The sequence below is a fragment of the Dendrobates tinctorius genome, unplaced genomic scaffold (genome assembly GCF_039654945.1).
Source record: "Dendrobates tinctorius isolate UK_male_01 unplaced genomic scaffold, ASM3965494v1 ptg000205l, whole genome shotgun sequence".
Taxonomy (NCBI): Eukaryota; Metazoa; Chordata; class Amphibia; order Anura; family Dendrobatidae; genus Dendrobates; species Dendrobates tinctorius.
In genome coordinates this window covers 11477745-11621923 of record NW_027361872.1, presented here as the reverse complement: position 1 = coordinate 11621923, position 144179 = coordinate 11477745, and positions in this window count along the sequence as shown.

Below are 144179 nucleotides of genomic sequence, written 5' to 3'. Positions count from 1 at the left end.
CAAACATTGATACAGAAAGAAGTCTGCATCTTTCATGAAAACTATGATTTTTCTGCAGGACAATGCTCCATCGCAGCATCGAAGCCTCCACTGCTTGGATGCCAGGAGAGGCCTTAAAGATGAAAGAATAATGACACGGCCCTTTCCTCACCTGACCTAAACCCTATTGAGAACTTGTGGGTCCTTCTTAAACAGGAGATTTATGGTGAAGGAAAACAGTACACCTCTCTGAGCATTGGGGGTTGTGGTTGGTGCTACCCAAAAAGTTGATTGTCAAGAGTTTAAGAAGTTGACAGACTTCATAGATGTAAGGTTTATGACTTATTGAAAAGAATAGTGGCTATATTGGTTATTGATATATATTTTTTTTAAATGTAATTTTGTATATTTTGAGTTGTTTGGTTATCATTTTCTCTTGAACAGATGAAAATAAACAATAAAAATTGGAACATTTCTGTCTTTCCTTTAGTTGCATAATAATTCTGTGCACTAATAGTTGCCTAATCATTTTGCACATAGAGAAACTCTCCTAAGAAAGACAAACTCTCATTTTAACTTTCTTAAATATTAAGGTCTAAGGTTTATTAACCTTTTAAAATGAATCATCAAAAACACAAATTGCCTAAGAATTGAGTAGACAGTTTATAAGAACGGTTATAACTTTTCTGCTACTTCAGGAAAAGCCCCTTTAGTAGCTTTTTATTGTGGACAATGCATTTTCGTGTTATAGTTCTTGTATAAAGCTACGGTAGATAACTGAAAATGTCCACACAGCAAATTTTACTTTTCATAATCTTTTTTTTCTAAGTAAATGACAGCGGTTTTGTAGAACATTCGATTTAAATGACAGCTTCAATAATGAAAATAATTTACAAAAAATATTTACTAAACGTGCTCGTGTTCGCTGCAGTATTTTACAGTCAAGTCTATATGAAGATGCTGCTAGGAGTAAGTTCAGTGAGCACACTAAAGCATGATCGCATCTATAATGAGCATTAAATTATTTTATTTAGTCATATACATTAATTCTGACAAAAAAAAAAATCTTTCTCAAAACGACGCCGGTCGTGCCAGCGCAGTAGCACCTATTAGCGATCCAATAGATGCTACTGCACAGGCGCTGCTGGCGCCATTTTGCTAGAGGAAAAAAATGTCTCCACCAAGATGGTGCCGCAGTATCAAACGGATCGCTGATAGATGCTGCTGCACAGGCGCCGCTGTATATATATATATATATATATATATATATATAATGTAATTTAAAATAATCAATGTAGTTAATGTTTGTGTATTTTTTAGTGGTCGCATAGTGTTGCTATATTTTTTTAAAAATAGGCTAGTTATAAAAAAACAAACAAACGTAATATTATTTATCCTTCCTGGGTCCTAGTGCTGCAAGTGCGCATTTGCACCAATCTGTTTGTTTTCAGTTCTGATGTGATATTGACAGCGCTGCAGCCAATCACTGAGCTTAGCAACTTCAACCTTGTTGATGGCACAAGTTTCTTAGCTCAATGGTTGGTTGCAGCACTGAACCGGAGTATTGACAGAGAGGCAGGGCTGGATGCGGGAAACATAAGAAAATCTTTGTGTTTCTTATAACTACTGCAGCTTATAGTAGAACATTATCTAAAAGTGGATACACCCTTTAATGTCATTACAGAATTTTTGCAAAAATTTTTCTTTTTTGGTTTGTTAAATGAACAGTTTAGAAAGAAGTTATTTTAAACAATTTACTGATTTGTCGTTAAGGTCAAAGAGGACAAATTACCTCTATTTATGATTACAGATACTAGAACAATATGGTACAGGAAAGATGTATATCTTTGTACCATTTGTATCTTTAGAACAATATGGAATACTTAAGTACTTATTATTAATTTAAATGCACAGCTATATTTTATTTATTATTACCGTATTTTTCGGACTATAAGGCGTACCGGACCATAAGACGCACCCCAATTTTCAGTAGGAAAATAGGGGAAAAAAAAATAATGTGTCAAATGGGGGTCCGTCTTACAGTCCGAATTCAGCTTACCTGGGAAGGGATCCGGCACAGGTGGAGAAGTAGTCACAGGGGTCATTCAGTGGTCCAGGCTCGTGCGGTGGCGGCTCTGTGCTGGGGCAGGTTGGTTGTGCTGGGGCAGCTGCGCTGGGGTAGGGGCAGCTGTGCTGGGGCTGGGGCAGCTGTGCTGAGGCAGGGGCAGCTGTGCTGGGGCAGGGGCAGCTGTGCTGGGGCAGGGGCAGCAGTACTGGGGCAGCTGTGCTGAGGCAGGGGCAGCTGTGCTGGGGCAGGGGCAGCTGTGCTGGGGCAGGGGCAGCAGTGCTGGGGCAGGGGCAGCAGTGCTGGGGCAGGGGCAGCTGTGCTGGGACAGGGGCAGCAGTGCTGGGGCTGGGGCAGCTGTGCTGAGGCAGGGGCAGCTGTGCTGGGGCAGGGGCAGCTGTGCTAGGGCAGGGGCAGCTGTGCTGGGGCAGGGTCAGCAGTGCTGGGGCAGCTGTGCTGAGGCAGGGGTAGCTGTGCTGGGGCTGTGGCAGGTGGGCTCTGCGGTGGTGGCAGAGGGTGGCGCTCTGCGGTGCGGTGGTGGCAGCGGGCTGTGCTCCGGTGCAGGGGCGGCGGCTTCGCCGGCATTTCTTCACAGCCCGGAGGCCCCCGCACTTCCCTTGCTGGCCGCCGCCATGTTGCGGTGGCCTCCGGGAGCATGGACGCCGGAAAGATGGCCGCCGGTTCGGGGACGGCGCATGCGCAGGATCAGATCTCGTCCCGAGATCTCGGGGGACGAGATTCAAATCTCGGCAACAAGATCTCGTCCCCCGAGATCTCGGGACGAGATCTGAAGCTGCGCATGTGCCGTCCCCGGCGTCCATGCTCCCGGAGGCCACCGCAACATGGCGGCGGCCAGCAAGGGAAATGCGAGGGCCTCCGGGCTACGAAGAAATGATGGCGGAGCACAGCCCGCTGCCACCGCCGCACTGCAGAGCGCCGCCCGCTGCCACCACTGCACCGCAGAGCCCTGCCCGCTGCCACCAGCCACCAGGTTAGTACCGTGTATTGCGACCATAAGACGCACCCCCCACTTTCCCCCAAAATTTTGGGGGAAAAAAGTGCGTCTTATGGTCGGAAAAATACGGTATATTGTTATAGTGTAATACTGTAACATAGTTTCAGAATCTTTCTACATAGGGAGCATTTAAGCACCACTCTAGCGTTATTTTTTTTATTTCAGTGCTGCAGTGGTGGCTCTCATAGACTTACATTGAGAGGTGACTTCTGGCTTGCCCATCAAACACTGGAGTGATTCGCAGGATACAAAGAGTAGAAGACAACTGGAGCGGCACCGACAACAGAAGAAGACGGCAGCTGGTAAGTATAATTCTAAGGGGAGTAAACTTACAATAGTGACATCACTCAAGTGGTGACAAAGAAAAATGGCTGGAGTGGTGCTTTAAAGCGCCACTAATTTTAACATAACAACTAGTTGATACATGTATGGGAATCTCAGGTATGGACTGGGGCTGATATTCAGTCCTGGCATTTGAAATCACTCAGGCCCATGCTGTCCCCGTTCCCAAGCACCAGATGTAATATATTCCAACTAATATTACTCTGGATGGAGGAAAGCAAGATTTACTACCAGACCAGCAGTGGCGGATTATAATAAGGTCAATCTGGGTGGTTGCCCAGGGCCCAGTGGTGTGGGGGGGCCCACCAGCCCAGAGTAAATTGCCCCACTATAAAGTGTGACAGACAAGGCAAGTTTTTGTATTTTTTTTGTTATAGTCGGGGCCCGCTTGCCCTCCTGCCAACCTCCCCACCCAGCTCCTCACCCACCTCAGTATTCTGGCTACTGCGGGGGTCTCGTATCCAGTGCTGTCACGTGAACTACACAGGGAGCCGGATGTAGAAACACGTCACACTGCAGGCCCCGCCACCTCCTTGCTGAGGCGCCAAGTTCAGTTCCTGCCTTAGTGTTCTGGCAGTGGCTGCTGGGGATCACAGCCTGGATCACGTCCCTCGGCTGTACCTCGACCGGGCTGCTGGTGCCTTGGCCCAGAGATCAGAAAGGCTGAAGCTTTCTGAACATCGGGACCTGCGAAGGGCCGGGTGGCACTGGCGAGCGCCATCCTGGGTTATGGGAGAAGAATGGCTTGGGAGAAGCCTCCACCTGGATCCAGCAATGATGCTCCTCTTTGTCCCCATTCAGTAGTAATTATGTCCCCTGTTTGCCCAAATGCAGTAGAATTGCCCCAACACGGCACCCATACGGTAGTAATGTCCAACTATTATGCCTTCATACAGATGTGGAATTCCTTTTTATGACCCCAATGTAGTAGTAACATTCCAAATTGTGGCCCTCATACATTAAAAATATCATCATATGTGGACCCCACTTAATAACAATGTCCTCCCATGTGGCCCCCATACATTAATATTGTCCTTTATGTGGCACTCATCTGGTAAAACTGTCCACCTATGTGTTCATCATGAGTTAATATTGCCACCCTATGTGGCCCAGTAATAGTAATGTCTCCCTGTGGCCAACACATGAATAATGTCTCCCTGTGTGGCCCCCATACATTCATAATATCCTCTAATGCGGCTTGGTCCTTAGACAATATTATATTAAACATTTATAGATGGATGGAGCTGCTCCATGTTGAGTAGTTGCAGTTATCTGACTCACTGTAATAGAGGTTTCGGCCTCACTGGCCTTCATCAGTAACAGACTGCAGGATAGTAGTTAATCGCATTCAGTGCGATGCAGACATCAGCGACCCAGAATCCACTGTTGGTCAGCTGTGTCACAGTGGATTCTGGGTCGCTGATGTCTGCATGGCACCCCCACCCACCCAGGTACTATTTGATTCAGGCTCCATGCCCAGCGCCTAGTGCATGACCAGGCACATTTAAAGTGACTATGGTGTCACTTCTATTATCGCACTGAATGCAATTAACTACTATACTGCAGTCTGTTACTGATGAAGGCCAGTGAGGCCGAAACGTCTATTATTTTCTGGCTGCATTAAAAAATCCAAAAAATTATTCTAGAAGTTGAGTGCCAAGTTTTCTTTATTATTCATGTATGGTGTGGGGCCCTACTTGAGCACCTTCTGAAGTTGTGCATACGCTGTTTATCCTTTATCTGATCCATTGTGACATCACTGGTGTTCCGCTCCTCGTGATGTCACACTGAGATCTCCATTGTGACATCACGGAATGTGTGGTGTGGTTATAAGGCGTGACGCTGCAGGAAGAGGCTTTGTCTGACAAGACTCCCTGTGTGTTACACATTCAGCGATAACTCCCTGTGTGTTACACATTCAGCGATAACTCCCTGTGTGTTACACATTCAGCGATAACTCCCTGTGTGTTACACATTCAGCGATAACTCCCTGTGTGTTACACATTCAGCGATAACTCCCTGTGTGTTACACATTCAGCGATATTTCTCCAAGCTAAAATGCTCTTTCGATTTCTTCTAATCGTGAGTTTGCTATTAGCATCTGTGGAAGGCGTGCCTCTCATCACCCAGCGCCATGATTCCTTGCCCACGCATACAACCCCAGCAGGTAAGTACTTTTCCAAATATTCACATATTATGGGGTAAACCTCATTAGGCTGGGTGAAGGCTTACTTTTTGCGCCCTGAGTTGATATTTTTACTGATACCATTTTGGGGTAGATACTATGGGTTTTTTTATCGCCTTTTATTGCAATGTTGCAGCTGCCAAAAAATTTAATTCTGGCGATTTCGATTTTTTTTTCTCCTTATGCTGTTTACTGATCACACAAATTTAGTTTACATTTTGATAGATCTTACTGTATTTTTACTGTACTCAATAGTCCTCTTTAGGGACTTGACGCTGCCACTGTCCGGTTGAATGTGCTATACATAGCAGTGGATAAACACTGCTATCTGTAGCTAAACCAATGTTCTCCTATGAACGCCAGCTACAGACTGACTTTCACAAGAGGATCCTCACAACAAGCATGGGGTCTTCGGCAGACCCTCGGCTGTCATGGCGACCCATCGTTACCCCACAATCATGTCACGGACACGCCGATCAGCTTGTGATATGACACCCCCCTACTGGCACGTGTTATATGCCACTGTCAGAGATTCATAGGATCTGGAATGCCACAAAGGACCATACATCTGACAAATATGCAGGTGGGCGGCCCAGATTACTTATTTTCACCAGGACACATCAGCCTCTACCTAAGCCACTGGATAGATCTCTATATTGTCCATTACATCTATTATATATTAATATGACATCATCCCTGAGACATAATTTAGCAAAACTACGGTCCCATATTTTTAATCGTCTTGCTGGGTCCTACCGTCCAATAGACTATATAATAGAGTCACAGTTTTCTCTGCTGCAGATTGAGCAGAGCTCCGTTTTTCAGCTGTGTATAACCCCGCCACAGCTTGTGCTTACATTGTATATTGCTGGGGGTCTGGCTGGACTAGGAGGCACAAGACCAGTTGTCCTGTAGTGATAATCGATTGCTGGTAAAACAGTGATTCTATTGAAACAGTCCAGTAATTGACACATCGCTATAGTAAAGGTCTATGCTTCTACATTATGGTTCTCTCCGATAAGATGGCAAAAGCCTGGTGACAGATTCCCTTTATAGGACTGCTTCGATAATAATGGCATAGTGAATTACAGACAAGTTATTGGATATATAGATAATATATGTATTCTCTCTTCTTTTTCAGTGGATGGTATTGTTCCTCCAAAGATCCCTTGGAATAAAGTCATTTATTTTGTAGTTATCATATTCCTCCTTGGAACATTCCTTGGTGTCATCTGTAATGCCATATGTAGGTAAGTATTGTAAAGGATGATTTATATTGTACATGGGAGTCTGCAAAAAATTCCATCTTTATTACAGATGAGAGGCTCTGACAAAATTCTGCCAAATCAGCAGATTTTATTTAGAGATTCAGTTCACAGCAAAATTATTCTTCACATATTGATTGTTCCCTATTATGCTCTGGGGTCTCCCCAGTCCCAGATGGTAATAAATGGAAGATGTAAGAAGAAAATAAAGTATATATACAACCAAGCCCCTCTCCGGAAGCCCCCACTGCTCTCTGCCCGAAACTCCGGCCCAGTGCTGACTCTTGGTTGGGACATGCATGGGCAGAGACCTTTCGGGGCCGCTTGTAGCCAAAGTTTCAGCCCAAAGGGAACACTTGGCCAGAGGTGCGGCATGATGGTAGTGTGGAAAACTGGCCATCGGGCATAAAGCAGGGGAAGTAGGTCAGAGAAGTGAGCTCATCTTTCTGCCAGCCCTCTACTCTTCCGCAATCTGGCGGCTGCCGCTAGCTTCCACTTTGCTTTATTCGCGTGGAGTGAATTACAAAAAATCTTTGTTCTCCAACATTCTGAGTTTTGTATGAGCAGAATTCAATTCCAATCAAATAAATCCACTCCTGTCTAATCTTCATATTACCTTGCAACCCAGTACGATCCACACATATTGAACTTTCATGTACATGAAAAATTGTTGATAATTACCAAAATTTTACTGATTGCCAATGTTTCTACAGAATGTAAAAGACAAAATGAATGAAGAAACATATGAGTCTATATTTCATTCCACAGAATAAAGATCTGTTACTTTGTAATTCATAAAATACCTTCTATTTTACTATTTTAAAGACATCTGAAAAAGGAAAAATCCAGGAGAAATGTTGAATCTCAACGTTCTACTGATGGAGACAGAGAGACTCCTGCTAAACCTATTGGTGGTAAGTACAGCCTAACCAATCTAACACTAAAGCAGTTCTCCAGGATAAGAAAAACAGGGCTGCCATCTTCTTTTTTTTTTTTTTTTTTTTTTCAGATGTTTTCAAACCAATTTTATTGAGAGTTTTACAATAGTGAGGAAGGTCTCAGGGGGAGGGTGGGAGGAATGGGGAGGGAAGGGAAGAAAGGGGGGAAGGACCAGTTGGTCCGAACAGGTTTTTATTAATATAACAATATTTGTGAGATATAATTGACTAGGTTATTTTATAACCATAACCATGCTATAATAATATGTTTAATACAAGCCAGATTGTCTCTGGAGCAAAGAACAAACAACAAAATATCAGTGCAGCAATTGCTATAAAATTAGCTTGTAGGAAATAATGTAATCCATCTGTGCCATTTATGAGTGAAGAGGCTAATATTATCACTAATAGTGGCTAGTTTTAGTTCGAAAGATTTGTGTAAGGAGATTTTTTCCTTTATATCTTCAATTGTTGGAATATCCTGTCTTTTCCAATTAAAAGCTATGGAGCTTTTGTAATAAGGAGGATGAGAATTATTAGAGGTGAAAGTGTTTGGAGTGATTCTTGTGAGGTAATAGAAAACAAGGCCAATTGGGGAGAGAGGGTGATGGGTTTTTGAAGAAGGGAGTTTATTAGGAGAGAAATATTTCTCCAGAGAGGTTTGATCACTGGGCAGTGCCAAAATATGTGAAAAAGATTCCCGTGATGTCCACATCCTCTCCAGCACAATGGGGAGATCTCAGGGTATATCTTGGCTAGTCTGGCTGGTGTGTAGTACCAACGTGAAATAATTTTCTGGTGGGTTTCCAAGAGAGACATGGATAACGTGGCGGACATGGAGGAGGAGCATGCCTGTTCCCAGTCCTCTATTCCTGGATTTATCCCAAGTTCCGTCTCCCACTTGATTATATTATTTGTTTTGGTAAATTCGTGGCACTTATTGAGCCACATATAAATATATGAAATCTTCCAGAAAAGGCAGTGGTTTATGTTATTAATGAGATTGGAGAAAGGCTCAGAGGGTTTTGCGTCTTTCTTTTTAAGTTTGGTTGCTATTTCTTTTAGTTGAATATAGTCAAGAAATGATGATGATGGGATATTGAACTTATTTTTCAAATCGCTAAAGGGATAGATGTGGTTGTGTCCGTAAATGTCTCTGAATTTTTTGATACCGTGGTCAGACCAGATTGAGGGTAGATCTGACTCAAAAAGAGACGCTATAACAACGAGAGATAGAGACCCTAATGGGGCAGTATTCTTGACGCTACTTTTTTGTTTAGCTAGGAGTCTCCAAGCTTCCAGGGTAGCTTGAAAGATTGGATGAGTAGTGGAGAGAACCTTTTTAAGAAGGATGGATTCCAGAACGAGAAAAGAAGGAGATCTGTTGTTGTTTAGAGCCTTTTCAATGTCGGCCCATGCCGGAGGATCCACGGTTGACCACCAGTGGAGACTGTTTTTGACAAGGAATGCGGAGTAGTAGGCCGAAATATTTGGAAGGCCAGCTCCTCCAAATCTCCTGTTGCCATATAAAACATTTTTCGCAATTCTGGCTTTTTTTCCGTTCCAAACGAAATTGTTGGTCGTGAGTTGAAGATTGGTAAGGGCAGAGGTGGAAATGGGTAGAGGGAGAGATCTAAAGAAATAGATTATTTTGGGGAGGATATAGGCTTTAAAAATTATAATTTTACCCCACCAGGAGAGGTTTTTCTCCCCGTATGTGTTTAGGTCTTTAGAGATGGACTCTGTGAGGGATTTTAAATTTAGAGGTATGAGGGAAGGGACTTTATTTGTGAATTTGATTCCCAAATATGTGATGTAATCTGTAGTCCAGCTCCATGGGCATGAGCAACTAATAGAGTTGGTTAGAGTGTTGTCCAGATTAAATGCTAGCATTTTGGATTTTGTTATGTTGATTTTGAAATGGGAGATGTCCGAAAACTTCTGCAGAAGTTCTTGGACTCTAACAATTGATTTAATTGGGTTTGATAAAGTGAGAATAATGTCGTCAGCGAAAAGGCAAATTTTATATTCTTTATCCCCTACTTTGATGCCCTGGATATCTGGGTTGTCTCTAATAGATTGAGCTAGGGGTTCAATTGCTAGGGCAAAGAGAAGAGGGGAAAGTGGGCATCCTTGTCTGGTGCCGTTGGATATTTGGAAAACTTTTGAAAGGTGGTTATTAACATATATTTTGGCCGTTGGGTCGGTGTATAATGCTCTAATGCTCGTAATTAGTTCATGGTGAAAGCCGAATTTATGTAGGGTGGCGAAGAGGTAATCCCAATTTAATCTGTTGAAAGCCTTTTCGGCGTCAAGAGAAGCTATGACGGATTTGGTTTTGTGTGTATTGATGAGTTTTATAAGATTGATCAATCTTCTGGTGCCGTCTGTAGATTGTCTATTGATTATGAACCCGATTTGATCTTTATTGATCAGTTTGGGGAGTATGGAATTCAGTCTGTTTGATAGTAGTTTTGCATAAAGTTTGATATCTATGTTTATTAGCGAAATTGGCCTAAAATTTTTCATAAGAGTGGTATCTGAATTGGGTTTGGGAATAAGGATTAGGGTGGCCTCAAGCATTTCCTTAGGGAAGTAACCCACAGTAGAGGCTGTGTTAAAGATTTTCGTCAAGTGAGGAGTGAGGATTTTGGCAAAAGTTTTATAGTAATTATTCGTAAATCCGTCGGGGCCAGGGGCCTTGAAGGATTTGAGGTGTTTTATGGCTTCTAGAGTTTCTTTTTCGGAAAAGGGGGATGACAGAAAAGATCTGTCATCCTCATCTAGTTTCGGGAGGTTAATTTTGGCCAGAAAAGAAGTGATATCTAGAGGATTAGGATGGGGGAGGGGTGAGTTTTGATTGATATTGTAGAGATTTTCGTAAAATGTGGCAAAGGAGTTAGCAATATCTTGTGGGTGGGACAGAGGGATAGCTTTAGGGGAAAGAATGGTGTCGATTCTGTTTTTCCGTCTATGGTTTTTCAAGATGTTAGTCATGTAACGCGATGGACGATTTAGATTTTGATATAGTCTAAAGCGGTTGTTTTTAACTGCTGAGTCATGGAACGAGAATATCAGGGCTTTAAGCTCTTGTCGTAATTTGAGGAGTTCCGAACGTACAACTGAACCCGAATTTGTGTTGTCAGTTATCATTGATTCTTTAGTTTTGATTTGATTCTGGAGATCTGTTATTTTCTCTCTATTTGCCCTTTTGTGTCTCGAGGATATTCTAATTAGGATGCCTCTTAGAACAGCTTTGTGGGCATTCCACAGGGTAAAAGAGTTAGAAAGTTCAGTATTGTTCTCTTTGAAGTAATTTAGGAGGGCTGTAGTAATCTCTGCATTATAATGTGGGATATTAATTAAAGAAGAGTTACACTTCCATAAAAATTGTTGGTTGGTAGCAGGGCCGAGGGTGAATGTAGCTACTACTGGAGCGTGATCAGAGATCGTTTTAGGGCGGATAGAAATGGAAGTAAATTTGGGGAGTGAAAAGACTTCGGTTAAAATTAGGTCAATACGAGAAGCAGTGTGATGGACATCTGAAAAGTGAGTGTACTCAATTGAAGTCGTGTTTATGGAACGAAATGTGTCGAAGAATTCATTGTGATATATCCAGTTGTTTAGTGTTTCTGCCTTGTGTCTATTGGGGGCTGAGGAATCCAGTTTTCCGTTTGGGACCATGTTAAAATCTCCCGCGAATATTAAAGAACCCTTTTTTATTAGGTTGATTTTCTTTAGAAGTTTGTTTGAGAATCTGATTTGACCTGTGGTGGGGACATAGACGTTCACAATAGTGACAGTTGAGTTATTGATATTGCAAACTAGAATGTGGTAATGGCCTTTCTCATCTCTTAGTTCTTCTATGAATTTAAAGTTGATGGAATTTTTTATCATAGTAAGAACTCCTGCCTTTTTTTTAACTCCCGAAGATTCATATATGTGGGGAAAGTTTTTGTGGGAAAAGTTGGGGTGGGCCTCTCTTTTAAATTTCGTTTCCTGAAGACATACAACATCGGAGCCCAGCCTGTTGGCCTCGTAATGTATTACATGGCGCTTCCTAGGGCTGTTCAAACCCCTGACGTTGTACGTGGCCAGGTTTATTTTCATTGTCAGAGTGGTGTTTTGTGGTTGTGAAGGTACCTGTGATGCTGTTAAACTCGGTTGGGTTGTGGCTGACGAAGAAGTTTAGGCATGGATGGATAAAGTTGAGGTTGAATTGGCTGCAACTGAAACACAATATAATGGAAAAAACAAGACAAATTAGACAAATTTGTAGCAAATTTGGTCAGAATTATCTTATATGGACCAACAGGAGCAGATTTCTGCGACGAACTCTGCTCAACTCAGGGGGGGACCACCAGGAGAAGGTTGCCTAGGCAAACTCTTCTCTAACTCGGTGGAAAGTCCGTGGGAGAAAATCCCGAAAACAACCTTTAAAAGGAATAAACCAACATCCCAGCCAAGTAGGGCACTTGACAGGAAAAAAGAATCTGCAGTCCATCTTTGCAATTTAAATGATGATGACAAAATTAGTGGCTCAAAAGGTAAATACTGTGTGGCCTACTAAATAAGAGGAAGAAAGAAAAAAGTCTTGTGGTGGTTAAGACCGCTCGGGTGATCAGGTCGGAGTCTTGAAGTCTTGGGATGAAGCTGGTCTGTTCCTGGGCTTGATGTTCATTGATTTCAAAAATCTGTGGCCTTCTTCTATGGAGGAAAGGACTGTGGTTTTGCCATTGTGGAGGACCAGGAGTTTAAGGGGGAAGCCCCATTTGTATTGAATATTATTGTCTCTCAAGGGGATGGTGATATCTTGAAAAGCTTTTCTTCCTTCTATGGTGTGCTTTGAGAGGTCTGTGAAGATCTTGAGATGGGAATATGGGTCTGGGAAGCCTCCATTATCTCTGATGTTATTTTGGATTCGTTCTTTGGTGTGGAAAAAATGGATTCGAAGGATTGTGTCTCTTGGGGTGTCTTTAGGTAGGTGAGCCGGTTTTGGTAGTCTGTGTATTCTGTCAATGATAGTATCATGGGTTGAGAGAGTCAGTTCGATTTTTTTGAAGACTTTTTGGACATAGTCTTCTAGTTTGGAAGAGGTAACGGATTCTGGAATCCCTCTTATTTTTATATTGTTTCTTCTGCTGCGATCTTCTAGGTCTGCCAGCTTGTGTTTCAATTGGGTGATCTCTGTTCTGATTTGGTGACTCTCGTTAGTTGACTCCTTGGATTTCTTTTCTACTGTGACAATCCTGGATTCGAGGGTTTCTAATTTTTTGTTAAAAGATTCAAATGTAGATTGGAAGATTTTCATTTGAGATTCGAGGGTGGCTTCCAGGGTAATTTTGAGATTATTATTTATTTTTTCAGCCAAGGAGGTCATATATAGCTCAATAGAGTCAAGGTTTGCTTTGTCAAGGGAGTCCAGTTTTGGTTTGGATTTTGCTGGGCTGGAATTCGGAGATGAGGCCCATGAATCATTATCGGAGTCTTCTTTATGGTCGATTAGAGGTGCGAATCTCTCGTTTCGGGCTCCTGGGTTCCTTCTTTTTGTGGAGACAGAAGTGTCCATATTGGGAGCGATTTTATGTGGGGTCCTGGATCTAGTGGGGCTGATCGTGTTGACTTTGTCCGAGGCCGGATGAGATTTGCCCCCCTTGTCTCCACCCTCTTTAGGGGATAAGGAGGCCGAGGGGGCCGGAATTTTGGTTTGTTTAACATTATTTGATTTAAAGCTACGTTTTTTGCGCAGCCGGGAAACGTAAGCTACGCAATTGGCGTAAGGAGTGTGCGCGCCTGCGCACTGAGGTATCTCTTAGTCAGCGGTGAACTCCGCTCTGATGTCGGGACACTGGAGGCTGCAGACAACCCGGGTGGCTCTCCACTGATGTCCAGCGAGGAGGGAAGGATCCCCCGGGATCTGAAGGAGTTGGGAGCGGTAATGTTTTAGCCTCCTTTTTATTACAATTACCCGCGGCAGACGGGGATGACAGGCGGGGTTGTGGCTAATGCGCCTGTGCGCCGGCTTGTATAATTAGCCTCCTAGCCGCGGCAGCAGATTCTCCTTATTTCCTCCTCACTCCCGATGGTCAGTGGGGGGTCCCGGTTAGTAGGAGGAAATGTTTTTGAGTGCGGGTAGGGGCCACGGGGTTTTTCGAAGTCAGCGGAGGTTGTGGAGGAATTAATAACAGTACTCCGGTTGCCGCTATTGTCCCTGTCGCCTCGGAGTTATCAGCCCGGGTGTGGGGCTGTTGCACATGCGCAGTAGGAAGGAAACTCGTTTGGCTGAGGCGGCAATGTAATAAAAGAAACGGCCACGGCGGTTCTTACCGGGGATAGTAGTAGGAGTAAATTTGAGTACCGGCACCTTCTCGGGGAGCACCGGGGGCCCCTCTTTCGCTGTTCTTTGCTGCTATGTAACTTGAAGGAGCCGCGGTGCGGGCCGGAGAGGTGGGCCGACAGGAACAGGGAGACAGGGGCTATAATAGTTTTTTCCTGGGCCAGATGAGCCCTTCTGTGAAAGGCACCCGTCAGGGAATTCTGTGGGGATAGATTAGTCCACGGATAATCTTGGAGGGGACAGTCTTGGTAGAGATAGGACTGGTAGGCCTAGTAGGCCTCAGTAGGCCTCAGAAATGAGGTCAGGCCTTGCAGTTCTAATTTCTCCTGAATTACAATCAATGGGGGTTTCAAAGTAGGTCTGTGATAGCCGTTGAGTATTCTTTCAATGTAGAATTGGTCAGGATGGGTCTTTCCTGGTTGATGGATGTTGATTTAGAAAGGCTGTATCAGGAGCTCTCGGGCTGCACCTCTTACTCCATTGCAGTCCAGGCCACGCCCCCGGCTGCCATCTTCTTAAAAAAAAAATCTTTGCAATCAAAATGGTATTGCAGCTCTATACCATTCTCTTCACTGGAGCTGATCTGCAATAACAGACACAACCTGTAGACAGGGGTGGTCTTGTGTTTCAAACAAACCAATTACATTTTTATAACCCTGGACAAGCCTATAAAATCTATGTGCAAATACTGTATTTTTTGGATTATGCAATACTACGGATTATACGACGCACCCCAAATATTGAGGAGAAAAATAGGAAATAGACTTTTCTTTACTAAAATGGTGGTGCTTCTTATAATCCATGCGTCTTATTGCTTACTGGGGGTGGTGGCTGCTGTGAAGCGGGGTCCCAAGGTCGCTGCTGGAGGATACAGGAGTGGGGTGATGCTGCAGGCTGGGATGAGGCGGAGATTTCGTGCTGCACGTCCTGGTATGCGGGGCTACCCCCCTCCCATCCTTGTCAGCATGCTTCCTATTATTTGCCAAAACAATTTTTTAGGGACCACATCACATTTGAAGTTACTTTGAGGAGCATTTAATACAGAAAATACCCAAAAGTGGCACCATTCTAAAAACTGCACCCCTCAAAGTGCTCAAAAACAATTTCAAAAAGTTTATCAACCCTTCAGGTGCTTCACGGCAATGATAACACCTGTCAGAGCTATCGCTCTGCACTGGAATCGCAGTGCTTGCAGGACCCTGGGGGTCGTGAGCGCTGCTAGACCACTGACCATGTCATGACAAACGTCGGCGCTGCATAGAGCTCAGCAAGCGCCAACGTTTATCTACAGTGGGCGGTTGCGAAGTAAAGGAGCAGTAGACGTAATAATCCATAACAAATATGGAGAATATTTTATTTTAAAAAATTATGATTTCTTTGATCTCTTTATAGGATAAAATGAGTATGAACCAATGGTCAAAAAGACAGATGACCTTGAGAACACCAACATTTCTTCTCCCGGTCCAGATTATGTTGTCATCGATATTGAAACAGATAAGGATGTGGCCATCTCCTCTAACAGTAAGCCTGAGATGCTGCCACCAGCCAAGAGAGCGGCTACAGAAAACGTTACTGATCTACTTAGAGAAGTAACCCCGGAGATAGTGACCCCACAAGTGGAGATGCCCGATATTGGGAACCTGCCTCCAGAAATCTTAACCAACCTGCTGAGCAAAGGAAAGGAAGGCTTCCTGGATCACGAGATCATCATCATGGCTCAGGACCTGCTGCACAGACAGTTTAAGGGTTTTGCTGGCTTGCAGCCCCCCTACGCTCTTATGGTACCAGGGCACAGCGTACTGAAGAATGCTGTACAAATCCACTATGATGAGGACAGGGTGCACTGGCTGACAACCTGCTATAAAAATGGCCAAATCTTTGTGGCCGACAGCATCAGGACTAAGAATCTGAGTCCATCCATCCGTCAGCAGATTATCAATATGTACAGTGAAGTGGTCGACAAGCCCCTGAAATATTTGAGGTTTATCAATGTGGATCAGCAGAAGAAAGGATACGACTGTGGCTTATATGCTATAGCGTTTGCCTACGAGCTTATGGCAGATGACGGTGAACCCACAGCTAAGTTCCAGCATGAGAAGATGAGGACTCATCTAATATCCTGCCTGCAGAACAACAGAATCAGCGGATTTCCCAAAAAGGTCAGGAAGTGACTCCATGTCTATAAGCGGGACTAACTCCTAGCCGCGGTCTACGGACCAAACATTGGGCATGGGCAGGGCCTTGGGGGCAGATCCCAAGTGCGCTCAACCATGTGAAATAGCTTACACTCAGGAACATTGAGGGATAGCGCTATCGGATAGCTCTACTTGTTCATTTCCTTTGGGAATAGAGCTATGGGATAGCTCTACCCGTGCACTTTCTTCATGGATAGCGTGTTAGGGCTGGCGGAATTCACCAAATTATAAAGTAGTAGTAGGTGCGTTCACAGCCAGGGGTCCACTGTGCAGAGGTGGTATACTGCTGCTAGACAATGGCGGAAGAATAGGGCGGCGTGAAAACAGTCACACGTGGGTTACATCACACAGTGTGAACAGGAGCGGACTCTGTTAATTCACAGAGCCGCACAACCGCTGAACGTGGATGCCGGAGCCTGTTTAGCTCACAGAGCCCGGCCAAAGAGCGCACAGCAAACGGCCACAGAACTCTACCCCAAGGACACGGGGTTAGAGTCCCTCTTTGCCCACTGAGCGCGCGGCATCGCTGCCACGAACGCCGCTGTAGACGCTGGCTATGGAGTGTGGAGCACTTGCACTGAGGCGTGCCTAGTCACTGATGAAGACTAATGCCTGACTCAGACTCTGACCTACCTACGCCTAAGCCTGGGCGCTAGCAGGCTAGGCTGCACAACACATGCGTGCCAAGGGTAGGGGTTTCATAATGAGTCAGTCACCAGAGACATTCATATGTGCATTCATCACTCACTCCTTATAGTCTGAAAATACAGTCTATCCTAGCGCATGGCCGAGCGGCCATGCGACCCTTTTATAGCTGCGAGCGTCCGGGACCTTCCTGGCTTCTCGGTTGGGCCAATCCATACAGGAGCAGGACCTGAGCATGTGACCTTCGATCTCCAATGGGAGATCACTCCACGGGCATGCTCAGTGGCCCGACATGAGGACTTAGTCCCTGGAGAATCTCGCTGCTGAGCAGCATGTATTGCCATAGCTGAGCCACAGGTGGCAGCAGCAAGCAAACCCATGGAGCTGGTCTGGGCAGAACGACGGGAGCAATGAGTTTGCTGCGCAACCTCCTCTGCGGCTGGAGAAGAATGAGAGACTGCCGGAAGTAAGACTCAGGATTCCTGCTGTGCAGCGACAGGAACCCGATACCTAACATAGCGCTATCGCATAACTCTACTCAAACAATATTAATGACAGAGCTTTTTCATACACAAGGAAGGAGTGGCAGGAGATGTACACCAGGTATTTATGTTTGTTAGTCTGCACATACACCAGTCTGGTGCATGGTTACACCCCATTGCGAGAGGAGTCTGTTGCGTGGTTACACCCCATTGCGAGATTCGTAATCCCAAGGGCTCACAATCACTCGTGTTCACTACATGCTAAAACTGACTTGCCGTTATGACTCTACAGCTCATTACAAGTTCTCATACACCAAACATGTCTAGGTTTTTTTTTTTTATGGTAAGTGGTGAAAAAAAATCTAAAGTTTTTAAAAAATAAGAAAAAAAAACAAAACAATGGCCCCATTTTCCGATCTGACGTTTTTATTGATACCATGTTGGTGCAGATACGATCTTTTGATCGCCTGTTATTGTAATGTTGTGGCGACCAAAGAAACTTACCGTATGTACCCGAGTATAAGCCGACCCGAGTATAAGCCGACCCCCCTAATTTTGCCACAAAAAACTGGGAAAACGTATTATTATTATGCATTTATATAGTGCCATTTATTCCATGGCGCTTTACATGTGAAAAGGGAAAATATAGACAAGTATAATAAACATGTGTAAGACAAGGGACACACAAGTACATAAGGAGAGGGGACCCTGCCCGCGAGGGCTCACAGTCTACAGGGATGGGTGAGGATACAGTAGGAGAGGGTAGAGCAGGTCGTGTGGTGGTTCAGCAGACCGAGGATCATTGCAGGCTGTAGGCTTGTCAGAACAGGTGGGTCTTCAGGTTCTTCTTGAAGGTTTCCGTTGATGGTGAGAGTCTGATGTGTTGCGGCAGAGAGTTCCAGAGTATGGGGGAAGCACGGGAGAAGTCTTGTATGCAGCTGTGGGAAGAAGAGATAAGGGGGGAGTGGAGGAGATCTTCATCTTGAGATGATCGAAGGTTGAGTGTGGGTGGGCACCTAGAGACCATGTCACAGATATATGGAGGAGACAGGTTGTGGATGGCTTTGTATGTCATGGTTAGGGTTTTGAATTGGAGCCTCTAGGCAATAGTAAGCCAGTGAACGGCCTGGCATAGGGGGGAGGCTGGGGAGTAGCGGTGAGACAGGTGGATTAGTCGGGCAGCAGAGTGTAGGATGGACTGGAGCGGAGCCAAAGTGCTAGAGGGGAGGCCAGAGAGTAGGAGGTTGCAGTAGTCGAGGCGGGAGATGATAAGAGCGTGCACTAGTGTTTTTGTGGTTTTGTGGTTGAGGAATGAGTGGATCCGGGATATATTTTTGAGTTTGAGGCGGCAGGAGGAGGCGAGGGCTTGGGTATGTGGTTTGAAAGAGAGCGCAGAGTCGAGGATCACCCTAGACACCGAGCTTGTGGGACTGGGGAAAGAAAGCAGCCATTAACATTGATGGATAGGTCTGGTGGAGGGGTAGAGTGAGATGGGGGAAAGATGATGAATTCTGTTTTGTCCATGTTCAGTTTGAGAAAGCGAGTAGAGAAGAAGGCTGAGATAGCAGACAGACATTGTGTGATTTCAGTCAGTAAGGAGGCGAGGTTGGGTCCAGATAGGTAGATCTGCGTGTCATCGGCATAGAGGTGATACTGCATAGAGGTGATATTGACTTGAGTATAAGCCTGGGGTGGAAAATGCAGCAGCTACTAGTAAATTTCACAAATAAAAATAGATACCAATAAAAGTAAACTTAATTGAGACATCAGTAGGTTAAATGTTTTTGAATATCCATATTGAATCAGGAGCCCCATATAATGCTCCATACAGTTCATAATGGCCCCATAAGATGCTCCATACAAAATACACCCCATATAATGCTGCACAAAGGTTAATAATGGCCCCATAAGATGCTCCCTAGAATAATATGCCCCATATGCTGCTCCATAAATCTTATGGCCCCATAAGATGCTCCATAGAATATTCACCATATGCTGCCCCATAAGATGCTCCAAAGATTATGCCCCCCATATGCTACCCCCATAAGATGCTCCATAGATTATTCCCCCATATACTGCCCCATAAGATGCTCCTTAGATTAATCCCCCATATGCTGCCCCTATAAGATGCTCCATAGATTATACCCCTATATGCTGCCCCATAAGATGCTCCATACATTATGCCCCCATATGCTGCCCCCATAAGATGCTCCATAGATTATGCCCCCATGTGCTGCCCCCATAAGATGCTCCATACATTATGCCCCCATGTGCTGCCGCTGCCGCATTTAAAAATAAAAAATATGACATACTCACCTCTCCGTCGCTGGGGCCAGGTGCCGCTGCTTGCTGCTGTCTGGCACGTCATCTGTCAGTGACGTTCAAACTGCAGGGGGCGCGGCGAGCAATAACCACGTCACCACACCCTCTGCTGTCTGAACGTCACTTACAGATGACATGCCAGACAGCAGCAAGCAGCGATGGACCCGGACAGGTGAGTATCGCTATACTTACCGGTCCTGGCACAGTCTCTGCATCCCCCAGCTTCCCCGCGATCTCCCTTCCTGCCTTCAGCGGTCATGTGGTACCGCTCATTACACCTCATGAATATGCACATATTCATGAGTGTAATGAGCGGTACCACGTGACCGCTGAAGGCAGGAAGGGAGATCGCGGAGAAGCTGGGGGCTGCAGAGACCGCACCAGAATATAAGTATGACCTGACACCCCCGCCCCCCCTCCGACCCCCTGGTGTATATGACTCGAATATAAGCCGATAGGGGGACTTTCGGCCCCAAAAAATGGGCTGATAATCTCGGCTTATATTCGAGTATATACGGTAATTCTAGAGTTTTTAATTTTTTCTCTCATTACACCGGTTATCGATCGGATTAATTATTTTTATATTTTGATAGATCAGGTGTTTCTGAATGCAGCAATGCCAAATAAGTGTGTATTTGAATTTTTTTGTTTTTCTTTTATTTTGAATGGGGCAAAAGGGGGGTGATTTGAACTTATATTATTTTAATTCTTTTAATATTTTTAAAAACTTTTTTCTACATTTTACTTGCTTCAATAGTCTATTTAGGAGACTTGAAGCTGCAATCATCTGTTCGCTTCAGCCCTGCTATCTGCAGCAGAACTGATCATCTGCTACGAGCGCCAGCCTTAGGGCAGCGCACCTAGCAGATCAGCAATGACAACCACAGGGGTCTCTTGCAGACCCCGCGTTGTCATGCTAACCCATTGGCACCTTGAATTCATGTGATGGGCGTGCTGATGGGTGGGATTAGTGACGCGTTTCCAAGATGATCATGATAAATGCTTATTAAGTTTTTTCTGTGCCATAACTGTGATTTAAGGGCATAAAAATTCAAAGTTGGAAAATAGCTAAATTTTTGCCAAATTTCCGTTTTTTGCACAAATAAACGTGTTATATGTTAGGGTTGGCGGAACGCACCAAATAATAAAATGATAATAAGGTGCGTTCGCAGCCCGGGTCCACCGTGCAGAGGTGGTAAACGGCTGCTTAGTAAATGGCGGATGTGTATAGCAGTACACAAAAGGTCACACGCGGGTTAACGCCACCCGGTGTGAACAGGAGCGAACTTTGTTACGTCACAGACCCGCAGTACCGCAAAACATGAATGCCAGAGCCTGTTCAAACTCACAGCACTCGGCAAGAGGGCGCGCAGTATATGGTCACAGAACTCAGCCCCAAGGACACGAGGTCTTAGTCTCTCTAGACCTACTGAGAGTGCGGTGTCGCACCTGCGGAAGCCTCCAATGAATGCTGACCACCGACGAGAGCAGACTAAGTGCACCGTGGTGTATAGACAAAGCCACCGGTGGATGCTGATGCCAGTGTCTGACTCTGCCTCTACCTGGACCTCAGCCTGGGTGCTAGCAGGCTAGGCTACACAACACATGCGTACCAAGGGTAGGGGTTTCATAATGAGTCATTCACCAGAGACATTCATACATGCATACAACACTCACTCCACATGGTCTATATTAGCGCATGGCCGGGCGGCCATGCTAAGCTTTTATAGTTGCAGCCTTCCGGGACCTTCCTGGTGGTCCAATCGGAGTAGACGCTGCAAGGCGCTGGGACCTACGTCTCTTCTGAGCAGGAACCTCTGCAGCTGCAGAAGAATAGGAGACCGCAGAGGACATGGGTCGATCCTCCTCCTGTGCAGTGGGAGAAACTAGATGCCTAACATTATATGAATGAAATTTTACCACTAACATGAAGTATAATATGTCACGAGAAAAACAATATCAGAATCACTGGGATCCATAAAAGCGTTCCAGAGATATTACCTCATAAAGGGACAGTGGTCAGAATTGTAAAATTTGGCCCCGTCATTAACGTGCAAACCACCCTTGGTTAATAGTTTTGCACACAGTGTACCAATACTACTACATACAAGAAACAAATTATGCCGCTACACCATGACCGTATGACCAGCAAATAGTGACCAATTCATATCTTTATAGTGATTATTAATAGGAATCACTGTACTAACACTGCTGGTACCCCCATATAATGAGCGAATAGTGGAAGGTATCAGTACATATAGTATAGGTAGCTCAAGATACTCCCCAGTGATGTCTCCAATTGAAGTAAATAATGTTCTCTTTTCTTCATCCAGCACAGACTGCTCTGACTTCTCCCTGTCAGGACTCGTCTCTTCAGAGTGTAACACACAGACATCTATGGATTATTGCTTCCTGGTCACCATTGCCACTTTTCCTCCAATTCTACAAAAATAGTACCTCCCTTTTATTATATGGTAACAGTATCCCCCAAAATAAAATACATTACAGTAATGATGCTCCTCTGTGTCCACATTCAGTAGTAATTATGTCCCCCAGTGGCGGATTATAATAAGGTCAATCTGGGCGGTTGCCCAAGGCCCAGTGGGGGGGGGGCACCAGCCCAGGGTAAATTTCCCAATTATAAAGTGTGACAAACAGTTATAGTCTGGGGCCCGCTTGCCCTCCTGCCCACCCAGCTCCCCACCGACCTCAGTATTCTGGCTGCTGCGGGGGTCTCGTATCCAGTGCTGTCACGTGAACTGCACAGAGAGCCGGATGCAGAAACACGTCACACTGCAGGCCCCGCCCCCTCCTCGCTAAGGCGCCAAGTTCAGTTCCTGCCTCAGTGTTCTGGCAGTGGCTGCTGGGGATCACAGCCCGGATCACGTCCCTCGGCTGTGCCTCCGCCGGGCTGCTTGTGCCTTGGCCCAGAGATCAGAAAGGCTGAAGCTTTCTGCCCATTGGGACCTGCGAAGGGCCGGGGGCACTGGCGAGCTCCATCCTGGGTTATGGGAGAAGAGCGGTTTGGGAGAAGCCCCCACCTAGATCCGGGCTCTTTACTGTGAAGTGCCGAAGCCGAGGACAGCCATCAGCAGGGCACCGCAGCCTTGCCACCAGAATGCCTCTCTCCAAGATGCCAGGCTGGGTGATCCTGCCCATCATGCTGCCAGCCTTCACCATTACCTGGATGTGGATAGCGTATGTGCACGGCTGGGGCTCGGGGCTGCTTTATGATGGGGGCGGTATAGCCGGGGAGCACTGATCCAAGGAGTCTTTGTGTTGGAGAGAAAGGTAATGACATATGTGCAACATCTTGGGGGAGGAATGAGGGCTGGTACTGCTCTGTGCACCTCCAGGGGATGCCATAGCCCCAGCCATGCCTGCAAGTCCTGGCACCTTCATCATGTCACTGTGCTGTCAGCAGATGATCTGCATCCGCCTGTCATGTAGGGGTCACTAAGGGGTATAATACTAGGTGGTCCCTAGAAGGTCATACACAGGTCCAATATGAGCCCTGCCATCCAGAATGGCGCTGACACAACCCTGGCATACGGTCTGCGCCTACATGTGGGGTTGTCAGAATTTATGACATTGATTGTTATTGTGACTTTTCTGATATCTAGCAGCTTGTCCGCCATTTTCTTTTAGGTGGTGCTGTACGTAGTCTATGTTCACATGTTGTGTTTTGTTTTTTTTTAATGAAAATTTAAAGCTGCATTTAAGCTGCTTGCAAAAAGCAAGTTTTGCTGTGTTTTTGTAGTCTCTTGTGCACGTTATTAAAGTTTAGTGCCCCCCCACCTCCCAAAACAAGTCTGATTTAACTCTCAGATTTTTGCACCAAAAACTGCTACCTGCGATTTCTGCTGCGTTTTTAAAAACTGCAACATGTCACTTTCAGCTTTTTTTTTCTGCCTTTTTTTTGTGGAAACAAAGGCAGACAAACCGCTGAAAGTGATATGTTGCCGTTTTTAAAAATGCTGCAGTTTTCCAAATGAGTCAGGGAAATAAAACCAATATGTGTGCATGAGATTTCTGAAATCTAATAGACTTTCCTGATACAGTAAAACGCAGCTTAAAACTTGGATAAAAATAGCAGCAAAAAAACCCCTGCAAAAATGCAATGTGTGAACACAGCCTTATTAGTAATGTTTTGTACTACTAGTAATATTGTCCTTCTTAAGTCAGTCATCCCCTGAATAATCTGTTCCTGGTAATGTTGCCAATGAGGTTGAGCATCAATGAAAAGGTTAAATAACTTTGGGCCACTGATATCACACTGCATACACATAGATCATGATGCCCGACATCAAATTCAGGTCCCTTTAGTCTGTCCTATGTGTTCTGGGTATCAGAACTGGCATCAAAGTGGACAGATGGGCGATTTTGATTTGGATATGTGTTATTTTTCAGGGGTTAAATGACTTTGAGCCGCTGATCTCACACTAGTATTACATAGTGATTGCCTGCATCACATTCAGGTCGCTAGACTGGCCCAAATGGGCTCTGGGCATCAGTCCAACGGGCAAATAGCCAGTTTTCACAGATTTGAATAAGTAACTGATGTTTTTCAGGGGTTAAGTGACTTTAGGCCACTGGTCTTATAACACAAGCACAAAATGGGAAGATCCACATAAGCCGTTTTTTTTCCAGGCTGGCTGTAGTGGCTGCTGATCAAAAAAGCTGGATCTAAGTTGTTAAGTTGCAACTTTGTATAGATCTGAATAAGGCTGGTTTCACATTAGCGCTTTTTAAGTGCACGCACGGCCGGGGGTAGCTCCGCCCCTGAGCCGGCTCTCTGCCCGGCGTGCCCGCCCCTTGCTTGTAGCGCCGCCTCCTAGTGGACAGCGGCGCCTGCGATCGGCGCACCCTATCTTTAGCATAGGGTGCACAGATCGTGCGCAGGCCGTGCGCTAGTTGCGCTTTGACCTGCGCTGCGCACTTTTGACGGTGCGCCGTGCGCGCCAAAATCGAATTTTTCGGATTTTGGCGCGCACGGCGCACCGTCAAAGGTGCGCAGCACAGGTCAAAGCGCAACTAGCGCACGGCCTGCGCACGATCTGCGCACCCTATGCTAAAGATAGGGTGCGCCGATCGCAGGCGCCGCTGTCCGCTAGGAGGCGGCGCTACAAGCAAGGGGCGGGCACTCCGGGCAGAGAGCCGGCTCGGGGGCGGAGCTACCCCCGGCCGTGCGTGCACTTAAAAAGCGCTAATGTGAAACCAGCCTAAGTTGGTTTTTTCTTTTAAGGGTTAAAGGTGTTGTCCCGTCTTAAGCTAAAAGTCTGCAGTCTTTCCATGTAAGTCTGTGACTGCAGACTTGGGAATCCTCAGGGTGTGGGCACACGTTACGGATTAGTCTGCCGATCCGCAGCGGATTTGGCCCTGTGGATCCGCAGCAGTTTTCCATGCGGTGTACAGTACCAGGTTCTCCTATGGAAATGAAAAACCGCTGAGCACATGCTGCGGAAAATTCCACGCGGAAACGCAGCGGTTTATTTCCCGCAGCATGTCATTTCTGTGTGCGGATTCTGCAGCGTTTTTACACCCATTCCATTATAGGAATCAGCAGGTGTAAAAACGCAGGTGAAATCCGCACGAAATCCGCAGGGAGAACGCAGGTCATTTTATCTACGGATTCTGTGCGGAAAAATCCGCAACGTGTGCACATACACTAAAATCTCTCTGTGAGGATTCTCCTGAGCCAGAGTCGGGCGTGTGACTGCAAAGATGGGATTTGCAAAAAAATCACATTTTTGTGAAAAACGTAAGCGTGATCATTGTACCGTGAAGAGATTTGTGGCTAATACACAGCACAGATGGGTTCATCATGAAGGTTTCTGCCATACAGATTCACACACTCAGCTATAGTGCCTAGGTGTTATCACTATGACAGTACTCCCGGGGTCACAGACTGAGTATAGCTAGGGGAGTCTCCGCTATTATTTAAACATAACTTTTAATACAACGCATTTTAATAGAGGGTCCACTTTTTCATGAGAAGGGGAGGGGATAGGACAGGAATAATTTTCTCTGACTCCCTGTTGTGCCCCTGTATAGCTCCTGGGCACACCTATGGCCCACACATAGGCGGAGGCACAGACAGCCACATTGGCTCTAGGGACCTTCTGCCACTGCAGGGCCCTATAATGAAGACGGATATACAATAATAATTCTACCACAGAATTAATTTGGGTAGTTCCCCTGATGAATCCCCAGAAACGGGGAGGAAACGTGTAGGGAAGTTGCAAACTATCTGTGGATGGTGGGTTATCCATAGTGGGCACACTTGAGGCCTGTCCTTCTAAGGATAGGAGCTATACAGGGGCACGACAGAGAGTCAGAGAAAATTATTTCTGTCCTTTCCCTTCTCATGGAAAAATGGACCCTCTATGAAAATACGTCTACTACAATGGTGAGACCAAACCATTTTTTAACTTGAGCACTGGTATGCACGAGCCCTTTATACACATGGTTTTCTTTGTGTCTTTTTTTTGGAAATGTGATACTTTAAATGTTTTTTTCAACTCTTTTGCGTTGCACTTTTGATGAGAAACTTGCGAAAATTGGCGACAGTCTTGTTTACAGATTAAAATTGGACAGTTCAATAGTATGGCTTAAAGTGGTTTTTATTTTTTTCTTCCTAACTGAAGGGTAAATTGACAAGATCAATGGATGTTTGACAGGTTATAGTTTCACTCAGCAACTATTTTTCTGGAATAATCTGTTTCAGGTATAGGATGACCCCGTCGCATGATCCCGTCACATGACCGGGGGGCCCACAGAGTCTGAACAGCCCGGGGCCCTGGCTACCCTTAATCCACCCCTGATGTCCCCTGTTTGCCAAAATACAGTAGAATTGCCCCAACACGGCACCCACACAGTAGTAATGTCCAACTATTATGCCTTCATACAGATGTGGAATTCCTTTTTATGACCCCAATATAGCAGTAACATTCCAAATTGTGGCCCTCATACATTAAAAATATTATCATATGTGGACCCCACTTAATAACAATGTCCTCCCTTGTGGCCCCCATAAATTAATATTGTCCCTCTATGTGCCTCTAATATTAATCATTTCCTCCTATGTGACCCATATACCGTAATATTGTCCCTTTCCTGGCCCCCATATAGTAATGATGTCCCCCTGTTAATACATTAATATTGGCCCTTATGTGGCACTCATCTGGTACAACTGTCCACCTTTGTGTTCATCATGAGTTAATATTGCCACCCTATGTGGCCCAGTAATAGTAATGTCTCCCTGTGGCCAACACATGAATAATGTCTCTCTGTGTCGCCCCCATACATTCATAATATCCTCTAATGCGGCTTTGTCCTTATACATTAATATTATATTAATCATATATAGATGGATGGAGCTGCTCCATGTTGAGTAGTTGCAGCTATCTGACCCATTGTGACATCACTGGTGTTCCGCTCCTCGTGATGTCACACTGAGATCTCCATTGTGACATCACGGAATGTGTGGTTATAAGGAGTGACGCTGCAGGAAGAGGCTTTGTCTGACAAGACTCCCTGTGTGTTACACATTCATCGATAACTCCCTGTGTGTTACACATTCAGCGATAACTCCCTGTGTGTTACACATTCAGCGATATTTCTCCAAGCTAAAATGCTCTTTCGATTTCTTCTAATCGTGAGTTTGCTATTAGCATCTGTGGAAGGCGCGCCTCTCATCACCCAGCGCCATGATTCCTTGCCCACGCATACGACCCCAGCAGGTAAGTACTTTTCCAAATATTCACATATTATGGGGTAAACCTCATTAGGCTGGGTGAAGGCTTACTTTTTGCGCCCTGAGTTGATATTTTTACTGATACCATTTTGGGGTAGATACTATGGGGTTTTTTATCGCCTTTTATTGCAATGTTGCAGCTGCCAAAAAATTTAATTCTGGCGATTACGATTTTTTTTTCTCCTTATGCTGTTTACTGATCAGATAAATTTAGTTTACATTTTGATAGATCTTACTGTATTTTTACTGTACTCAATAGTCCTCTTTAGGGACTTGACGCTGCCACTGTCCGGTTGAATGTGCTATACATAGCAGTGGATAAACACTGCTATCTGTAGCTAAACCAATGTTCTCCTATGAACGCCAGCTACAGGCTGACTTTCACAAGAGGATCCTCACAACAAGCATGGGGTCTTCGGCAGACCCTCGGCTGTCATGGCGACCCATCGTTACCCCACAATCATGTCACGGACACGCCGATCAGCTTGTGATATGACACCCCCCTACTGGCACGTGTTATATGCCACTGTCAGAGATTCATAGGATCTGGAATGCCACAAAGGACCATACATCTGACAAATATGCAGGTGGGGGCCCAGATTACTTATTTTCACCAGGACACATCAGCCTCTACCTAAGCCACTGGATAGATCTCTATATTGTCCATTACATCTATTATATATTAATATGACATCATCCCTGAGACATAATTTAGCAAAACTACGGTCCCATATTTTTAATCGTCTTGCTGGGTCCTACCGTCCAATAGACTATATAATAGAGTCACAGTTTTCTCTGCTGCAGATTGAGCAGAGCTCAGGTTTTCAGCTGTGTATAACCCCGCCACAGCTTGTGCTTACATTGTATATTGCTGGGGGTCTGGCTGGACTAGGAGGCACAAGACCAGTTGTCCTGTAGTGATAATCGATTGCTGGTAAAACAGTGATTCTATTGAAACAGTCCAGTAATTGACACATCGCAATAGTAAAGGTCTATGCTTCTACATTATGGTTCTCTCCGATAAGATGGCAAAAGCCTGGTGACAGATTCCCTTTATAGGACTGCTTCGATAATAATGGCATAGTGAATTACAGACAAGTTACTGGATATATAGATAATATATGTATTTTCTCTTCTTTTTCAGTGGATGGTATTGTTCCTCCAAAGATCCCTTGGAATAAAGTAATTTATTTTGTAGTTATCATATTCCTCCTTGGAACATTCCTTGGTGTCATCTGTAACGCCATATGTAGGTAAGTATTGTAAAGGATGATTTATATTGTACATGGGTGTCTGCAAAAAATTCCATCTTTATTACACATGAGAGGCTGTGACAAAATTCTGCCAAATCAGGAGATTTTATTTAGAGATTCAGTTCACAGCAAAATTATTCTTCACATATTGATTGTTCCCTATTATGCTCTGGGGTCTCCCCAGTCCCAGATGGTAATAAATGGAAGATGTAAGAAGAAAATAAAGTATATATACAACCAAGCCCATCTCCGGAAGCCCCCACTGCTCTCTGCCCGAAACTCCAGCCCAGTGTTGACTCTTGGTTGGGACATGCATGGGCAGAGACCTTTCGGGGCCGCTTGTAGCCAAAGTTTCAGCCCAAAGGGAACACTTGGCCAGAGGTGCGGCATGATGGTAGTGTGGAAAACTGGCCATCGGGCATAAAGCAGCGGAAGTCGGTCAGAGAAGTGAGCTCATCTTACTGCCAGCCCTCTACTCTTCTGCAAGCTGGCGGCTGCCGCTAGCTTCCACTTTGCTTTATTCGCGTGGAGTGAATTACAAAAAATCTTTGTTCTCCAACATTCTGAATTTTGTATGAGCAGAATTCAATTCCACTCAAATAAATCCACTCCTGTCTAATCTTCATATTACCTTACAACCCAGTACGATCCACACATATTGAACTTTCATGTACATGAAAAATTGTTGATAATTACCAAAATTTTCCTTATTGCCAATGTTTCTACAGCATGTAAAAGACAAAATGAATGAAGAAACATGAGTCTATATTTCATTCTGCAGAATAAAGATCTGTTACTTTGTAATTCATAAAATACCTTCTATTTTACTATTTTAAAGACATCTGAAAAAGGATAAATCCAGGAGAAATGATGAATCTCAACGTTCTACTGATGGAGACAGAGAGACTCCTGCTAAACCTATTGGTGGTAAGTACAGCCTAACCAATCTAACACTAAAGCAGTTCTCCAGGATAAGAAAAACAGGGCTGCCATTTTCTTAAAAAAAAAAAAAAAATCTGTGTCGTCAAAATCTTCAGCTTGTTCATGGTATTGCAGCTCTATACCATTCTCTTCACTGGAGCTGATCTGCAATAGCAGGCACAACCTGCAGACAGGGGTGGTCTTGTGTTTCAAACAAACCAATTACATTTTTCAAACCCTGGACAAGCCTATAAAATCTATGTGCAAATACCGTATTTTTCGGATTATAAGACGCTCCGGATTATAAGACGCACCCCAAATTATGAGGAGAAAAATAGGAAAAAAACTTCTTTTGTAATAAAATGGTGGTGCTTCTTATAATCCATGCGTCTTATTGCTTACTGGGGGTGGTGGCTGCGGTGAAGCGGGGTCCCAGGGTCGCTGCTGGAGGAAACAGGAGTGGGGTGATGCTGCAGGCTGGGATGAGGCGGAGATTTTGTGCTGCACGGTGCTCTGTGGGGGGCTGTGTGCTATGGGGGGGCTCCATGCTGCAGGTCCTGTGGGGTGCTCGTGCTGCGGGGGACTCCGTGCTGCGGGGTTCTCCGTGCTGCATGCTGCTCCGTGCTGTGGGGGCCTCTGCTGACATTTTGTGAAAGGCTAGAGCCCCTGGCAGTTGCATGGTTTTCTGTGCGGTGGACTCCGGGAAGATGGCCGACGATAGGGGAGGCACATGCGCAGATGGAGATCTCGGCACCAAGATCTCAGAAGATGAGATTTCAGCGCTGAGATCAATCTGGCCTTTCACAAAATTTCAGCAAAGCCCCCGTAGCAATGGAGATCCCCGCAGCGGAACGGGAAACCCCTGCGCAGCATCGTCGGGCACTCACAGCACCGCTGGGAACCTGCTTATCTCAGCCTGTGGCCAGCAACAGTACCGGTAAGGTAAATACGCATTATAAGACGCACCCCCATTTTCCCCCACAATTTTGGGGAAAAAAGTGGGTCTTATAATACGTAAAATACGGTAGTTATTTTTTTTGCTTTTTTATAACTTGGTAATAGACTTACTCTGGGGACATTTGGTATGTAATTACCGTACATACTTGAGTACAAGCCGACCCGAGTATAGGCACCTAAGTTTGCCACGGAAAACTGGGTAAGCTCATTGACTCGAGTATAAGCCGGGTATGCATTGTTCCCGCATCCCTGTCCCGGTATGCATTGCTCCCCCGTCCTGCCCTGGTAAGCGTGGCTACCCCTCTCCCATCCTTGTATGCATGCTTCCTATTACAAAAACAAAACAAACCATCCTACTCACCCTCCTCCAGCGTGCCCTCGCGGCTGCAGCTGTCACTGTGCGCGCTATAAGAGAAATAAATATTCATTTCTCTTTAGCAGTTGCACTGGCTTTAGCCACAGCCGCCGGCTCGTGCCCCTGTGACCAGCTGTCCCGCCGCTCCCCCGCCGGCTTTCTGGGACAAGTGTGCTGATAAACTCGGCATATACAGGAGTATATACGGTAATAGAAGGACATCCTTTTAAAAATGGTCTCTTAAACCTTTCGTGCCGTAGCCTTTTTTCACCCTCATGACCAGGCCAATTCTGACCAGTGTCCCTTTATGTGGTTATAGCTCTCGAACACTATAACAGCTCACATTGATTCTGAGATAGTTTTTTCATAACATATTGTACTTCATTATAGTGGTAAAATTTGTTCAATATAATTTGTGTTTTTGTCTGAAAATATCGGAAATGTGACGAAAAATCTGAAAATTTTGCAGTTTTTAAATTTTTTAGTCTTTAAACCAGTGTGCTGTCACACAAAATAGTTAATAAATAATATTTCCCACATGTTTATCTATCATCAATACAATTTTTGAAACACAATTGTTTTTTTCTTAAGACGTTAAAAGGGTTAAAAGTTGATCAGCGATTTTTCGTTTTTCCAACTAAATTTGCAAAAACAATTTTTTTAGGGACCACATCACATTTGAAGTTACTTTCAGGAGCATTTAATACAGAAAATACCCAAAAGTGACACCATTCTAAAAACTGCACCCCTCAAAGTGCTCAAAACCAAATTCAAAAAGTTTATCAACCCTTCAGGTGCTTCACGAATGATAACACCTGTCAGAGCATTCGCTCTGCACTGGAATCGCAGAGCTTGCAGAACCCTGGGGGTCGTGAGCGCTGCAAGACCACCGACCATGTCATGACAAACGTCGGCGCTGCATAGAGCCCAGCAAGCGCTAACATTTATCTACAGTGGGCGGCTGCGAAGTAAAGGAGCAGTAGACGCAATAATCCATAAGAAATATGGAGAATATTTTATTTTAAAAAATTATGATTTCTTTGATCTCTTTAACAGGAAAAAATGAGGATGGACCAATGGTCAAAAAGACAGATGACCTTGAGAACACCAACATTTCTTCTCCTGGTCCAGATTATGTCGTCATCGATATTGAAACAGATACGGATGTGGCCATCTCCTCTAACAGTAAGCCTGAGATGCTGCCACCAGCCAAGAGAGCGGCTACAGAAAACGTTACTGATCTACCTAGAGAAGTAACCCCGGAGATATCGGCCCTACAAGTGGAGATGCCCAATATCAGGAACTTGCGGGTTTGTTTTGAGACTGTTTCTGCGGTTTGGTGCGATATTCGCACAATTTGTGCAGAGGTTTATTCCGCGTTTTTTCCGCGATTTTCGCGTAGGAGATTCTAGCACTTTCCAAGAGGCATGTAGAGTCTATGACGGTCCAAGAGATCGCTCCGACCTACAACCGGACACGACCCGGGACCACAGACCAGTCTGCACCAGTAAGTAACCATGGACTTTCCATAATACCCTCAATATAGTGAATGTGTAAATATGATAAGGGGCATGCTGCCATTATTGGGGGCATCTGATTTTCATTGTTTTTACTTTTTGTTTTAGGTCAGGAAGTGACTCCATGTCTTTAAACGGCATGTAGAGTATATGACGAAGAGATCACATTGACCTTCAACTGAACACGATCCGGGGTCACAGACCAGTCTGCACCAGTAAGTAACCATAGACTTTCCATAATACCCTCAATATAGTGAATATATAAATATGATGGGGGGCGCGTTCTCTGCTGCCTGAACGACACTGACAGAGGATGTGGCAGGCAGCGGCGAGCAGCGTGGGAACGGGGACAGGTGAATATCACATATACTTACCCCCTCCTGGTGCGGTCTCTGCAGCCCTGTTCTCCCATGGTCTTCGGCGCCAGCCTTCATCGGTCATGTGATAACACTCATTAAAGACATGAATATGTGCATATTCATGTTTTTAATGAGCGGTACCACGTGACTGCTGAAGGCAGGCGCCTGAGACTGTGGGACAGGCAGGGGGGCTGCAGAGACGCGCCAGGGGGTCAGTATGATCTGACACCCCCACTACCCCTCCCCCGCCGACTCCCGGGCGTATATGACTTGCGTATAAGCCGAGAGGGGGACTTTCAGCCCAAAAAAATGGGCTGAAAATCTCGGCTTATACGCAAGTATATACGGTATTTGACGCAATGCCAATTTTGCAAGTTTTCCCACCTACAAAGAATGGAGAGGTCTGTAGTTTTTATTGTAGGTACACTTCACCTGTGAGAGACGGAATCTTACAATGTGGTCTTTTAGATTTATTTTATGATTGTTACATAATTGATTTGCATTTTATTGCATGAAATAAGTGTTTGATCACCTTCTAACCAGAAAGAATTCTGGCTCTCGCAGACCTGTTAGTTTTTCTTTAAGAAGCCCTCCTACTCTACGCTCATTACTTGTGCTAACTGCTCCTGTTTGAACTCGTTACCTGTATAAAAGACACCTGTCCACACAATCAATCACACTCCAACCTCTCTACCATGGCCAAGACCAAAATGAAGTCTAAGGACATCAGGGACAAAATTGTAGACCTGTTCAAGGCTCGGATGGGCTACAGCACAATAGGCAATTGGTGAGAAGGCAACAGCTGTTGGCACAATTATTAGAAAATGGAGGAAACACAAGATGACTGTCAATCTTCCTCGGTCTGGGGCTCTGTACGTGATCTTGCCTCTTGTAGTAAGGATGATTCTGAGAAAGTTCAGGAATCAGCTCACATATGAAGACCCCATTAATTAAAATATAAACCTTTATTAACCATTTATAAAAGGACTAACAACATACAAGACACACACTTAAAATGCTGAAAGGCGACAAATTGAATAGATAAGTAGATGATCCTGGAGAGCCCCTGTGTAATCCCCTTTCCTGTCCACCTGCCTAACAGTAGAGGTTGGCACCCATGTGATACGACAATGGTGCCCTTGCTCCTCGGCGGCTCTCCCCAGTTCCCTAGTATGCGCTATTCAGTGCTAGTTTAATCATCAATATATAGTGCCACACCAATTATACTGAATAGATTTTAGTGTGCTCCACTGAATACAGAGACATATATAGACAAATAGGAGCAAAAGGGGGCGAGAAACAAATAGATTTATGAGCAGAGAAATGCTCCACCACATAAGCAACCAAACATCATCCTATGTTGGCGAGAAAGACGCTGCCACTCCATGACGGCTGACCCTGCGACACTCTGCGCTGCCCTTAATATAGAAATATACAATGTGTGCAGCACCAATACATCATAACTTGTAAACCAACCAGGTATGTCCTTAATTGCAAATGCATTAAACTATAAGTGCCATGATACTCTTAGAAACTATGAGCTCAACATTCTTCAGGGTGATAAAGTAGCAATGGCGGAGATTCATCTCTATGTACCAGTCCCTACAGTAAGTTGTCATTCACCGAAAACCGGCATATGACAACGGTTCATTCATTCCATTTTCTGCAAAGGGGACAAGACGACGGCACCATATTGAAGGGAGGATAGATGGGGTCATGTATCGTGAGATTTTAGCCAACAACATCCTTCCTTCAGTAAGAACGTTAAAGATGGATCATAGCTGATTCTTCCATCATGACAATGACCCAAAACACACAGCCAGGGCAGCTGAGGAGAGGCTCCATAAGATGCATTTTAATGTCCTGGAGGAACCTAGCCAGTCTTCAGACCTAAACCTAAAAGGAAATGTTTGGAGGGAGCTGAAACTCAATGTTACACAGCGACAGCACCGAAACCTGACAGATCCGTATGGAAGGGGGGGGGGGACAAAATCCTTGCTGCGGTGTGTGCAAACTTGGGAAAAAACTACCACATATGACCTCTCTAATTGCAAACAAAGGTTTCTATACCAAATATTAAGTTCTATTTTTCTATGGTGTCAAATACTTATTTCATGCATCAAAATGCAAATTGATTATGTAAAAATCATACAATGGGATTTTCTGGATTTTTTTAAACATTCTGTCTCTCACAGTTGAAGTGTACCTACAATAAAAAATTACAGACCTCTCCATTCTTTGTAGGTGGGAAAACTTGCAAAATTGGCAGAGTGTCAAATGCTTATTTTCTCAACTGTATGTAGCGCCATTAATTCCACAACTTTACTTACATTGTTATCACTGTCCCCATTGGGGCTTACAATCATAATTCTCCATCAGTATGTCTTTGGAATGTGGGAGGAATCTGGAGGAAACCCACACAAACGCCTTGCAAATGTCTATGGTGGGATTTTAACCTAATTTCAATATTCTACATTACAGGAAAGCATGAGGACAAAACAAAAACTGTGACTGATGTCACTCCTCACGCACCTGTGGTGGAAAAGAGAGAGATATCCTCAAAAGCACCATGATCCCTATGCCTGATGCCAGTGATGAAGTTATCAACATGGGTCCAGAAGAGGACGCAGTCACTGTGTGTACAAAGAAGTCATTTATTAAGATTTTTAACAACTGTAAAAGCCCAAAAAAAGTTGCACACAAAAGCGGGACTAACTCCTAGCCGCGGTCTACGGACCAAACATTGGGCATGGGCAGGGCCTTGGGGGCAGATCCCAAGTGCGCTCAACCATGTGAAATAGCTTACACTCAGGAACATTGAGGGATATCGCTATGGGATAGCTCTACCCGTTCATTTCCTTTAGGAATAGAGCTATGGGATAGCTGCTCTACCCGTGCACTTTCTTCATGGATAGCGCTATCGGATAGCTCTACCCAAACAGTATTAACGACAGAGCTTTTTCATACACAAGGTAGGAGTGGCAAGAGAGGTACACCAGGTATTTATGTTTGCTGTTAGTCTGCACATACGCCAGTCTGTTGCGTGGTTACACCCCATTGCGATGTTCGTAATCCCAAGGGCTCGCATTAACTCGTGTTCACTAAATGCTAAAACTGACCTGCCGTTATGAATCTACAGCTCATTACGAGTTCTCATACACCAATCATGTCTAGGTTCTTTTTTTAATTATGGTAAGTGGTGAAAAAAAATATAAAGTTTGTAAAAAAGAAAAAAGAAAAAAATAATAAAACAATGGCACCATTTTCCTAGACCCTTAGCGTTTCCAATTTTTATGATCTTGGGTTGGGTGAGGGCTTATTTTTTGCGCGCCAAGCTGACGTTTTTATTGATACCATATTGGTGCAGATACGATCTTTTGATCGCCCGTTATTGCAATGTTGCGGCGACCAAAGAAACTTAATTCTAGAGTTTTTATTTTTTTCTCTAATTACACCGTTTATCGATCGGATTAATCATTTTTATATTGTGATAGATCAGGTGTTTCTGAATGCAGCAATGCCAAATAAATGTGTATTTGAATTTTTTTGTTTATTCTTTTATTTTGAATGGGACAAAAGGGGGGTGATTTGAACTTTTATTATTTTAATTCTTTTAATATTTTTAAAAACTTTTTTCTACTTTTTACTTGCTTCAATAGTCTATTTAGGAGACTTGAAGCTGCAATCATCTGTTCGCTTCAGCCCTGCTATCTGCTACGAGCGCCGGCCTTAGGGCTGCGCACCTAGCAGATCAGCAATGACAACCACAGGGGTCTCTTGCAGACCCCGGGTTGTTATGTTAACCCATTGGCACCTTGAATTCAGGTTACGGGCGCGCTGATGGGCGGGAATAGTGACGCGTTTCCGACATGACCATGATAAATGCTGCCGTTGGAAATTGACAGCAGAATTTAAGAGGTTAACAGCCATGGGTGGATCGTGATTACACCCATGGCTCTTAGGGGCACATGACAGCTGATCAGATCAGATCAGCTCTCTGGTGCCTGAAAACATGAGGGCTCACAATAGTAACCTGCAGGTCAAATGCAGGGACACAACCTATGATGTATATATGTGTCAGAGGTCATGAAGGGGTTAATCATTTAAACTTCTGCTCTTTCTGGGATTTGTGGTCCAGTGGGCACCAATATCCGTGGTTGACAGCTACCTCTGTATACTCTTGTACAAAGAAATATGTCAGTTAGGGATAGTACCATCATCTGGCCCGAAAATCCAAGAAAATGTGCAGCCACCCTCCTATCCTGGTATGCATGGCACCCCTCACTCCTATCCTGGTATGCATGGTACCCTCACCCCCCCAATCCTGGTATGCATGGCACCCCAGTCTTCATCCTGGTATGCATGGTCCCCTCACCCCTCAATCCTGGTGTGCATGGTACTCCCTCATCCCTATCCTGGTATGCATGGTCCCCTCACCCCCAATCCTGGTATGCATGGCCCCCTCACCCCCTATCATGGTTTGTATGGTCCCCTCATCCCCTATCCTAGTGTGCATAGTCCTCTCATCCCCCAATCCTGGTAAGAATGGTACCCCTCATCCCCCAATCCTGGTATGCATGGTCCTCTCACCCCCCAATCCTGTTATGCATGGTACTCCCTCATTCCTATCCTGGTATGCATGGTCCCCTCACCCCCTATCCTGGTATGCATGGTACCCCTCATCCCTCAATCCTGGTATGCATGGTACTCCCTCATCGCTATCCTGGTATGCATGGTCCCCTCACCTCCCAATCCTGGTATGCATGGCACCCCATTCTTCATCCTGGTATGCATGGTCCCCTCACCCCCCTTTCATGGTATGCATAGTCCACTCACCCCAGCTATCCTGGTATGCATGGCCCCCTCAACCCCCAATCCTGGTATACACATGGTCCTCTCACCCCCCTATCCTGGTATGCACATAGCCCTCTCACCCCCCTATCCTGGTATGCATGGTCCTCTGTCCTCCCACCCCCCCATCCTGGCATGCATGGTCCTCTCACCCCCTATCCTGTTATGCATGGTACCCCTCATCCCCCAATCCTGATATGCATGGTACCCCTCATCTCCCAATCCAGGTATGCATGGTCCTCTCACCCCCCTATCCTGGTATGCATGGTCCCCTCACCCCCTATCCTATTATGCATGGTACCCCTCATCCCCCAATCCAGGTATGCATGGTCCTCTCACAACCCTATCCTGGTATGCATGGTCCCCTCACCCCCTATCCTAGTATGCATGGTACCCCTCATCCACCAATCCTGGTATGCATGGTCCCCTCACCCCCTATCCTGGTATGCATGGTACCCCTCATCCCTCAATCCTGGTATGCATGGTAGTCCCTCATCCCTATCCTGGTATGTATGGTCCCCTCACCCCCTTTCCTTGTATGCATGGTCCCCCTCATCCCCCAATCCTGGTATGCATGGTACCCCTCATCCCCCAATCCTGGTATGCATGGTCCTCTCACCCCCCCAATCCTGGTATGCATGGCACGCCATTCTTCATCCTGGTATGCATGGTCCCCTCACCCCCCAATCCTGGTATGCATGGCACCCTATTATTCATCCTGGTATGCATGGTCCCCTCACCCCCCAATCCTGGTATGCATGGCACCCCATTCTTCATCCAGGTATGCATGGTCCCCTCACCCCCCTTTTCGTGGTATGCATGGTCCTCTCACCCCCCTATCCTGGTATGCATGGTCCCCTCACCCCCTATCCTAGTATGCATGGTACCCCTCATCCACCAATCCTGGTATGCATGGTCCCCTCACCCCCTATCCTGCTATGCATGGTACCCCTCATCCCTCAATCCTGGTATGCATGGTACTCCTTCATCCCTATCCTGGTATGTATGGTCCCCTCACCCCCTTTCCTTGTATGCATGGGCCCCCTCATCCCCCAATCCTGGTATGCATGGTACCCCTCATCCCCCAATCCTGGTATGCATGGTCCTCTCACCCCCCCAATCCTGGTATGCATGGCACGCCATTCTTCATCCTGGTATGCATGGCCCCCTCAACCCCCAATCCTGGTATGCACATGGTTCTCTCACCCCCCTATCCTGGTATGCACATATTCCTCTCACCCCCCTATCCTGGTATGCATGGTCCTCTGTCCTCCCACCCCCCATCCTGCTATGCATGGTCCTCTCACCCCCCTATCTTGGTATGCATGGTCCCCTCACCTCCTATCTGGGTATATATGGTCCTCTCATCCCCCAATCCTGGTATGCATGGTACTCCCTCATCCCTATCCTGGTATGCATGGTCCCCTCACCCCCTATCCTGGTATGCATGGTACCCCTCATGCCCCAATCCTGGTATGCATGGTACCCCTCATCCCCCTATCCTGGTATGCATGGTCCTCTCACCCCCCTATCCTGGTATGCATGGTCCCCTCAACCCCTATCCTAGTATGCATGGTACCCTTCATCCCCCAATCCTGGTATGCATGGTACCCCTCATCCCCCAATCATGGTATGCATGGTACTCCTCATCCCCTAATCCTGGTATGCATGGTACCCCTCATCCCCCAATCCTGGTATGCATGGTACCCCTCACCCCCCCCTATCCTGGTATGCATGGTTCCCTTCATGTCCCATTCCTGTTATGCATGGTAACCCTCATCCCCCAATCCTGGTATGCATGTTCCTCTCACCCCCCTATCCTGGTATGCATGGTACCCCTCATCCCCCAATCCTGGTAAGCATGGTCCTCTCACCCCCCTATCCTGGTATGCATGGTCTCTCTCATCCCCCAATCCTGGTATGCATGGCCCCCTCACCCCCCAATCCTGGTATGCATGGTCCTCTCACCTCTCCTATCCTGGTATGCATGGTCCCCTCACTCCTACTAAAACTACACACATGCAAAAAAAAAAGCATTTATATTCACCCTTCTTTCCTGTGCTCCAGCGCTGTCACCACGTTCTGCTGGAGGCCGGGGGAGGAGTCTGGCGCCGGAGTATGTGCATGCCCATAGCGCTGTCCGGCATCATATTGCTAAAGTAAAGTAAAATGGCGCTGGAACGCGCTATGCGCATGCGCGATTCCGGCCGCACTCCCGCCCCGGTCTCCGGCCGAAGAGAAGCACCGCGGCAACGCTCCTCCCGGTCATGTAAGTATGGCGTCGGAGATGGCGGTATGCCGTGTGTACGGTACCGCCATCGCCGGCACCATACACACTCCTCACCACTGGCTGCCTCATTCTGTCTGGAGCCAGACTGCGCAGTCGCGTCGCACTTGCGCAGTCTATAAAGGCTTCGGACAGAGTGATGCTTACAGCGTTATATTATAGATGATGTCTGCAGATTGGACTGTGTTTTCATGGTGACAGTTTCCCTTTAAGTAATTTCCTAGTATGCTAGGGGTCTCCAATCCCAGGCTGACTGTAGAGTAGAATCAATGTCCTTTTCATGATCAACTAGTCTCACTAACAGTGTATTTTACAGAACAACAAAAGGACGAAGAACATATTCCACCTCCTCCGCCTGTTTCAGGAATTATACCTCAAGTTTGTTTTCATGACGGAACTTATAACCCGTCTCAGCCACATCCGAAAGTAAGTTCTTAAGACTTAAATATATGTTTAATGATATACAGTATGTTATGTTCTGGCATTAACAGGCAGTGGGATAACTAATTCGAAATTGATCACTCAAAACCTAAATGCAGGGGTGGGATTCGGCTGGTTCTCCCCGGTTCGATGGAACCGCTTGTTAAAAAAGCAGCCGGTACCCCTAACCGGGGAGATTCAGAGCTGTGATCTGGTACTGCCATGGGGGGCCCTGCAGTGCAGCTAATGATGAGGGCAATATGGCCGGTTTCTCCGGACTCGAGGCTCCGGGGGCCCCTGGCCAGATTGCTCTCATGTGCGGCGGGCAGGGAGCGATCCAAGCAGCTCCGCTGCCTGCAAGAGAAAATAGCAGCGGAGCTGAAAGGATCTCTCCTGCCCGCCGCTCGCGCTTCCTGTCTCTGACACAGAGAGGAGCGCTGCTGAATGACCTCATCATTCAGTGGCCGATGCTGTGCCAGAGCGAGGAAGCACGGGCGATGCTGCGGACAGATGAGAGGTGCTGGTTTGTGTGTGAGACAGGTGAGAGGTGTTGCTGTGTGTGTTTGTGTGCTGTGTGTGTGTATATGTATGTGTGTATGTCTGTGTGTGTAGGTGGAGCCTGGCCCTGGAAAAGGCAATGATATGATGGGGACATGGGGAGAAGGCCGTGATGGGGAGAGAAGGCCATGATGGGGGTGATGGGGAGAGAAGGCCATGATGGGAGTAATGGGGAGAGAAGGCCATGATGGGGTGATGGGGAGAAGACCATGATGGTGTACTGGAAAACAGGGGGGAAGAAAAACCAAGAAATTGCAAAAAAAAGTGCAATTACTCAATTGTTTTTTTTTTTAATCTTTATTTGCCATGTTCACTATATGATAAAACTAACCGAAGAATATGATTCCGCCGGTCAGTACAAGTACGCAGATACCAAACATGGATAGGTTCTTTATTATTTCAGTGGTGAAAAAAAATTCCCAAAATTTTTCCGAAAAGTTTTTGCGTTTGTCGCCATTTTCTGAGACCCTCAGCGTTTCCGTTTTTCGGGATCTGGAGCTGGGCGAGGGCTTATGTTTTGCGGCTTTATCTTATGTTTTTATTTATACTACCCAATCCACCCCCTCCCTGACAAGATGGTGGGGAGCTGAAAAGTCACTGACAGAGGTCCCCTAGTGCCGCCATCTTGGTGCTCCCATGAAGCCACCGGCTGGGCTCCACAGGAGATCAGAAGTTTTCTTATGTTTTGCTGAACTGTCAAAGGTTCAAGTCCCCCGAGGGAATAAAAAAAAAATAAAATAATAGAATGTTAAAAAGTAATTAACATTTTAAAAATAAACTCATATGATGCCTTTTGGAGCGATCAATCAAAATCTAAAATTATTTAACTCATAGTTTAAACGCCCCCAAATAAAAAAATCCAATAGCCACTAAAATGTTTAAAAAAAAAAAAAAACTACACAAACTCGGCCTCGCCGTAGTTGTACTGATGCTGGAAAAAAAATAAATAAAAAAATAAATAAAAACAAATAAAAACAAAGCGGATTTTTTTTTCAAACTTTCATACTGACATGTACGTGTTTTGAATAAAATTTGGTTATAACTTTGCTGACACGATGCCTTCCAAAACTTAAAAATATCCATATGATCTTGTTTGTTTGATAGAATGCAGGGAGTTGTAGTCCGATGAAGGTGTTTTCCACCAAGGAGGGCAGGTCACAGTATTACAGAGCCCTGTTCACACTCCTGCCAGTGTCACCGCTCACACAGAGTCTGTTACAGGACAATTACTGCTGCCAGAGCAATAACTTACACTAATAATGGCTAAAAATTCCAAACCATGGGCGGACATACCGCCGGTTCAACCGGTGCGACTGCACCAGGGCCCAGAGGCTCCAGGGGGCCTCTGCAGGGTGGCTAATGATGAGGGCAATCTGCCCAGTTTCTCCAGGCCAGAGGCTCCAGGGGGCCCTTGGCCAGATTGCCCTCATGTGCGGCGGGCAGAGAGCGATCCCAGCAGCTCCGCTGCCTGCAAGAGAAAATAGCAGCGGATCTGTAAAGATCCTTCCTGCCCGGAGCCAGCACTTCCTGTCTCTGACACAGAGAGCAGCGCCGCTGAATGACGTCATCATTCAGCGACGCTGCCGGTGTGCCAGAGCGAGGAAGCAGGCGGAGGGCGGAGGCGGAGATTCTGCAGACTCGGACAGGTGAGGTGCTGTCACTGCTGTGTGTGTGTGTATGTATGTATGTATGTGTGTGTGTATGTATGTATGTATGTATGTGTATATGTAGTATGTGTGTGCATGTATGTATGTATGTGTGTGTGTAGGTGGAGGAGAAGGCCATGATGGGGTGATGAAAAGAAGGCCATGATGGGGTGATTGGGAGAAGGCCGTGATGGGGAGAAGGCCATGATGGGGTGATGGGGAGAAGGCAATGTTGGGAGTGATGATGAGAAGGCAATGATGGGGTGATGGAGAAGGCAATGATGGGAGTGATGATGAGAAGACAATGATGGGAGTGATGGGGAGAAGGCAATGATGGGAGTGATGGACAGATGGCAGTGATGGGGAGAAGGCAATGATGGGGGTGATGGAGAAGACAATGATGGGGTGATGGGAAGAAGGCAATGATGGGGAGATGGAGAGGGCAATGATGGGGTGGTGGGGAGAAGGCAAAGATGGAGGTGGTGGAAAGGTCAATGGTGGTGAGGGAAAAAGAAATGATGATGGGTGGGGGGAGAATGCAATGATGGTGGTGGTGGAAAGGGCAATAATGGGGGTGGTGGAGGAGGAAATAATGGAGGTGGGGAAATGGGCAATGATGGAAGTGGTAGGGGAGAAAGCAAAGATAGTGGTGGGAGAGAAGAAAATGATGGAGGTGGTGAAGAGGGTAATGATGGGGAGGGAGGACAATAATGGGATCTGGGGGAGGAGGACAATGAGGGGTGTGGGGGATTGGGATGGGAGGAAGGGGGGACTTATAATGGCCTTAGGAACAGGGGGAGGTGGAGGAAGACATTATCGCTTATTATGTATAACACAGTCCCTTAGCATATAGTGACATGGCGTCCAATCTCAATTCCAGCCAATTTTGCGTTGAAAAAGTCAAACGGAGCTCCTTCCCTTTCGAGCTCTGCCATGTGCCGAAACAGTGGTTCCCCCCCACATATCAGGTATCAGCATACTCAGGACAAATTGTACAATGACTTTTGCAGTTCAATTTCTCCTGTTACCCTTGGTAAAATAAAAAAAATTGGACCTGAAGTAATTTTTTTGTGAAAAAAATTAAATGTTCATTTTGTTTAAACATTCAAAAAATTCCTGTGAAGCACCTGAAGGGTTAATAAACTTCTTGAATGTGGTTTTGAGCACCTTGAAGGATGTAGTTTTTAGAATGGTGTCACTTTTGGGTATTTTCTATCATATAGACCCCTCAAAGTGACTTCAAATGTGATTTGTTCCCTAAAAAAATAGGGTCGTAAAAATGAGAAATCGCTGGTCAAGTTTTAACCCTTATAAATTCCTAACAAAAAAAATTTTGGTTACAAAATTGTGCTGATGTAAAGTAAACATATGTGGGAAATGTTAATTATTATGTTTTTTCTGTGCCATATCTCTGTGATTTAAGGGCATAAAAATTTCAAAGTTGGAAAATTGCAAAATTTTCAAGATTTTCCCCAAATTTCTGCTTTTTGCACAAATAAACACAAGTTATATGAAAGAAATTTTATGGCTAACATGAAGTACAATATGTCACGAGAAAAACAATGTCAGAATCACTGGGATCCATAAAAGCGTTCCAGAGTTATTACCTCATAAAGGGACAGTGGTCAGAATTGTAAAAATTGGCCCGGTCATTAACGTGCAAACCACCCTTGGAGGTAAACGGGTTAATAGTTTTGCACACAGTGTACCAATACTACTACATACTAGAAACAAATTATGCTGCTACACCATGACCGTATGACCAGCAAATAGTGACCAAATTATATCATTATAGTGATTATTAAACTAACACTGCTGGTACCCCCATATAATGACCGAATAGTGGAAGCTGTCAGTATATATAGTATAGGTAGTTGAAGATACTCCCAAGTGATGTCTCCAATTGAAGTAATTAATGTTCTCTTTTCTTCATCCAGTGCAGACTCCTCTGACTTCTCCCTGTCAGGACTCGTCTCTTCAGAATGTAACACACAGACATCTATGGATTATTGCTTCCTGGTCACCATTGCCATTTTTCCTCCAATTCTACAATAATAGTACCTCCCTTTTATTATATGGTAATAGTATCCCCCAAAATAAAATACAGTACAGCAATGATGCTCCTCTGTGTCCCCATTCAGTAGTAATTATGTCCCCTGTTTGCCCAAATGCAGTAGAATTGCCCCAACACGGCACCCATACAGTAGTAATGTCCAACTATTATGCCTTCATACAGATGTGGAATTCCTTTTTATGACCCCCAATGTAGTAGTAACATTCCAAATTGTCGCCCTCATACATTAAAAATATCATCATATTTGGACCCCACTTAATAACAATGTCCTCCCATGTGGCCCCCATACATTAATATTGTCCCTTATGTGGCACTCATCTGGTAAAACTGTCCACCTATGTGTTCATCATGAGTTAATATTGCCACCCTATGTGGCCCAGTAATAGTAACGTCTCCCTGTGGCCAACACATGAATAATGTCTCCCTGTGTGGCCCCCATACATTCATAATATCCTCTAATGCGGCTTGGTCCTTAGACATTAATATTATATTTTAATAGAGGGTCCACTTTTTCATGAGAAGGGGAGGGGATAGGCCAGGAATAATTTTCTCTGACTCCCTGTTGTGCCCCTGTATAGCTCCTGGGCACACCAATGGCCCACACATAGGCGGAGGCACAGATAGCCACATTGGCTCTAGGGACCTTCTGCCACTGCAGGGCCCTATAATGAAGACGGATATACAATAATAATTCTACCACAGAATTCATTTGGGTAGTTCCCCTGATGAATCCCCAGAAACGGGGAGGAAATGTGTAGGGAAGTTGCAAACTATTTGTGGATGGTGGGTTATCCATAGTGGGCACACTTGAGGCCTGTCCTTCTAAGGACAGGAGCTATACAGGGGCACGACAGAGAGTCAGAGAAAATTATTTCTGTCCTTTCCCTTCTCATGAAAAATGGACCCTCTATGAAAATACGTCTACTACAATGGTGAGACCAAACCATTTTTTAACTTGAGCGCTGGTATGCACGAGCCCTTTATACACATGGTTTTCTTTGTGTCTTTTTTTGGAAATATGATACTTTAAATGTTTTTTCAACTGTTTTGCGTTGCACTTTTGATGAGAAACTTGCGAAAATTGGCGACAGTTTGTTTACAGATTAAAATTGGACAGTTCAATAGTATGGCTTAAAGTGGTTTTTATTTTTTTCTTCCTAACTGAAGGGTAAATTGACAAGATCAATGGATGTTTGACAGGTTATAGTTTCACTCAGCAACTATTTTTCTGGAATAATCTGTTTCAGGTATATGATGTCCCCGTCACATGATCCCGTCACATGACCGGGGGGCCCACAGAGTCTGAACAGCCCGGGGCCCTGGCTACCCTTAATCCACCCCTGATGTCCCCTGTTTGCCAAAATACAGTAGAATTGCCCCAACACGGCACCCACACAGTAGTAATGTCCAACTATTATGCCTTCATACAGATGTGGAATTCCTTTTTATGACCCCAATATAGCAGTAACATTCCAAATTGTGGCCCTCATACATTAAAAATATTATCATATGTGGACCCCACTTAATAACAATGTCCTCCCTTGTGGCCCCCATAAATTAATATTGTCCCTCTATGTGCCTCTAATATTAATAATTTCCTCCTATGTGACCCATATACCGTAATATTGTCCCTTTCCTGGCCCCATATAGTAATGATGTCCCCCTGTTAATACATTAATGTTGGCCCTTATGTGGCACTCATCTGGTAAAACTGTCCACCTACTGTATGTGTTCACCATGAGTTAATATTGCCACCCTATGTGGCCCAGTAATAGTAACGTCTCCCTGTGGCCAACACATGAATAATGTCTCTCTGTGTCGCCCCCATACATTCATAATATCCTCTAATGCGGCTTTGTCCTTATACATTAATATTATATTAATCATATATAGATGGATGGAGCTGCTCCATGTTGAGTAGTTGCAGCTATCTCATCCATTGTGACATCACTGGTGTTCCGCTCCTCGTGATGTCACACTGAGATCTCCATTGTGACATCACGGAATGTGTGGTTATAAGGAGTGACGCTGCAGGAAGAGGCTTTGTCTGACAAGACTCCCTGTGTGTTACACATTCATCGATAACTCCCTGTGTGTTACACATTCAGCGATAACTCCCTGTGTGTTACACATTCAGCGATAACTCCCTGTGTGTTACACATTCAGCGATAACTCCCTGTGTGTTACACATTCAGCGATAACTCCCTGTGTGTTACACATTCAGCGATAACTCCCTGTGTGTTACACATTCAGCGATAACTCCCTGTGTGTTACACATTCAGCAATAACTCCCTGTGTGTTACACATTCAGCAATAACTCCCTGTGTGTTACACATTCAGCGATATTTCTCCAAGCTAAAATGCTCTTTCGATTTCTTCTAATCGTGAGTTTGCTATTAGCATCTGTGGAAGGCGCGCCTCTCATCACCCAGCGCCATGATTCCTTGCCCACGCATACAACCCCAGCAGGTAAGTACTTTTCCAAATATTCACATATTATGGGGTAAACCTCATTAGGCTGGGTAAAGGCTTACTTTTTGCGCCCTGAGTTGATATTTTTACTGATACCATTTTGGGGTAGATACTATGGGTTTTTTTATCGCCTTTTATTGCAATGTTGCAGCTGCCAAAAAATGTAATTCTGGCGATTTCGGTATTTTTTTCTCCTTATGCTGTTTACTGATCAGATAAATTTAGTTTACATTTTGATAGATCTTACTGAATTTTTACTGTACTCAATAGTCCTCTTTAGGGACTTGACGCTGCCACTGTCCGGTTGAATGTGCTATACATAGCAGTGGATAAACACTGCTATCTGTAGCTAAACCAATGTTCTCCTATGAACGCCAGCTACAGGCTGACTTTCACAAGAGGATCCTCACAACAAGCATGGGGTCTTCGGCAGACCCTCGGCTGTCATGGCGACCCATTGTTACCCCACAATCATGTCACGGACACGCCGATCAGCTTGTGATATGAAACCCCCCCCTACTGGCACGTGTTATATGCCACTGTCAGAGATTCATAGGATCTGGAATGTCACAAAGGACCATACATCTGACAAATATGCAGGTGGGGGCCCAGATTACTTATTTTCACCAGGACACATCAGCCTCTACCTAAGCCACTGGATAGATCTCTATATTGTCCATTACATCTATTATATATTAATATGACATCATTCCTGAGACATAATTTAGCAAAACTACGGTCCCATATTTTTAATCGTCTTGCTGGGTCCTACCGTCCAATAGACTATACAATAGAGTCACAGTTTTCTCTGCTGCAGATTGAGCAGAGCTCAGGTTTTCAGCTGTGTATAACCCCGCCACAGCTTGTGCTTACATTGTATATTGCTGGGGGTCTGGCTGGACTAGGAGGCACAAGACCAGTTGTCCTGTAGTGATAATCGATTGCTGGTAAAACAGTGATTCTATTGAAACAGTCCAGTAATTGACACATCGCTATAGTAAAGGTCTATGCTTCTACATTATGGTTCTCTCCGATAAGATGGCAAAAGCCTGGTGACAGATTCCCTTTATAGGACTGCTTCGATAATAATGGCATAGTGAATTACAGACAAGTTATTGGATATATAGATAATATATGTATTCTCTCTTCTTTTTCAGTGGATGGTATTGTTCCTCCAAAGATGCCTTGGAATAAAGTCATTTATTTTGTATTTATCATATTCCTCCTTGGAACATTCCTTGGTGTCATCTGTAACGCCATATGTAGGTAAGTATTGTTAAGGATGATTTATATTGTACATGGGAGTCTGCAAAAAATTCCATCTTTATTACACATGAGAGGCTGTGACAAAATTCTGCCAAATCAGCAGATTTTATTTAGAGATTCAGTTCACAGCAAAATTATTCTTCACATATTGATTGTTCCCTATTATGCTCTGGGGTCTCCCCAGTCCCAGATGGTAATAAATGGAAGATGTAAGAAGAAAATAAAGTATATATACAACCAAGCCCATCTCCGGAAGCCCCCACTGCTCTCTGCCCGAAACTCCAGCCCAGTGTTGACTCTTGGTTGGGACATGCATGGGCAGAGACCTTTCGGGGCCGCTTGTAGCCAAAGTTTCAGCCCAAAGGGAACACTTGGCCAGAGGTGCGGCATGATGGTAGTGTGGAAAACTGGCCATCGGGCATAAAGCAGCGGAAGTCGGTCAGAGAAGTGAGCTCATCTTTCTGCCAGCCCTCTACTCTTCTGCAAGCTGGCGGCTGCCGCTAGCTTCCACTTTGCTTTATTCGCGTGGAGTGAATTACAAAAAATCTGTGTTCTCCAACATTCTGAATTTTGTATGAGCAGAATTCAATTCCACTCAAATAAATCCACTCCTGTCTAATCTTCATATTACCTTACAACCCAGTACGATCCACACATATTGAACTTTCATGTACATGAAAAATTGTTGATAATTACCAAAATTTTCCTTATTGCCAATGTTTCTACAGCATGTAAAAGACAAAATGAATGAAGAAACATATGAGTCTATATTTCATTCTACAGAATAAAGATCTGTTACTTTGTAATTCATAAAATACCTTCTATTTTACTATTTTAAAGACATCTGAAAAAGGATAAATCCAGGAGAAATGATGAATCTCAACGTTCTACTGATGGAGACAGAGAGACTCCTGCTAAACCTATTGGTGGTAAGTACAGCCTAACCAATCTAACACTAAAGCAGTTCTCCAGGATAAGAAAAACAGGGCTACCATTTTCTTAAAAAAAAAAAAAAAAAATCTGTGTCGTCAAAATCTTCAGCTTGTTCATGGTATTGCAGCTCTATACCATTCTCTTCACTGGAGCTGATCTGCAATAACAGGCACAACCTGCAGACAGGGGTGGTCTTGTGTTTCAAATAAACCAATTACATTTTTCAAACCCTGGACAAGCCTATAAAATTTATGTGCAAATACCGTATTTTTCGGATTATAAGACGCTCCGGATTATAAGACGCACCCCAAATTATGAGGAGAAAAATAGGAAAAAAACTTCTTTTGTAATAAAATGGTGGTGCTTCTTATAATCCATGCGTCTTATTGCTTACTGGGGGTGGTGGCTGCGGTGAAGCGGGGTCCCAGGGTCGCTGCTGGAGGAAACAGGAGTGGGGTGATGCTGCAGGCTGGGATGAGGCGGAGATTTTGTGCTGCACGGTGCTCTGTGGGGGGCTGTGTGCTATGGGGGGGCTCCATGCTGCAGGTCCTGTGGGGTGCTCGTGCTGCGGGGGACTCCGTGCTGCGGGGTTCTCCGTGCTGCATGCTGCTCCATGCTGTGGGGGCCTCTGCTGACATTTTGTGAAAGGCTAGAGCCCCTGGCAGTTGCATGGTTTTCTGTGCGGTGGACTCCGGGAAGATGGCCGACGATAGGGGAGGCACATGCGCAGATGGAGATCTCGGCACCAAGATCTCAGAAGATGAGATTTCAGCGCTGAGATCAATCTGGCCTTTCACAAAATTTCAGCAAAGCCCCCGTAGCAATGGAGATCCCCGCAGCGGAACGGGAAACCCCTGCGCAGCATCGTCGGGCACTCACAGCACCGCTGGGAACCTGCTTATCTCAGCCTGTGGCCAGCAACAGTACCGGTAAGGTAAATACGCATTATAAGACGCACCCCCATTTTCCCCCACAATTTTGGGGAAAAAAGTGGGTCTTATAATACGTAAAATACGGTAGTTATTTTTTTTGCTTTTTTATAACTTGGTAATAGACTTACTCTGGGGACATTTGGTATGTAATTACCGTACATACTTGAGTACAAGCCGACCCGAGTATAGGCACCTAAGTTTGCCACGGAAAACTGGGTAAGCTCATTGACTCGAGTATAAGCCGGGTATGCATTGTTCCCGCATCCCTGTCCCGGTATGCATTGCTCCCCCGTCCTGCCCTGGTAAGCGTGGCTACCCCTCTCCCATCCTTGTATGCATGCTTCCTATTACAAAAACAAAACAAACCATCCTACTCACCCTCCTCCAGCGTGCCCTCGCGGCTGCAGCTGTCACTGTGCGCGCTATAAGAGAAATAAATATTCATTTCTCTTTAGCAGTTGCACTGGCTTTAGCCACAGCCGCCGGCTCGTGCCCCTGTGACCAGCTATCCCGCCGCTCCCCCGCCGGCTTTCTGGGACAAGTGTGCTGATAAACTCGGCATATACAGGAGTATATACGGTAATAGAAGGACATCCTTTTAAAAATGGTCTCTTAAACCTTTCGTGCCGGAGCCTTTTTTCGCCCTCATGACCAGGCCAATTCTGACCAGTGTCCCTTTATGTGGTTATAGCTCTCGAACACTATAACAGATCACATTGATTCTGAGATAGTTTTTTCATAACATATTGTACTTCATTATAGTGGTAAATTTTGTTCAATATAATTTGTGTTTTTGTCTGAAAATATCGGAAATGTGACGAAAAATCTGAAAATTTTGCAGTTTTTAAATTTTTTAGTCTTTAAACCAGTGTGCTGTCACACAAAATAGTTAATAAATAATATTTCCCACATGTTTATCTATCATCAATACAATTTTTGAAACACAATTGTTTTTTTCTTAAGACGTTAAAAGGGTTAAAAGTTGATCAGCGATTTTTCGTTTTTCCAACTAAATTTGCAAAAACAATTTTTTTAGGGACCACATCACATTTGAAGTTACTTTCAGGAGCATTTAATACAGAAAATACCCAAAAGTGACACCATTCTAAAAACTGCACCCCTCAAAGTGCTCAAAACCAAATTCAAAAAGTTTATCAACCTTTCAGGTGCTTCACGAATGATAACACCTGTCAGAGCTATCGCTTTGCACTGGAATCGCAGAGCTTGCAGAACCCTGGGGATCGCGAGCGCTGCAAGACCACCGACCATGTCATGACAAACGTCGGCGCTGCATAGAGCCCAGCAAGCGCTAACATTTATCTACAGTGGGCGGCTGCGAAGTAAAGGAGCAGTAGACGCAATAATCCATAAGAAATATGGAGAATATTTTATTTTAAAAAATTATGATTTCTTTGATCTCTTTAACAGGAAAAAATGAGGATGGACCAATGGTCAAAAAGACAGATGACCTTGAGAACACCAACATTTCTTCTCCTGGTCCAGATTATGTCGTCATCGATATTGAAACAGATACGGATGTGGCCATCTCCTCTAACAGTAAGCCTGAGATGCTGCCACCAGCCAAGAGAGCGGCTACAGAAAACGTTACTGATCTACCTAGAGAAGTAACCCCGGAGACAACGACCCTACAAGTGGAGATGCCCAATATCAGGAACTTGCGGGTTTGTTTTGAGACTGTTTCTGCGGTTTGGCGCGATATTCGCACAATTTGTGCAGAGGTTTATTCCGCGTTTTTTCCGCGATTTTCGCGTAGGAGATTCTAGCACTTTCCAAGAGGCATGTAGAGTCTATGACGGTCCAAGAGATCGCTCCGACCTACAACCGGACACGACCTGGGACCACAGACCAGTCTGCACCAGTAAGTAACCATGGACTTTCCATAATACCCTCAATATAGTGAATGTGTAAATATGATAAGGGGCGTGCTGCCATTATTGGGGGCATCTGATTTTCATTGTTTTTACTTTTTGTTTTAGGTCAGGAAGTGACTCCATGTCTTTAAACGGCATGTAGAGTATATGACGAAGAGATCACATTGACCTTCAACTGAACACGATCCGGGGTCACAGACCTGTCTGCACCAGTAAGTAACCATAGACTTTCCATAATACCCTCAATATAGTGAATATATAAATATGATGGGGGGCGCGTTCTCTGCTGCCTGAACGACACTGACAGAGGATGTGGCAGGCAGCGGCGAGCAGCGTGGGAACGGGGACAGGTGAATATCACATATACTTACCCCCTCCTGGTGCGGTCTCTGCAGCCCTGTTCTCCCATGGTCTTCGGCGCCAGCCTTCATCGGTCATGTGATAACACTCATTAAAGACATGAATATGTGCATATTCATGTTTTTAATGAGCGGTACCACGTGACTGCTGAAGGCAGGCGCCTGAGACTGTGGGACAGGCAGGGGGGCTGCAGAGACGCGCCAGGGGGTCAGTATGATCTGATACCCCCACTACCCCTCCCCCGCCGACTCCCGGGCGTATATGACTTGCGTATAAGCCGAGAGGGGGACTTTCAGCCCAAAAAAATGGGCTGAAAATCTCGGCTTATACGCAAGTATATACGGTATTTGACCCAATGCCAATTTTGCAAGTTTTCCCACCTACAAAGAATGGAGAGGTCTGTAGTTTTTATTGTAGGTACACTTCACTTGTGAGAGACGGAATCTTACAATGTGGTCTTTTAGATTTATTTTATGATTGTTACATAATTGATTTGCATTTTATTGCATGAAATAAGTGTTTGATCACCTTCTAACCAGAAAGAATTCTGGCTCTCGCAGACCTGTTAGTTTTTCTTTAAGAAGCCCTCCTACTCTACGCTCATTACTTGTGCTAACTGCTCCTGTTTGAACTCGTTACCTGTATAAAAGACACCTGTCCACACAATCAATCACACTCCAACCTCTCTACCATGGCCAAGACCAAAATGAAGTCTAAGGACATCAGGGACAAAATTGTAGACCTGTTCAAGGCTCGGATGGGCTACAGCACAATAGGCAATTGGTGAGAAGGCAACAGCTGTTGGCACAATTATTAGAAAATGGAGGAAACACAAGATGACTGTCAATCTTCCTCGGTCTGGGGCTCTGTACGTATCTTGCCTCTTGTAGTAAGGATGATTCTGAGAAAGTTCAGGAATCAGCTCACATATGAAGACCCCATTAATTAAAATATAAACCTTTATTAACCATTTATAAAAGGACTAACAACATACAAGACACACACTTAAAATGCTGAAAGGCGACAAATTGAAGAGATAAATAGATGATCCTGGAGAGCCCCTGTGTAATCCCCTTTCCTGTCCACCTGCCTAACAGTAGAGGTTGGCACCCTTGTGATACGACAATGGTGCCCTTGCTCCTCGGCGGCTCTCCCCAGTTCCTTAGTATGCGCTATTCAGTGCTAGTTTAATCATCAATATATAGTGCCACACCAATTATACTGAATAGATTTTAGTGTGCTCCACTGAATACAGAGACATATATAGACAAATAGGAGCAAAAGGGGGCGAGAAACAAATAGATTTATGAGCAGAGAAATGCTCCACCACATAAGCAACCAAACATCATCCTATGTTGGCGAGGAAGACGCTGCCACTCCATGACGGCTGACCCTGCAACACTCTGCGCAGCCCTTAATATAGAAATATACAATGTGTGCAGCACCAATACATCATAACTTGTAAACCAACCAGGTATGTCCTTAATTGCAAATGCATTAAACTATAAGTGCCATGATACTCTTAGAAACTATGAGCTCAACATTCTTCAGGGTGATAAAGTAGCAATGGCGGAGATTCATCTCTATGTACCAGTCCCTACAGTAAGTCGTCATTCACCGAAAACCGGCATATGACAACGGTTCATTCATTCCATTTTCTGCAAAGGGGACAAGACGACGGCACCATATTGAAGGGAGGATAGATGGGGTCATGTATCGTGAGATTTTAGCCAACAACATCCTTCCTTCAGTAAGAACGTTAAAGATGGGTCATAGCTGGTTCTTCCATCATGACAATGACCCAAAACACACAGCCAGGGCAGCTGAGGAGAGGCTCCATAAGATGCATTTTAATGTCCTGGAGGAACCTAGCCAGTCTGCAGACCTAAACCTAAAAGGAAACGTTTGGAGGGAGCTGAAACTCAATGTTACACAGCGACAGCACCGAAACCTGACAGATCCGTATGGAAGGGGGGGGGGACAAAATCCTTGCTGCGGTGTGTGCAAACTTGGGAAAAAAATACCATATATGACCTCTGTAATTGCAAACAAAGGTTTCTGTACCAAATATTAAGTTCTGTTTTTCTATGGTGTCAAATACTTATTTCATGCAACAAAATGCAAATTGATTATGTAAAAATCATACAATGGGATTTTCTGGATTTTTTTAAACATTCTGTCTCTCACAGTTGAAGTGTACCTACAATAAAAAATTACAGACCTCTCCATTCTTTGTAGGTGGGAAAACTTGCAAAATTGGCAGTGTGTCAAATGCTTATTTTCTCAACTGTATGTAGCGCCATTAATTCCACAACTTTACTTACATTGTTATCACTGTCCCCATTGGGGCTTACAATCATAATTCTCCATCAGTATGTCTTTGGAATGTGGGAGGAATCTGGAGGAAACCCACACAAACGCCTTGCAAATGTCTATGGTGGGATTTTAACCTAATTTCAATATTCTACATTACAGGAAAGCATGAGGACAAAACAAAAACTGTGACTGATGTCACTCCTCACGCACCCGTGGTGGAAAAGAGAGAGATATCCTCAAAAGCACCATGATCCCTATGCCTGATGCCAGTGATGAAGTTATCAACATGGGTCCAGAAGAGGACGCAGTCACTGTGTGTACAAAGAAGTCATTTATTAAGATTTTTAACAACTGTAAAAGCCCAAAAAAAGTTGCACACAAAAGCGGGACTAACTCCTAGCCGCGGTCTACGGACCAAACATTGGGCATGGGCAGGGCCTTGGGGGCAGATCCCAAGTGCGCTCAACCATGTGAAATAGCTTACACTCAGGAACATTGAGGGATATCGCTATGGGATAGCTCTACCCGTTCATTTCCTTTAGGAATAGAGCTATGGGATAGCTGCTCTACCCGTGCACTTTCTTCATGGATAGCGCTATCGGATAGCTCTACCCGAACAGTATTAACGACAGAGCTTTTTCATACACAAGGTAGGAGTGGCAAGAGAGGTACACCAGGTATTTATGTTTGCTGTTAGTCTGCACATACGCCAGTCTGTTGCGTGGTTACACCCCATTGTGAGGTTCGTAATCCCAAGGGCTCGCAATAACTCGTGTTCACTAAATGCTAAAACTGACCTGCCGTTATGACTCTACAGCTCATTACGAGTTCTCGCACATCAATCATGTCTAGGTTCTTTTTTTATTTATGGTAAGTGGTGAAAAAAAAAATAAAGTTTGTAAAAAAGAAAAAAGAAAAAAATAATAAAACAATGGCGCCATTTTCCTAGACCCTTAGCGTTTCCAATTTTTATGATCTTGGGTTGGGTGAGGGCTTATTTTTTGGGCGCCAAGCTGACGTTTTTATTGATACCATGTTGGTGCAGATACGATCTTTTGATCGCCCGTTATTGCAATGTTGCGGCGACCAAAGAAACTTAATTCTAGAGTTTTTATTTTTTTCTCTAATTACACCGTTTATCGATCGGATTAATCATTTTTATATTGTGATAGATCAGGTGTTTCTGAATGCAGCAATGCCAAATAAATGTGTATTTGAATTTTTTTGTTTATTCTTTTATTTTGAATGGGATGAAAGGGGGGTGATTTGAACTTTTATTATTTTAATTCTTTTAATATTTTTAAAAACTTTTTTCTACTTTTTACTTGCTTCAATAGTCTATTTAGGAGACTTGAAGCTGCAATCATCTGTTTGCTTCAGCCCTGCTATCTGCTACGAGCGCCGGCCTTAGGGCTGCGCACCTATCAGATCAGCAATGACAACCACAGGGGTCTCTTGCAGACCCCGGGTTGTTATGTTAACCCATTGGCACCTTGAATTCAGGTTACGGGCGTGCTGATGGGCGGGAATAGTGACGCGTTTCCGACATGACCATGATAAATGCTGCCGTTGGAAATTGACAGCAGAATTTAAGAGGTTAACAGCCATGGGTGGATCGTGATTACACCCATGGCTCTTAGGGGCACATGACAGCTGATCAGATCAGATCAGCTCTCTGGTGCCTGAAAACATGAGGGCTCACAATAGTAACCTGCAGGTCAAATGCAGGGACACAACCTATGATGTATATATGTGTCAGAGGTCATGAAGGGGTTAATCATTTAAACTTCTGCTCTTTCTGGGATTTGTGGTCCAGTGGGCAGCAATATCCGTGGTTGACAGCTACCTCTGTATACTCTTGTACAAAGAAATATGTCAGTTAGGGATAGTACCATCATCTGGCCCAAAAATCCAAGAAAATGTGCAGCCACCCTCCTATCCTGGTATGCATGGCACCCCTCATTCCTATCCTGGTATGCATGGTACCCTCACCCCCCAATCCTGGTATGCATGGCACCCCAGTCTTCATCCTGGTATGCATGGTCCCCTCACCCCTCAATCCTGGTATGCATGGTACTCCCTCATCCCTATCCTGGTATGCATGGTCCCCTCACCCCCAATCCTGGTATGCATGGCCCCCTCACCCCTATCATGGTTTGTATGGTCCCCTCATCCCCTAACCTGGTGTGCATAGTCCTCTCATCTCCCAATCCTGGTAAGAATGGTACCCCTCATCCCCAAATCCTGGTATGCATGGTCCTCTCACCCCCCAATCCTGGTATGCATGGTACTCCCTCATCCCTATCCTGGTATGCATGGTCCCCTCACCCCCTATCCTGGTATGCATGGTACCCCTCATCCCTCAATCCTGGTATGCATGGTACTCCCTCATCGCTATCCTGGTATGTATGGTCCCCTCACCCCCTTTCCTTGTATGCATGGTCCCCCTCATCCCCCAATCCTGGTATGCATGGTACCCCTCATCCCCCAATCCTGGTATGCATGGTCCTCTCACCCCCCCAATCCTGCTATGCATGGCACGCCATTCTTCATCCTGGTATGCATGGTCCCCTCACCTCCCAATCCTGGTATGCATGGCACCCCATTCTTCATCCTGGTATGCATGGTCCCCTCACCCCCCTTTCGTGGTATGCATAATCCACTCACCCCAGCTATCCTGGTATGCATGGCCCCCCTCAACCCCCAATCCTGGTATACACATGGTCCTCTCACCCCCCTATCCTGGTATGCACATAGTCCTCTCACCCCCCTATCCTGGTATGCATGGTCCTCTGTCCTCCCACCCCACCATCCTGGTATGCATGGTCCTCTCACCCCCTATCCTGTTATTCATGGTACCCCTCATCCCCCAATCCTGGTATGCATGGTACCCCTCATCTCCCAATCCAGGTATGCATGGTCCTCTCACCCCCCTATCCTGGTATGCATGGTCCCCTCACGCCCTATCCTAGTATGCATGGTACCCCTCATCCCCCAATCCTGGTATGCATGGTACCCTTCATCCCTCAATCCAGGTATGCATGGTCCTCTCACCCCCCTATCCTGGTATGCATGGTCCCCTCACCCCCTATCCTAGTATGCATGGTGCCCCTCATCCACCAATCCTGGTATGCATGGCCCCTCACCCCCTATCCTGGTATGCATGGTACCCCTCATCCCTCAATCCTGGTATGCATGGTACTCCCTCATCCCTATCCTGGTATGTATGGTCCCCTCACCCCCTTTCCTTGTATGCATGGTCCCCCTCATCCCCCAATCCTGGTATGCATGGTACCCCTCATCCCCCAATCCTGGTATGCATGGTCCTCTCACCCCCCCAATCCTGGTATGCATGGCACGCCATTCTTCATCCTAGTATGCATGGTCCCCTCACCCCCCAATCCTGGTATGCATGGCACCCTATTCTTCATCCTGGTATGCATGGTCCCCTCACCCCCCAATCCTGGTATGCATGGCACCCCATTCTTCATCCTGGTATGCATGGTCCCCTTACCCCCCTTTCGTGGTATGCATAATCCACTCACCCCAGCTATCCTGGTATGCATGGCCCCCCTCAACCCCCAATCCTGGTATACACATGGTCCTCTCACCCCCCTATCCTGGTATGCACATAGTCCTCTCACCCCCCTATCCTGGTATGCATGGTCCTCTGTCCTCCCACCCCACCATCCTGGTATGCATGGTCCTCTCACCCCCTATCCTGTTATTCATGGTACCCCTCATCCCCCAATCCTGGTATGCATGGTACCCCTCATCTCCCAATCCAGGTATGCATGGTCCTCTCACCCCCCTATCCTGGTATGCATGGTCCCCTCACGCCCTATCCTAGTATGCATGGTACCCCTCATCCCCCAATCCTGGTATGCATGGTACCCCTCATCCCTCAATCCAGGTATGCATGGTCCTCTCACCCCCCTATCCTGGTATGCATGGTCCCCTCACCCCCTATCCTAGTATGCATGGTGCCCCTCATCCACCAATCCTGGTATGCATGGTCCCCTCACCCCCTATCCTGGTATGCATGGTACCCCTCATCCCTCAATCCTGGTATGCATGGTACTCCCTCATCCCTATCCTGGTATGTATGGTCCCCTCACCCCCTTTCCTTGTATGCATGGTCCCCCTCATCCCCCAATCCTGGTATGCATGGTACCCCTCATCCCCCAATCCTGGTATGCATGGTCCTCTCACCCCCCCAATCCTGGTATGCATGGCACACCATTCTTCATCCTAGTATGCATGGTCCCCTCACCCCCCAATCCTGGTATGCATGGCACCCTATTCTTCATCCTGGTATGCATGGTCCCCTCACCCCCCAATCCTGGTATGCATGGCACCCCATTCTTCATCCTGGTATGCATGGTCCCCTCACCCCCCTTTTCGTGGTATGCATGGTCCTCTCACCCCCCTATCCTGGTATGCATGGTCCCCTCACCCCCTATCCTAGTATGCATGGTACCCCTCATCCACCAATCCTGGTATGCATGGTCCCCTCACCCCCTATCCTGGTATGCATGGTACCCCTCATCCCTCAATCCTGGTATGCATGGTACTCCCTCATCCCTATCCTGGTATGTATGGTCCCTTCACCCCCTTTCCTTGTATGCATGGTCCCCCTCATCCCCCAATCCTGGTATGCATGGTACCCCTCATCTCCCAATCCTGGTATGCATGGTTCTCTCACCCCCCCAATCCTGTTATGCATGGCACGCCATTCTTCATCCTTGTATGCATGGCCCCCTCAACCCCCAATCCTGGTATGCACATGGTTCTCTCACCCCCCTATCCTGGTATGCACATATTCCTCTCACCCCCCTATCCTGGTATGCATGGTCCTCTGTCCTCCCACCCCCCCATCCTGCTATGCATGGTCCTCTCATCCCCCTATCTTGGTATGCATGGTCCCCTCACCTCCTATCTGGGTATATATGGTCCTCTCATCCCCCAATCCTGGTATGCATGGTACTCCCTCATCCCTATCCTGGTATGCATGGTCCCCTCACCCCCTATCCTGGTATGCATGGTACCCCTCATCCCCCAATCCTGGTATGCATGGTACCCCTCATCCCCCTATCCTGGTATGCATGGTCCTCTCACCCCCCTATCCTGGTATGCATGGTCCCCTCAACCCCTATCCTAGTATGCATGGTACCCTTCATCCCCCAATCCTGGTATGCATGGTACCCCTCATCCCCCAATCCTGGTATGCATGGTACCCCTCATCCCCTAATCCTGGTATGCATGGTACCCCTCATCCCCCAATCCTGGTATGCATGGTACCCCTCATCCCCCAATCCTGGTATGCATGGTATTCCACATCCCCCAATCCTGGTATGTATGGTCACCTCACCCCCTATTCTGTTATGCATGGTAACCCTCATCCCCCAATCCTGGTATGCATGGTACCCCTCATCCCCCAATCCTGGTATGCATGGTACCCCTCACCCCCCCTATCCTGGTATGCATGGTTCCCTTCATGTCCCATTCCTGTTATGCATGGTAACCCTCATCCCCCAATCCTGGTATGCATGTTTCTCTCACCCCCCTATCCTGGTATGCATGGTACCCCTCATCCCCCAATCCTGGTAAGCATGGTCCTCTCACCCCCTATCCTGGTATGCATGGTCTCTCTCATCCCCCAATCCTGGTATGCATGGCCCCCTCACACCCCAATCCTGGTATGCATGGTCCTCTCACCTCTCCTATCCTGGTATGCATGGTCCCCTCACTCCTACTAAAACTACACACATGCAAAAAAAAAAGCATTTATATTCACCCTTCTTTCCTGCGCTCCAGCGCTGTCACCACGTTCTGCTGGAGGCCGGGGGAGGAGTCTGGCGCCGGAGTATGTGCATGCCCATAGCGCTGTCCGGCATCATATTGCTAAAGTAAAGTAAAATGGCGCCGGAAAGCGCTATGCGCATGCGCAATTCCGGCCGCACTCCCGCCCCGGTCTCCGGCCGAAGAGAAGCACCGCGGCAACGCTCCTCCCGGTCATGTAAGTATGGCGTCGGAGATGGCGGTATGCCGTGTGTACGGTACCGCCATCTCCGGCACCATACACACTCCTCACCACTGGCTGTCTCATTCTGTCTGGAGCCAGACTGCGCAGTCGCGTCGCACTTGCGCAGTCTATAAAGGCTTCGGACAGAGTGATGCTTACAGCGTTATATTATAGATGAGGTCTGCAGATTGGACTGTTTTCATGGTGACAGTTTCCCTTTAAGTAATTTCCTAGTATGCTAGGGGTCTCCAATCCCAGGCTGACTGTAGAGTAATAATAATAATAATAATCTTTATATAGCGCTAACATATTCCGCAGCGCTTTACAGTTTGCACACATTTTCATCACTGTCCCCGATGGGGCTCACAATCTATATATTCCCTAGTCAGTATGTCTTTGGAGTGTGGGAGGAAACCGGAGTACCCGGAGGAAACCCACGCAAACACAGGGAGAACATACAAACTCCTTGCAGATGTTGTCCTTGGTGGGATACGAACCCAGGACGCAGTGCTGCAACGCTAACCACTGAGCCACCGTGCTGCCCATAGTAGAATCAATGTCCTTTTCATGATCAACTAGTCTCACTAACAGTGTATTTTACAGAACAACAAAAGGACGAAGAACATATTCCACCTCCTCCGCCTGTTTCAGGAATTATACCTCAAGTTTGTTTTCATGACGGAACTTATAACCCGTCTCAGCCACATCCGAAAGTAAGTTCTTAAGACTTAAATATATGTTTAATGATATACAGTATGTTATGTTCTGGCATTAACAGGCAGTGGGATAACTAATTCGAAATTGATCACTCAAAACCTAAATGCAGGAGTGGGATTCGGCCGGTTCTCCCCGGTTCGATGGAACCGCTTGTTAAAAAAGCAGCCGGTACCCCTAACCGGGGAGATTCAGAGCTGTGATCTGGTACTGCCATGGGGGGCCCTGCAGTGCAGCTAATGATGAGGGCAATATGGCCGGTTTCTCCGGACTCGAGGCTCCGGGGGCCCCTGGCCAGATTGCTCTCATGTGCGGCGGGCAGGGAGCGATCCAAGCAGCTCCGCTGCCTGCAAGAGAAAATAGCAGCGGAGCTGAAAGGATCTCTGCTGCCCGCCGCTCGCGCTTCCTGTCTCTGACACAGAGAGGAGCGCTGCTGAATGACGTCATCATTCAGTGGCCGATGCTGTGCCAGAGCGAGGAAGCACGGGCTATGCTGCGGACAGATGAGAGGTGCTGGTTTGTGTGTGAGACAGGTGAGAGGTGCTGCTGGGTGTGTGTGTGACAGGTGAGAGGTGCTGCTGTGTGTGTTTGTGTGCTGTGTGTGTGTATATGTATGTTTGTATGTCTGTGTGTGTGTAGGTGGAGCCTGGCCCTGGAAAAGGCAATGATATGATGGGGACATGGGGAGAAGGCCGTGATGGGGAGAGAAGGCCATGATGGGGGTGATGGGGAGAGAAGGCCATGATGGGAGTAATGGGGAGAGAAGGCCATGATGGGGTGATGGGGAGAAGACCATGATGGTGTACTGGAAAACAGGGGGGAAGAAAAACCAAGAAATTGCAAAAAAAAGTGCAATTACTCAATTGTTTTGTTTTTTTAATCTTTATTTGCCATGTTCACTATATGATAAAACTAACCGAAGAATATGATTCCGCCGGTCAGTACAAGTACGCAGATACCAAACATGGATAGGTTCTTTATTATTTCAGTGGTGAAAAAAAATTCCCAATATTTTTCCGAAAAGTTTTTGCGTTTGTCGCAATTTTCCGAGACCCTCAGCGTTTCCGTTTTTCGGGATCTGGAGCTGGGCGAGGGCTTATGTTTTGCGGCTTTATCTAATGTTTTTATTTATACTACCCAATCCACCCCCTCCCTGACAAGATGGAGGGGAGCTGAAAAGTCGCTGACAGAGGTCCCCTAGTGCCGCCATCTTGGTGCTCCCATGAAGCCACCGGCTGGACTCTACAGGAGATCAGAAGTTTTCTTATGTTTTGCTGAACTGTCAAAGGTTCAAGTCCCCCGAGGGAATAAAAAAAAAAAAAATAATAGAATGTTAAAAAGTAATTAACATTTTAAAAATAAACTCATATGATGCATTTTGGAGCGATCAATCAAAATCTAAAATTATTTAACCCATAGTTTAAACGCCCCCTAATAAAAAAATCCAATAGCCACTAAAATGTTTAAAAAAAAAAAAAAACTACACAAACTCGGCCTCGCCGTAATTGTACTGATGCTGGAAAAAAAATAAATAAAAAAATAAATAAAAACAAATAAAAACAAAGCGGATTTTTTTTTTCAAACTGTCATACTGACATGTACGTGTTTTGAATAAAGTTTGGTTATAACTTTGCTGACACGATGCCTTCCAAAACTTAAAAATATCTATATGATCTTGTTTGTTTGATAGAATGCAGGGAGTTGTAGTCCGATGAAGGTGTTTTCCACCAAGGAGGGCAGGTCACAGTATTACAGAGCCCTGTTCACACTCCTGCCAGTGTCACCGCTCACACAGAGTCTGTTACAGGACAATTACTGCTGCCAGAGCAATAACTTACACTAATAATGGCTAAAAATTCCAAACCATGGGCGGACATACCGCCGGTTCAACCGGTGCGACTGCACCAGGGCCCAGAGGCTCCAGGGGGCCTCTGCAGGGTGGCTAATGATGAGGGCAATCTGCCCAGTTTCTCCAGGCCAGAGGCTGCAGGGGGCCCTTGGCCAGATTGCCCTCATGTGCGGCGGGCAGAGAGCGATCCCAGCAGCTCCGCTGCCTGCAAGAGAAAATAGCAGCGGATCTGTAAAGATCCTTCCTGCCCGGAGCCAGCACTTCCTGTCTCTGACACAGAGAGCAGCGCCGCTGAATGATGTCATCATTCAGCGACGCTGCCGGTGTGCCAGAGCGAGGAAGCAGGCGGAGGGCGGAGGCGGAGATTCTGCAGACTCGGACAGGTGAGGTGCTGTCACTGCTGTGTGTGTGTATGTATGTATGTATGTGTGTGTGTGTATGTATGTATGTATGTATGTGTATATGTAGTATGTGTGTGCATGTATGTATGTATGTGTGTGTGTAGGTGGAGGAGAAGGCCATGATGGGGTGATGAAAAGAAGGCCATGATGGGGTGATTGGGAGAAGGCCGTGATGGGGAGAAGGCCATGATGGGGTGATGGGGAGAAGGCAATGTTGGGAGTGATGATGAGAAGGCAATGATGGGGTGATGGAGAAGGCAATGATGGGAGTGATGATGAGAAGACAATGATGGGAGTGATGGGGAGAAGGCAATGATGGGAGTGATGGACAGATGGCAGTGATGGGGAGAAGGCAATGATGGGGGTGATGGAGAAGGCAATGATGGGGTGATGGGAAGAAGGCAATGATGGGGTGATGGAGAGGGCAATGATGGGGTGGTGGGGAGAAGGCAAAGATGGAGGTGGTGGAAAGGTCAATGGTGGTGAGGGAAAAAGAAATGATGATGGGGTGGGGGGAGAATGCAATGATGGTGGTGGTGGAGGAGGAAATAATGGAGGTGGGGAAATGGGCAATGATGGAAGTGGTAGGGGAGAAAGCAAAGATAGGGGTGGGAGAGAAGAAAATGATGGAGGTGGTGAAGAGGGTAATGATGGGGGGGAGGACAATATTGGGATCTGGGGGAGGAGGACAATGAGGGGTGTGGGGGATTGGAATGGGAGGAAGGGGGGACGTATAATGGCCTTAGGAACAGGGGGAGGTGGAGGAAGACATTATCGCTTATTATGTATAACACAGTCCCTTAGCATATAGTGCACGTACTTATTATGTATAACAGTCCCTTAGCATATAGTGTACTCACTAGAGTTGAGCGACTTTTGGTTTTTTAGGGTCGCGTTTCGTTTCATGAAACCCGACTTTTCCAAAAGTCGGGTCGAGCAAGATCGTCCGATTATAGGGAAAAGTCGGGGTCGTCCCGAAACACGAAGCCCAATGTAAGTCAATGGGCAATAAAAGTCGGCAGTGAGAGGAGGACAGGAAACACACCTACAGTGCCCATTTGAATGCCAAAAGCATCAATTCTTCTTTCTTAAGCTTGTCAACCTTAATTAACTTCATAATACAAGTTACGCACTGAAAAATGGGGGTTATTTGGCTACAAACTGTGGGGGGGGAGGGCTGGCTCCAGGTTTTCATGTGCCCTGGGCGAAAGAGCGCCCCTTTAACACATACCACAACTCATCATGCTCCGATACGGCAGAGAAATAGCGGTATAGTACAATGAAAAATACCTCACTTTTTACATCTCATGACGAGGCCCATCTATTTCTCCATACAGAATCATTGGTCCCATATAATGTTTGAAACAGTATATGATGAGCTCCACATAATGCTACAGTATATGTTGGTCCCCATGGATGAAGCTCTACTGTCTTATGGGCCCAAATAATGCTCCAAACATAATGGGCCCCATTTCTAATGCTCTAGTGTATAATGGGCCCTGTAAATGCTGCTCCAGTGTCTGATGTCCACCTTTGGAATGTTCCAGTGTATGGTGGGCCCCATCTATCATTCTCCAGAGTATAGTGCTCCCCAAAAATTGCTGTCCCAACATTGAAAACAATCAAATAAGTCTCCTCGCTAGGGAATCCCTGTACTTGTCTGGACAGGTGCTGTAGCTTGCTTAACAGCTCGCCAGCCGTTCTCACGCCCAGTATGGATTACACGTGATTGCACAAAGGTGAGAAAGGGTACCGTATCCCCAGATAACATGTATGGATAGCGTACACATTCAAAATATATGTCTCAGGAGGCAGGCTCAGACGGTGTTAGGCCCAGTATGGATTGCACGTGATTGCACAAAGGTTAGAAAGGGTACCGTATCCCCGGATAACATGTATGGATAGCGTACACATTCAAAATATATGTCTATACAGCATGAGGCAGGCTCAGACGGTGTTAGGCCCAGTATGGATTGCACGTGATTGCACAAAGGTTAGAAAGGGTACCGTATCCCTGGATAACATGTATGGATAGCGTACACATTCAAAATATATGTCTCAGGAGGCAGGCTCAGACGGTGTTAGGCCCAGTATGGATTGCACGTGATTGCACAAAGGTTAGAAAGGGTACCGTATCCCTGGATAACATGTATGGATAGCGTACACATTCAAAATATATGTCTATACAGCATGAGGCAGGCTCAGACGGTGTTAGGCCCAGTATGGATTGCACGTGATTGCACAAAGTTTAGAAAGGGTACCGTATCCCTGGATAACATGTATGGATAGCGTACACATTCAAAATATATGTCTATACAGCATGAGGCAGGCTCAGACGGTGTTAGGCCCAGTATGGATTGCACGTGATTGCACAAAGGTTAGAAAGGGTACCATATCCCTGGATAACATGTATGGATAGCGTACACATTCAAAATATATGTCTCAGGAGGCAGGCTCAGACGGTGTTAGGCCCAGTATGGATTGCACGTGATTGCACAAAGGTTAGAAAGGGTACCGTATCCCTGGATAACATGTATGGATAGCGTACACATTCAAAATATATGTCTCAGGAGGCAGGCTCAGACGGTGTCAGGCACAGTATGGATTTGACGGCCCAGATTACACAGTGGAGGAGCAGGGAGAGGTAAAGATTGCAAATGCTGGGGCCCTGCCCAAGCAAGGGGGGCCCACTCGTGGGCGTCGGTACTGGCACTGGGCCCCTCATAGTACAGCGGTGTGTCTGACGGCGGGTGTGCACCACCACCGTCAGAGACACTTGATTGCACTATGAGGGACCCTGTGCCAGTGCCCGCGCCCAAGAGTCGGCCTACCCACCTGTCCAGGGCAACGGCACTCTCACGGTGTCGTGCGCTAGGTGGTGACCCCGGCCATGGGGGGGGAGGCAGCACAGTTAGGGAGTTTTAGAAAGTGGCATATGTTGATGTTGGACATTCAGCTGATGCAAAAGGCGAAATAGGTGAAGTACCAGGAAGAGGTGGACCAAAGCAAGCCATTTTTCTGTCACCCTATGTGTCATCAGGGGAAGGTGGGACAAAATCCTTGGAAACCCATGCGTGGTTCATTTTAATGAAGGTTAGATCATCCACATTTTGGGTTGACAGACGGGTCCTTTTTTCTGTCAGGATTGATCCAGCTGCACTGAAGACTCTTTCCGATAGCACACTTGCAGCTGGGCAAGCGAGCTCCTGTAAGGCATATTGGGCCAATTCAGGCCAGGTGTCCAGTTTAGCGGCCCAATAGTCAAAGGGGAATGACCTGTGTGGGAGAACATCGATATGGGAGGAAAAGTAGTTTGTAACCATAGTTGACAACTGCTGTCTCCTGTCACTTTCCATCGATGCAGTATTACCAGTTGTGTGAGCAGTACTTGAAAAATCAGTCCACAACATTGTCATGAAACCCCTGTCTCCAACGCCACTTCTGCTGTGTGCACCACGAATACCTCTGCCAAGCTGCCCCCGGCCCGTACGGCTCGTGTGAGAACCATCACCGCTGCTGTGTGCTGGGAATGCCTCAAGCAACCGATTTACCAGAGTTGCTTGTTTATTAGCCAATATTAGGTCAAGGTTCTCCTGTGGCATGATGTTTTGTAATTTGCCTTTAAAGCGTGGATCCAGGATGCTGGCCAACCAGTAGTCGTCATCGTTCATCATTTTGGCAATGCGGGGGTCCCTTTTTAGGATCCGCAAGGCATAATCTGACATGTGGGCCAATGTTCCCGGTGTCAATGATGCACTGCGAGTGCTGGGTGGAGGAGCACTTTCTGGCAAATCCACATCCCTCCAGTCACGCACAAACCCTGTACCAGACCTTGCCACGCCAACATTTTCACTTGCCCCACGAGATGCATCCTCCTCCCCTACGTAATCATCCCCATCATCCTCCTCCTCTTCTTCCTCCACCTTGTCCAGGAGAGGTCCCTGAGCAGACAATGGCTGAATGTCATCAAGGATTCCCTCCTCCTCTTCCTCCTCATCAACATTGGCTGCAGATGCCTGCTCCTTAAGGTGCGTCAAAGTTTGCATGAGCAGACGCATAAGTGGGATGCTCATGCTTAGGATGGCGTCGTCTGCACTTACCAGCCGTGTGCATTCCTCAAAACACTGAAGGACTTTACAAAGGTCTTTCAGCTTCGACCACTGCACACCTGTCAACTCCATGTCTGCTCTCAAAGTGCCTGGCCGTGTATCCTCCCACAAATGCATTATGGCCTGCCTCTGCTCGCACAGCTGCTCCACCATGTGCAGGGTGGAGTTCCACCTTGTTGCAATGTCGATAATGAGGCGGTGTTGGGAAGGTGGAGCAATCGCTGCAGCTTCTGCATACGAACGGAGTGTACAGGCGACCGGCGGATGTGCGCGCACAGTCTTCGCACCTTCTGGAGCAGGGCTGTTAACTCCGGATAATTTTTGAGGAAGCACTGCACCACCAGGTTCAAGGTGTGAGCCAAGCAAGGTATGTGGCTGAGTTTTGAAAGGGCTATGGCTGCCACAAAATTACGGCCGTTATCACTAACTACCTTGCCTGCCTCAAGATGTACACTGCCCAGCCATGACTCAGTTTGCTGCTTCAAGTACTCGGCCAGCACCTTGGCGGTGTGTCTGTCGCCCAAACACATCATCTGCAACACAGCCTGCTGACGCTTTCCACTAGCTGCTCGATAGGGGGACACATCGTGTGCAACAGTGGCAGCTGCAGATGGAGTGCTCGTACGACTGCGCTCTGTGGACGAGCTTTTGCTTCTGGAGGAGGAGGAGGAGGGTCGAACGCCTACAGCCAACTGTTTCCTATACCGTGGGCTAGGCAGCACTGTCCCACCACCGCTGTCCCCTGTGGACCCTGCATCCACCACATTAACCCAGTGCGCAGTGATGGACACGTAACGGCCCTGGCCATGCCGACTGGACCATGCATCAGTTGTGAGGTGCACCTTTCCGCTCACTGACTGCTTGAGTGCATGGACAATGCGGTCTTTCACATGATGGTGGAGGGCTGGGATGGCTTTGCGAGAGAAGAAGTGGCGACTGGGTAGGTCATAGCGTGGTACTGCGTAGGCCATGAGTTCGCGGAAAGCTGTGCTTTCCACCAACCGAAAGGGCATCATCTCAAACGAGATTAGTTTGGCAATGTGGGCGTTCAAACCCAGTGTACGCGGATGAGAGACTGAGTACTTTCTTGACCTACTCATAGTGTCTGGGAGGGTGAGCTGGACTTGAGAGCTGCATATGGTGGAAGTAGCGGTGGACAGGGCGGACTGAGAGAGGGTTGATGATGTTGATGGAGTTGGTGTTCTTTCTGATGGCCTAGAATCAGTCTTTCGTTGATATAACAGTGGGATTCCCTGACTGCTGTGGCCTTGCAACGACACCTCAACATTTGCTGCTGTGCTAACCGGTGGGCTTACAGTGGGGGAAACAATGTAGCGTTGCTGACTACCTTCGTTGTGATCAGTTGCACATGTGGCACTTGAGGTTTGGTGTTGTGTCCACGCTTGCAAGTGCATGCTGGTTAAATGTCTAAGCATGCAACTGGTATTCAAATTTTTCAGATTTTTCCCTCGGCTAAAGGTCTTTGCGCACTTCTTACAGATAACCTTGGCCTGATCATGAGGATTTTGTTCAAAAAAGTGCCACACTGCACTCTTCCTACTTTGGCAGACATTTTGCGGCCTAGCACGCTGTGATCTTTTGACCCTCTGGACAAGCTGTCCAGCAACTCTTTTGATGTTTGGAACCTGTCTTTGGAGTGCTCCGGGCCTGCCAGATAACAGCTGTTGCGATGTCGATGTCTGCTGTGGATGCTCCTCATCTGAGCCATTGGAGGCAGCACCCTCTTCCCCCAATGGATGTCAATCTGGGTCAACAACTGGGTCATCCATCACCTCCTCTTCTATGTCATGTGCACCTTCCTCTGTGTCACCGTGTATGGTGGTATAGTGTGCGGGAAGGGGCACCTGAGTCCCATCAGGGTCAGAATCTGGCTCTGTACACTGCGAGGACAATGTAGTGCTCTGAGTGAATGTACCAGCAGAATCATCCATCAGCGGCTGTGCATCAGTGCACTCCATGTCAGATTCATCTTGGCCTGGGTAATTCACCATTTCACTTGATAATCCAGGCATGGTATGTGAAAACAGCTCCATGGAGTAATCAGTAGTATGGCCTGCGTCATCCTTCAATCTTGGTTGGGGTGAAGGACACAAGGAAAGGTGTGGTTCATGAACATGAGCCTCCAATGACGACTCAGTGCTTTTACTTTTTACAACTGAAGAAGAGGAGGCGATAGAGCTGGAGGCTGAGTCAGCAATGTAAGACAAAACTTTTTCCTGATGCTCTGGCTTTAAAAGCGGTTTGCCAACTCCTAGAAAACTAAGCGTTCGAGGCCTTATGTAGCCAGACGATGACGCAGGGTCAGCACCTCCTGCATTCGGTCCTATTTTGCTCTTGCCACTACCATCAGATCCACCACCAACACCATCATTACCAGCTGCCAACCCCCGCCCAATTCCACGGCCTCTTCCACCAGCCTTCCTCATTTTTGGTAGAAATGTAGACAAAATCCAACAAACTATATAGTAATGTAAAACAAGGTACAAGGTGTCTATAGGACAGGGGAGATTTTGAATTTCTGCACACACTTTTGACACTGGACACTTTTGGATTGTGTGAGGCCCACTGATATCTGAGCGCTATGTGACAGGCTCGATGGCACAGCTGTGACAAAAGTGACTAGAGGATAAGGGAGATTTTGAATTTCTGCACACACTTGTGGACAGTGGACACTTTTGGATTGTGTGAGGCCCACTGATATCTGAGCGCTATGTGACAGGCTCGATGGCACTTCTGTGACAAAAGTGACTAGAGGATAAGGGAGATTTTGAATTTCTGCACACACTTGTGGACAGTGGACACTTTTGGATTGTGTGAGGCCCACTGATATCTGAGCGCTATGTGACTGGCTCGATGGCACAGCTGTGACAAAAGTGACTAGAGGATAAGGGAGAATTTGAATCTCTGCACACACTTTTGGACACTGGACACTTTTGGATTGTGTGAGGCCCAATGAATATCTGAGCGCTATGTGACAGGCTCGATGGCACAGCTGTGACAAAAGTGACTAGAGGATAAGGGAGATTTTGAATTTCTGCACACACTTGTGGACAGTGGACACTTTTGGATTGTGTGAGGCCCACTGATATCTGAGCGCTATGTGACAGGCTCGATGGCACAGCTGTGACAAAAGTGACTAGAGGATAAGGGAGATTTTGAATCTCTGCACACACTTTTGGACACTGGACACTTTTGGATTGTGTGAGGCCCAATGAATATCTGAGCGCTATGTGACAGGCTCGATGGCACAGCTGTGACAAAAGTGACTAGAGGATAAGGGAGATTTTGAATCTCTGCACACACTTTTGGACACTGGACACTTTTGGATTGTGTGAGGCCCACTGATATCTGAGCGCTATGTGACAGGCTCGATGGCACTGCTGTGACAAAAGTGACTAGAGGATAAGGGAGATTTTGAATTTCTGCACACACTTGTGGACAGTGGACACTTTTGGATTGTGTGAGGCCCACTGATATCTGAGCGCTATGTGACAGGCTCGATGGCACAGCTGTGACAAAAGTGACTAGAGGATAAGGGAGATTTTGAATTTCTGCACACACTTGTGGACAGTGGACACTTTTGGATTGTGTGAGGCCCACTGATATCTGAGCGCTATGTGACAGGCTCGATGGCACAGCTGTGACAAAAGTGACTAGAGGATAAGGGAGATTTTGAATTTCTGCACACACTTGTGGACAGTGGACACTTTTGGATTGTGTGAGGCCCACTGATATCTGAGCGCTATGTGACAGGCTCGATGGCACTGCTGTGACAAAAGTGACTAGAGGATAAGGGAGATTTTGAATTTCTGCACACACTTGTGGACAGTGGACACTTTTGGATTGTGTGAAGCCCACTGATATCTGAGCGCTATGTGACAGGCTCGATGGCACAGCTGTGACAAAAGTGACTAGAGGATAAGGGAGATTTTGAATCTCTGCACACACTTTTCGACACTGGACACTTTTGGATTGTGTGAGGCCCAATGAATATCTGAGCGCTATGTGACAGGCTCGATGGCACAGCTGTGACAAAAGTGACTAGAGGATAAGGGAGATTGGATTGCTTTTAAAAAAGCAGTTTGCGGAGCAGTGGGTAAACAGCAATGCCAGCCTGTCAGGAAGCCTTAAAAGGCAGCCCAACAACCAACACCACTGATACACCACTATATAGCCTCCCCTTGCACTGCACACACAGTGACTGGTGTGTTGTGCAGGCCAAATTGCTAGCAGCAGAAGCAGTTTTTTTTTCTTCTCAGCAGGACAAAAAAAAAAAATTGGGATTGATTTTAAAAAAGCAGTTTGCGGAGCAGTGGGTAAACAGCAATGCCAGCCTGTCAGGAAGCCTTAAAAGGCAGCCCAACAACCAACACCACTGATACACCACTATATAGCCTCCCCTTGCACTGCACACACAGTGACTGGTGTGTTGTGCAGGCCAAATCGCTAGCAGCAGAAGCAGTTTTTTTGTCTTCTTCCCTGCCTAACGCTCTCCCTACAGAATCAGCAGCAACCTCTCCCTATACTAAGATCGGCAGAAGTAAGATGGCGGTCGGCGTGCACGCCCTTTTATACCCCCTGTGACGCCCACCAAAGCAAGCCAATCACTTGCATGCCCTTCTGAAAGATGGTGGTGACCCGTGCCTATGTCATCACGTTGCCCACAGTGTCCGTGGATCCTGATTGGCTGAAAAAGAGCGCAAAACAAACTTTTGAAACGCGACTTTGGCGCGTAAGTCGCCGACCTCGTGGCCGACCTCATCCTAGGGTCGGGTTTCGTTTCATGAAACCCGACTTTGCCAAAAGTCGGCGACTTTTGAATTTTTTCGACCCGTTTCGCTGAACTCTAGTACTCACTAATTCTGTGTAACACCATCCTTAGTTACATAGTTTTCTCTTTTATTATGTTTAACACCGTCCCTTATTACGTACCATCCTCTCTAGTTATATATGGTGCCGTCCCTTATTGTATAGCTTCCTCTGCTGTTATGTATAGTGCTGTCTCTTACATAGTGTATTCTTGTTAATTTTGTTATTAACAGCACCTTCTTTTACTACATAGTCCCCTCTCTTTTTAGATATAAAATGACTGCTGATCAAGGAGCCGGTGACCAGACTACCAGTCCATCGGCTCCTTCATTAGAAAGGACACTTTCCCATGCTCCATCAGCCATCACTGCATTATACAGCTAACAAGACAGGACAGTATGTAATAAAAAACAGAGAACAGGGCTCTGTATAATCTAATATGTTGGGACGGTGCTGTACATAACAAGAGAGGGCACTGTGTAAGGGACAGCAATATACATAATAAAGGAGACTATGTAATATATACATGTATGTGTGTGTGGCTATATATATATATACATATATATACAGTATGTGTATATGTAACATTGACGCCACAAAAGGAAGGGGGGCCCAGACACATTTCTTGCACAGTGGCCCCAAGCTGTCAGTGTCCGCCCCTGGTTGCAATGATCATGTTTGTGGAAAAAATATGATTTTTTTTTTCATGTCCGGCGTCATAAACTTCTATGAAGCACTTGGGGGTTCAAAGTGCTCAACACACATCTAGATAAGTTCCTTGAGGGGTCTAGTTTCCAAAATGGGGTCACTTGTGGGGGGTTTCCACAGTTTAGGCACATCAGGGGCTCTCCAAACGTGACATGACACCCACAGACCATTCCATCAAAGTCTGCATTCCAAAACATCACTATTTCAATTTCGAGTCCCGATGTGTGCCCATACAGTAGTTTTCTCCCACATATGGGGTATCAACATACTCAGGACAAATTGGACAACAACTGTTGGGGTCCAATTTCTCCTGTTACCCTTGGGAAAATAAAAAAATTGGGGACTAAAAGATCATGTTTGTGGAAAAAATATGATTTTTTTTATTTTCACGGGCGTTATTAACTTCTGTGAAGCACTTGGGGGTTCAAAGTGCTCAACACATATAGATAAGTTCCTTGGGGGGTCTTGTTTCCAAAATGGGGCCACTTGTGGGGGGTTCCACTGTTCAGGCACATCCGGGGGCTGTCCAAACGCGACATGGCGCCCGATCTCAATTCCAGCCAATTTTATGTCAAATGGTGCTCCTTCCCTTCCGAGCTCTGCCATGTGCCCAAACAGTGGTTTACCCCCACAAATGGGGTATCAGCATACTCAGGACAAATTGCACAACTTTTGGGGTCCTGCTTCCCTTGGGAAGATAACAATTGGGGCTGAAAAGGGATCCAATGGCTGGATGAGGGATCCAATGGCTGGATATCCTTAAAGACAAAAATGTCCAGGAAGGATGGGAAATCTTGAAAAATGAAATTCTCAAAGCACAGTTGTTAACAATTCCGAAAAGAGGGAAGAATAGGAAGCATTTAAGGAAACCAGGATGGATGAACACAGAACTTAAGCACATGCTAAAAAGGAAGAAAAAAATGTTTATAAAATGGAAAGAGGGAGGCATATCTAAAGAAGAATATAATGCTGTCTGCAGAACCTGCAGGGCACAAATCAGATTAGCTAAAGCTGAAAATGAACTGAGGCTTGCAAGAGATGTCAAAAGCAATAATAAAGGATTTTGGGGATATGTCAAAAGTAAAAGAAAAGTCAAAGATGCTATAGGATTTTTACAGGATGAAAATGATGAAATGGTAAGACAGGATGTTGAGAAGGCTGAACTTTTAAATTCCTATTTTGCATCTGTTTTCTCTCAGAAAGGAAATGCAACATCAACTGTTATTCACTGTCCTATTAAGGGAATAGAAGAATCCAGGATATCTATAAACAGAAAGATAGTGAGGAAACACTTAGCTAACCTAAATGAATTCAAATCTCCAGGTCCAGATGAATTACACCCCAGAGTACTGAAGGAGATAGCAGAAGAAATTTTTGAACCCCTCTCCATAATCTTTGAAAATTCTTGGAGAACAGGAGAAGTGCCAGAAGACTGGAGAAGAGCAAATGTTGTTCCTATCTTCAAAAAGGGGAAGAAGGTGGACCCAGGCAACTATAGGCCGGTGAGTCTGACTTCTATACCAGGAAAGATCTTTGAACAAATTATTAAACAACATGTATGTCAATACCTGGATAAGAATGAAGTGATTAAACAGAGTCAGCATGGGTTTCTAACTAATAAGTCATGTCAGACTAACTTAATTTCCTTCTATGACGGTATCACTGATTGGGTGGATCAAGGAAATGCTGTAGATATAGTATATCTTGACTTCAGCAAAGCATTTGACAAAGTCTCTCATACAATCCTTATTGATAAAATGACTAAGTATGGAATGGACAAGGCAACTGTTAGGTGGATTCATAACTGGCTTAGTGATCGGACCCAAAGAGTGGTCGTAAATGGCTGCACATCCAGTTGGAAGAATGTCTCAAGTGGGGTACCACAGGGCTCTGTCCTGGGCCCTGTATTGTTCAACATCTTTATCAACGATTTAGATGAAGGAATTGAGGGTAAACTGATTAAATTTGCTGATGACACAAAGCTAGGAGGGATAGCTAATACTAGAGAAGAGAGAGAGAGGATTCAAAAAGATTTAAATAAACTGGAGAAGTGGGCAGCAACTAACAGAATGGTTTTTAACAGGGAGAAATGCAAAGTACTACATCTGGGCAATAAAAATGAAAAAAGCATATATAGAATGGCAGGAATAGGGCTAAGTGACAGCACATGTGAAAAAGACTTGGGTATACTAATAGATCACAGACTGAATATGAGTCAACAGTGTGATGCAGCAGCAAAAAAGGCAAATGCAATTCTAGGATGTATTAACAGAAGCATACAGTCTAGATCACGTGAAGTCATTATTTCCCTCTACTCCTCTTTGGTCAGACCTCATCTGGAATATTGTGTCCAGTTTTGGGCACCACATTTTAAAAAAGACATCAACAAACTGGAGCAAATTCAGAAAAGAGCGACCAGAATGGTGACCGGTCTGCAAACCCTGTCTTATGAGGAAAGGTTGCAGAATTTAGGAATGTTTAGTTTGCAAAAGAGAAGACTGAGAGGAGACTTAATAGCTGTCTACAAATATCTAAAGGGCTGTCACATTGTAGAAGGATCAACTTTATTCTCATTTGCACAAGGAAAGACTAGAAGCAATGGGATGAAACTGAAAGGGAGGAGACACAGATTAGATATTAGAAAAAACTTTTTGACAGTTAGAGTGATCAATGAGTGGAACAGGCTGCCACGAGAAGTGGTGAGTTCTCCTTCAATGGAAGTCTTCAAACAGAGGCTGGACAGACATCTGACTGGGATGATTTAGCGAATCCTGCTTTGAGCAGGGGGTTGGACCAGATGGCCCAGGAGGTCCCTTCCAACTCTACGATTCTATGATTCTATGATTCTATGAAAAGATCATTTTTGTGGCAAAAATATGATTTTTTTAATTTTTTGCGGATAAACTTATGTGAAGCCCATGGGGGTTCAAAGTTCTCACCACACATCTATATAAGTTCCTTGGGGGGGTCTGGTTTCCAAAATGGTGTCATTTATGGGGGTTTCCACTGTTTAGGCACATCAGGGGCTCTCCAAACGTGACATGGCATCCAATCTCAATTCCAGCCAATTTTGCGTTGAAAAAGTCAAACGGAGCTCCTTCCCTTTCGAGCTCTGCCATGTGCCGAAACAGTGGTTCTCCCCCACATATCAGGTATCAGCAAACTCAGGACAAATTGTACAATGACTTTTGCAGTTCAATTTCTCCTGTTACCCTTGGTAAAATAAAAAAAATTGGACCTGAAGTAATTTTTTTGTGAAAAAAATTAAATGTTCATTTTGTTTAAACATTCAAAAAATTCCTGTGAAGCACCTGAAGGGTTAATAAACTTCTTGAATGTAGTTTTGAGCACCTTGAAGGATGTAGTTTTTAGAATGGTGTCACTTTTGGGTATTTTCTATCATATAGACCCCTCAAAGTGACTTCAAATGTGATTTGTTCCCTAAAAAAAATGGTGTCGAAAAAATGAGAAATCGCTGGTCAAGTTTTAACCCTTATAAATTCCTAACAAAAAAAATTTTGGTTACAAAATTGTGCCGATGTAAAGTAAACATATGTGGGAAATGTTAATTATTATGTTTTTTCTGTGCCATATCTCTGTGATTTAAGGGCATAAAAATTTCAAAGTTGGAAAATTGCAAAATTTTCAAGATTTTCCCCAAATTTCTGCTTTTTGCACAAATAAACGCAAGTTATATGAATGAAATTTTATGGCTAACATGAAGTACAATATGTCACGAGAAAAACAATGTCAGAATCACTGGGATCCATAAAAGCGTTCCAGAGTTATTACCTCATAAAGGGACAGTGGTCAGAATTGTAAAAATTGGCCCGGTCATTAACGTGCAAACCACCCTTGGGGGTAAACGGGTTAATAGTTTTGCACAAAGTGTACCAATACTACTACATACAAGAAACAAATTATGCTGCTACACCATGACCGTATGACCAGCAAATAGTGACCAAATTATATCATTATAGTGATTATTAATAGGAATCACTGTACTATCACTGCTGGTACCCCCATATAATGACCGAATAGTGGAAGCTATCAGTATATATAGTATAGGTAGTTGAAGATACTCCCCAGTGATGTCTCCAATTGAAGTAATTAATGTTCTCTTTTCTTCATCCAGTGCAGACTCCTCTGACTTCTCCCTGTCAGGACTCGTCTCTTCAGAATGTAACACACAGACATCTATGGATTATTGCTTCCTGGTCACCATTGCCATTTTTCCTCCAATTCTACAATAATAGTACCTCCCTTTTATTATATGGTAATAGTATCCCCCAAAATAAAATACAGTACAGCAATGATGCTCCTCTGTGTCCCCATTCAGTAGTAATTATGTCCCCTGTTTGCCCAAATGCAGTAGAATTGCCCCAACACGGCACCCATACAGTAGTAATGTCCAACTATTATGCCTTCATACAGATGTGGAATTCCTTTTTATGACCCCCAATGTAGTAGTAACATTCCAAATTGTCGCCCTCATACATTAAAAATATCATAATATTTGGACCCCACTTAATAACAATGTCCTCCCATGTGGCCCCCATACATTAATATTGTCCCTTATGTGGCACTCATCTGGTAAAACTGTCCACCTATGTGTTCATCATGAGTTAATATTGCCACCCTATGTGGCCCAGTAATAGTAACGTCTCCCTGTGGCCAACACATGAATAATGTCTCCCTGTGTGGCCCCCATACATTCATAATATCCTCTAATGCGGCTTGGTCCTTAGACATTAATATTATATTAATCATATATAGATGGATGGAGCTGCTCCATGTTGAGTAGTTGCAGTTATCTGACTCACTGTAATAGAGGTTTCGGCCTCACTGGCCTTCATCAGTAACAGACTGCAGGATAGTAGTTAATCGCATTCAGTGCGATGCAGACATCAGCGACCCAGAATCCACTGTTGGTCAGTTGTGTCACAGTGGATTCTGGGTCGCTGATGTCTGCATGGCACCCCCACCCACCCAGGTACTATTTGATTCAGGCTCCATGCCCAGCGCCTAGTGTATGACCAGGCACATTTAAAGTGACTATGGTGTCACTTCTATTATCGCACTGAATGCAATTAACTACTATACTGCAGTCTGTTACTGATGAAGGCCAGTGAGGCCGAAACATCTATTATTTTCTGGCTGCATTAAAAAATCCAAAAAATTATTCTAGAAGCTGAGTGCCAAGTTTTCTTTATTATTCATGTATGGTGTGGGGCCCTACTTGAGCACCTTCTGAAGTTGTGCATACGCTGTTTATCCTTTATCTGACCCATTGTGACATCACTGGTGTTCCGCTCCTCGTGATGTCACACTGAGATCTCCATTGTGACATCACGGAATGTGTGGTTATAAGGAGTGACGCTGCAGGAAGAGGCTTTGTCTGACAAGACTCCCTGTGTGTTACACATTCAGCGATAACTCCCTGTGTGTTACACATTCAGCGATAACTCCCTGTGTGTTACACATTCAGCGATAACTCCCTGTGTGTTACACATTCAGCGATAACTCCCTGTGTGTTACACATTCAGCGATAACTCCCTGTGTGTTACACATTCAGCGATATTTCTCCAAGCTAAAATGCTCTTTCGATTTCTTCTAATCGTGAGTTTGCTATTAGCATCTGTGGAAGGCGCGCCTCTCATCACCCAGCGCCATGATTCCTTGCCCACGCATACGACCCCAGCAGGTAAGTACTTTTCCAAATATTCACATATTATGGGGTAAACCTGATTAGGCTGGGTAAAGGCTTACTTTTTGCGCCCTGAGTTGATATTTTTACTGATACAATTTTGGGGTAGATACTATGGTTTTTTTTATCGCCTTTTATTGCAATGTTGCAGCTGCCAAAAAATGTAATTCTGGCGATTTCGATATTTTTTTCTCCTTATGCTGTTTACTGATCAGATAAATTTAGTTTACATTTTGATAGATCTTACTGAATTTTTACTGTACTCAATAGTCCTCTTTAGGGACTTGACGCTGCCACTGTCCGGTTGAATGTGCTATACATAGCAGTGGATAAACACTGCTATCTGTAGCTAAACCAATGTTCTCCTATGAACGCCAGCTACAGGCTGACTTTCACAAGAGGATCCTCCCAACAAGCATGGGGTCTTCGGCAGACCCTCGGCTGTCATGGCGACCCATAGTTACCCCACAATCATGTCACGGACACGCCGATCAGCTTGTGATATGACACCCCCCTACTGGCACGTGTTATATGCCACTGTCAGAGATTCATAGGATCTGGAATGCCACAAAGGACCATACATCTGACAAATATGCAGGTGGGGGCCCAGATTACTTATTTTCACCAGGACACATCAGCCTCTACCTAAGCCACTGGATAGATCTCTATATTGTCCATTACATCTATTATATATTAATATGACATCATCCCTGAGACATAATTTAGCAAAACTACGGTCCCATATTTTTAATCGTCTTGCTGGGTCCTACCGTCAAATAGACTATAAAATAGAGTCACAGTTTTCTCTGCTGCAGATTGAGCAGAGCTCAGTTTTTCAGCTGTGTATAACCCCGCCACAGCTTGTGCTTACATTGTATATTGCTGGAGGTCTGGCTGGACTAGGAGGCACAAGACCAGTTGTCCTGTAGTGATAATCGATTGCTGGTAAAACAGTGATTCTATTGAAACAGTCCAGTAATTGACACATCGCTATAGTAAAGGTCTATGCTTCTACATTATGGTTCTCTCCGATAAGATGGCAAAAGCCTGGTGACAGATTCCCTTTATAGGACTGCTTCGATAATAATGGCAGTGGATTACAGACAAGTTACTGGATATATAGATAATATATGTATTTTCTCTTCTTTTTCAGTGGATGGTATTGTTCCTCCAAAGATCCCTTGGAATAAAGTCATTTATTTTGTAGTTATCATATTCCTCCTTGGAACATTCCTTGGTGTCATCTGTAACGCCATATGTAGGTAAGTATTGTAAAGGATGATTTATATTGTACATGGGAGTCTGCAAAAAATTCCATCTTTATTACAGATGAGAGGCTGTGACAAAATTCTGCCAAATCAGCAGATTTTATTTAGAGATTCAGTTCACAGCAAAATTATTCTTCACATATTGATTGTTCCCTATTATGCTCTGGGGTCTCCCCAGTCCCAGATGGTAATAAATGGAAGATGTAAGAAGAAAATTAGGTATATATACAACCAAGCCCCTCTCCGGAAGCCCCCGCTGCTCTCTGCCCGAAACTCCGGCCCAGTGCTGACTCTTGGTTGGGACATGCATGGGCAGAGACCTTTCGGGGCCGCTTGTAGCCAAAGTTTCAGCCCAAAGGGAACACTTGGCCAAAGGTGCGGCATGATGGTAGTGTGGAAAACTGGCCATCGGGCATAAAGCAGCGGAAGTCGGTCAGAGAAGTGAGCTCATCTTACTGCCAGCCCTCTACTCTTCTGCAAGCTGGCGGCTGCCGCTAGCTTCCACTTTGCTTTATTTGCGTGGAGTGAATTACAAAAAATATTTGTTCTCCAACATTCTGAGTTTTGTATGAGCAGAATTCAATTCCACTCATATAAATCCACTCCTGTCTAATCCTCATATTACCTTGCAACCCAGTACGATCCACACATATTGAACTTTCATGTACATGAAAAATTGTTGATATTTACCAAAATTTTACTGATTGCCAATGTTTCTACAGAATGTAAAAGACAAAATGAATGAAGAAACATATGAGTCTATATTTCATTCCACAGAATAAAGATCTGTTACTTTGTAATTCATAAAATACCTTCCATTTTACTATTTTAAAGACATCTGAAAAAGGATAAATCCAGGAGAAATGATGAATCTCAACGATCTACTGATGGAGACAGAGAGACTCCTGCTAAACCTATTGGTGGTAAGTACAGCCTAACCAATCTGACACTAAAGCAGTTCCCCAGGATAAGAAAAACAGGGCTGCCATCTTCTTAGAAAAAGAAAAATCTTTGCAATCAAAACCTTCAGCTTGTTCATGGTATTGCAGCTCTATACCATTCTCTTCACTGGAGCTGATCTGCAATAACAGGCACAACCAGTAGACAGGGGTGTTCTTGTGTTTCAAACAAACCAATTACATTTTTATAACCCTGGACAAGCCTATAAAATCTATGTGCAAATACTGTATTTTTTGGATTATGCGATACTACGGATTATACGACGCACCCCAAATATTGACGAGAAAAATAGGAAAAAACTTATCTTTACTAAAATGGTGGTGCTTCTTATAATCCATGCGTCTTATTGCTTACTGGGGGTGGTGGCTGCTGTGAAGCGGGGTCCCAAGGTCACTGCTGGAGGATACAGGAGTGGGGTGATGCTGCAGGCTGGGATAAGGCGGAGATTTCGTGCTGCACGTCCTGGTATGCGGGGCTACCCCCCTCCCATCCTTGTCAGCATGCTTCCTATTATTTGCAGAAACAATTTTTTTAGGGACCACATCACATTTGAAGTTACTTTGAGGATCATTCAATACAGAAAATACCCAAAAGTGGCACCATTCTAAAAACTGCACCCCTCAAAGTGCTCAAAACCAATTTCAAAAAGTTTATCAACCCTTCAGGTGCTTCACGGCAATGATAACACCTGTCAGAGCTATCGCTCTGCACTGGAATCGCAGTGCTTGCAGGACCCTGGGGGTCGTGAGCGCTGCAAGACCACCGACCATGTCATGACAAACGTCGGCGCTGCATAGAGCTCAGCAAGCGTCAACGTTTATCTACAGTGGGCGGTTGCGAAGTAAAGGAGCAGTAGACGTAATAATCCATAACAAATATGGAGAATATTTTATTTTAAAAAATTATGATTTCTTTGATCTCTTTAACAGGAAAAAATGAGGATGAACCAATGGTCAAAAAGACAGATGACCTTGAGAACACCAACATTTCTTCTCCCGGTCCAGATTATGTTGTCATCGATATTGAAACAGATAAGAATGTGGCCATCTCCTCTAACAGTAAGCCTGAGATGCTGCCACCAGCCAAGAGAGCGGCTACAGAAAATGTTACTGATCTACTTAGAGAAGTAACCCCGGAGATAGTGACCCCACAAGTGGAGATGCCCGATATTGGGAACCTGCCTCCAGAAATCTTAACCAACCTGCTGAGCAAAGGAAAGGAAGGCTTCCTGGATCACGAGATCATCATCATGGCCCAGGACCTGCTGCACAGACAGTTTAAGGGTTTTGCTGGCTTGCAGCCCCCCTCCGCTCTTATGGTACCAGGGCACAGCGTACTGAAGAATGCTGTACAAATCCACTACGATGAGGACAGGGTGCACTGGCTGACAACCTGCTATAAAAATGGCCAAATCTTTGTGGCCGACAGCATCAGGACTAGGAATCTGAGTCCATCCATCCGTCAGCAGATTATCAATATGTACAGTGAAGTGGTCGACAAGGCCCTGAAACATTTGAGGTTTATCAATGTGGATCAGCACAAGAAAGGGTACGACTGTGGCTTATATGCTATAGCGTTTGCCTACGAGCTTATGGCAGATGACGGTGAACCCACAGCTAAGTTCCAGCATGAGAAGATGAGGACTCATCTAATATCCTGCCTGCAGAACAACAGAATCAGCGGATTTCCCAAAAAGATCAGGAAGTGACTCCATGTCTATAAGCGGGACTAACTCCTAGCCGCGGTCTACGGACCAAACATTGGGCATGGGCAGGGCCTTGGGGGCAGATCCCAAGTGCGCTCAACCATGTGAAATAGCTCACACTCAGGAACATTGAGGGATAGCGCTATCGGATAGCTCTACTTGTTCATTTCCTTTGGGAATAGAGCTATGGGATAGCTCTACCCGTGCACTTTCTTTATGGATAGCGTGTTAGGGCTGGCGGAATTCACCAAATTATAAAGTAGTAATAGGTGCGTTCACAGCCAGTGGTCCACTGTGCAGAGGTGTTATACTGCTGCTAGACAATGGCGGAAGAATAGGGCGGCGTGAAAACAGTCACACATGGTTTACGTCACACAGTGTGAACAGGAGCGGACTCTGTTAATTCACAGAGCCGCACAACCGCTGAACGTGGATGCCGGAGCCTGTTTAGCTCACAGAGCCTGGCCAAAGAGCGCACAGCAAATGGCCACAGAACTCTACCCCAAGGACACGGGGTTAGAGTCCCTCTAGGCCCACTGAGCGCGCGGCATCGCTGCCACGAACGCCGCTATGGACGCTGGCTATGGAGTGTGGAGTACTTGCACTGAGGTGTGCCGAGTCACTGATGAAGACTAATGTCTGACTCAGACTCTGACCTACCTACGCCTAAGCCTGGGAGCTAGCAGCCTAGGCTGCACAACACATGCGTGCCAAGGGTAGGGGTTTCATAATGAGACAGTCACCAGAGACATTTATACGTGCATTCATCACTCACTCCTTATAGTCTGAAAATACAGTTTATCCTAGCGCATGGCCGAGCGGCCATGTGACCCTTTTATAGCTGCGAGCGTCCGGGACCTTCCTGGCTTCTCGGCTGGGCCAATCCGTACAGGAGCAGGACCTGAACACGTGACCTTCGATCTCCAATGGGAGAGCACTCCATGGGCATGCTCAGTGGCCCGACATGAGGACTTAGTCCCTGGAGAATCTCGCTGCTGAGCAGCATGTATTGCCATAGCTGAGCCAGAGGTGGCAGCAGCAAGCAAACCCATGGAGCTGGTCTGGCAAAGCACCGGGACCAACGAGTTTGCTGAGCAACCTCCTCTGCGGCTGGAGAAGAATGAGAGAGCGCAGGAGGTAAGACTCAGGATTCCCACTATGCAAAGACAGGAACCCGACGCCTATCATAGCGCTATCGCATAGCTCTACTCAAACAATATTAATGACAGAGCTTTTTCATACACGTGGCAGGAGAGGTACACCAGGTATTTATGTTTGTTGTTAGTCTGCACATACACCAGTCTGGTGCATGTTTACACCCCATTGCGAGAGGAGTCTGTTGCGTGGTTACACCCCATTGCGAGGTTCGCAATCCCAAGGGCTCACAATCACTTGTGTTCACTACATGCTAAAACTGACTTGTCGTTATGACTCTACAGCTCATTACGAGTTCTCATACACCAAACATGTCTAGGTTCTTTTTTTTATGGTAAGTGGTGAAAAAAAATCTAAAGTTTTTAAAAAATAAGAAAAAAGAACAAAACAATGGCACCATTTTCCGATCTGACGTTTTTATTGATACCATGTTGGTGCAGATACGATCTTTTGATCGCCTGTTATTGTAATGTTGTGGCAACCAAAGAAACTTACTGTATATACCCGAGTATAAGTCGACCCGAGTATAAGCCGACCCCCCTAATTTTGCCACAAAAAAACTGGGAAAACGTACTATTATTATGCATTTATATAGTGCCATTTATTCCATGGCGCTTTACATGTGAAAAGGGGAAATATAGACAAGTATAATAAACATGTGTAAGACAAGGGACACACAAGTACATAAGAAGAGGGGACCCTGCCCGCGAGGCTAACAGTCTACAGGGATGGGTGAGGATACAGTAGGAGAGGGTAGAGCAGGTCGTGCGGTGGTTCAGTAGACCGAGGATCATTGCAGGCTGTAGGCTTGTCAGAACAGGTGGGTCTTCAGGTTCTTCTTGAAGGTTTCCGTTGATGGTGAGAGTCTGATGTGTTGCGGCAGAGAGTTCCAGAGTATGGGGGAAGCACGGGAGAAGTCTTGTATGCGGTTGTGGGAAGAAGAGATAAGGGGGGAGTGGAGGAGATCTTGATCTTGAGATGATCGAAGGTTGAGTGTGGGTGGGTAGCTAGAGACCATGTCACAGATGTATGGAGGAGACAGGTTGTGGATGGCTTTGTATGTCATGGTTAGGGTTTTGAATTGGAGCCTCTGGGCAATAGGAAGCCAGTGAAGGGCCTGGCTTATGGGGGAGGCTGGGGAGTAGCGGGGAGATAGGTGGATTAGTCGGGCAGCAGAGTGTAGGATGGACTGGAGCGGAGCCAAAGTGCTAGAGGGGAGGCCAGAGAGTAGGAGGTTGCAGTAGTCGAGGTGGGAGATGATAAGAGCGTGCACTAGTGGTTTTGTGGTTGAGGAATGAGTGGATCTGGGAAATATTTTTGAGTTTGAGGCGGCAGGAGGAGGCGAGGGCTTGGGTATGTGGTTTGAAAGAGAGCGCAGAGTCGAGGATCACCCTAGACACCGAGCGTGTGGGACTGGGGAAAGAAAGCAGCCATTAACATTGATGGATAGGTCTGGTGGAGGGGTAGAGTGAGATGGGGAAAGATGATGAATTCTGTTTTGTCCATGTTCAGTTTGAGAAAACAAGCAGAGAAGAAGGCTGAGATAGCAGACAGACATTGTGGGATTTCAGTTAGTAAGGAGGCGAGGTTGGGTCCAGATAGGTAGATCTGCGTGTCATCGGCATAGAGGTGATACTGCATAGAGGTGATATTGACTTGAGTATAAGCCTGGGGTGGAAAATGCAGCAGCTACTAGTAAATTTCACAAATAAAAATAGATACCAATAAAAGTAAACTTAATTGAGACATCGGTAGGTTAAATGTTTTTGAATATCCATATTGAATCAGGAGCCCCATATAATGCTCCATACAGTTCATAATGGCCCCATAAGATGCTCCATACAAAATACACCCCATATAATGCTGCAAAAAGGTTAATAATGGCCCCATAAGATGCTCCCTAGAATAATATGCCTCATATGCTGCTCCATAAATCTTATGGCCCCATTAGATGCTCCATAGAATAGGCACCATATGCTGCCCCCATAAGATGCTCCAAAGATTATGCCCCCATATGCTACCCCCATAACATGCTCCATAGATTATTCCCCCATATGCTGCCCCATAAGATGCTCCTTAGATTAATCCCCCATATGCTGCCCCTATAAGATGCTCCATAGATTATACCCCTATATGCTGCCCCCATAAGATGCTCCATACATTATGCCCCAATATGCTGCCCCCATAAGATGCTCCATAGATTATGCCCCCATGTGCTGCCCCCATAAGATGCTCCATACATTATGCCCCCATGTGCTGCCGCTGCCGCATTTAAAAATAAAAAATATGACATACTCACCTCTCCGTCGCTGGGGCCAGGTGCCGCTGCTTGCTGCTGTCTGGCACATCATCTGTCAGTGACGTTCAAACTGCAGGGGGCGCGGCGAGCAATAACCATGTCACCACGCCCTCTGCTGTCTGAACGTCACTTACAGATGACATGCCAGACAGCAGCAAGCAGCGATGGACCCGGACAGGTGAGTATCGCTTTACTTATCGGTCCTGGCACAGTCTCTGCCGCCCCCAGCTTCCCCGCGATCTCCCTTTCTGCCTTCAGCGGTCACGTGGTACCGCTCATTACACCTCATGAATATGCACATATTCATGAGTGTAATGAGCGGTACCACGTGACCGCTGAAGGCAGGAAGGGAGATCGTGGAGAAGCTGGGGGCTGCAGAGACCGCACCAGAATATAAGTATGACCTGACACCCCCGCTCCCCCTCCGACCCCCTGGTGTATATGACTCGAATATAAGCCGATAGGGGGACTTTCGGCCCAAAAAAATGGGCTGATAATCTCGGCTTATATTCGAGTATATACGGTAATTCTAGAGTTTTGAATTTTTTCTCTCATTACACCTTTTAAAGATTGGATTAATTATTTTTATATTTTGATAGATCAGGTGTTTCTGAATGCAGCAATGCCAAATAAGTGTGTATTTGAATTGTTTTGTTTTTCTTTTATTTTGAATGGGGCGTGATTTGAACTTATATTATTTTAATTCTTTTAATATTTTTAAAAACTTTTTTCTACATTTTACTTGCTTCAATAGTCTATTTAGGAGACTTGAAGCTGCAAACATCTGTTCGCTTCAGCCCTGCTATCTGCAGCAGAACTGATCATCTGCTACGAGCGCCAGCCTTAGGGCAGCGCACCTAGCAGATCAGCAATGACAACCACAGGGGTCTCTTGCAGACCCCGCGTTGTCATGCTAACCCATTGGCACCTTGAATTCATGTAATGGGCGTGCTGATGGGTGGGATTAGTGACGCGTTTCTAAGATGATTATGATAAATGCTTATTAAGTTTTTTCTGTGCCATAACTCTGTGATATAAGGGCATAAAAATTCAAAGTTGGAAAATTGCAAAATTTTTGCCAAATTTCCGTTTTTTGCACAAATAAACGTGTTATATGTTAGGGCTGGCGGAATGCACCAAATAATAAAATGATAATAAGGTGCGTTCGCAGCCCGGGGTCCACCGTGCAGAGGTCGTAAACGGCTGCTTAGTAAATGGCGGATGTGTATAGCAGTATACAAAAGGTCACACGCGGGTTAACGCCACCCGGTGTGAACAGGAGCGAACTTTGTTACGTCACAGACCCGCAGTACCGCAAAACATGAATGCCGGAGCCTGTTCAAACTCACAGCACTCGGCAAGAGGGCGCGCAGTATATGGTCACAGAACTCAGCCCCAAGGACACAAGGTCTTAGTCTCTCTAGACCTACTGAGAGTGCGGTGTCGCACCTGCGGAAGCCTCCAATGAATGAACACATGCGTACCAAGGGTAGGGGTTTCATAATGAGTCATTCACCAGAGACATTCATACATGCATACAACACCCACTCCACATGGTTTATATTAGCGCATGTCCGGGCGGCCATGCTAAGCTTTTATAGTTGCAGCCTTCCGGGACCTTCCTGGTGGTCCAATCGGAGCAGACGCTGCAAGACGCTGGGACCGACGTCTCTGCTGAGCAGGAACCTCTGCAGCTGCAGAAGAATGGGAGACCGCAGAGGACATGGCTCGAGACTGTTCCTGTGCAATGGGAGAAACTAGATGCCTAACATTATATGAATGAAATTTTACCACTAACATGAAGTACAATATGTCACGAGAAAAACAATATCAGAATCACTGGGATCCATAAAAGCATTCCAGAGATATTACCTCATAAAGGGACAGTGGTCAGAATTGTAAAAATTGGCCCCGTCATTAACGTGCAAACCACCCTTGGGGGGGTAAACTGGTTAATAGTTTTGCACACAGTGTACCAATACTACTACATACAAGAAACAAATTATGCCGCTACACCATGACCGTATGACCAGCAAATAGTGACCAAATCATATCTTTATAGTGATTATTAATAGGAATCACTGTACTAACACTGCTGGTACCCCCATATAATGACCGAATAGTGGAAGGTATCAGTACATATAGTACAGGTAGCTCAAGATACTCCCCAGTGATGTCTCCAATTGAAGTAAATAATGTTCTCTTTTCTTCATCCAGCACAGACTGCTCTGACTTCTCCCTGTCAGGACTCGTCTCTTCAGAGTGTAACACACAGACATCTATGGATTATTGCTTCCTGGTCACCATTGCCACTTTTCCTCCAATTCTACAAAAATAGTACCTCCCTTTTATTATATGGTAACAGTATCCCCCAAAATAAAATACATTACAGTAATGATGCTCCTCTGTGGCCACATTCAGTAGTAATTATGTCCCCCAGTGGCGCAAGCGAAATCCAAAGGACAAACCCACTAAAACGCGCATGGCTTTTGCACCCGACCAACCCTCGGAGGCCCCCCGCCCCAACCAAGACAACAAAACTCCCTCCTGATCCAAGCCGACTGCTACGCCGGCCGCTAACTGTTCCTCCCATTTGCACCATACAGCCCGGTAAGCCTCCCAGGTCTTTGGAGCCAAAGACGAATCAATCAGCGATGCCGCGGCCCGTAGGCCACTCTCCATAGCTCCTCCGGACAAGCTAAACCCATGACCTCCACCTCTGGCGCCAAAGAGCGAAACCGATCCCACTGTAAACGAGAGAGAGAGTCAGTGATATCATTCTTGACACCTGGAACATGCGTCGTGGTCACTTGTGCATTCTGGTCCAAACAGAGGAGAACCAACCGCTGTAACACCCGAACGACTGGGGGAGATGATGCAGTAAGACAATTGATCGCGCACACAACGCCCATGTTATCGCAATTAACTCACGTCCCCACAAATGGACGGCTACCAGAATCGGAAAGATCTCCAGCAGAGTGATATTGCATACCAAGCCATCCGCAACCCATTCCTTGGGCCACCGGGACGCGCACCACTGCCCCCGAAAGTAAGCCCCAAAACCAACACCGCCAGCCGCATCTGTGAACAACTCCAACACGTCACTGCTGACCACCTCTTCCATCAACAACGAACGACCATTGTACCCCTCCAAGAATGACTCCCAAATCGCCAAATCGGCCCTGAGTTCCGCTGACAACCTGATGAAATGATGAGGGGCCCGAACACCCGCAGTCGCACTGGCCAGACGACGTGAAAAAACACGCCCCATTGGCATGACTCGACAGGCAAAATTAAGCTTTCCCAGCAACGACTGTAGATCACGCAGCGACAACTTCTTGACCCTGCGCGCTCGGACCACCTCCGCCCGCAAATCAGCCAACTTATCCTTGGGCAGCCTGAACTCCCAATTCACCGTATCAATGACAATTCCCAAAAAACGCAAACACGTACAGGGGCCTTCGTTTTTTTCAGGCGCGAGAGGAACACCAAAATGCTCTGCCACCCACTCGATGGCCTGTAACAGTCTCTTGCAACAATCGGAATCCGCGGAGCCCACGCACAAAAAATCATCCAAGTAATGAATAACCGAATCAAAACCGGAAACATCGCGCACGACCCACTCCAAAAAGGAACTGAAGGCTTCAAAATACGCACAAGATAACGAACATCCCATGGTTAGACACCTGTCCACAAAAAACATGCCTTCCCAATAGCAACCTAACAACTTCATGCTATCCGGATGAACCGGGAGCAAACGAAAAGCGGATTTCACATCCGTTTTAGCCATAAGGGCGCCCCGACCACATTTCCGCACCCACCGCGCTGCTTCATCAAAGGAGGAGTAAACCACCGAACAGATTTCCGGATCGATACCATCATTCACAGAACCCCCGCGAGGGTACGACAAATGTTGGATAAGCCGAAACTTATTCGGCTCTTTCTTCGGAACCACTCCTAGAGGAGAAACAACCAAATCCGAAAAAGGTGGGGAAACAAAGGGGCCAGCCATTCATCCCAACGAAACCTCCTTTTGCAGCTTTTCTGAAACCACTGAACCATGTAACAAGGCCGAACGCAAATTTTTTAAAACCAGAGGAATAGCAAAAGGGGGGTGAGGGATCTCCAAACCGTCCTTGAAACCCGCGTACAGCAAAGCCGACTTCTCCCTATCCCCATATCTATTTAGATAAGGGACCATCCTTTCCAGCCTCACTGGGGTCTCCCCCTTGGGAATTACCACCGCCGGTTCGGGGCTTCCCTTTCTTAAAACACTTGGCGGCTCCATGGGATGCGCTATTGCAGTTGGAGCAAAGATGTTTAAATTTGCAGTTCGCCCCGAATTTACACGGGCCGTCGTTGAACTGCCAGCACACCCCCAACTTATGATTTCCGGTTTGAACCTGCCCACCCCCTCCTGAGACGCCGGAACTGCCGCTACTCTGGCTGGTACTCCCAGGCCCCCATGAAAGGAGCTACCAAATTTATTTTGAGCTATGACCCGCATCCACAGCCCAATGTCCTTCTGGTCCCAACGGATAGCCGGACGGACGGCCTTCCTCTGCCGAAATTGCTCATCATAGCGCAACCAAGCCTGACCCCCATACACCCTATAGGCCTCCCCGATGGCGTCAAAAGAACAAAATAACGCCGAGCAATTATCAGGGGACTTTTCGCCAATGACACTCGCCAAAATAGCGAACGCCTGTTGCCAATTAACGAACGTTTGCGGGATCAGACGCCATCTACGCTTCTCTTCATCCTCCTTTTTGCTATCCTCCTTCTTTCCCTTATCCAAATTAAATTTCTCTAATGGCAATAGGGAAAATATTTCCACATACTCGTCCTTCCAAATGCGCTCCTTTACTTCTTTCTTTAAATGAGCCCCCAACTGACCCTCAAAACAAACATACACCTCCCCATGCGCTCTATCATCCAAGTGCACGCGACATTCTTTCTCTTTCTCAGTCTGCACCGACACCGACACCGGTTCACTTGCGCGCCCGGCCAAATCCGACCCACTCCGCCCCGCTGGACTCCCAGCTTGTGCCCAAGCTGCCACTGGTGACGGTGAAGCGAGACCCCGCTCCAGACGTGACACTAAATTACGCATATCCGCAAGCACGTCGCTAACCCCCCCGGCCACGGCTACGCCACCAATTCCCAACCCCCCGCTGAACCCGAGGGATTCCGTCAACGGCCCCCCCACCCAACCAGGATGATGTTGCAATTGGATGACAAACAGGGGACACAGAGCCATACTCACCGGGCTGCGAGGGGGCTGTGTGCCCTCCAGCCGGAAAACCTGGGTCCTCGGATGTACCTTTGCCAGCTTGCTGTCGACCTCTGGGACTCCCCGCAGGAGGAGCCAAATGATGATGACTGGGCCCCCCGAGGGACCCCGATGACGGGACCCCGGCAATGGACGCTGACCGGGACACTGTGAGGTCTGCTCCCGCTGCCACGGCTGGCTCCTGCAGCGAAGCACTGAGGGCCCCCCGCTGCGCCTCCAGGCCCCCCGGAAAAGAGCCACTGTACATGGGCATCGCTGTTGGCGGCCCCACAGGGGAGCAGGCCGCGGTCCTGGTGTGGAGTCGTCCCCCTCCTCTTGTAGCGGCCCCCGAAGCGGACCGCCGATGCTGGGCCCCTTCGCCGCGGCCCCCTGCCGCACTCGGTGTTCCCCCACTGCCTGGGGGTGATGCTGGCAGCCCTGCCAGGCTGCAGGCCGAAGCTCCCCCGATGTCCACTCCTCTGCTGGAGGGGGAGGCAGGCCGCGCGGCGAGGAGGTTACCGCCGCGGCCTCCCGCTGATGCCGGAGCTTGCCGCCGCCCGGCGCCTGACAGGCCCGCCCCCCGCCTGGAAGTAGGCCGCGGGCCCTCGCCTGGCCTGCGGATTCCTCCAGGGCCGGGTAGCGGAGACCGGCACAGAACGCTGCGACCGGCCTGGAGGGTCCCCGGAGGGGCTCCGGCAGTGTCGCAAGGCCCTGGGGGGTGCATCGGGTGAGAGCCGCTCGGGAGGCCTCACCCGTCTGTAGTGCCGCTCCCCCCGCTGCTGCTGCAGACTCTCCGGACGTCCCAGGAACAATGCTGGCCACCTGAGACGCCAGCCAGCCTGGGGGCTGTGACCGCACCGCCGCTCGCAGCTGCTCCAAAACCCGCTCCACGTGCGACATGTTAAGGTGACTTCTCCTTGTGGGGGGCCAGATCCAAAGAGGAAGGGGACACCCACACCCCTCCTCTATATACCCCCCAACTCCAGGGTACTCCCCCTGGTAGCCGACCACCCCCCCGTCATGCTGGCCTCCGCCTATGCCTCCTTGGGGGGGGCAGGGGGGCTCAGCTCCGGCCAATTCTGCAAGTTTCCATATCAGTCAGGGAAATAAAACCAATATGTGTGCATGAGATTTCTGAAATCTAATAGACTTTCCTGATACAGTAAAACGCAGCTTTAAACTTGCATAAAAAAAGCAGCAAAAAAACCCTGCAAAAATGCAATGTGTGAACACAGCCTTATTAGTAATGTTTTGTACTACTAGTAATATTGTCCTTCTTCAGTCAGTCATCCCCTGAGTAATCTTGTCCTGGTAATGTTGCCAATGAGGTTGAGCATCAATGAAAGGGTTAAATAACTTTAGGCCACTGATATCACACTGCATACACATAGATCATGATGCCCGACATCAAATTCAGGTCCCTTTAGTCTGTCCTATGTGTTCTGGGTATCAGAACTGGCATCAAAGTGGGCAGATGGGCGATTTTGATTTGGATAAGTGTTATTTTTCAGGGGTTAAATGACTTTGAGCCGCTGATCTCACACTAGTATTACATACATAGTGATGGCCTGCATCACATTCAGGTCTCTAGACTGGCCCAAATGGGCTCTGGGCATCAGACCAACGGGCAAATAGCCATTTTTCACAGATTTGAATAAGTAACTGATGTTTTTCACGGGTTAAGTGACTTTGGGCCACTGGTCTTATAACACAAGCACAAAATGGGAAGATGCACATAAGCCGTTTTTTTCCAGGCTGGCTGTAGTGGCTGCTGATCAAAAAAGCTGGATCTAAGTTGTTAAGTTGCAACTTTGTATTGATCTGAATAAGTTGGTTATTTCTTTTAAGGGTTAAAGGTGTTGTCCTGTCTTAGGCCGGAGTCACACTAACCTGCGCAAAATACGGTCCGTAGTTTACTTGCGTAATACGGATGAATGACCCCTAAATAGTGCTCCGTAGGTCATCCGTAAGCAAGGTGAGGTCGCGTATTTTGCGCATGTGTGCATCCGTATGTAATCCGTGTGGCATCCGTATGCAATCCGTATGGCGAGATTTTCTCGCAGCCTTGCAAAATGGACATTTAACGGTTTTGAGGCCTGCAAACAATTTAAATCATTAGCCTGCACCCTATTTAGACACTCAGAAACAGGTGGATGCCTACATTCTGTACATTTGTCACCTTGCTTTCACGAGGTGTGTTGGTGTTCTTTGTGCAGCATGGCAGAGGGTCTGCGATTCAATACAACTGAGCAGGTTCTCTTTACCTGGCTTTTGTCACGGCGCTGTGGGCAACCATATCCTGTGATAGTGGATCCGCGGAGGAGGAGACGCATGTGGGTCCATCCACTTTTGAGGCAACGACTCACAAGAGGTCATTTTCACATCCTCTATTCTTCTCTGCAGGAGCATCCGGAGAAATTTTACCAGTACTGTCGCATGAGCATTGCCACATTTGATCGACTCTTGGAGACAGTGCGCCCTGGGATAACCTTTCAGGACACAAGGATGCGCAAAGCCATATCTGCAGAGGAACGACTTCTACTCACAATACGGTATGTACTACACAACCACATTCTCTATGATCATAATGTGTGTGCTAATTTATGTTTTTTGGCCTTCTTGGACAAAGTTTAATGCCCTCATCTTACTCCAAATATGTTTCACCGGACACAGCAGAATGTTAGATCTAATATGTCCTGCATATCACTTAGTCATTGTGCCACCAAATATGTGTGTGTTCTTCTCTATCATTTCCTAACAAGTTTGGTCGGCATGTAACTGATTTTTTTTACTTTAGACATTCTAAACTTTACTATTTCTGTTGTTCTACAGCTTCCTGTCCACTGGCCTGTCTTATGCCGCCCTCCACCATGAGTTTCTCATTGGAAAGTCAACCATTTCAGGCATAGTGAGGTCTACATGTGCACAAATCTGGACAAGACTCCATCAAGTGGTCATGCCCGAGCCCAGGATGGAAGACTGGTTAAGGATATCAAGGGACTTTGAGGGGGACTGCCAGTTTCCAAATTGTATTGGGGCCCTGGATGGCAAACATATCAGGGTGCGTAAGCCACCGAACTCAGGCTCCCAATTCTTCAATTATAAACAATACTTTTCTGTTGTATTGTTGGCTCTGGTAGACCCTCAATACAAGTTTATAATTGTTGACATTGGGGCATATGGAAGGACGGGAGACTCTAGAGTCTTCAATACTTCCATAATGGCTCGGCGGCTACGCACCAACCAGTTGGATCTACCACCACGCCAGCTACCAGGCTCCCCCGAACAATCAGTCCCTTATGTCCTTGTGGCAGATGAGGCCTTTCAGTTATCGCGCAATGTCATGAGGCCATATCCCCGGCGCAACCTTGACCACAGGCGCAGAATTTTTAACTTGCGCCTATCATGTGCTAGGCGACTGGTGGAGTGTTCCTTTGGGATTCTTTGTGCCAAATGGCGGGTACTCCAGTCTGCCATTCAGTTGAGTGAGCAAAATGTGAATGAAGTTGTGAAAGCCTGTGTTGTTCTGCATAACTTCACCAGGATACATGATTGCTCCTCCTCTGATGGTGTTGTGCGTAGGCCGGGCAATGTGCGCAGGGTGAGACCACCTATGAACCCTCAACGTAGACCACTCTCTGGCCTAAAAGTGCGTGATATTTTCACTAATTACTTTATCTCACCTGAGGGGGCAACTTCTTGGCAAGAGCATGCTGTGCCTTTGTTATAATTTGTTGCTTTAAGTGTGTCTAAATATATATTACTCAAGCCTTTATGATTCTATGAGTGTTTCATTACATTGGTTGGTGTCTGTTAGTATGTTGTTAGGAATTGTGAAAAATCACACAGAGACGTTAACTAGAGTAGACAAATTTTTAGTTTTGCCTTTTTTTTTTTTCCGCTTAAAGGCAAACATAATTTTGCCATAAGACAAATTTGGCAATGGCCAAAATGACCCTTTGTGCCTTCTTTAACTTGTAAAATGAACATTACATAACAAAACAGCAACAAACACTAGGCAAAAACAACATTGCTGCATGACTAGATTAACCTAGATTTGCCAACAAAAGGTGAGCTCCATCACCAAAATAAAGGCAACAAGATAACACTCACATTTCCTCATAATGTTATCCAATCATAGAAAGATTCCACCATGATAGGCAAGGCTACCTCACAGCTTTCACACAGATATTACCTGTCTGTAGAACAGACAATATTTAAGCATGCTATACTGGAAAGGATGAAAATACAAAATTCACTTGTTAAGACATAGAGAGAGTGTGATATTCTGAATGTTGGTCGCCTAGAAATTTTTTACTAGAGATTGCTAACAAAAAAGGTGACTACTTAACTAAGGCGAGCACGCCTTTCCTAGGCGTTAGCAAGTGAGTAGTGTATTTTTATCCTTTCATTTTACAGCATAGCGCATTTAAATATTCTCTTTTCTACACACATGTAATATCTGTCTGAAAGGCGTGAGGTAGCGTTGCCTGTCATGATGGATTGTTTCATATGTTTGGAAAACATAGTTTAAAAATGTGAATGTTAAATTATGTTCTAAATGTTGGTGAAGGAGAACACCTGTTTTTTAATTTATATTAGGAGCACCAGTTACATCTCACTGGACATCTCAACCATCAGAATCATAAATCCTCATATTGTCCAGTCTCCTGGGACTGTTGGGGATACTGGCCAGAGTAATGATGATGGTGAGGGGCTTCTTGTTGGCTCTGGTAGGCCCGTGGCTCATACCCACCAAGATAGCCAGATCGTCCCCAACCAGGTTGGGACCAGCCTCCAACACTGGGTGGGTACAAGTGGCCATATTGGTGTGGTTGGCTTGAGGAAGACATTTGGGGCTGCGGAATAGACGGTTGGGTAGGGGGAGGAAGGGGTTGAGGTGTTGGCCCACGTATTAGGGGCTGTTCAGACCCTGCTTGAGCAAGCATCTGTGTGGATGGTCTCATGCGCATTAAATTTCGTGGTGAGAGCTGCCACCTCTCCAGAAATTCAAAAACCTCATATGGGGTATTGAGGGGGTGCTTGCATCAAGCAGGATCTGAATACATCCCCTAATACGGAGCCTGACCTCACGGGTAAGGGCACGGAGATAAAGGGTGAGGCTACGTGCATAGGCCTCCTCCCCATCATCTGTAGTTACTCTGGACAAATAATTGAGCACCCCTGTGTCCACATTGGTCCTGCTCTCTTGAATAGTGACCTGGCGCCTTCTTCTTGTTCGCCGTGATGCTAGAGCAGCCTGTGGGGAGGACCTGATCTGGGCAGTTGGGCTGCTGCTCAAGTTGCCCGGCTCTTCCAGGATGGGTGAGGTGGCAGCAGCAGACCGTCCTGGTGGTGTGGTGTGTAGGCCAGCCATTGTGTGGTCTTGTGATGCCTCATCTTCAGCCATCCTTCTTGTAGGGGGAGAAGATGGGCCAGCCACCTCATCCCCTACAGGATCTATAATGGGCTCTGCCTCTGAGGCCGTTCCTCGATCCGTAAGGTTGGATTGAGTTCTGTTATGAAATAGAACAGAGGCAAAAATACATCAATATTTTTGTCCCTGTAAAGTATTTGTGTAATGTATTTGTGTAATGTGGTGTGAGGTATGTACTTACGGTCTCAGATCCAGAATTGGGGTGAGGAAGTTCAGCCGGACATAGTATATATATTTTCTTTTCACATGTCCAGCATCCCCACTCCTGGACCGCTGCTGGCGTTCCCAGCGGAACTGGTCTCGGATGCTTCACTAGCGTTTCATTACATCTTCCACTGCAATGTGACAGGAAAGATTGTCAAAATCACATATTTGAGAGGTCACATTTTCTAACAGTAGTCTAGGCATGGGGCCTTCTGGGGTGTGCTTTCTACCCATGGTGGCATATGTAATTGGGCCGATACACAGGGTCTCATTAGCTACACTTAAACTAATTTTATTGGCTAGGAGGATGAGGAGCTTGTGGCCTAACCCCTAATTATGGCTGTGTGAAGCCACGTATCACATCCAAATGTAACGGCCTCATGAGGCTAATAAAATTAGATGCACGGGAAGGGGGGTGCTGATTGTAGAATCATTTTTTAGCGCGCGCTAAGGTTAATGATGTTTTTATGATTGCACATACAAATTTTATGCTGCTCATCACGTGGTCTGTCACCAAAGTCATGGTACATCTGGCGACAGATGCGCCTCCATGACGCCTCCTTTCTTGTCCGGTTCGCATAATTTGCATCGCGTGGGTCCCACATTTCGGGACGCTCCTGCACCAGCACAATTAGCATCTCAACATTAATGTATGTGGACACCATGCTGCTGCTGTACTCCGTGGAGGCGTACTTCCTGGATGTCTGGAGCGGTTTTTGAGCTCATTTGCATGTCTAGGCTTCCTGATGATGGATTGGCCCATTTCCTGTCACCAGCCAAAAGACCTGCGTATTGCTCGCAGGTCACACGTGTGTTCCGTGTGTAATCTGTATTATTTGAGCACACATTGACTTTCATTGGCGTACTACGGGCGTAGTACGCTGACAATCGCAGCATGCTGCGATTGGCACGGAGCGTAGGATACAGATGAGAAATATACGCCTGGTGCGAGTGACCCATAGAAAATCATTTGTCCGTGTCTAATGCGTGCTTTTTGCGCCTCTCACTCACCCGTATTCCTCGCCAGTGTGACTCCGGCCTTAAGCTAAAAGTCTGCAGTCTTTCCATGTAAGTCTGTGACTGCAGACTTGTGAATCCTCAGGGTGTGGGCACACGTTGCGGATTAGTCTGCCGATCCGCAGCGGATTTGGCCCTGTGGATCCGCAGCAGTTTTCCATGCGGTGTACAGTACCAGGTTCTCCTATGGAAATGAAAAACCGCTGAGCACATGCTGCGGAAAATTCCATGTGGAAACGCAGCAGTTTATTTCCCGCAGCATGTCAATTCTGTGTGCGGATTCTGCAGCGTTTTTACACCCATTCCATTATAGGAATCAGCAGGTGTAAAAACGCAGGTGAAATCCACACGAAATCCGCAGGGAGAACGCAGGTCATTTTATCTACGGATTCTGTGCGGAAAAATCCGCAACGTGTGCACATACACTAAAATCTCTCTGTGAGGATTCTCCTGAGCCAGAGTCGGGCGTGTGACTGCAAAGATGGGATTTGCAAAAAAATCACATTTTTGTGAAAAACGTAAGCGTGATCATTGTACCGTGAAGAGATTTGTGGCTAATACACAGCACAGATGGGTTCATCATGAAGGTTTCTGCCATACAGATTCACACACTCAGCTATAGTGCCTAGGTGTTATCACTATGACAGTACTCCCGGGGTCACAGACTGAGTAGAGCTAGGGGAGTCTCCGCTATTATTAAAACATAACTTTTAATACAATGTATTTTAATAGAGGGTCCACTTTTTCATGAGAAGGGGAGGGGATAGGACAGGAATAATTTTCTTTGACTCCCCATTGTGCCCCTGTATAGCTCCTGGGCACACCAATGGCCCACACATAGGCGGAGGCACAGACAGCCACATTGGCTCTAGGGACCTTCTGCCACTGCAGGGCCCTATAATGAAGACGGATATACAATGATAATTCTACCACAGAATTAATTTGGGTAGTTCCCCTGATGAATCCCCAGAAACGGGGAGGAAACGTGTAGGGAAGTTGCAAACTATCTGTGGATGGTGGGTTATCCATAGTGGGCACACTTGAGGCCTGTCCTTCTAAGAACAGGAGCTATACAGGGGCACGACAGAGAGTCAGAGAAAATTATTTCTGTCCTTTCCCTTCTCATGAAAAATGGACCCTCTATGAAAATACGTCTACTACAATGGTGAGACCAAACCATTTTTTAACTTGAGCGCTGGTATGCACGAGCCCTTTATACACATGGTTTTCTTTGTGTCTTTTTTTGGAAATGTGATACTTTAAATGTTTTTTCAACTGTTTTGCGTTGCACTTTTGATGAGAAACTTGCGAAAATTGGCGACAGTCTTGTTTACAGATTAAAATTGGACAGTTCAATAGTATGGCTTAAAGTGGTTTTTATTTTTTTCTTCCTAACTGAAGGGTAAATTGACAAGATCAATGGATGTTTGACAGGTTATAGTTTCACTCAGCAACTATTTTTCTGGAATAATCTGTTTCAGGTATAGGATGACCCCGTCGCATGATCCCGTCACATGACCGGGGGGCCCACAGAGTCTGAAGAGCCCGGGGCCCTGGCTACCCTTAATCCACCCCTGATGTCCCCTGTTTGCCAAAATACAGTAGAATTGCCCCAACATGGATTGGTCCTTATACATTAATATTATATTAATCATACATAGATGGATGGAGCTGCTCCATGTTGAGTAGTTGCAGCTATCTGGCCCATTGTGACATCACTGGTGTTCCGCTCCTCGTGATGTCACACTGAGATCTCCATTGTGACATCACGGAATGTGTGGTTATAAGGAGTGACGCTGCAGGAAGAGGCTTTGTCTGACAAGACTCCCTGTGTGTTACACATTCAGCGATAACTCCCTGTGTGTTACACATTCAGCGATAACTCCCTGTGTGTTACACATTCAGCGATAACTCCCTGTGTGTTACACATTCAGCGATAACTCCCTGTGTGTTACACATTCAGCGATAACTCCCTGTGTGTTACACATTCAGCGATAACTCCCTGTGTGTTACACATTCAGCGATATTTCTCCAAGCTAAAATGCTCTTTCGATTTCTTCTAATCGTGAGTTTGCTATTAGCATCTGTGGAAGGCGCGCCTCTCATCAACCAGCGCCATGATTCCTTGCCCACGCATACGACCCCAGCAGGTAAGTACTTTTCCAAATATTCACATATTATGGGGTAAACCTCATTAGGCTGGGTGAAGGCTTATTTTTTGCGCCCTGAGTTGATCTTTTTACTGATACCATTTTGGGGTAGATACTATGGTTTTTTATCGCTTTTTATTGCAATCTTGCGGCTGCCAAAGAATTTCATTCTGGCAATTTCGATTTTTTTTTCTCATTATGCTGTATACTGGCCAGATAAATTTAGTTTAGATTTTGATAGATCGAACTTTTACAAATGCAGCGATAACAAATGGGTATTTTGAATTATTTTTTTTCATAATCCCTGAGACATAATTTAGCAAAACTACGGTCCCATATTTTTAATCGTCATGCAGGGTCCTACCGTCCAAACTAATATATAAAGCTCAAAGTGTGTATGTAGGTGTGTGTATGTCCGGGATAGGCATCCGCACCGTCGCAGCTACAGCCGAAAAATTTGGCACAGTCGCACGTCTGGACCCCGGGAGCGTCCTAAGCTATGTTGTGAGGCGAAATTTTAACCCCGCGCATTCCAATTCACCAAGCAATTCTGCCCCTGTCTATATACTGGGGAAAAAGTGTGTGCGCGTCAAGCCCCGCCCCTCATTATGATGTCACAATGCCCCTATTTGCATACTGGGGAAACAGTGTGTGCGTATCAAGCCCCGCCCCTCATGATGTCACAATGGTTGCCATGGCGATGCTGATGTCATCATAGGTTGAAAGCCCTGCCGCCGCTCATTATGATGTCATAATGGTTGACTATGGAATGGAGGATGTATGATGGGTATATGGGCACTGGACTATGCGATGGAGGATATGTATGACGGGTATATGGTCACGGGACTATGGGATGGAGGATGTGTGATGGGCATATGGGCACTGGACTATGGGATTGAGGATATGTATGATGGGTATATGGGCATGGGACTATGGGATGGAGAATATGTATGATGGGTATATGGGCATGGGACTATGGGATGGAGGATGTGTGATGGGTATATGGGCACGGGACTATGCGATGGAGGATGTGTGATGAGTATATGGGCACTGGACTATGGGATGGAGGATATGTATGACGGGTATATGGGCACAGGACTATGGGATGGACGATATGTATGACCGGTTATGGGCACGGGACTAAGGGATGGAGGATGTGTGATGGGTATATGGGCACTGGACTATGGGATGGAGGATATGTATGATGGGTATATGGGCACGGACCTATGCTGGACTATGGGATGGAGGATATGTATGATGGGTATATGGGCACTCGACTATGGGATGGCGAATATGTATGATGGTATATGAACATGGGACTATGGGATGGAGGATGTGTGATGGGTATATGGGCATGGGACTATGGGATGGAGGATGTGTGATGGGTATATGGGCACTCGACTATGGGATGGAGGATATATATGACGGGTATATTGGCACGGGACTATGGAATGGCAGATATGTATGATGGGTATATGGGCATGGGACTATGAGATGAAGGATGTGTGATGGATATACGGGCACTCGACTATGGGATGGAGGATATGTATGATGGGTATATGGGCACGGGCTTATGGGATGGAGGGTGCGTGATGGATATATGGGCACGGGACTATGGGATGGAGGATGTGTGATGGGTATATGGGCATTTGACTATGGGATGGAGGATTTGTTTGACGGGTATATGGGCACGGGACTATGGGATGGTGGATATGTATGATGGGTATATGGGCATGGGACTATGGGATGGAGGATATGTATGACCGGTATATGGGCACGGGACTATGGGATGGAGGATGTGTGATGGGTATATGGTCACTGGACTATGGGATGGAGGATATGTATGATGGGTATATGGGCACGGGACTATGGGATGGAGGATATGTATGATGGGTATATGGGCACGGTTTATGGGATGGAGGATGTGTGATGGATATATGGGCATGGGACTATGGGATGGATGATGTGTGATGGTAAATGGGCACTTGACTGTGGGATGGAGGATATGTTTGACGGGTATATGGGCACGGGACAATGGGATGGCGAATATGTATGATGGGTATATGGGCATGGGACTATGGGATGGAGAATATGTATGATGGGTATATGGGCATGGGACTATGGAATGGAGGATGTGTGATGGGTATATGGGCACTGGACTATGGGATGGAGGATATGCATGACGGGGACATGGGCACGGGCCTATGGGATGGTGGATATGTATGACGGGTATATGGGCACTTGACTATGGGTTGGCGAATATGTATGATGGGTTTATGGGCATGGAACTATGGGATGGAGAATATGTATGATGGGTATATGGGCATGGGACTATGGAATGGAGGATGTGTGATGGGTATATGGTTACTGGACTATGGGATGGAGGATATGTATGATGGGTATATGGGCATGGAACTATGGGATGGAGGATATGTGTGATGGGTACATGGGCACTCGACTATGGGATGTAGGATATGTATGATGGGTATATGGGCATGGGACTATGGGATGGAGAATATGTATGATGGGAATATGGACATGGGACTATGGAATGGAGGATGTGTGATGGGTATATGGGCACTGGACTATGGGATGGAGGATATGTATGACGGGTATATGGGCACGGCCTATGGGATGGTGGATATGTATGACGGGTATATGGGCACGGGACTATGGGATGGAGGATGTGTGATGCGTATATGGGCACTGGACTATGGGATGGTGGATATGTATGATGGGTATATGGGCACAGGACTGTGGGATGGAGGATGTGTGATGGGCATATGGGCACGGGACTATGGGATGGAGGATATGTATGATGGGTATATGGGCACGGGACTATGGGATGGAGCATGTGTGATGGGTATATGGGCATGGGACTATGAGATGAAGGATGTGTGATGGGTATATGGGCACTCGGCTATGGGATGGCGAATATGTATGATGGGTGTATGGGCACGGGACTATGGGATGGAGGATGTATGATGGGTATATCGGCATGGGACTATGGGATGGAGAATATGTATGATGAGTATATGGGCACGGGACTATGGGATGGAGGATGTATGATGGGTATATGGGCATGGGACTATGGGATGGAGAATATGAATGATGGTGGATATGTATAATGGGTATATGGGCACGGGACTATGGGATGGAGGATAATTATAATTTGTTGTAACTAGCCACAGTTAGTTACTATGCCCGGGCAGCGCCGGGCTCTTCAGCTAGTAGACTATATAATAGAGTCACAGTTTTCTCTGCTGCAGACTGAGCAGAGCTCAGTTTTTCAGCTGTTTATAACCCCGCCACAGCTTGTGCTTAAATTGTGTATTGCTGGGGGTCTGGCTGGACTAGGAGGCAGGCACAAGACCAGTTATCCTGTAGTGATAATCGATTGCTGGTAAAACAGTGATTCTATTGAAACAGTCCAGTAGTTGACACATCGCAATAGTAAAGGTCTATGCTTCTACATTATGGTTCTCTCTGATAAGATGGCAAAAGCCTGGTGACAGATTCCCTTTATAGGACTGCTTCGATAATAATGGCAGTGGATTACAGACAATTTCCTGGATATATAGATAATATTTGTATTTTCTCTTCTTTTTCAGTGGATGGTATCGTTCCTCCAAAGATCCCTTGGAATAAAGTCATTTATTTTGTAGTTATCATATTCTTCCTTGGAACATTCCTTGGTGTCATCTGTAACGCCATATGTAGGTAAGAATTGTAAAGGATGATTTATATTGTACATGGGAGTCTGCAAAAAATTCCATCTTTATTACTGATGAGAGGCTCTGACAAAATTCTGCCAAATCAGCAGATTTTATTTAGAGGTTCAATTCACAGCAAAATTATTCTTCACATATTGATTGTTCCCTATTATGCTCTGGGGTCTCCCCAGTCCCAGATGGTAATAAATGGAAGATGTAAGAAGAAAATAAAGTTTATATACAACCAAGCCCCTCTCCGGAAGCCCCCACTGCTCTCTGCCCGCAACTCCAGCCCAGTGTTGACTCTTGGTTGGGACATGCATGGGCAGAGACCTTTCGGGGCCACTTGTAGCCAAAGTTTCAGCCCAAAGTTTCTGGCCCACTTAGCCAGAGGTGCGGCATGATGGTAGTGAGGAAAACTGGCCATTGGGCATAAAGCAGCGGAAGTCGGTCAGAGAAGTGAGCTCATCTTTCTGCCAGCCCTCTACTCTTCTGCAAGCTGGCGGCTGCCGATAGCTTCCACTTTGCTTTAGTCGCGTGGAGTGAATTACAAAAAATCTGTGTTCTCCAACATTCTGAGTTTTGTATGAGCAGAATTCAATTCCACTCAAATAAATCCACTCCTGTCTAATCTTCATATTACCTTACAACCCAGTACGATCCACACTTATTGAACTTTCATGTACATGAAAAATTGTTGATAATTACCAAAATTTTCCTTATTGCCAATGTTTCTACAGAATGTAAAAGACAAAATGAATGAAGAAACATATGAGTCTATATTTCATTCTGCAGAATAAAGATCTGTTACTTTGTAATACATAAAATACCTTCTATTTTACTATTTTAAAGACATCTGAAAAAGGATAAATCCAGGAGAAATGATGAATCTCAACGTTCTACTGATGGAGACAGAGAGACTCCTGCTAAACCTATTGGTGGTAAGTACAGCCTAACCAATCTAACACTAAAGCAGTTCTCCAGGATAAGAAAAACAGGGCTGCCATTTTCTTAAAAAAAAAACAAACAAAAAAAAAAAAAACTGTGTCGTCAAAATCTTCAGCTTGCTCATGGTATTGCAGCTCTATACCATTCTCTTCACCGGAGCTAATCTGCAATAACAGGCACAACCTGTAGACAGGGGTGGTCTTGTGTTTCAAACAAACCAATTACATTTTTCAAACCCTGGACAAGCCTATAAAATCTATGTGCAAATACCGTATTTTTCGGATGATAAGACGCTCCGGATTATAAGACGCATGCCAAATTTTGAGGAGAAAAATAAGAAAAAAACTTTTTTTGTAATAAAATGGTGGTGCTTCTTATAATCCATGCGTCTTATTGCTTACTGGGGGGTGGTGGCTGCGGTGAAGCGGGGTCCCAGGGTCGCTGCTGGAGGAAACAGGAGTGGGGTGATGCTGCAGGCTGGGATGAGGCGGAGATTTTGTGCTGCACGGTGCTCTGTGCTGCGGGGGGCTGTGTGCTATGGGGGGGCTCCATGCTTCAGGTCCTGTGGGGTGCTCGTGCTGCGGGGGACTCCGTGCTGCGGGGTGCTTCGAGCTGCGGGGTGCTCCGTGCTGCGAGGGCCTCTGCTGACATTTTGTGAAAGGCCAGAGCCCCTGGCAGTTACATGGTTTCCTGTGCGGTGGACTCCGGGAAGATGGCTGACGATGGGGGAGGCACATGCGCAGATGGAGATCTCGGCACCAAGATCTCAGAAGATGAGATTTCAGCGCTGAGATCAATCTTGCCTTTCACAAAATTTCGGCAAAGCTCCCCGTAGCAATGAAGATCCCTACAGCGGAACGGGAAACCCCTGCGCAGCATCGTCGGGCACTCACAGCACCGCTGGGAACCTGCTTATCTCAGCCTGTGGCCAGCAACGGTACCGGTAAGGTAAATACGCATTATAAGACGCACCCCCATTTTCCCCCACAATTTTGGGGGAAAAAGTGGGTCTTATAATACGTAAAATACGGTAGTTATTTTTTTGGCTTTTTTATAACTTGGTAATAGACTTACTCTGGGGACATTTGGTATGTAATTACCGTACATACTTGAGTACGAGCCGACCCGAGTATAGACACCTAAGTTTGCCACGGAAAACTGGGTAAGCTCATTGACTCGAGTATAAGCCGGGTATGCATTGTTCCCGCATCCCTGTCCCGGTATGCATTGCTCCCCCGTCCTGCCCTGGTAAGCGTTGCTACCCCTCTCCCATCCTTGTATGCATGCTTCCTATTACAAAAACAAAACAAACCATTCTACTCACCCTCCTCCAGCGTGCCCTCGCGGCTGCAGCTGTCACTGTGCGCGCTATAAGAGAAATAAATATTCATTTCTCCTTAGCAGTTGCACTGGCTTTAGCCACAGCCGCCGGCTCGTGCCCCAGTGACCAGCTGTCCCGCCGCTTTCCCGCCGGCTTTCTGGGACAAGTGTGCTGAAAAACTCAGCTTATACAGGAGTATATACGGTAATAGAAGGACATCCTTTTAAAAATGGTCTCTTAAACCTTTCGTGCTGGAGCCTTTTTTCACCCTCATGACCAGGCCAATTCTGACCAGTGTCCCTTTATGTGGTTATAGCTCTCGAACACTATAACAGATCACATTGATTCTGAGATAGTTTTTTCATAACATATTGTACTTCATTATAGTGGTAAAATTTGTTCAATATAATTTGTGTTTTTGTATGAAAATATCGGAAATGTGACGAAAAATCTGAAAATTTTGCAGTTTTTAAATTTTTTAGTCTTTAAACCAGTGTGCTGTCACACAAAATAGCTAATAAATAATATTTCCCACATGTTTATCTATCATCAATACAATTTTTGAAACACAATTGTTTTTTTCTTAAGACGTTAAAAGGGTTAAAAGTTGATCAGCGATTTTTTGTTTTTCCAACTAAATTTGCAAAAACAATTTTTTTAGGGACCACATCACATTTGAAGTTACTTTCAGGAGCATTTAATGCAGAAAATACCCAAAAGTGACACCATTCTAAAAACTGCACCCCTCAAAGTGCTCAAAACCAAATTCAAAAAGTTTATCAACCCTTCAGGTGCTTCACGAATGATAACACCTGTCAGAGCTATCGCTCTGCACTGGAATCGCAGAGCTTGCAGAACCCTGGGGGTCGTGAGCGCTGCAAGACCACCGACCATGTCATGACAAACGTCGGCGCTGCATAGAGCCCAGCAAGCGCTAACATTTATCTACTGTGGGCGGCTGCGAAGTAAAGGAGCAGTAGACGCAATAATCCATAAGAAATATGGAGAATATTTTATTTTAAAAAATTATGATTTCTTTGATCTCTTTAACAGGAAAAAATGAGGATGGACCAATGGTCAAAAAGACAGATGACCTTGAGAACACCAACATTTCTTCTCCTGGTCCAGATTATGTCGTCATCGATATTGAAACAGATACGGATGTGGCCATCTCCTCTAACAGTAAGCCTGAGATGCTGCCACCAGCCAAGAGAGCGGCTACAGAAAACGTTACTGATCTACCTAGAGAAGTAACCCCGGAGATAACGACCCTACAAGTGGAGATGCCCAATATCAGGAACTTGCGGGTTTGTTTTGAGACTGTTTCTGCGGTTTGGCGCGATATTCGCACAATTTGTGCAGAGGTTTATTCCGCGTTTTTTCCGCGATTTTCGCGTAGGAGATTCTAGCACTTTCCAAGAGGCATGTAGAGTCTATGACGGTCCAAGAGATCGCTCCGACCTACAACCGGACACGACCCAGGACCACAGACCAGTCTGCACCAGTAAGTAACCATGGACTTTCCATAATACCCTCAATATAGTGAATGTGTAAATATGATAAGGGGTGTGCTGCCATTATTGGGGGCATCTGATTTTCATTGTTTTTACTTTTTGCTTTAGGTCAGGAAGTGACTCCATGTCTTTAAACGGCATGTAGAGTATATGACGAAGAGATCACATTGACCTTCAACTGAACACGATCCGGGGTCACAGACCAGTCTGCACCAGTTAGTAACCATAGACTTTCCATAATACCCTCAATATAGTGAATATATAAATATGATGGGGGGGCGCATTCTCTGCTGCCTGAACGACACTGACAGAGGATGTGGCAGGCAGCGGCGAGCAGCGTGGGAACGGGGACAGGTGAATATCACATATACTTACCCCCTCCTGGTGCGGTCTCTGCAGCCCTGTTCTCCCATGGTCTTCGGCGCCAGCCTTCATCGGTCATGTGATAACACACATTAAAGACATGAATATGTGCATATTCATGTTTTTAATGAGCGGTACCACGTGACTGCTGAAGGCAGGCGCCTGAGACTGTGGGACAGGCAGGGGGGCTGAAGAGACGCGCCAGGGGGTCAGTATGATCTGACACCCCCACTACCCCTCCCCCTCCGACTCACTGGCGTATATGACTTGCGTATAAGCCGAGAGGGGGACTTTCAGCCCAAAAAAATGGGCTGAAAATCTCGGCTTATACGCAAGTATATACGGTATTTGACGCAATGCCAATTTTGCAAGTTTTCCCACCTACAAAGAATGGAGAGGTCTGTAGTTTTTATTGTAGGTACACTTCACCTGTGAGAGACGGAATCTTACAATGTGGTCTTTTAGATTTATTTTATGATTGTTACATAATTGATTTGCATTTTATTGCATGAAATAAGTGTTTGATCACCTTCTAACCAGAAAGAATTCTGGCTCTCGCAGACCTGTTAGTTTTTCTTTAAGAAGCCCTCCTACTCTACGCTCATTACTTGTGCTAACTGCTCCTGTTTGAACTCGTTACCAGTATAAAAGACACCTGTCCACACAATCAATCACACTCCAACCTCTCTACCATGGCCAAGACCAAAATGAAGTCTAAGGACATCAGGGACAAAATTGTAGACCTGTTCAAGGCTCGGATGGGCTACAGCACAATAGGCAATTGGTGAGAAGGCAACAGCTGTTGGCACAATTATTAGAAAATGGAGGAAACACAAGATGACTGTCAATCTTCCTCGGTCTGGGGCTCTGTACGTGATCTTGCCTCTTCTAGTAAGGATGATTCTGAGAAAGTTCAGGAATCAGCTCACATATGAAGACCCCATTAATTAAAATATAAACCTTTATTAACCATTTATAAAAGGACTAACAACATACAAGACACACACTTAAAATGCTGAAAGGCGACAAATTGAATAGATAAGTAGATGATCCTGGAGAGCCCCTGTGTAATCCCCTTTCCTGTCCACCTGCCTAACAGTAGAGGTTGGCACCCTTGTGATACGACAATGGTGCCCTTGCTCCTCGGCGGCTCTCCCCAGTTCCCTAGTATGCGCTATTCAGTGCTAGTTTAATCATCAATATATAGTGCCACACCAATTATACTGAATAGATTTTAGTGTGCTCCACTGAATACAGAGACATATATAGACAAATAGGAGCAAAAGGGGGCGAGAAACAAATAGATTTATGAGCAGAGAAATGCTCCACCACATAAGCAACCAAACATCATCCTATGTTGGCGAGAAAGACGCTGCCACTCCATGACGGCTGACCCTGCGACACTCTGCGCTGCCCTTAATATAGAAATATACAATGTGTGCAGCACCAATACATGATAACTTGTAAACCAACCAGGTATGTCCTTAATTGCAAATGCATTAAACTATAAGTGCCATGATACTCTTAGAAACTATGAGCTCAACATTCTTCAGGGTGATAAAGTAGCAATGGCGGAGATTCATCTCTATGTACCAGTCCCTACAGTAAGTTGTCATTCACCGAAAACCGGCATATGACAACGGTTCATTCATTCCATTTTCTGCAAAGGGGACAAGACGACGGCACCATATTGAAGGGAGGATAGATGGGGTCATGTGTCGTGAGATTTTAGCCAACAACATCCTTCCTTCAGTAAGAACGTTAAAGATGGGTCATAGCTGATTCTTCCATCATGACAATGACCCAAAACACACAGCCAGGGCAGCTGAGGAGAGGCTCCATAAGATGCATTTTAATGTCCTGGAGGAACCTAGCCAGTCTGCAGACCTAAACCTAAAAGGAAACGTTTGGAGGGAGCTGAAACTCAATGTTACACAGCGACAGCACCGAAACCTGACAGATCCGTATGGAAGGGGGGGGGACAAAATCCTTGCTGCGGTGTGTGCAAACTTGGGAAAAAACTACCACATATGACCTCTGTAATTGCAAACAAAGGTTTCTGTACCAAATATTAAGTTCTGTTTTTCTATGGTGTCAAATACTTATTTCATGCAACAAAATGCAAATTGATTATGTAAAAATCATACAATGGGATTTTCTGGATTTTTTTAAACATTCTGTCTCTCACAGTTGAAGTGTACCTACAATAAAAAATTACAGACCTCTCCATTCTTTGTAGGTGGGAAAACTTGCAAAATTGGCAGTGTGTCAAATGCTTATTTTCTCAACTGTATGTAGCGCCATTAATTCCACAACTTTACTTACATTGTTATCACTGTCCCCATTGGGGCTTACAATCATAATTCTCCATCAGTATGTCTTTGGAATGTGGGAGGAATCTGGAGGAAACCCACACAAACTCCTTGCAAATGTCTTTGGTGGGATTTTAACCTAATTTCAATATTCTACATTACAGGAAAGCATGAGGACAAAACAAAAACTGTGACTGATGTCACTCCTCACGCACCCGTGGTGGAAAAGAGAGAGATATCCTCAAAAGCACCATGATCCCTATGCCTGATGCCAGTGATGAAGTTATCAACATGGGTCCAGAAGAGGACGCAGTCACTGTGTGTACAAAGAAGTCATTTATTAAGATTTTTAACAACTGTAAAAGCCCAAAAAAAGTTGCACACAAAAGCGGGACTAACTCCTAGCCGCGGTCTACGGACCAAACATTGGGCATGGGCAGGGCCTTGGGGGCAGATCCCAAGTGCGCTCAACCATGTGAAATAGCTTACACTCAGGAACATTGAGGGATATCGCTATGGGATAGCTCTACCCGTTCATTTCCTTTAGGAATAGAGCTATGGGATAGCTGCTCTACCCGTGCACTTTCTTCATGGATAGCGCTATCGGATAGCTCTACCCGAACAGTATTAACGACAGAGCTTTTTCATACACAAGGTAGGAGTGGCAAGAGAGGTACACCAGGTATTTATGTTTGCTGTTAGTCTGCACATACGCCAGTCTGTTGCGTGGTTACACCCCATTGCGAGGTTCGTAATCCCAAGGGCTCGCAATAACTCGTGTTCACTAAATGCTAAAACTGACCTGCCGTTATGACTCTACAGCTCATTACGAGTTCTCATACACCAATCATGTCTAGGTTCTTTTTTTATTTATGATAAGTGGTGAAAAAAAATATAAAGTTTGGAAAAAAGAAAAAAGAAAAAAATACTAAAACAATGGCGCCATTTTCCTAGACCCTTAGCGTTTCCAATTTTTATGATCTTGGGTTGGGTGAGGGCTTATTTTTTGGGCGCCAAGCTGACGTTTTTATTGATACCATGTTGGTGCAGATACGATCTTTTGATCGCCCGTTATTGCAATGTTGCGGCGACCAAAGAAACTTAATTCTAGAGTTTTTATTTTTTTCTCTAATTACACCATTTATCGATCGGATTAATCATTTTTATATTTTGATAGATCAGGTGTTTCTGAATGCAGCAATGCCAAATAAATGTGTATTTGAATTTTTTTGTTTATTCTTTTATTTTGAATGGGACAAAAGGGGGGTGATTTGAACTTTTATTATTTTAATTCTTTTAATATTTTTAAAAACTTTTTTCTACTTTTTACTTGCTTCAATAGTCTATTTAGGAGACTTGAAGCTGCAATCATCTGTTCGCTTCAGCCCTGCTATCTGCTACGAGCGCCGGCCTTAGGGCTGCGCACCTAGCAGATCAGCAATGACAACCACAGGGGTATCTTGCAGACCCCGGGTTGTTATGTTAACCCATTGGCACCTTGAATTCATGTTACGGGCGCGCTGATGGGCGGGAATAGTGATGCGTTTCCGACATGACCATGATAAATGCTGCCGTTGGAAATTGACAGCAGCATTTAAGAGGTTTACAGCCACGGGTGGATTGTGATTACACCCACGGCTGTTAGGGGCACATGACAGCTGATCAGATCAGATCAGCTCTCATGTACCTGAAAGCATGAGGGCTCACAATAGTAACCTGCAGGTCAAATGCAGGGACACAACCTATGATGTATATATGTGTCAGAGGTCATGAAGGGGTTAATCATTTAAACTTCTGCTCTTTCTGGGATTTGTGGTTCAGTGGGCAGCAATATCCGTGGTTGACAGCTACCTCTGTATACTCTTGTACAAAGAAATATGTCAGTTAGGGATAGTACCATCATCTGGCCCGAAAATCCAAGAAAAAGCAAAGGAATCAATGATTAAAACCCAGGTAATACTAAATGCTTTCTCACACAACTACATTATATATCAATCTACTCATCCCCCTGATCTATAATACTAGCTATGAACCCATTCTACGCCCGGGAGGCGAGCATTTTAATTGGTATATGGTCTCCCATCCTGGTATGTGCAGCCACCCTCCTATCCTGGTATGCATGGCACCCCTCATTCCTATCCTGGAATGCATGGTACCCTGACCCCCCAATCCTGGTATGCATGGCACCCCAGTCTTCATCCTGGTATGCATGGTCCCCTCACCCCTCAATCCTGGTATGCATGGTACTCCCTCATCCCTATCCTGGTATGCATGGTCCCCTCACCCCCAATCCTGGTATGCATGGCCCCCTCACCCCCTATCCTGGTATGTATGGTCCCCTCACCCCCTATCCTGGTGTGCATAGTCCTCTCATCCCCCAATCCTGATATGCATGGTACCCCTCATCCCCCAGTCCTGGTATGCATGGTCCTCTCACCCCCCAATCCTGGTATACATGGTACTCCCTCATCCCTATCCTGGTATGCATGGTCCCCTCACCCCCTATCCTGGTATGCATGGTACCCCTCATCCCTCAATCCTGGTATGCATGGTACTCCCTCATCCCTATCCTGGTATGTATGGTCCCCTCACCCCCTTTCCTTGTATGCATGGTCCCCCTCATCCCCCAATCCTAGTATGCATGGTACCCCTCATCCCCCAATCCTGGTATGCATGGTCCTCTCACCCCCCCAATCCTGCTATGCATTGCACGCCATTCTTCATCCTGGTATGCATGGTCACCTCACCCCCCAATCCTGGTATGCATGGCACCCCATTCTTCATCCTGGTATGCATGGTCCCCTCACCCCCCTTTTGTGGTATGCATAGTCCACTCACCACCGCTATCCTGGTATGCATGGCCCCCTCAACCCCCAATCCTGGTATACACATGGTTCTCTCACCCCCCTATCCTGGTATGCACATAGTCCTCTCACCCCCCTATCCTGGTATGCATGGTACTCCCTCATCCCTATCCTGGTATGCATGGTCCCCTCATCCCCAATCCTGGTATGCATGGTACCCCTCATCCCCCTATCCTGGTATGCACGGTCCTCTCACCCCCCTATCCTGGTATGCATGGTCCCCTCACCCCCTATCCTAGTATGCATGGTACCCCCCATCCCCCAATCCTGGTATGCATGGTATCCCTCATCCCCCCATCCTGGTATGTATGGTCACTTCACCCCCTATCCTGTTATGCATGGTAAGCCTCATCCCCCAATCCTGGTATGCATGGTACCCCTCATCCCCCAATCCTGGTATGCATGGTACCCCTCATCCCCCAATCCTGGTATGCATGGTATCCCTCATCCCCCAATCCTGTTATGTATGGTCACCTCACCCCCTATCCTGTTATGCATGGTAACCCTCATCCCCCAATCCTGGTATGCATGGTACCCCTCACCCCCCTATCCTGGTATGCATGGTACCCTTCATGTCCCAATCCTGGTATGCATGGTACTCCCTGATCCCCCAATCCTGGTATGGATGGTCCTCTCACCCCCCCTATCCTGGTATGCATGGTACCCCTCATCCCCCAATCCTGGTATGCATGGTCCTGTCATCCCCCAATCCTGGTATGCATGGTACCCCTCATCCCCCAATCCTGGTAAGCATGGTCCTCTCACCCCCCTATCCTGGTATGCATGATCCCTCTCATCCCCCAATCCTGGTATGCATGGCCCCCTCACCCTCCAATCCTGGTATGCATAGTCCTCTCACCTCTCCTATCCTGGTATGCATGGTCCCCTCACTCCTACTAAAACTACACACATGCAAAAAAAAAAAGCATTTATACTCACCCTTCTTTCCTGTGCTCCAGCGCTGTCACCACGTTCTGCTGGAGGCCAGGGGAGGAGCTTGGGCCCAGGAGTTTGAGCATGACCATAGTGCTGTCCGGCGTCATATTGCTAAAGTAAAGTAAAATGGCGCCGGAACGCGCTATGCGCATGCGCGATTCCGGCCGCACTCCCGCCCCGGTCTCCGGCCGAAGAGAAGCGCCACGGCAACGCTCCTCCCGGTCATGTAAGTATGTAAGTATGGCGTCAGAGATGGCGGTATGCCGTGTGTACGGTACCGTCATCTCCGGCACCATACACACTCCTCACCACTGGCTGCCTCATTCTGTCTGGAGCCAGACTGCGCAGTCGCGTCACGCTTGCGCAGTCTATAAAGGCTTCGGACAGAGTGATGCTTACAGCGTTATATTATAGATGATGTCTGCAGATTGGACTGTGTTTTCATGGTGACAGTTTCCCTTTAAGTAATTTCCTAGTATGCTAGGGGTCTCCAATCCCAGGCTGACTGTAGAATAGAATCAATGTCCTTTTGATGATCAACTAGTCTCACTAACAGTGTATTTTACAGAACAACAAGAGGACAAAGAACATATTCCACCTCCTCCGCCTGTTTCAGGAATTACACCTCAAGTTTGTTTTCATGACGGAACTTATAACCCGTCTCAGCCACATCCGAAAGTAAGTTCTTAAGACTTAAATATATGTTTAATGATATACAGTATGTTATGTTCTGGCATTAACAGGCAGTGGGATAACTAATTCGAAATTGATCACTCAAGACCTAAATGCAGGGGTGGGATTCGGCTGGTTCTCCCCGCTTCGATGGAACCGCTTGTTAAAAAAGCAGCCGGTACCCCTAACCGGGGAGATTCAGAGCCGTGATCCAGTTCTGCCATGGGGGGCCCTGCAGTGCAGCTAATGATGAGGGCAATATGGTCGGTTTCTCCGGACTCGAGGCTCTGGGGGCCCCTGGCCAGATTGCCCTCATGTGCGGCGGGCAGGGAGCGATCCAAGCAGCTCCGCTGCCTGCAAGAGAAAATAGCAGCGGAGCTGAAAGGATCTCTTTTGCCCGCCGCCCGCGCTTCCTGTCTCTGACACAGAGAGGAGCGCTGCTGAATGACCTCATCATTCAGTGGCCGATGCTGTGCCAGAGCGAGGAAGCACGGGCGATGCTGCGGACAGATGAGAGGTGCTGGTTTGTGTGTGAGACAGGAGAGAGGTGCTGCTGGGTGTGTGTGTGACAGGTGAGAGGTGCTGCTGTGTGTGTTTGTGTGCTGTGTGTGTATATGTATGTGTGTATGTCTGTGTGTGTGTAGGTGGAGCCTGGCCCTGGAGAAGGCAATGATATGATGGGGACATGGGGAGAAGGCCGTGATGGGGAGAGAAGGCCATGATGGGGGTGATGGGGAGAGAAGGCCATGATGGGGGTAATGGAGAGAGAAGGCCATGATGGGAGTAATGGGGAGAGAAGGCCATGATGGGGTGATGGGGAGAAGACCATGATGGTGTACTGGAAAACAGGGGGAAAAAAAAAAACAAGAAATTGCAAAAAAAGTGCAATTACTCAATTGTTTTTTTTTTTAATCTTTATTTGCCATTTTCACTATGTGATAAAACTAACTGAAGAATATGATTCCGCCGGTAAGTACAAGTACGCAGATACCAAACATGGATAGGTTCTTTATTATTTCAGTGGTGAAAAAAATTCCCAAAATTTTTCCGAAAAGTTTTTGTGTTTGTCGTCATTTTCCGAGACCGTCAGCGTTTCCGTTTTTCGGGATCTGGAGCTGGGCGAGGGCTTATGTTTTGCGGCTTTATCTGACGTTTTTATTTATACTACCCAATCCACCCCCTCCCTGACAAGATGGTGGGGAGCTGAAAAGTCGCTGACAGAGGTCCCCTAGTGCCGCCATCTTGATGCTCCCATGAAGCCACCGGCTGGGCTCCACAGGAGATCAGAAGTTTTCTTATGTTTTGCTGAACTGTCAAAGGTTCAAGTCCCCCAAGGGAATAAAAAAAAAAATAATAATAATAGAATGTTAAAAAGTAATTAACATTTTAAAAATAAACTCATATGATGCCTTTTGGAGCGATCAATCAAAATCTAAAATTATTTAACCCATAGTTTAAACGCCCCCTAATAAAAAAATCCAATAGCCACTAAAATGTTTTAAAAAAAAAAAAAACTACACAAACTTGGCCTCGCCGTAATTGTACTGATGCTGTAAAAAAAATAAATAAAAAAATAAATAAAAACAAATAACAAAGCGGATTTTTTTTTTCAAACTGTCATACTGACATGTACGTGTTTTGAATAAAGTTTGGTTATAACTTTGCTGACACGATGCCTTCCAAAACTTAAAAATATCTATATGATCTTGTTTGTTTGATAGAATGCAGGGAGAAGAAGTCCGATAAAGGTGTTTTCCACCAAGGAGGGCTGGTCACAGTATTGCAGAGCCCTGTTCACACTCCTGCCAGTGTCACCGCTCACACAGCGTCTGTTACAGGACAATTACTGCTGCCAGAGCAATAACTTACACTAATAATGGCTAAAAATTCCAAACCATGGGCGGACATACCGCCGGTTCAACCGGTGCGACTGCACCAGGGCCCAGAGGCTCCAGGGGGCCTCTGCAGGGTGGCTAATGATGAGGGCAATCTGCCCAGTTTCTCCAGGCCAGAGGCTCCAGGGGGCCCTTGGCCAGATTGCCCTCATGTGCGGCGGGCAGGAAGCGATGCCAGCAGCTCCGCTGCCTGCAAGAGAAAATAGCAGCGGATCAGTAAAGATCCTTCTTGCCCGGAGCCAGCACTTCCTGTCTCTGACACAGAGAGCAGCGCTGCTGAATCACGTCATCATTCAGCGACGCTGCCGGTGTGCCAGAGCGAGGAAGCAGGCGGAGGGCGGAGGCGGAGATTCTGCAGACTCGGACAGATGAGGTGCTGTCACTGCTGTGTGTGTGTGTGTGTGTATGTATGTATGTGTGTGTATGTATGTATGTATGTGTATATGTAGTATGTGTGTGCATGTATGTATGTATGTGTGTGTGTAGGTGGAGGAGAAGGCCATGATGGGGTGATGAAGAGAAGGCCATGATGGGGTGATTGGGAGAAGGCCATGATGGGGTGATGGGGAGAAGGCAGTGATGGGGTGATGGAGAAGGCAATGATGGGAGTGATGATGAGAAGGCAATGATGGGGTGATGGAGAAGGCAATGATGGGAGTGATGATGAGAAAGCAATGATGGGAGTGATGGAGAGAAGGCAATGATGGGAGTGATGGACAGATGACAGTGATGGGGAGAAGGCAATGATGGGGGTGATGGAGAAGGCAGTGATGGGGTGATGGAGAAGGCAATGATGGGAGTGTTGATGAGAAGGCAATGATGGGGTGATGGAGAAGGCAATGATGGGAGTGATGATGAGAAGGCATTGATGGGAGTGATGGGGAGAGGGCAATGATGGGAGTGATGGGCAGATGGCAGTGATGGGGAGAAGGCAATGATGGGGGTGATGGAGAAGGCAATGATGGGGTGATGGGAAGAAGGCAATGATGGGGTGATGGAGAGGGCAATGATGGGGTGGTGGGGAGAAGGCAAAGATGGAGGTGGTGGAAAGGTCAATGGTGGTGAGGGAAAAAGAAATGATGATGGGGTGGGGGGAGAATGCAATGATGGTGGTGGTGGAAAGGGCAATAATGGGGGTCGTGGAGGAGGAAATAATGGAGGCGGGGAAATGGGCAATGATGGGAGTGATGGAGAGAAGGCAATGATGGGAGTGATGGACAGATGACAGTGATGGGGAGAAGGCAATGATGGGGGTGATGGAGAAGGCAGTGATGGGGTGATGGAGAAGGCAATGATGGGAGTGTTGATGAGAAGGCAATGATGGGGTGATGGAGAAGGCAATGATGGGAGTGATGATGAGAAGGCATTGATGGGAGTGATGGGGAGAGGGCAATGATGGGAGTGATGGGCAGATGGCAGTGATGGGGAGAAGGCAATGATGGGGGTGATGGAGAAGGCAATGATGGGGTGATGGGAAGAAGGCAATGATGGGGTGATGGAGAGGGCAATGATGGGGTGGTGGGGAGAAGGCAAAGATGGAGGTGGTGGAAAGGTCAATGGTGGTGAGGGAAAAAGAAATGATGACGGGTGGGGGGAGAATGCAATGATGGTGGTGGTGGAAAGGGCAATAATGGGGGTCGTGGAGGAGGAAATAATGGAGGTGGGGAAATGGGCAATGATGGAAGTGGTGGGAGAAAGCAAAGATAGTGGTGGGAGAGAAGAAAATGATGGAATGGAGGTGGTGAAGAGGGTAATGATGGGGTGGGGGAGAGGACAATAATGGCATCTGGGGGAGGAGGACAATGAGGGGTGTGGGGGATTGGGATGGGTGGAAGGGGGGACTTATAATGGCCTTAGGAACAGGGGGAGCTGGAGGAAGACATTATGGCTTATTATGTATAACACAGTCCCTTAGCATATAGTGCACGTACTTATTATGTATAACACAGTCCCTTAGCATATAGTCATATAGTTTCGTTTCATGAAACCCGACTTTGCCAAAAGTCGGCGACTTTTGAATTTTTTCGACCCGTTTCGCTCAACTCTAGTACTCACTAATTCTGTGTAACACCATCCTTAGTTACATAGTTTTCTCTTTTATTATGTTTAACACCGTCCCTTATTACATACCATCCTCTCTAGTTATATATGGTGCCGTCCCTTATTATATAGCGTCCTCTGCTATTATGTATAGTGCTGTCTCTTACATAGTGTATTCTTGTTAATTTTGTTATTAATAGCACCTTCTTTTACTACATAGTTCCCTCTCTTTTTAGATATAAAATGACTGCTGATCAAGGAGCTGGTGACCAGACTACCAGTCCATCGGCTCCTTCATTAGAAAGGACGCTTTCCCATGCTCCATCAGCCATCACTGCATTATACAGCTAACAAGACAGGACAGTATGTAATAAAAAACAGAGAACAGGGCTCTGTATAATCTAATATGTAGGGACGGTGCTGTACATAACAAGAGAGGGCACTGTGTAAGGGACAGCAATATACATAATAAAGGAGACTATGTAATATATACATGTATGTGTGTGTGGCTATATATATATACATATATATATATGTGTATATGTAACATTGACGCCACAAAAGGAAGGGGGGCCCAGACACATTTCTTGCACAGTGGCCCCAAGCTGCCAGTGTCTGCCCCTGGTTGCAATGATCATGTTTGTGGAAAAAATATGACTTTTTTTTCACGTCCGGAGTCATAAACTTCTATGAAGCACTTGGGGGTTCAAAGTGCTCAACACACATCTAGATAAGTTCCTTGAGGGGTCTAGTTTCCAAAATGGGGTCACTTGTGGGGGGTTTCCACAGTTTAGGCACATCAGGGGCGCTCCAAACATGACATGACACCCACAGACCATTCCAGCAAAGTCTGCATTCCAAAACATCACTATTTCAATTCCGATCCCCGATGTGTGCCCATACAGTTTATTTTTGTCCCACATATGGGTATTTCAACATACTCAGGACAAATTGGACAACAACTGTTGGGGTCCAATTTCTCCTGTTACCCTTGGGAAAATAAAAAAATTGGGGACTAAAAGATCATGTTTGTGGAAAAAATATGATTTTTTTATTTTCACGCCCGGGCGTTATTAACTTCTGTGAAGCACTTGGGGGTTCAAAGTGCTCAACACATCTAGATAAGTATCTTGGGGGGTCTACTTTCAAAAATGGGGTCACTTGTGGGGGGTTTCCACAGTTTAGGCACATCAGGGGCTCTCCAAACGTGACATGACACCCGCAGACCATACCATCAGTCTGCATTCCAAAACATCACTACTTCCCTTCCGAGCCCCGGTGTGTGCCCATAAAGTAGTATTCTCCCACATATGGGGTATCAACGTACTCAGGACAAATTGGACAACAACCTTTGGGGTCCAATTTCTCCTGTTACCCTTGGGAAAATAAAAAAAATTGGGGACTAAAAGATCATGTTTGTGGAAAAAATATGATTTTTTATTTTCACGGGCGTTATAAACTTCTGTGAAGCACTTAGGGGTTCAAAGTGCTCAACACATATAGATAAGTTCCTTGGGGGGGTCTCGTTTCCAAAATGGGGTAACTTGTGGGGGGGTTCCACTGTTCAGGCACATCAGGGGCTGTCCAAACGCGACATGGCGCCCGATCTCAATTCCAGCCAATTTTATGTCAAATGGTGCTCCTTCCCTTCCGAGCTCTGCCATGCGCCCAAACAGTGGTTTACCCCCACATATGGGGTATCAGCATACTGAGGACAAATTGCACAACTTTTGGGGTCCTGTTTCCCTTGGGAAGATAACAATTGGGGCTGAAAAGATCATTTTTGTGGCAAAAATATGATTTTTTAATTTTACTGATAAACTTATGTGAAGCCCATGGGGGTTCAAAGTTCTCACCACACATCTATATAAGTTCCTTGGGGGGGTCTAGTTTCCAAAATGGTGTCATTTATGGGGGTTTCCACTGTTTAGGCACATCAGGGGCTCTCCAAACGTGACATGGCGTCCAATCTCAATTCCAGCCAATTTTGCAGCAAAATTCTGCCAAATCAGCAGATTTTATTTAGAGATTCAGTTCACAGCAAAATTATTCTTCACATATTGATTGTTCCCTATTATGCTCTGGGGTCTCCCCAGTCCCAGATGGTAATAAATGGAAGATGTAAGAAGAAAATAAAGTATATATACAACCAAGCCCCTCTCCGGAAGCCCCCAATGCTCTCTGCCTGAAACTCCGGCCCAGTGCTGACTCTTGGTTGGGACATGCATGGGCAGAGACCTTTCGGGGCCGCTTGTAGCCAAAGTTTCAGCCCAAAGGGAACACTTGGCCAGAGGTGCGGCATGATGGTAGTGTGGAAAACTGGCCATCGGGCATAAAGCAGCGGAAGTCGGTCAGAGAAGTGAGCTCATCTTTCTGCCAGCCCTCTACTCTTCCGCAATCTGGCGGCTGCCGCTAGCTTCCACTTTGCTTTATTTGCGTGGAGTGAATTACAAAAAATCTTTGTTCTCCAACATTCTGAGTTTTGTATGAGCAGAATTCAATTCCACTCAAATAAATCCACTCCTGTCTAATCTTCATATTACCTTGCAACCCAGTACGATCCACACATATTGAACTTTCATGCACCTGAAAAATTGTTGATAATTACCAAAATTTTACTGATTGCCAATGTTTCTACAGAATGTAAAAGACAAAATGAATGAAGAAACATATGAGTCTATATTTCATTCCACAGAATAAAGATTTGTTACTTTGTAATTCATAAAATACCTTCTATTTTACTATTTTAAAGACATCTGAAGAAGGATAAATCCAGGAGAAATGATGAATCTCAACGTTCTACTGATGGAGACAGAGAGACTCCTGCTAAACCTATTGGTGGTAAGTACAGCCTAACCAATCTAACACTAAAGCAGTTCTCCAGGATAAGAAAAACAGGGCTGCCATCTTCTTAAAAAAAAAAATCTTTGCAATCAAAATCTTCAGCTTGTTCATGGTATTGCAGCTCTATACCATTCCCTTCACTGGAGCTGATCTGCAATAACAGGCACAACCTGTAGACAGGGGTGGTCTTGTGTTTCAAACAAACCAATTACATTTTTATAACCCTAGACAAGCCTATAAAATCTATGTGCAATTACTGTATTTTTTGGATTATGCGATACTACGGATTATACGATGCACCCCAAATATTGACGAGAAAAATAGGAAAAAAAAATTTCTTTACTAAAATGGTGGTGCTTCTTATAATCAATGCGTCTTATTGCTTACTGGGGGTGGTGGCTGCTGTGAAGCGGGGTCCCAAGGTCGCTGCTGGAGGATACAGGAGTGGGGTGATGCTGCAGGCTGGGATGAGGCGGAGATTTCGTGCTGCACGTCCTGGTATGCGGGGCTACCCCCCTCCCATCCTTGTCAGCATGTTTCCTATTATTTGCAAAAACAATTTTTTTAGGGACCACATCACATTTGAAGTTACTTTGAGGAGCATTTAATATAGAAAATACCCAAAAGTGGCACCATTCTAAAAACTGCACCCCTCAAAGTGCTCAAAACCAATTTCAAAAAGTTTATCAACCCTTCAGGTGCTTCACCGCAATGATAACACCTGTCAGAGCTATCGCTCTGCACTGGAATCGCAGTGCTTGCAGGACCCTGGGGGTCGTGAGCGCTGCAAGACCACCGACCATGTCATGGCAAACGTCGGCGCTGCATAGAGCTCAGCAAGCGCCAACGTTTATCTACAGTGGGCGGTTGCGAAGTAAAGGAGCAGTAGACGTAATAATCCATAACAAATATGGAGAATATTTTATTTTAAAAAATTATGATTTCTTTGATCTCTTTAACAGGAAAAAATGAGGATGAACCAATGGTCAAAATGACAGATGACCTTGAGAACACCAAAATTTCTTCTCCCGGTCCAGATTATGTTGTCATCGATATTGAAACAGATAAGGATGTGGCCATCTCCTCTAACAGTAAGCCTGAGATGCTGCCACCAGCCAAGAGAGCGGCTACAGAAAACGTTGCTGATCTACTTAGAGGAGTAAACCCGGAGATAGTGACCCCACAAGTGGAGATGCCCGATATTGGGAACCTGCCTCCAGAAATCTTAACCAACCTGCTGAGCAAAGGAAAGGAAGGCTTCCTGGATCACGAGATCATCATCATGGCCCAGGACCTGCTGCACAGACAGTTTAAGGGTTTTGCTGGCTTGCAGCCCCCCTACGCTCTTATGGTACCAGGGCACAGCGTACTGAAGAATGCTGTACAAATCCACTATGATGAGGACAGGGTGCACTGGCTGACAACCTGCTATAAAAATGGCCAAATCTTTGTGGCCGACAGCATCAGGACTAGGAATCTGAGTCCATCCATCCATCAGAAGATTATCAATATGTACAGTGAAGTGGTCGACAAGCCCCTGAAACATTTGAGGTTTATCAATGTGGATCAGCAGAAGAAAGGGTACGACTGTGGCTTATATGCTATAGCGTTTGCCTACGAGCTTATGGCAGATGACGGTGAACCCACAGTTAAGTTCCAGCATGAGAAGATGAGGACTCATCTAATATCCTGCCTGCAGAACAACAGAATCAGCGGATTTCCCAAAAAGGTCAGGAAGTGACTCCATGTCTATAAGCGGGACTAACTCCTAGCCGCGGTCTACGGACCAAACATTGGGCATGGGCAGGGCCTTGGGGGCAGATCCCAAGTGCGCTCAACCATGTGAAATAGCTTACACTCAGGAACATTGAGGGATAGCGCTATCGGATAGCTCTACTTGTTCATTTCCTTTGGGAATAGAGCTATGGGATAGCTCTACCCATGCACTTTCTTCATGGATAGTGTGTTAGGGCTGGCGGAATTCACCAAATTGTAAAGTAGTAGTAGGTGCGTTCACAGCCAGGGGTCCACTGTGCAGAGGTGGTATACTGCTGCTAGACAATGGCGGAAGAATAGGGCGGCGTGAAAACAGTCACACGTAGGTTACGTCACACAGTGTGAACAGGAGCGGACTCTGATAATTCACAGAGCCGCACAACCGCTGAACGTGGATGCCGGAGCCTGTTTAGCTCACAGAGCCCGGCCAAAGAGAGCACAGCAAACGGCCACAGAACTCTACCCCAAGGACACGGGGTTAGAGTCCCTCTAGGCCCACTGAGCGCGCGGCATCGCTGCCATGAACGCCGCTATAGACGCTGGCTATGGAGTGTGGAGCACTTGCACTGAGGCGTGCCGAGTCACTGATGAAGACTAATGTCTGACACAGACTCTGACCTACCTACGCCTAAGCCTGGGCTCTAGCAGGCTAGGCTGCACAACACATGCGTGCCAAGGGTAGGGGTTTCATAATGAGTCAGTCACCAGAGACATTCATACATGCATTCATCACTCACTACTTATAGTCTGAAAATACAGTCTATCCTAGCGCATGGCCGAGCGGCCATGCGACCCTTTTATAGCTGCGAGCATCCGGGACCTTCCTGGCTTCTCGGCTGGGCCAATCCGTACAGGAGCAGGACCTGAGCACGTGACCTTCGATCTCCAATGGGAGATCACTCCACGGGCATGCTCAGTGGCCCGACATGAGGACTTAGTCCCTGGAGAATCTTGCTGCTGAGCAGCATGTATTGCCATAGCTGAGCCAGAGGTGGCAGCAGCAAGCAAACCCATGGAGCTGGTCTGGGCAGAGCGCCGGGACCAACGAGTTTGCTGAGCAACCTCCTCTGCGGCTGGAGAAGAATGAGAGACCGCCGGAAGTAAGACTCAGGATTCCTGCTGTGCAGCGACAGGAACCCGACGCCTAACATAGCGCTGTCGCATATCTCTACTCAAACAATATTAATGACAGAGCTTTTTCATACACAAGGTAGGAGTGGCAGGAGAGGTACACCAGGTATTTATGTTTGTTGTTAGTCTGCACATACACCAGTCTGGTGCATGGTTACACCCCATTGCGAGAGGAGTCTGTTGCGTGGTTACAACCCATTGCGAGGTTCGTAATCCCAAGGGCTCACAATCACTCGTGTTCACTACATGCTAAAACTGACTTGCCGTTATGACTCTACAGCTCATTACGAATTCTCATACACCAAACATGTCTAGGTTCTTTTTTTTTATGGTAAGTGGTGAAAAAAATCTAAAGTTTTTAAAAAATAAGAAAAAAGAACAAAACAATGGCGCCATTTTCCGATCTGACGTTTTTATTGATACCATGTTGGTGCAGATACGATCTTTTGATCGCCTGTTATTGTAATGTTGTGACGACCAAAGAAACTTACCGTATATACCCGATTATAAGCCAACCCGAGTATAAGCCGACCCCCCCTAATTTTGCCACAAAAAACTGGGAAAACTTATTATTATTATGCATTTATATAGTGCCATTTATTCCATGGCGCTTTACATGTGAAAAGGGGAAATATAGACAAGTATAATAAACATGTGTAAGACAAGGGACACACAAGTACATAAGGAGAGGGGACCCTGCCCGCGAGGGCTCACTGTCTACAGGGATGGGTGAGGATACAGTAGGAGAGGGTAGAGCAGGTCGTGCGGTGGTTCAGTAGACCGAGGATCATTGCAGGCTGTAGGCTTGTCAGAACAGGTGGGTTTTCAGGTTCTTCTTGAAGGTTTCCGTTGATGGTGAGAGTCTGATGTGTTGCGGCAGAGAGTTCCAGAGTATGGGGGAAGCACGGGAGAAGTCTTGTATGCGGTTGTGGGAAGAAGAGATAAGAGGGAGTGGAGGAGATCTTGATCTTGAGATGATCAAAGGTTGAGTGTGGGTGGGTACCTAGAGACCATGTCACAGATGTATGGAGGAGACAGGTTGTGGATGGCTTTGTATGTCATGGTTAGGGTTTTGAATTGGAGCCTCTGGGCAATAGGAAGCCAGTGAAGGGCCTGGCATAGGGGGGAGGCTGGGGAGTAGCAGGGAGACAGGTGGATTAGTCGGGCAGCAGAGTGTAGGATGGACTGGAGCGGAGCCAAAGTGCTAGAGGGGAGGCCAGAGAGTAGGAGGTTGCAGTAATTGAGGCGGGAGATGATAAGAGCGTGCACTAGTGTTTTTGTGGTTTTGTGGTTGAGGAATGAGTGGATCCGGGAAATATTTTTGAGTTTGAGGTGACAGGAGGAGGTGAGGGCTTGGGTATGTGGTTTGAAAGAGAGCGCAGAGTCGAGGATCACCCTAGACACAGAGCGTGTGGGACTGGGGAAAGAAAGCAGCCATTAACATTGATGGATAGGTCTGGTGGAGGGGTAGAGTGAGATGGGGGAAAGATGATGAATTCTGTTTGGTCCATGTTCAGTTTGAGAAAGCGAGCAGAGAAGAAGGCTGAGATAGCAGACAGACATTGTGGGATTTCAGTCAGTAAGGAGGCGAGGTTGGGTCCAGATAGGTAGATCTGCGTGTCATCAGCATAGAGGTGATACTGCATAGAGGTGATATTGACTTGAGTATAAGCCTGGGGTGGAAAATGCAGCAGCTACTAGTAAATTTCACAAATAAAAATAGATACCAATAAAAGTAAACTTAATTGAGACATCAGTAGGTTAAATGTTTTTGAATATCCATATTGAATCAGGAGCCCCATATAATGCTCCATACAGTTCATAATGGCCCCATAAGATGCTCCATACAAAATACACCCCATATAATGCTGCACAAAGGTTAATAATGGCCCCATAAGATGCTCCCTAGAATAATATGCCCCATATGCTGCTTCATAAACCTTATGGCCCCATAAGATGCTCCATAGAATAGGCACCATATGCTGCCCCCATAAGATGCTCCAAAGATTATGCCCCCATATGCTACCCCCATAAGATGCTCCATAGATTATTCCCCCATATGCTGCCCCATAAGATGCTCCTTAGATTAATCCCCCATATGCTGACCCTATAAGATGCTCCATCGATTATACCCCTATATGCTGCCCCCATAAGATGCTACATACATTATGCTCCCATATGCTGCCCCCATAAGATGCTCCATAGATTATGCCCCCATGTGCTGCCCCATAAGATGATCCATACATTATGCCCCCATGTGCTGCTGCTGCCGCATTTAAAAATAAAAAATATGACATACTCACCTCTCTGTCGCTGGGGCCAGGTGCCGCTGCTTGCTGCTGTCTGGCATGTCATCTGTCAGTGACGTTCAAACTGCAGGGGGCGTGGCGAGCAATAACCACGTCACCACGCCCTCTGCTGTCTGAACGTCACTTACAGATGACATGCCAGACAGCAGCAAGCAGCGATAGACCCGGACAGGTGAGTATCGCTATACTTACCGGACCTGGCACAGTCTCTGCAGCCCCCAGCTTCCCCGCGATCTCCCTTCCTGCCTTCAGCGGTCACGTGGTACCGCTCATTACACCTCATGAATATGCACATATTCATGAGTGTAATGAGCGGTACCACGTGACCGCTGAAGGCAGGAAGGGAGATCGCGGAGAAGCTGGGGGCTGCAGAGACCGCACCAGAATATAAGTATTACCTGACACCCCCTCCGACCCCTTGGTGTATATGACTCGAATATAAGCCGATAGGGGGACTTTCGGCCCTAAAAAATGGGCTGATAATCTCGGCTTATATTCGAGTATATACGGTAATTCTAGAGTTTTGAATTTTTTCTCTCATTACGCCATTTATCGATCGGATTAATTATTTTTATATTTTGATAGATCAGGTGTTTCTGAATGCAGCAATGCCAAATAAGTGTGTATTTGAATTTTTTTGTTTTTCTTTTATTTTGAATGGGGCAAAAGGGGGGTGATTTGAACTTATATTATTTTAATTCTTTTAATATTTTTAAAAACTTTTTTCTACATTTTACTTGCTTCAATAGTCTATTTAGGAGACTTGAAGCTGCAATCATCTGTTCGCTTCAGCCCTGCTATCTGCAGCAGAACTGATCATCTGCTACGAGCGCCAGCCTTAGGGCAGCGCACCTAGCAGATCAGCAATGACAACCACAGGGGTCTCTTGCAGACCCCGCGTTGTCATGCTAACCCATTGGCACCTTGAATTCATGTGATGGGCGTGCTGATGGGTGGGATTAGTGACGCGTTTCCAAGATGATCATGATAAATGCTTATTAAGTTTTTTCTGTGCCATAACTCTGGGATTTAAGGGCATAAAAATTCAAAGTTGGAAAATTGCAAAATTTTTGCCAAATTTCCGTTTTTTGCACAAATAAACGTGTTATATGTTAGGGCTGGCGGAACGCACCAAATAATAAAATGATAAGGTGCGTTCGCAGCCCGGGGTCCACCGTGCAGAGGTGGTAAACGGCTGCTTAGTAAATGGCGGATGTGTATAGCAGTATACAAAAGGTCACACGCGGGTTAACGCCATCCGGTGTGAACAGGAGCGAACTTTGTTACGTCACAGACCCGCAGTACCGCAAAACATGAATGCCGGAGCCTGTTCAAACTCACAGCACTCGGCAAGAGGGCGCGCAGTATATGATCACAGAACTCAGCCCCAAGGACACGAGGTCTTAGTCTCTCTAGACCTACTGAGAGTGCGGTGTCGCACCTGCGGAAGCCTCCACTGAATGCTGACCACCGAGGAGAGCAGTCTACGTGCACCGTGGTGTATAGACAAAGCCACCGGTGGATGCTGATGCCAGTGTCTGACTCTGCCTCTACCTGGACCTCAACCTGGGCGCTAGCAGGCTAGGCTACACAACGCATGCATACCAAGGGTAGGGGTTTCATAATGAGTCATTCACCAGAGACATTCATACATGCATACAACACTCACTCCACATGGTCTATATTAGCGCATGGCCGGGCGGCCATGCTAAGCTTTTATAGTTGCAGCCTTCCGGGAACTTCCTGGTGGTCCAATCGGAGCAGACGCTGCAAGACGCTGGGACCGACGTCTCTGCTGAGCAGGAACCTCTGCAGAAAAATGGGAGACCCCAGAGGACATGGCTCGAGACTCCTCCTGTGCAGTGGGAGAAACTAGATGCCTAACATTATATGAATGAAATTTTACCACTATCATGAAGTACAATATGTCATGAGAAAAACAATATCAGAATCACTGGGATCCATAAAAGCGTTCCAGAGATATTACCTCATAAAGGGACAGTGGTCAGAATTGTAAAAATTGGCCCTGTCATTAACGTGCAAACCACCCTGGGGGTAAACTGGTTAATAGTTTTGCACACAGTGTACCAATACTACTACATACAAGAAACAAATTATGCCGCTACACCATGACCGTATGACCAGCAAATAGTGATCAAATCATATCTTTATGGTGATTATTAATAGGAATCACTGTACTAACACTGCTGGTACCCACATATAATGACCGAATAGTGGAAGGTATCAATACATATAGTAGAGGTAGCTCAAGATACTCCCCAGTGATGTCTCCAATTGAAGTAAATAATGTTCTCTTTTCTTCATCCAGCACAGACTGCTCTGACTTCTCACTGTCAGTACTCGTCTCTTCAGAGTGTAACAGAGACATCTATGGATTATTGCTTCCTGGTCACCATTGCCACTTTTCCTCCAATTCTACAAAAATAGTACCTCCCTTTTATTATATGGTAACAGTATCCCCCAAAATAAAATACATTACAGTAATGATGCTCCTCTGTGTCCACATTCAGTAGTAATTATGTCCCCCAGTGGCGGATTATAATAAGGTCAATCTGGGCGGTTGCCCAAGGCCCAGTGGGGGGGGGGGGCCACCAGCACAGGGTAAATTTCCCAATTATAAAGTGTGACAAACAGTTATAGTCGGGGGCCCGCTTGCCCTCCTGCCCATCCAGCTCCCCACCGACCTCAGTATTCTGGCTGCTGCGGGGGTCTCGTATCCAGTGCTGTCACGTGAACTGCACAGGGAGCCGGATGCAGAAACACGTCACACTGCAGGCCCCGCCCCCTCCTCGCTGAGGCGCCAAGTTCAGTTCCTGCCTCAGTGTTCTGGCAGTGGCTGCTGGGGATCACAGCCCGGATCACGTCCCTCGGCTGTGCCTCCGCCGGGCTGCTTGTGCCTTGGCCCAGAGATCAGAAAGGCTGAAGCTTTCTGCCCATCGGGACCTGCAAAGGGCCGGGGGCACTGGCGAGCTCCATCCTGGGTTATGGGAGAAGAGAGGCTTGGGAGAAGCCTCCACCTAGATCCGGGCAGTTTACTGTGAAGTGCCGAAGCCCAGGACAGCCATCAGCAGGGCACCGCAGCCTTGCCACCAGAATACCTCTCTCCAAGATGCCAGGCTGGGTGATCCTGCCCATCATGCTGCCAGCCTTCACCATTACCTGGATGTGGATAGCATATGTGCACGGCTGGGGCTCGGGGCTGCTTTATGATGGGGGCGGTATAGCCGGGGAGCACTGATCCAAGGAGTCTTTGTGTTGGAGAGAAAGGTAATGACATATGTGCAACATCTTGGGGGAGGAATGAGCGCTGGTACTGCTCTGTGCACCTCCAGGGGATGCCATAGCCCCAGCCATGCCTGCAAGTCCTGGCACCTTCATCATGTCACTGTGCTGTCAGCAGACGATCTGCAGCCGCCTGTCATGTAGGGGTCACTAAGGGGTATAATACTAGGTGGTCCCTAGAAGGTCATACACAGGTCCAATATGAGCCCTGCCATCCAGAATGGCGCTGACACAACCCTGGCATACGGTCTGCGCCTACATGTGGGGTTGTCAGAATTTATGACATTGATTGTTATTGTGACTTTTCTGATATCTAGCAGCTTGTCCACCATTTTCTTTTAGGTGGTGCTGTACGTAGTCTATGTTCACATGTTGTGTTTTGTTTTTTTTTAATGAAAATTTAAAGCTGCATTTAAGCTGCTTGCAAAAAGCAAGTTTTGCTGTGTTTTTGTAGTCTCTCGTGCATGTTATTAAAGTTTAGTGCCCCCCCACCTCTCAAAACAAGTCTGATTTAACTCTCAGATTTTTGCACCAAAAACTGCTACCTGCGATTTCTGCTGCATTTTTAAAAACTGCAACATGTCACTTTCAGCTTTTTTTTCTGCCTTTTTTTTGTGGAAACAAAGGCAGACAAACCGCTGAAAGTGATATGTTGCCGTTTTTAAAAATGCTGCAGTTTTCCAAATCAGTCAGGGAAATAAAACCAATATGTGTGCATGAGATTTCTGAAATCTAATAGACTTTCCTGATACAGTAAAACGCAGCTTAAAACTTGCATAAAAAAAGCAGCAAAAAAACCCTGCAAAAATGCAATGTGTGAACACAGCCTTATTAGTAATGTTTTGTACTACTAGTAATATTGTCCTTCTTAAGTCAGTCATCCCCTGAATAATCTGTTCCTGGTAATGTTGCCAATGAGGTTGAGCATCAATGAAAGGGTTAAATAACTTTGGGCCACTGATATCACACTGCATACACATAGATCATGATGCCCGACATCAAATTCAGGTCCCTTTAGTCTGTCCTATGTGTTCTGGGTATCAGAACTGGCATCAAAGTGGACAGATGGGCGATTTTGATTTGGATAAGTGTTATTTTTCAGGGGTTAAATGACTTTGAGCCGCTGATCTCACACTAGTATTACATACATAGTGATTGCCTGCATCACATTCAGGTCACTAGACTGGCCCAAATGGGCTCTGGGCATCAGACCAACGGGCAAATAGCCAGTTTTCACAGATTTTGATAAGTAACTGATGTTTTTCAGGGGTTAAGTGACTTTGGGCCACTGGTCTTATAACACAAGCACAAAATGGGAAGATGCACATAAGCCGTTTTTTTCCAGGCTGGCTGTAGTGGCTGCTGATCAAAAAAGCTGGATCTAAGTTGTTAAGTTGCAACTTTGTATTGATCTGAATTAGTTGGTTATTTCTTTTAAGGGTTAAAGGTGTTGTCCCGTCTTAAGCTAAAAGTCTGCAGTCTTTCCATGTAAGTCTGTGACTGCAGACTTGGGAATCCTCAGGGTGTGGGCACACGTTGCGGATTAGTCTGCCGATCCGCAGCGGATTTGGCCCTGTGGATCCGCAGCAGTTTTCCATGCGGTGTACAGTACCAGGTTCTCCTATGGAACTGAAAAACCGCTGAGCACATGCTGCGGAAAATTCCATGTGGAAACGCAGCGGTTTATTTCCCGCAGCATGTCAATTCTGTGTGCGGATTCTGCAGCGTTTTTACACCCATTCTATTATAGGAATCAGCAGGTGTAAAAACGCAGGTGAAATCCGCACGAAATCCGCAGGGAAAACGCAGGTCATTTTATCTGCGGATTCTGTGCGGAAAAATCCGCAACGTGTGCACATACACTAAAATCTCTCTGTGAGGATTCTCCTGAGCCAGAGTCGGGCGTGTGACTGCAAAGATGGGATTTGCAAAAAAATCACATCTTTGTAAAAAACGTAAGCGTGATCATTGTACCGTGAAGAGATTGGAGGCTAATACACAGCACAGATGGGTTCATCATGAAGGTTTCTGCCATACAGATTCACACACTCAGCTATAGTGCCTAGGTGTTATCACTATGACAGTACTCCCGGGGTCACAGACGGAGTATAGCTAGGGGAGTCTCCGCTATTAGTAAAACATAACTTTTAATACAACGCATTTTAATAGAGGGTCCACTTTTTCATGAGAAGGGGAGGGGATAGGACAGGAATAATTTTCTCTGACTCCCCGTTGTGCCCCTGTATAGCTCCTGGGCACACCAATGGCCCACACATAGGCGGAGGCACAGACAGCCACATTGGCTCTAGGGACCTTCTGCCACTGCAGGGCCCTATAATGAAGACGGATATACAATAATAATTCTACCACAGAATTCATTTGGGTAGTTCCCCTGATGAATCCCCAGAAACGGGGAGGAAACGTGTAGGGAAGTTGCCAACTATCTGTGGATGGTGGGTTATCCATAGTGGGCACACTTGAGGCCTGTCCTTCTAAGGACAGGACCTATACAGGGGCACGACAGAGAGTCAGAGAAAATTATTTCTGTCCTTTCCCTTCTCATGAAAAAATGGACCCTCTATGAAAATACGTCTACTACAATGGTGAGACCAAACCATTTTTTAACTTGAGCACTGGTATGCACGAGCCCTTTATACACATGGTTTTCTTTGTGTCTTTTTTGGAAATGTGATACTTTAAATGTTTTTTCAACTGTTTTGCGTTGCACTTTTGATGAGAAACTTGCGAAAATTGGCGACAGTCTTGTTTACAGATTAAAATTGGACAGTTCAATAGTATGGCTTAAAGTGTTTTTTATTTTTTTTCTTCCTAACTGAAGGGTAAATTGACAAGATCAATGGATGTTTGACAGGTTATAGTTTCACTCAGCAACTATTTTTCTGGAATAATCTGTTTCAGGTATATGATGACCCCGTCGCATGATCCCGTCACATGACCGGGGGGCCCACAGAGTCTGAAGAGCCCGGGGCCCTGGCTACCCTTAATCCACCCCTGATGTCCCCTGTTTGCCAAAATACAGTAGAATTGCCCCAACACGGCACCCACACAGTAGTAATGTCCAACTATTATGCCTTCATCCAGATGTGGAATTCCTTTTTATGACCCCAATATAGCAGTAACATTCCAAATTGTGGCCCTCATACATTAAAAATATTATCATATGTGGACCCCACTTAATAACAATGTCCTCCCTTGTGGCCCCCATAAATTAATATTGTCCCTCTATGTGCCTCTAATATTAATAATTTCCTCCTATGTGACCCATATACCGTAATATTGTCCCTTTCCTGGCCCCCATATAGTAATGATGTCCCCCTGTTAATACATTAATATTGGCCCTTATGTGGCACTCATCTGGTAAAACTGTCCACCTTTGTGTTCATCATGAGTTAATATTGCCACCCTATGTGGCCCAGTAATAGTAATGTCTCCCTGTGGCCAACAGATGAATAATGTCTCTCTGTGTCGCCCCCATACATTCATAATATCCTCTAATGCGGATTGGTTCTTATACATTAATATAATATTAATCATATATAGATTGATGGAGCTGCTCCATGTTGAGTAGTTGCAGTTATCTCATCCATTGTGACATCACTGGTGTTCCGCTCCTCGTGATGTCACACTGAGATCTCCATTGTGACATCACGGAATGTGTGGTTATAAGGAGTGACGCTGCAGGAAGAGGCTTTGTCTGACAAGACTCCCTGTGTGTTACACATTCAGCGATAACTCCCTGTGTGTTACACATTCAGCGATAACTCCCTGTGTGTTACACATTCAGCGATAACTCCCTGTGTGTTACACATTCAGCGATAACTCCCTGTGTGTTACACATTCAGCGATATTTCTCCAAGCTAAAATGCTCTTTCGATTTCTTCTAATCGTGAGTTTGCTATTAGCATCGGTGGAAGGCGCGCCTCTCATCACCCAGCGCTATGATTCCTTGCCCACGCATACGACCCCAGCAGGTAAGTACTTTTCCAAATATTCACATATTATGGGGTAAACCTCATTAGGCTGGGTGAAGGCTTACTTTTTGCGCCCTGAGTTGATCTTTTTACTGATACCATTTTGGGGTAGATACTATGTTTTTTTTATCGCCTTTTATTGCAATCTTGCGGCTGCCAAAAAATTTCATTCTGGCAATTTCGATTTTTTTTTTCTCATTATGCTGTATACTGGCCAGATAAATTTAGTTTAGATTTTGATAGATCGAACTTTTACAAATGCAGCGATAACAAATGGGTATTTTGAATTATTTTTTTTCATAATCCCTGAGACATAATTTAGCAAAACTACGGTCCCATATTTTTAATCGTCATGCTGGGTCCTACCGTCCAAACTAATATATAAAGCTCAAAGTGTGTATGTATGTGTGTGTATGTGTGTGTGTATGTGTGTATGTATGTGTGTGTATGTGTGCATGTATGTGTGTGTGTATGTGTGTGTGTATGTGTGCATGTATGTGTGTATGTATGTGTGTGTGTATGCCCGGGATAGGCATCCGCACCGTCGCAGCTACAGCCGCAAAATTTGGCACAGTCGCACGTCTGGACCCTGAGAGCGTCCTAAGCTATGTTGTGAGGCAAAATTTTAACCCCGCGCGTTCCAATTCACCAAACAATTTTGCCCCTGTCTACATACTTGGGAAAAAGTGTGTGCGCGTCAAGCCCCGCCCCTCATTATGATGTCATAATGCCCCTATTTGCATACTGGGGAAACAGTGTGTGTGTATCAAGCCCCGCCCCTCATGATGTCACAATGGTTGCCATGGCGACGCTGATGTCATCATAGGTTGCAAGCCCTGCCGCCACTCATTATGATGTCATAATGGTTGACTATGGAATGGAGGATGTGTGATGGGCATATGGGCACTGGACTATGGGATGGAGGATATATATGACGGGTATATGGGCTCGGGACTATGGGATAGACGATATGTATGACAGTTATATGGGCACGGGACTATGGGATGGAAGATGTGTGATGGGTATATGGGCACTCGCCTATGGGATGAAGGATATGTATGATGGGTATATGGGCACTCGACTATGGGATCGTGGCTATGTATGACCGGTATATGGGCACGGGACTATGGGATGGAGGATGTGTGATGGGTATATGGGCACTGGACTATGGGATGAAGGATATGTATGATGGGTATATGGGCACTCGACTATGGGATGACGAATATGTATAATGGGTATATGGGCATGGGACTATGGGATGTTGAATATGTATGATGGGTATATGGGCATGGGACTATGGGATGGAGGATGTGTGATGGGTATATGGGCACTTGACTATGGGATGGAGGATATGCATGATGGATATATGGGCACGGGCCTATGGGATGGTGGATATGTATGACGGGTATATGGGCACGGGACTATGGGATGGAGGATGTGTGATGGGTATATGGGCACTGGACTATGGGATGGAGGATATGTATGACGGGTATATGGGCACGGGACTATGGGATGGACGATATGTATGACCGGTATATGGGCACAGGACAATGGGATGGAGGGTGTGTGATGGGTATATGTGCATGGGACTATGGGATGGAGGATGTGTGATGGGTATATGGGCATTGGACAATGGGAAGGAGGATATGTATGACGGGTATATGGGCACGGGACTATGGGATGGACGATATGTATGACCGGTATATGGGCACGGGACTAAGGGATGGAGGATGTGTGATGGGTATATGGGCACTGGACTATGGGATGGAGGATATGTATGACGGGTATATGGGCACGGGCCTATGCTGGACTATGGGATGGAGGATATGTATGATGGGTATATGGGCACTCGACTATGGGATGGCGAATATGTATGATGGTATATGGGCATGGGACTATGGGTTGGAGGATGTGTGATGGGTATATGGGCATGGGACTATTGGATGGAGGATGTGTGATGGGTATATGGGCACTCGACTATGGGATGGAGGATATATATGACGGGTATATGGGCACTGGACTATGAGATGGAGGATATGTATGATGGGTATATGGGCATGGGACTATGAGATGAAGGATGTGTGATGGATATACGGGCACTCGACTATGGGATGGAGGATATGTATGATGGGTATATGGGCACGGGCTTATGGGATGGAGGATGTGTGATGGATATATGGGCACGGGACTATGGGATGGAGGATGTGTGATGGGTATATGGGCACTTGACTATAGGATGGAGGATATGTTTGACAGGTATAAGGGCATGGGACTATGGGATGGCGGATATGTATGATGGGTATATGGGCATGGGACTATGGGATGGAGGATATGTATGATGGGTATATGGGCATGGGACTATGGGTTGGAGGATATGTATGATGAGTATATGGCCACTGGACTATGGGATGGAGGATATGTATGACGGGTACATGGGCACAGGCCTATGGGATGGTGGATATGTATGACGGGTATATGGGCACTCGACTATGGGATGGCGAATATGTATGATGGGTATATGGGCATGGGACTATGGGATGGAGAATATGTATGACCGGTATATGGGCACGGGACTATGGAATGGAGGATGTGTGATGGGTATATGGTCACTGGACTATGGGATGGAGGATATGTATGATGGGTATATGGGCACGGGACTATGGGATGGAGGATATGTATGATGGGTATATGGGCACGGGCTTATGGCATGGAGGATGTGTGATGGATATATGGGCACGGGACTATGGGATGGAGGATGTGTGATGGTATATGGGCACTTGACTATGGGATGGAGGATATGTTTGACGGGTATATGGGCACGGGACTATGGGATGGCGGATATGTAAGATGGGTATATGGGCATGGGACTATGGGATGGAGAATATGTATGATGGGTATATGGGCATGGGACTATGGAATGGAGGATGTGTGATGGGTATATGGACACTGGACTATGGGATGGAGGATATATATGATGGGGAAATGGGCACGGGCCTATGGGATGGTGGATATGTATGACAGGTATATGGGCACTCGACTATGGGATGGCGAATATGTATGATGGGTTTATGGGCATGGGACTATGGGATGGAGAATATGTATGATGGGTATATGGCCATGGGACTATGGAATGGAGGATGTGTGATGGGTATATGGGCACTGTACTATGGGATGGAGGATATGTATGACGGGTATATGGGCATGGGACTATGGGATGGAGGATATGTGTGATGGGTATATGGGCACTCGACTATGGGATGGAGGATTTGTATGATGGGTATATGGTCATGGGACTATGGGATGGAGAATATGTATGATGGGAATATGGGCATGGGACTATGGGATGGAGAATATGTATGATGGGAATATGGGCATGGGACTATGGAATGGAGGATGTGTGATGGGTATATGGGCACTGGAGTATGGGATGGAGGATATGTATGATGGGTATATGGGCATGGGACTATGGGTTGGAGAATATGTATGATGAGTATATGGCCACTGGACTATGGGATGGAGGATATGTATGACGGGTACATGGGCACGGGCCTATGGGATGGTGGATATGTATGACGGGTATATGGGCACTCGACTATGGGATGGCGAATATGTATGATGGGTATATGGGCATGGGACTATGAGATGGAGAATATGTATGACCGGTTTATGGGCACGGGACTATGGAATGGAGGATGTGTGATGGGTATATGGTCACTGGACTATGGGATGGAGGATATGTATGATGGGTATATGGGCACGGGCTTATGGGATGGAGGATGTGTGATGGATATATGGGCACGGGACTATGGGATGGAGGATGTGTGATGGTATATGGGCACTTGACTATGGGATGGAGGATATGTTTGATGGGTATATGGGCAGGGGACTATGGGATGGAGAATATGTATGATAGGTATATGGGCATGGGACTAAGGGATGGAGAATATGTATGATGGGTATATGGGCATGGGACTATGGAATGGAGGATGTGTGATGGGTATATGGGCACTGGACTATGGGATGGAGGATATGTATGACGGGTATATGGGCATGGGACTATGGGATGGAGGATATGTGTGATGGGTATATGGGCACTCGACTATGGGATGGAGGATATGTATGATGGGTTTATGGGCATGGGACTATGGGATGGAGAATATGTATGATGGGTATATGGCCATGGGACTATGGAATGGAGGATGTGTGATGGGTATATGGGCACTGGACTATGGGATGGAGGATATGTATGATGGGTATATGGGCATGGGACTATGGGATGGAGGATATGTGTGATGGGTATATGGGCACTCGACTATGGGATGGAGGATATGTATGATGGGTATATGGGCATGGGACTATGGGATGGAGAATATGTATGATGGGAATATGGGCATGGGACTATGGGATGGAGAATATGTATGATGGGAATATGGGCATGGGACTATGGAATGGAGGATGTGTGATGGGTATATGGGCACTGGAGTATGGGATGGAGGATATGTATGACGGGTATATGGGCACGGGCCTATGGGATGGTGGATATGTATGACGGGTATATGGGCACGGGACTATGGGATGGAGGATGTGTGATGAGCATATGGGCACGGGACTATGGGATGGAGGATATGTATGATGGGTATATGGGCATGGGACTATGGGATGGAGCATGTGTGATGGGTACATGGGCACGGGACTATGGAATGGAGGATGTGTGATGGGCATATGGGCATGGGACTATGGGATGGAGGATATGTATGATGGGTATATGGGCACGGGACTATGGGATGGAGCATGTGTGATGGGTATATGGGCATGGGACTATGAGATGAAGAATGTGTGATGGGTATATGGGCACTCGGCTATGGGATGGCGAATATGTATGATGGTGTATGGGCATGGGACTATGGGATGGAGGATGTATGATGGGTATATCGGCATGGGACTATGGGATGGAGAATATGTATGATGAGTATATGGGCACGGGACTATGGGATGGAGGATGTATGATGGGTATATGGGCATGGGACTATGGGATGGAGAATATGTATGATGGGTATATGGGCACGGGCCTATGGGATGGTGGATATGTATTATGGGTATATGGGCACGGGACTATGGGATGGAGGATAATTATAATTTGTTGTAACTAACCAAAGTTAGTTACTATGCCCGGACAGCGCCGGGCTCTTCAGCTAGTAGACTATATAATAGAGTCACAGTTTTCTCTGCTGCAGATTGAGCAGAGCTCAGTTTTTCAGCTGTGTATAACCCCGCCACAGCTTGTGCTTACATTGTATATTGCTGGGGGTCTGGCTGGACTAGGAGGCACAAGACCAGTTGTCCTGTAGTGATAATCGATTGCTGGTAAAACAGTGATTCTATTGAAACAGTCCAGTAATTGACACATCGCTATAGTAAAGGTCTATGCTTCTACATTATGGTTCTCTCGATAAGATGGCAAAAGCCTGGTGACAGATTCCCTTTATAGGACTGCTTCGATAATAATGGCAGTGGATTACAGAAGGGTTACTGGATATATAGATAATATATGTATTTTCTCTTCTTTTTCAGTGGATGTTATCGTTCCTCCAAAGATCCCTTGGAATAAGGTCATTTATTTTGTAGTTATCATATTCTTCCTTGGAACATTCCTTGGTGTCATCTGTAACACCATATGTAGGTAAGTATTGTAAAGGATGATTTATATTGTACATGGGAGTCTGCAAAAATTTCCATCTTTATTACAGATGAGAGGCTCAGACAAAATTCTGCCAAATCAGCAGATTTTATTTAGAGATTCAATTCACAGCAAAATTATTCTTCACATATTGATTGTTCCCTGTTATACTCTGGGGTCTCCCCAGTCCCAGATGGTAATAAATGGAAGATATAAGAAGAAAATAAAGTTTATATACAACCAAGCCCCTCTCCGGAAGCCCCCACTGCTCTATGCCCGCAACTCCAGCCCAGTGTTGACTCTTGGTTGGGACTTGCATGGGCAGAGACCTTTCGGGGCCACTTGTAGCCAAAGTTTCAGTCCAAAGGGAACACTTGGCCTGAGGTGCGGCATGATGGTAGTGTGGAAAACTGGCCATTGGGCATAAAGCAGCGGAAGTCGGTCAGAGAAGTGAGCTCATCTTTCTGCTAGCCCTCTACTCTTCTGCAAGCTGGCGGCTGCCCCTAGCTTCCACTTTGCTTTATTCGCGTGGAGTGAATTACAAAAAATCTGTGTTCTCCAACATTCTGAGTTTTGTGTGAGGAGAATTCAATTCCACTCAAATAAATCCACTCCTGTCTAATCTTCATATTACCTTACAACCCAGTACGATCCACACATATTGAACTTTCATGTACATGAAAAATTGTTGATAATTACCAAAATTTTCCTTATTGCCAATGTTTCTACAGCATGTAAAGGACAAAATGAATGAAGAAACATATGAGTCTATATTTCATTCTGCAGAATAAAGATCTGTTACAGCACTTTGTAATTCATAAAATACCTTCTATTTTACTATTTTAAAGACATCTGAAAAAGGATAAATCCAGGAGAAATGATGAATCTCAACGTTCTACTGATGGAGACAGAGAGACTCCTGCTAAACCTATTGGTGGTAAGTACAGCCTAACCAATCTAACACTAAAGCAGTTCTCCAGGATAAGAAAAACAGGGCTGCCATTTTCTTAAAAAAAAAAAAAAAAAATCTGTCGTCAAAATCTTCAGCTTGTTCATGGTATTGCAGCTCTATACCATTCTCTTCACTGGAGCTGATCTGCAATAGCAGGCACAACCTGCAGACAGGGGTGGTCTTGTGTTTCAAACTAACCAATTACATTTTTCGAACCCTGGACAAGCCTATAAAATCTATGTGCAAATACCGTATTTTTCGGATTATAAGACGCACCCCAAATTTTGAGGAGAAAAATAGGAAAAAAACTTTTTTTGTAATAAAATGGTGGTGCTTCTTATAATCCATGCGTCTTATTGCTTACTGGGGGTGGTGGCTGCGGTGAAGCGGGGTCCCAGGGTCGCTGCTGGAGGAAACAGGAGTGGGGTGATGCTGCAGGCTGGGATGAGGCGGAGATTTTGTGCTGCACGGTGCTCTGTGGGGGGCTGTGTGCTATGGGGGGCTCCATGCTGCAGGTCCTGTGGGGTGCTCGTGCTGCGGGGGACTCCGTGCTGCGGGGTTCTCCGTGCTGCATGCTGCTCCGTGCTGCGGGGGCCTCTGCTGACATTTTGTGAAAGGCCAGAGCCCCTGGCAGTTGCATGGTTTCCTGTGCGGTGGACTCCGGGAAGATGGCCGACGATAGGGGAGGCACATGCGCAGATGGAGATCTCGGCACCAAGATCTCAGAAGATGAGATTTCAGCGCTGAGATCAATCTGGCCTTTCACAAAATTTCAGCAAAGCCCCCCGTAGCAATGGAGATCCCTGCAGCGGAACGGGAAACCCCTGCGCAGCATCGTCGGGCACTCACAGCACCGCTGGGAACCTGCTTATCTCAGCCTGTGGCCAGCAACAGTACCGGTAAGGTAAATACGCATTATAAGACGCACCCCCATTTTCCCCCACAATTTTGGGGAAAAAAGTGGGTCTTATAATACGTAAAATACGGTAGTTATTTTTTTTGCTTTTTTATAACTTGGTAATAGACTTACTCTGGGGACATTTGGTATGTAATTACCGTACATACTTGAGTACAAGCCGACCCGAGTATAGGCACCTAAGTTTGCCACGGAAAACTGGGTAAGCTTATTGACTCGAGTATAAGCCGGGTATGCATTGTTCCCGCATCCCTGTCCCGGTATGCATTGCTCCCCCGTCCTGCCCTGGTAAGCATGGCTTCCCCTCTCCCATCCTTGTATGCATGCTTCCTATTACGAAAACAAAACAAACCATCCTACTCACCCTCCTCCAGCGTGCCCTCGCGGCTGCAGCTGTCACTTTGCGCACTATAAGAGAAATAAATATTCATTTCTCTTTAGCAGTTGCACTGGCTTTAGCCACAGCCGCCGGCTCGTGCCCCTGTGACCAGCTGTCCCGCCGCTCCCCCGCCGGCTTTCTGGGACAAGTGTGCTGATAAACTCGGCATATACAGGCGTATATACGGTAATAGAAGGACATCCTTTTAAAAATGGTCTCTTAAACCTTTCGTGCCGGAGCCTTTTTTCGCCCTCATGACCAGGCCAATTCTGAGCAGTGTCCCTTTATGTGGTTATAGCTCTCGAACACTATAACAGATCACATTGATTCTGAGATAGTTTTTTCATAACATATTGTACTTCATTATAGTGGTAAAATTTGTCCAATATAATTTGTGTTTTTGTCTGAAAATATCGGAAATGTGACGAAAAATCTGAAAATTTTGCAGTTTTTAAATTTTTTAGTCTTTAAACCAGTGTGCTGTCACACAAAATAGTTAATAAATACTATTTCCCACATGTTTATCTATCATCAATACAATTTTTGAAACACAATTGTTTTTTTCTTAAGACGTTAAAAGGGTTAAAAGTTGATCAGCGATTTTTCGTTTTTCCAACTAAATTTGCAAAAACAATTTTTTTAGGGACCACATCACATTTGAAGTTACTTTCAGGAGCATTTAATACAGAAATACCCAAAAGTGACACCATTCTAAAAACTGCACCCCTCAAAGTGATCAAAACCAAATTCAAAAAGTTTATCAACCCTTCAGGTGCTTCACGAATGATAACACCTGTCAGAGCTATCGCTCTGCACTGGAATCGCAGAGCTTGCAGAACCCTGGGGGTCGTGAGCGCTGCAAGACCACCGACCATGTCATGACAAACGTCGGCGCTGCATAGAGCCCAGCAAGCGCTAACATTTATCTACAGTGGGCGGCTGCGAAGTAAAGGAGCAGTAGACGCAATAATCCATAAGAAATATGGAGAATATTTTATTTTAAAAAATTATGATTTCTTTGATCTCTTTAACAGGAAAAAATGAGGATGGACCAATGGTCAAAAAGACAGATGACCTTGAGAACACCAACATTTCTTCTCCTGGTCCAGATTATGTCGTCATCGATATTGAAACAGATACGGATGTGGCCATCTCCTCTAACAGTAAGCCTGAGATGCTGCCACCAGCCAAGAGAGCGGCTACAGAAAACGTTACTGATCTACCTAGAGAAGTAACCCCGGAGATAACGACCCTACAAGTGGAGATGCCCAATATCAGGAACTTGCGGGTTTGTTTTGAGACTGTTTCTGCGGTTTGGCGCGATATTCGCACAATTTGTGCAGAGGTTTATTCCGCGTTTTTTCCGCGATTTTCGCGTAGGAGTTTCTAGCACTTTCCAAGAGGCATGTAGAGTCTATGACGGTCCAAGAGATCGCTCCGACCTACAACCGGACACGACCCGGGACCACAGACCAGTCTGCACCAGTAAGTAACCATGGACTTTCCATAATACCCTCAATATAGTGAATGTGTAAATATGATAAGGGGCGTGCTGCCATTATTGGGGGCATCTGATTTTCATTGTTTTTACTTTTTGTTTTAGGTCAGGAAGTGACT